At 42.8% G+C, this 129949-nt stretch overlaps 6 protein-coding genes across 7 annotated transcripts in view; 2 read left to right on the top strand and 4 right to left on the bottom strand.

Moving 5' to 3' along the window:
• Nucleotides 1-14367: 14367 nt before the first annotated feature.
• bahcc1a (BAH domain and coiled-coil containing 1a) lies at nt 14368-76804 on the bottom strand. The gene is made up of 30 exons (XM_008303065.1): nt 76582-76804; nt 73409-73728; nt 46860-47042; nt 40069-40194; nt 37504-39897; nt 36508-36622; nt 36220-36419; nt 35810-35971; nt 34257-34452; nt 34037-34115; nt 33284-33629; nt 31520-32464; nt 29929-30098; nt 29625-29761; nt 29348-29461; nt 26406-26520; nt 25858-26092; nt 25531-25725; nt 24517-24690; nt 24093-24382; nt 23436-23516; nt 22828-22957; nt 22616-22730; nt 21250-21325; nt 19286-19394; nt 19083-19199; nt 18820-18981; nt 16865-18114; nt 16443-16679; nt 14368-16318 (listed from the first exon to the last, which is right to left on the bottom strand). The coding sequence occupies exons 2-30, from the start codon at nt 73578-73580 to the stop codon at nt 16109-16111; spliced, it is 8835 nt and encodes a 2944-aa protein (XP_008301287.1). The 5' UTR covers nt 73581-73728; nt 76582-76804; the 3' UTR covers nt 14368-16108.
• A 22419-nt stretch (nt 76805-99223) lies between these two features.
• On the bottom strand, nt 99224-104950 carry LOC103373210 (protein FAM104A). Its single transcript, XM_008303056.1, has 3 exons — nt 104398-104950; nt 103731-103848; nt 99224-101518 (listed from the first exon to the last, which is right to left on the bottom strand). Exons 1-3 carry the CDS (start codon nt 104412-104414, stop codon nt 101297-101299), a joined length of 357 nt encoding a protein of 118 aa, XP_008301278.1. The 5' UTR covers nt 104415-104950; the 3' UTR covers nt 99224-101296.
• Nucleotides 104951-105817: 867 nt separating this feature from the next.
• Nucleotides 105818-115845, top strand: hid1a (HID1 domain containing a). Of its 2 annotated transcripts, XM_008303044.1 has the most exons (19): nt 105818-105892; nt 106536-106685; nt 108073-108243; nt 109187-109303; nt 109954-110060; nt 110169-110285; nt 111870-112077; nt 112168-112224; nt 112329-112469; nt 112560-112650; nt 112740-112891; nt 112990-113068; nt 113232-113396; nt 113499-113726; nt 114159-114310; nt 114395-114481; nt 114574-114665; nt 114764-114922; nt 115017-115845. In XM_008303044.1, the coding sequence occupies exons 1-19, from the start codon at nt 105827-105829 to the stop codon at nt 115078-115080; spliced, it is 2403 nt and encodes an 800-aa protein (XP_008301266.1). In that variant the 5' UTR covers nt 105818-105826; the 3' UTR covers nt 115081-115845. The 2 variants fall into 2 exon arrangements, with proteins under 2 accessions (XP_008301266.1, XP_008301260.1); XM_008303038.1 differs by having other exon boundaries at nt 114159-114481.
• A 1277-nt stretch (nt 115846-117122) lies between these two features.
• On the bottom strand, nt 117123-125886 carry LOC103373606 (uncharacterized). Its single transcript, XM_008303530.1, has 12 exons — nt 125237-125886; nt 124887-124982; nt 124523-124756; nt 123869-124253; nt 123015-123269; nt 121430-121538; nt 118879-119267; nt 118659-118795; nt 118499-118557; nt 118293-118417; nt 117384-118189; nt 117123-117294 (listed from the first exon to the last, which is right to left on the bottom strand). The coding sequence occupies exons 1-12, from the start codon at nt 125627-125629 to the stop codon at nt 117124-117126; spliced, it is 3159 nt and encodes a 1052-aa protein (XP_008301752.1). The 5' UTR covers nt 125630-125886; the 3' UTR covers nt 117123.
• Nucleotides 120279-122734, top strand: amn (amnion associated transmembrane protein). Its single transcript, XM_008303026.1, has one exon. It carries the CDS (start codon nt 120859-120861, stop codon nt 122275-122277), a length of 1419 nt encoding a protein of 472 aa, XP_008301248.1. The 5' UTR covers nt 120279-120858; the 3' UTR covers nt 122278-122734.
• Nucleotides 125887-128641: 2755 nt separating the features above from the next.
• The window catches only part of ush1ga (Usher syndrome 1Ga (autosomal recessive)), a 6041-nt gene continuing 4733 nt past the window's right edge, over nt 128642-129949 (bottom strand). Inside the window, exon 3 of the mRNA XM_008303013.1 lies at nt 128642-129442. Within this exon, the coding sequence (XP_008301235.1) occupies nt 128642-129442 (801 nt within the window). The remainder of the gene's footprint in view (nt 129443-129949) is intronic.

The following is a 129949-nucleotide window of genomic DNA, read 5'->3' as shown; positions in this document are numbered from 1 at the left end:
TGATTTTTGGTTGCCAAATGCAGTATTACCTGTTGGGACATTTACCAGCTTTCAATTTGCTTTATCGTTTGTCACAAAAAATAGTTCATTAAATAAAAAAAAAATAATAACTGTTGCTTTAATGTGCATGTATAGCTCTATTATTGGAACACATTATTGGTGTCCAGTAGATGGCAGTGTTGACTGCAGATTTTGAGTAGTTTGTTTTTTCCTCAACATTTGGATTCTTGTGTTCACTTGGTGATACTGTGAAATAGAAAGGTGTTGCTTGGCTGGTTGAACACAAAGCAAAAGCTGAATTAATTCATGGCACAGTGCTGCAAATTGATTTGACGTATGTGAGGTTACGAGCAAAGATCTTTAAGCTTTCCACACCCGTTTCCTTTTGCAAACATGAAACATTTTGTGAGGAAATTCTGTGAATGATTTCTGATGATGGCAATAATATTTAACTAATGAGAACAGTCTTTCTACTGTTCTTTAGATGCCCCCAAATCTGGGTTGTCTGGCAGTCCAGGAACCTTATAAGCAATACCTGTATGTCATTTGAAGTGTGGTGGTCCAGTGACCATGGCAAATGACAGATATAAATGGAGATTTCTCTCCCTATTTGACTTTGTATTGTTAATTGCTTGCCTTCTTTGTATGCTTTCTTGTACTATTTCTCATCCATCTCTATCTTCCTTTGTGTCATATTCCCTGGTGGAGTTTGTGTTTATAAGCTAGTGAGAAAGAACAATAAAACAAGTGAATAAAACAGAATGAATTAAATTAGTTGATTACCTGCAAACACACACAGACATGCATGTGCACACATGTACATATATCCACTCACACACAGATCAAATGGTGAGCTGAGGTCTGGCCCTAGGGCATGAACATGGATTAATGTGCCCAGGGCGATTATTTCATTTATAACTGTCCTGGACCTTTTCAGATAAGACCATTTTTCAGGTTGCCATCCATTAGCACCTTTAGACTGCATCTATTAGCCTGCCAAGCACTCAGAGCGCCATTTAAAGGGCCAGTGCCCTCCCTGTTTAGCTTGCATTGTAAAGCACTTTTAAAGAGGAGTCAAGGTTGTCTAGGGGCAAATTGAGCAGAGCTATCTCTCAGAGTGCTAAGGTGCAAATGTTTAAATTATCAGAAAAATGACACATAGGTTACCCCACCAAAAACCCATTCTGGATGTGAAGACAGTGCATCTGTTTGGAGTAAAATGTCACCAGAAAGGTGCATCAACCAATTCAAGTGGGTTCAATTCCTACTCCTACACTTTTTTTTAGAAATTATAGTATCAATATAAACCCACTGCAGTATGTCCTTAAAGTGTATAGGGGGTTTATAAAACCATCTGCATAACTTACAGCCCCAGTCCCCATGTTCTAGATACAGTATTCACATGCAAAAAATGTCCTTTCTTTTGTGCTCCCACTGGACCCTCCTGCGGTCCCCTCTAAAACCAGCAGAGGAAAACGGTCCGTGAGACATGCAGTAAAAGTAAAATATAAAATGGCTGCCTTGGCTGGGATTCTCCTTCATCAGCAGCTTGGTACTCACTGACCCCATTAATCCAGGTGTTCATTCATCTACAGCACGATCCTCCCCGGCTGTTAATGGCTCACCCTACTGAGTTTGCCCAGCTCAGCCCCGGTCTTCTCCTGCTCCTACCCAGTGTAATAGGTCCTGGTCCCATACAAATGTAATTGGGACTGCCAATAAGCTAAGCGTGGGCAGCCATATAAATGAGCCTTGGTAAATGTCAAGCCTTTTAATACTTAGTTGTAATGCCACATTTGTTTTGTAGGCTGTCATTTGGTTTTAGAGTGACCCAAACTTGTGAACCCCCCCTTCCCCCTGAGTACAGGTCAAGAGAAGGTGGTATATATACTTGAGGTTACACTGCTGTCAGTGTAATGCATGATTGGCAAAGATCCCTCATCTCTCAGGCAAAGCAGGCTAGAAATGTGTAAGCAATACAACAAGTTTCTCATTGATTAAACTGCAGGCTGGTGGACACTGTTCAGCTGTCTGCAGACTGGGCTCTTGTTTCGATGCAGACAGGCTGAGCTTTAAGGGACAGGAGCGCTCATGTTAATGTCATCTTTGCCTCACCGGCTCTGACATCAGGTCTAATATGAGGCCTCAGCTGCTGCCAATCTGACAATTCAATGTGTCTTTCATATAAAGGGAAGGTTCATGTGAATTAAAATGGCAGGCATGTGCGTCTGTCTGTGAAAATGTGCTTGTTTGTGTGTGTGTGAGCTTATGTCTAGGTGGATGTGAGCTTGCATGCGTAGCCTTATACTTGCTTTGCTTGAGTGTGTTTTGTGTTTGTGCGTGCTTGCGCATGCATACATGGTAATTTATGTACAAACATATGTGTTTCAGCGTCTGCACATGTTGGTCTGTTCACTCAAAGGTTTATGTGCAAGCTCTGCCTTGCGCAAGAGCCAGACATACATCGTACTCCTCATTTCTCCTCTCTCCCTTTTTACTGCATTCCCACATGCAGAGACTGTAAAAGAGAGTGATTTACACACAAGTGAATAAATACTTTGAGCTTGCAATACGGTCTATGTTCTATACCTCTCCTGTGCTGATTCGAAAGCTTTAGTTAGCCCCATGTCCCTTAAGAGGGTCAGAGGAGCATGTTTGTTTAGTGTCCCCGAAAATTCTGTTGTGGGATTGTTAGTGTAGCCAGAGGGTAAGAAAAGAAGTATCCAAAATGGTGCAACCTTAGGAATCATCACTGGTATGTAAACTGAAACACAGTTTTCACCTTTTAATTATCTAAGTGGCTGTGATGGCTACTTGTGACAACATGTGAGGTGAATACTGACACTGATCGCTCATGAAACTGGCTAGAAATCAGCAGCTTAGGTCAGCAGTTGGAAAAGGGGGGACAACTTGGAGGAGAGAGAGTGATAAAGAAAGGAGAGACAGCCCTTATTATGTAGTGTGAACTCAGCCAAGCTTTATATCCAACGTCTGTCTCCATAAGCCCTGAGCACTTGCTATGTGTTCATCTACACAGAGAGATGCCATTTGTCCTAGCAGACACACACACAAACACAAGCGCATACACATTCCCCTCAAACAGACTTCCGTAGCTTGTTTGACAAATTGAGCACATTTGTTCACTGGAGAAATTTTCATTGAGCAACTGGGTCTTCTCTGTGTCTCCTGTTGTTTCTCATTCAGAGGTTTCCTCCCCTCTTTCTCAGTCTGTGGGTAGATTGTTTACAGCAGGAAGTGCCTGGCATCCTCTCACTTGGCATTGGGAGACACTGACTTGGCTGGTGCTGGTAGCCCAACATCATTCACAGTCCCAGTGCCTGCTTCAATGTAATTCATGTGCTTTTGGGAGGCATCCTTACCGGAATAGAGAGCGTTTTTGTTGATTATTCCGTCTGTTTTTGATTACATCCTGGCTGGTCTCTGAGAGCTAGTGGACAATTTAGCTATCATTCCTAGATGGGTTAATGGGGCCCGGGCCGTAGGTTTATGTTGTGGTTCAAAACAGTAGGTTGGCACACATTTTTAGTTGTAACTGCAATGATTACTAGTTAGAAATGCTCGTGTGGTATTTTCTTTCACGTGTGTTCAAACTTGCATGTTTGTGCATGTATTTTTTGCTAAGCTAGCGGCATGGTTCTAGGGATGGGAATGTTGTACAGTTCACCACTTTGGCCCTGACTAGAATACTGTAACATTTAATAGATTAATTATTGTAAAATTGTGTATATATCCAAGGCTCTGGTTATATTTTCAACCTTGTTGATCTACAGACTTCAACTTGACTACTTGACGTTTTTGGATTTTAGAAAAAAGCTTGACAACTATTGAATGGACTGTCATGAATTTGGTACTTCCACATTATCCAGAGGATGAATCCTAATAGCTATGGTGATCCCTTGACTTTTCATCTAACACCACCAACAGCCTCAACTTATCCTGTGAAATACATATTCCTGATGGATTGGCACATGCATTTATGGATTCCCAACAGTGTGATCTATTGATCCCCTGACTTCCCTTGTAGAACCAACATGTGGTTGATATTTGTGGTTTTGATTGAACTGTCTCACCGGTCAGATGTATTGCCATAAACTTTGATACACACATTCATGTCTCCCTCAGGATCCTTTGTGTTTTTTCCCCTTGGCTTCAACTGTAGCACAATCATCAGAACAGCATGTCAACATGTCCATCTATTTGATTTTTTTGTTTGTTTTTTTACCAAAAAAAAAACCTGCAAAAGAACAAAATACACTAACTGGTGACAGGTCATAGAAGTTGTCTCCAAATACAGTTAATTCTGTGACTAACTTGATAACAGGCCTAAATCAAATGGTGCAGTGTGATGTTGGATATGTTTTCTCACTGTAAACCAGACTTAGTGCTTGTTAAAGATTGCTCTTGCGCAAAGAAGCTCTCCTCTGTGAAACACCAAGTGGACTGACTCATCCTTTAGTTGCAACTCCATTCATCCATCCATCTAACCATCCTTCCATCAATCCTGTTTTTCCCGCTTATCTGGTATCAAGGGATTGAGTCATGGTGGCAGCGAAGCAGGGCATTCCAGATGTACCTCTTTTTCAGCTCATTTTTCAGCTCCTCTTCGGGAATCCAATGGTGTGCTGAGGCCAGATGAGATATGTAGTAGTCCCTCAAGAGAGTTCTGGGTCTACAATAGGGTTTCCTCCCAGCTGGGCATGCCCAAAAAATCTCCAAAGTGAGGAACCCAGGAGCATCCAAATAAAATACCTTAACCACCTCAGCTGACTTCTATCAGTGTGAAGGAGCAGTAACTCTACTCCGATTCCTAACCACCCTAGTGAGAAGACCCATTTCAGCTGCTTGTATCTGTAATCTCATAGAGATGAGAGCTCATGACCATTGGTGAGGGTTGGAACATAGATCAGCTGGTAAATCCAAACCTTCGCCTTCCAGCTTACCTCCCTCTTGCCCATAGCGATCCAGTACAACACATTACTGCTTGCGCTTCTCCAATCCATCTGTATTTCTTATACTCTGTTTTGCCATCACTTGTGAACAAGATCCCGAGATACGTAAACTCCTCCACTTGGGGCAGTAACTCATTAATAACACAGAGGGATTTCTGGCAGAGAACCATAGCCTAGACCTAGAGATGCTGACTCTTTTCCTGACTGCTTTGTACTTGAAAAAACCCTCGTGCAACACAGTGATGCGTCTCCTCTGTAGCAGATCACGTCACAGCAGTCTGTTTCTTTCATATCACAATAATCTCAGCTGATCATTTCAACATTTTGAACCAGAGCCTTAAGCATCAGATCTTTTTGGATGTAGCTTGTGAAAAATATGGTGTGCCAAGTTAAACAGGTTACAAGTGATGTTTTAATGTGATAAATACATACTAAATAAACATTTAGGTAAATATAAATATTGGATTGGACTCAGTATACCCAACATTCATGGATCTAGAGTAGATCTGGCATTAAAAAAAACATGACTGGGATATCTATACTAACTCACTGGACTTAGATGATGATTGAGGTAAACGCAGTTTCTTCTTATCAGCATTAGTATTATCATCGTAATCACCTTAGCTTGCTAGATTGCTATTTATCTCAAAACAGTGCTGGGCCTAAGTTCAATCTCACAGGGTTGTAAGTCGTCAAATGTTTAATCCATCTCATGACTGTTTGTACAGGCTGGTCGCTGTTGTTTATCCAGCCATGATGTCAAACACACTGTAAAAGAGAGGATATTGGTGTCTTTGAGGTGCAAACAGAATTTGTGCCGTTTGACCCTTGAGATGGATGTTGCATGGTCTGAATAGTGCTAGCCCCTGCATAAGTACCTCAATTGCTCTCTGCAGAAGTGCTAAGCCTACTGGGGCTGTTTGTGCTGGGTAAGCTTGTATTTCCTTGAGCATGCACCACCTGTCAGCAAGCACAACTGTATGTGGATGTGTGTTTTTTGTGTGCATTTCTGTGTTCTTATATGAACACATGCAAGTGTGTTACAAGCCATGAATAGTGGCACAAGTCAAACCCATATGTTGTTTAGTCTACAGCAGCAGTAAGCTACCAGCACTAAGTGTTTGGCAGTCTCTTATTAAGGAGCTTTTAGACAGTGTAATTATATTCCAAAAGCGTTTGTGCGAGTGTATTCTTATGTTCGCACATGAATGTACATGCAACTTTCCCATGGGGGCTACCTGATCCTATTACATTATCCACCGCACATCAAAGGGTTAAGAGCTGTCTGCCTCTATAGTCATTAAGCCCTCTCTTAGCCACAGTAAATCAACGCTGTGCCGGCAACAGCTGCTCTGATCACCTATTAAAACTTCCATAATGTGCTGTGTGTACAGAGTGGGGCCTGTAAGCTGACACTGGCCAATAGACCCCAGATAAAGGCCATATTGAGCCTCAGACCTGGTTCCTATAGTCATCATAGGAAAGGAAGTGAAGCTGAGTGACTAGAGATGACAAAAAAGCCTTGTCATTAACTTCCTCAGAGCTTGTAACCATGCAGGACACAAAATGGATATGCCCCGTAGTGCAGATGTATTTATATCTCAGATCACTAGACTATGAGATGTTATCTTTAGCCAAGTTGGCTAAAGTCTTTAAACCTTGATATATTTAATGCTGGAGATTTCCCAGTTAAATGCCTGGTAGCAGCTGAGAAAATACTTTATTTCTTTTGTTTAGAGCTATAAATTATAATTCAGTCATGGGTGTATACCATTATAGGATTTCACTTAGAAAAACAAATGAAATACAAGCAACTAAATGATTCTAAACAGTGACAAGAATACACAGGTGCTTTCTGCAGTCATCCAACCAGTTCAGTTTGCAGCAGTGGACTTGACCACAGGCTAGCTTTTTCCGCTGATCTTGAAATTGTGTGGAAATCAATAGCAGGACTAGCAAGCTGAACTACTGTCAGTCTGTACAGAAGCCCACACTCAGGAGGCCTGTCTCCATGGAGACACAAACAGGGCATGAGACTACCCTCAGGTGAATTCTCTGTGTGGCTCCGCCAGCTGAATTGGTCCATTTAGGTTTCATTTTCTTTCTTGTCTACATCTTTCTTTTTCTCCTTTTCTTTCACTTTCTCTCCTACTGTTCAGCTGCAGACCCTAAGCTCGACTTTTCTATCTCTTGCTTTCATTCACTCACTTTTCTGTGTCTCTCCCACTGTCAGGTAACGTGGCTAAAATTCAAGAGAAAATATGAGGTGAAATTGGGTCTCTATACATGACAACTGTCACCGGCCATTCAGGGGTTGGATGCTGATTTGCCCCTGCAAAGGTTGCAGAGATGTTTGTCAGCTGATCTCATAGCGTGGCCCATGCATGCTGTGAGCTTCCCTCACCTCTCTCTGACAACATTTCTTTTCACCTTGTTTTTGTCCCCACCTCTCTTTTTTCATTTTTTCTTCTTTTTCTCCTCACTCGCACATGCAGATTGTTTTCCAGTATCTCACCTCTTCCTTAAACAGACCATATATGGAAGTGTCTCTGGTTCCTGCATCACAAGGTACATTTAGTGCTTTGAGTTTGTTTCGAATTTAGCACAGCAGCCCCACTGGATTTGTTTGAAGAAAATGAGAGATGTCTCCAAAATGTCTGATCAAAGCCTGGCTTAGTTGCCCAGGGGCTTCAACTCATGTTGATAAGATGTCCAAGTGCCAGTCATGGAGCTTATGACTGCCTAGTATCTAAGCAGATTGTATATTTTTAAAGTGCTAGATATAAACGAGGAGAAGAGGAGTGCACAGCCATCCAGTGAAGGACATGGATGTGTTTAAGGGCTCTGGCAACCAGCGCTGGAGGCCTGGCAGCTGGGCAGAATTCTTTTATATCCTGCTATGACAGGCATTTTCATACATTCACAGGCATGCATGAGTTCATGCTCTGTCTCTCTCTCTCTCTGTAAGTCTCTCTCTTTAATACGCTCACTCACCACTCGTGCCATTATACACACTGATATCCCTTTTTATTGTGGGTGAGGCTATTATAGAGCTAGGCTAGATAGGAGAATGAGGTTCTCAGTGTGAGTCTGCAGCCGCTTGTGTCTTCATCACCCTGAGAGGTCTGTGCTGAAAGTTGTTTTGACCACCTGCATCCCAGAACAGGGGAGAATTTCCGTCAGTTTTTTTTTTTTTTTTTTTTTTATAGTGCTGTACTAACTTCCTGGCCATTTCTTTGCACAAATATGCATGCTGGTGTCAGTTTAAACTAGTTTGTTGCGCCACATAAATACCACAAACAAAGTGGGGAAAGGACAGTTGTGGGGAGGTCGCGGTAAAGGTGATGAAGGTCGTATTCTAACAACATATTGTTCACACCATTGAATAAAAAACATACAAATCAATGCAGTTAGAGGGAGTGGGATTTATACCTCTTTGATATATATCACATGTATGTATGTATGTATGTATGTATATAATATTGACATATATACATTGATCACTATTATGTATTGCTGGTGATGTTGTCATTTGAGATTTGACAGAAGACTATGTCTGTATGCCATATAAGACAAATGTAATCATAAATGTGTGCAAACACAACAGAAGAGGCTGAGACAAATGCACGCACACGCACACGCACACGCACGCACACACGCATACACACACACACACTGATCACAGTTCACATATTAGCACTTGTATACATGTGGAGAAACATACTGTATGGACCAAGACAGGCTCATATTCCACTGGCCCCAGGCAGCAGCTATTGTATTGTGATAAATGGAGTGTCTCCCATCCCTGTAGCCACAGGGCACTGCATTGGTCCACTGGGAGCCTGTGGATGCTTGGTGGCCATTCTCCTAGGTTTCCTGTCTCCTGATTCAGCACCAGCTGTGCACACCAGCAGGAAAAAGAACATGCAAAGGGTAAAAATAATTCACTGGAGATTCATGGTATAGTATGACCCCTAAGGCAGTGGGATAGACAATAGTCTTCCTTTCACCTGACAGCAAGCCAGGCAGATATAACAGCATTATCGATGATGTCATCGGGAGCAGGAGAAGGTACCTAAAGAAAATGTGCCAAAATGATAAAAATGCAGCTTGTTTTGTAATGACTTACTATAAAAAGCCTTGTTTCATTGCGCCAGTTATTCCAGATCATCTGGATATGATTGCTGCTTATTTGAGCCACCACAGAACTGCATCCCATACGGAGACACTTAATCAAAAGCTGAACTTGGCAAATTTGTCTTGCGGTTTCAAGACAATCTCTGACAGTTGCCCTGGCTGCCTCTATGCCTAGAAGCCACTCAGGCATTGAAGGAGACTGAGCTTTATGGCAACAATGGCAGGGGTGCCAGTGGAGCCAGGCAGTCATCATGGGAGCGACTATGGTGGGCTGTCAGAGAGAGCTGTGTGGCAGCACTGTGTGGTTGAAGCGCCCTGCTCTCCCCATAATGGAACAGCTGTTTGGAGCATGGTGCGCCAGGGCGCTGGAGCACAAAGTAAATAGAGGAGAAGAGCAATGTAAACAGAGATGGGATGGTGGGAGCTGCTTCTCTGCTACCGTGAAAGGGGGTAAACACCCCAGAGAACTAGACGGAGGGGTTGTCAACACAGGAATGCACAAACACCACTACACAGAAAGGTGTGGAAAGAAAGGGGAGTGTAATCTGAAAGAACTGAACCACTCCGTTGTCAGTCCCCATACAGTGCTGGACCTGTTTATTTTTATTTTGTTGGGATGGATAATTACAAGAGTTGAGACAAACTATCTTGGAGACCATTCCCAGTGTCTCAGCTTTAAAATCTTATTTTTAACATATGCCTTAATTTGATTGGATTTTGGATGACACTAATTAAATAAGCTCACAGCAGATCTACCTCTTAAGACAGCCAAAGGTCTTTCTTTATTATTTATGAGATATAGAGTGTTTCCAGCTGCCCTGCACTTACAAATAGGCTAGTATGAGAAGGCGCCTGACCCCTTTTATGACAGGCTGTAATTTTTCCTGCAATTGTTAGGTCACCAGAGTGCTGCGGACAGCGAGAGAACTACTGCGGCTGTTGGCACAGTATCGCTTTGTAACGTGACACATGAAGACATCCATACATGCTTGATAAAACCCATATTCATGTAAGCGATTTAGGAGTGACAAGTGACAACCAGCCCCTCTGACTGTGCAGACAAACGGGCTCAGCTGAACTACCCTAATTTTTTTCTTTAGCTCTTGTGCAAAAAAAACAAAAAACAAAAAAAAACTGAGGCTTGGAAAGATTTGATCTTTTGATTTCAGAGAACCATTTCAAAACTATCCCCTGATTACACAGTATTCTGCGATTGTTACCAAGCTGGGTAAATATGCTATAAGTGAACCGTTTAAAGCAAGATACATGTCTTAGATTGTTAAGACTGTGTGGCTGATAAATTCTCCCTTTTTGCCCCTGAATGGACAAACATGCTGAATCCTTTTTCCTGGACCTATCCGCTCTTTTATTTTCCTTGCTCATTCATTTATGGACACACCACTACTGTATTACACAACAGAAGGACAGACAAAACAGGAATGATTTTGGAATAAAGGACTCAATCCAATCCACAAATAAAAACAGGGAAAGACCCTGAGAATGAGTCATACATTTGTTATTTTGTCACTGCCATGCAAACAGGTTGGCAATATTACATTAGAGTTTGTCCGCAACATATGTAGCAAGGAGCAACAGTAATCCCATGTAATACTGTGAAAAGCTCTTTTAGCATAGCTGATACAGAATCTTTACAAGCCACTAATAATGAGCAACAGAGAAATGGATTAGGGGTGGCATGGCTGGATCTTAGCCACAACAAGCAATACACAGCACGGTTAGTGAGTTGACTGTGCGTTGGCATGTGCAACATAGGAGTACAGATTAGTCCAGCGTATCCCTATGAGGAAGTGTAGGTATTTGCAAACAGCAGGTGGTTCAGCATTCAGTCCACCTCTGAAGGCTTTTCATTACTCATGCTGTTAACACACACACACTTACAGCTTTTCAGGGTCTCTTGCACCTAAAGTTGTTTAATTGCAGATTCTGGATAGAGTCTTTAAACAAAATGATAGGGGTCTTGTTTATTATCAGACCTACTAGAAGATTTTCAGACTCGCATTTAATTTGACTTAGCATTTGCAGTTTTCATATCATGTTTCTCTCACCTATAAATGTTGCTCTTCAATATTTGTGTATATTCAAATGCAGAAAACAAAGATGCTTTATGTTTCTCTCGCTTGAGCTGCAGTTTTACTTTGTGTACAGTGTCGCTGAGGGTTATTCCGCAACGGCTCCATAGCTGAAAACTCATAACTGAAAAATGAATGATCAGAGCTTTGGCGCCGTTTATAAAGAAGCAGTCAGTACCTGAGTGATCTGTTTGTCCTGCTTGCTTCTACCAGCACCTTGTCAAGACCCAAGACCTCACCTCAACCCCATGGCTACACACTCACAGACCCACACACACATACACATGAACACACACACACACACATTCACACGCACCAGGCTGTCTGTCCCCTGTTCAACCCCCTCACAGTCAGAGGCCAGACAGGGTCAAGCAGAGGGCGAGACATTTATGAGGTGTAGATATTTGTGCAGGAAAGCATTCCTCCTGTTGACACTGAGCAACACAGTCTGGATGCTGACCAAGCTGAACTAGATGGGCACTGAAACTTAAGGCAGGCAGACCGGTCTGTTGAATAAGAGATAACAGAACCCACATTAAACACTTGAAATTGTGCTCCAGATCAGCGATAGCTTTGGTGCATTGACATGTTTTGGTGACTTTATCTTCCCCACAGATTTAGCATGTTTGCTTGGTTAGTGTATAATTTGTCAAAAAGATCTTAATTACAGCCCAAAATTACATTATTAGATCCCTGATGAATCCCACGCTGACTGCATATCTCTAAGCATTGAGGTGTAATGAAGGAAAACCATCTCAAAACATGATTGCTCCCACACACACCCACTCCTAACCCTGTCCTCAGTTTGAGTGGTGTGGAGAGTCCCTCTTTCCCCCATGCTGCCGATGCAGGAAGGGCCATGGCTCGGACACGGGGCAGTGGCCTTAGTCAACACAAAAGGTTGTGGTGGTAAACAGAACTGTGTTCACTGGGCCACTGTTGGAGATGACTGATGTGCCCATTAGCCCCTGTCTGGGCATTAGGGGGAGGGGTGGCGGCGCTCCGGCTCCATGCAGGACAAAAAGACCCCTGGGCCTGCAGAGAAAGGTCACTGACCCATATTGTGTTTCCTTCAGGCCTAGCCAGTGGTTATTTCACTGATTCAGGTTACAGAAATTGGCTTTGTCAAAGCTGATGAGCATGTATGCAAATGGACAGATGCTGTAGGTTATGGGTGGTGTGGGTGGATAGAGGAATATACCTGCTGCTCCAGGCACTGCACAGAGAAGGGTACATATTGCTGCTGGCACTTTGTGCTCTACTAAAAATTCATGAAACTAGGCTTTGTTATTGAGTCAAAATTTGAGGGGGGGCTGGGGTGGAGGTGGGGGTGGGGTTACAACGTTTCAGTCTGTCAGCTTTTTTTTTTTTTTTGTATGATGTAGTGTGCTTTGTGTTCCACTAGAGAGCGCCCTTCTTTACTTCTAGCCCTCATTCAAGAGATATGAATACTGTATATATATATAAATCTCTTTATTTTGATTGGAAACAAACAATGAATTTGAATAAAATCTTACATTTTTGTTATATTTATATCATCTATAAAAATCTCAATCCTTTACCACAGGTTTATATATAAAATTGCAGCACAAATACAGAAATAACACATTTACAAATCTTAAAAACATTAACACACTGAATGCCAGCAGACTTGTTCGAGGCCTGGGGACAACATGGTAGTTTTTAGTAGCTTTTGGGCCTGTCACATGGTTTTCTACCACCCCCACAGATACACTACAAACGGACCAATTCATTTTCAAACGAAAATAGGCAAATGTACTTTATCATGAATCACAAAAATTCATATCTATCTCTAAATCAGTCAATATCATATTTACAGAGCTTGGCAGATAAACCCAGCAGGCTTTATTTGATGCTGTGACAGATCTGTCTGTATTTACTAAGGAACACAAAGCTCACATAAACTTAGTTCAGCCAGAGACACTTACATCAAAGGATTTATTGCAACAAATAAAAGAATTTGGCAGAAAAGGGGCTTTGTGCTTGATGGTGCTTTGCAAATGAATCCAAGTAGCCTCAAAATTCTAAGGGGAGCACATTAAACCTCCCGATGGGGTAAGAACAGAGCCAAGCATGGACGTATAAATGAGATATGCGATATACTTAATGCACAACAAGGCAAGAGCTGCACCACATCTAGTAATAAGAAACTAGGAAGAGGTGGAGGGTGGGGGGATGGTTAACGAAGAAATCAGTCATGTGATGTAGGTAGGGATAAACAGCATAACCAGTAGCAGTAAAGGCAACACAAAATGATCAAAAGAATGAGTTTATCATGAAGGCTCCTTACTGACTTGTTGACTTGCTGTTCTGGCGATTGTTATATTCAAGTGATGCTGATGTTTTTTTTTTTCCTTCCTTTTACAACAGCAACAAATCTCCCTTAGACATGTGGAGAAAACAGTACACCTACACTTGGAAAGCGATAGTTTGTTTTTAAAATATTGTTTCTTTGGTTTCAATTATGTGTATATTTGCCCCATTTGGAAGGTACAGCTCTGTTTATTTAGTCTTTCAAAGCCAATGTCTTCGTCACATTATGAAACCTACTCAATCAGTGTTTTTCAGAATTCACAGGGACCCTCTGAAATATCTCACTTTCTTTTTGTCACTTACAAGAAGTAGTGGCAATCTAATGTTTACTCCACCACGTATATATATATCACCCACATACAGTATGTAAACCATATACGGTCTATGAGGTGAGCACAGAAATCGGTGTGTCGCAACAGTTTTACTGCACTTTTAATGTTATTTCTGTGTTTAACGCAGAGAAAATAATTGTCTATACGTTTTATGAACAGTCTATGTTCATAAAACAGAAATGTGTTGATATGTAATGCGTATGTAGGTAATGGCAGGTGCAGTAAACTGGTAGCCACAGGAGGATGAAGGGGACACAGCTAAAATAATAGAATTCATTCACAGAGGTTTGTGGATGAGAAGAATCCAGTGTTGCTTTATTTCTTTTCACTAGATGGTCTCTACAAGACCAGTTTTATTTAAGAAATGCAAATGCGACATCACACCAAGAAAAACAATGTCACATTCTCATAAAGCGCTCTTGGCATGAACAAACAGCAACATTGACAATAAATAAAATGTTGGCAAACAAAATAAAACTTTGTGAACAAAAATAAAAATAAACAAACAAACAAACTCAGGATTGCATATCAAACAAGACAAAAAACAGAGAAAATGTACTTGGCACAAATTAAATAAACTTAAGTAATTTTCAGATTGAGTGAACCTACCCTATGTCCATTGCTTTGTGAATCTGATTGTCCTTCACAGTTGGCATTGAGTATGTGTTTATACTGTACAAAATAGATGCAGATGGCTAACAAAATTAAAATAGTCTGATTTCAACAAATAAATCAGTACTCAACATCTTACTTTGTCAGTACCTTGACCTTCATAGTCACACCCCCAGGTGGCATTTTGCTGCATATTTTTGTACTAAACAAAACTGCAGGTACATGTGCAAGAAACCATTGTCACAATGCAAAGCCAATACATATGCACATGGTGGAGGACAAATATTCTCTAAGTTACCAGTGATGTCTGATTTGAGTTCAGTACAGGTGCTTAAAAAAAATTAAATAAAAGAAAGTTAAGGTAATAAAGACACTTTGGTATTTTGTATTCCATAACATTTTTCATTAAACGACCAAGTCTTGTTCTAAATTGATTTGTGTGGACATGATTATAGTGATGCCAGGACACTCATCACACACAAATATTGTGTCATAATAGTACACTCATATCACTGATCTTAAATCATTTTTGACCCGTGATTGCAGTCCAGTGGGATCTGCTTTGCAAGGATGACCAACTGAGAGGTACATAAATAAAAAGGTGTTTTTCTTAAAAAATAGGCTAACAAAAATGTGAAGTAACAGAACACTTATACAAAAAGCCACTTGACCTATTTTTTAAACAGGGTGACCCCTCTCTCTCAGAGAGTGAGTCTTGTCCTGTTATAGACTAAATCCTTCTGTCTTTGTCTGTGCTCTGTCTGTCTCGGTCTGTCTCAGCAGGGCATATGCAGTGCAACACTAACATTTCCAATCTTGACTTCCCAAAGCAAAGGAAAAACACAACGTAACGTATTCTACACCCATATAAAAATAAATCAATTGCAAACATGGAAAGATACATCTCATATATACAATAAACTCCTATATAAAATAGCTTTTATGTACATATAGACAACAGACAACAATACAATAATCGAACTGTACAATGTACACCTGAACAGTTAAGACAGGTGAGAGGTACTGAAGTGTATGGCTTGATTGGGAAAAATTCAAAATATTTACAGACATCAACTTTAAGTCCTATACATGTTTTCAACTTCCCTGGAATGAAGAGGCCTAGGGAGAGCCCCATGCCTCTCTTTCATTTCCATTCCCTCAGGTAAGGCTACCTCTAAAGAATTGGTCCACGGTGACTATTGAGCCTCATTTATACTTTGCACAGTCTAATGCAATCTCAGCTCTCCTTTGGTGACGTATGATAGGAGCTGGAAGCATGAGTCTTAAAACCAGTTGTGAACTATTAATCACATATGATCTTTGAAAAAAGATTAGTTAGATGATTCAAACGCCACTTATTAAAATTTGGTAAAGCCCAGGAAGACCCAGACTTTTTACTATTCTTCATGAAAGAATCAACCAGTTATGGACATCCCCTTCGCTTCCACAAAGGTTAGACGCCAACAGACTCCAGTGTGTAATCTCAGACAGCCCTGCTTTGGCGCTGACATTTAGTCCATGAGTCCTTGAGGCATACCCAAGGAACATTTGTCATTCTGCAAGGCTGAGCAGTCTCGTAGTTGAAAGCATATCCGTCCTACAAAGAAGTCCGCCATAGTGTCCTCATGGAGGTTCAGCACAGGATGGAAACCCCTTCAGCAGTGACCAGCTGACCAGTGGTGGGATCATACGTCCCAGCCAGGTAGTAGAGTTCTGGGGAGTTACTGTTCGGCTTCTGATTACGAGTCAGACACTCATATTCCTCCCTGCTCACCACCCGGCACTTATGAGAGATAGTCTGGACGTCATTCTCATCTTCATGACATGACTGGTACAGGGCATGCTGGATAGGAAAATGACAGGGTTAGTTGTGTCACATTATCCATAAATCAACAAAGAAAGAATACCATCATTTGAAAAGCTCCATATGCCACAAATATTCTATGCCCTGTACCGTCACGACTTACTTTTCCATCTCGATGCCTCTTTCCTAACTTGGTCTCTTCAGGGTGGTAGAACCACTTGACTTTGACGACCATGCTGGAGGTCCAGGACTCCCAGAAGTTCTCAATTTGACCTACATAGGGGAGGTTAGGGCGTCCAGCTGAGAGGAACACAGCACAATCTCCCACTCTCACTGTGTCTCTGCCTCGCACAATGGCCTTATAGAAAAGCTTCCTGGCCTTGCCCTTTAGACCTCGCCTCTGTGGAAAACCAGACACTTTGACCAATCTTCTTTGATAATGATGGTTATTATTGACATTTCTTGACCTCTAGTGACATAGTAGTTTAAGCTATCTGAAATGATATAAAAGAAAAGAAGGTAAATCTTCATTAGCTAAACAAAGCATGTAGTAGAAAGATGAAAATATATATTTATTATTCTCACCTGTGTAGGGTTTCCTGACCATCTCCACATTTGTCGTCCTGCGAGGAATGCAGACATCTTGGGCCTTGGAATAAATGAGCTGTCATCTGGAAGCATTCTAGGTTTCTTCACAAATTCCTTAATTGATTTAGAGGTGGAGTTTGTGCATTCTTTTCTCTTCAAGGACTTGCTGTTGGAGATCTGGTCGGGTGGGCCTCCTTTGGCATTGGAAACGGCCACTGCTTTGGCCACAAAGGAGTGCTGGCGAGGCCTGGAAGAAGTAGAGGGTTCAGATGGTTGCAGTAGCCCACGGTGGGAGGATAGACAACTCTGCAGCATCAGTGTGGAACTATCCTCATCTTCTGAGCTGTAGGATGAATCGTTGTCAGAGGAACACAGGCTAGAACTGGACAGAGAGCCTGAAGAGGAGGAGCTTGAAGAACCAGAAGAGGAGGAGGATACAGAGAGACGAGAAAGGAAACGGCCAGCTGTCCTTAGACCTCCTGAGGCTGCAGCCAGTGCAGCCCTGCTCCTCTCCTCCTCTTCTTCTTCCTCTTCATCATCATCCAGATCAGAGTAGGAGCTGTGACACTCTCTGTGAGAGCTGAAGCCCAAGTTACCATAATCCCCCAGACGCAGAGATGGAGAAGGCTTTCTTGTGGGTGTGGCTCCTTTCAGGAGAAGTTCTACCCTGGAGGCACCACCCTTTTTGTTGTCTTTAACCAGCAGGACTGGGTGAGAGTATGCCTCTGTCCTAGGCATTCCACTCACATTTGAAGATCCACCTCGCAGCAGCAGAGCCTTGCTGTTTTTTGTCTTGGGGGAAGTCACTCCTTCATGATCTAACTTGACCAGGAATTCTTGTCCAGATTTCCTGGCCCTCGGCATAACCAGTTCTTCTTGCCTGCGCTTCTCACTGTACAGCCCACTTCTGGGGCCCAGAGGTAAACCTGGACTTGGTCCTGTAGACTGAGTACAGAAGGATGAGTAACCATTTGCAATGCTTCTGAAGGAGTCCACCTCAAACGAGCTGCTGCTGAAAAGGCCTTTGCTTGGGATGGAGGCCAGTACCTGGTTGTGAGGCAAGGAGAAAAGGTCATCCTCCTTCCCTCTCAAGGCCTTTCTGGGTGCCCCATTGAACTGAAATAGATTGTCAGACGTTCTCTTTCTAGTGTTAGTTAATGAAGACCAGCCCAGGAAAGGTGAAGGATTTTTATTGGCATTTTCTGCCTGCTGCTGCTTTTGTTTTTTCCCAGACCCCTTTGGTCTTCCTAGAATGAAGGAAAGACATTACATATGGTTTAGCAGTGCATCACAAATAATGAAACATGGCAGTGGCTGATTTGTAGTTACTGTATTCTGACACTTGTTTGCTGTAAGACCATACAACAAAATACCTTCACAGTATGTCCTATTGTTCTTTTCTGCTTCTAATTTTAGACTGAGACTATGCCAAGTGTCTTAATTCAACTCTGCTAATTTTGACACCCTAAGTTTATATGCATGATGTCAACACAATATTAGAAATACTGGAGTTTAGACGGAGATGGAACAAAAACCAAACATTACCAATAGTATATTTTGTAAGACGATTATGTTGGATTGCACAGCTAATTGTGTACAAACACACTGAATACTGAATTATCATCAAGAACCCTTGGATTTCAAAGACAGCTGCTGTATGTCAGGGTAAATCAAGAATGTTTTTTTTTACGTAAGAATAAATCAAAAGACACTTGGAATAGTTTGACTGCTACAATGCTGCTAAAATGACATGGCATTTTTGTCAAAATGCTTCACACAGCTAAAGCTTGAGCGAAGTATAGCTTCAATGATTTGTTAAAACAAGCACATAAATAATGCACACAATTCAGTTACTCAGGGTAATACGTTTTTTTCTTTGGTTTCCCTTTTTTTTCAATTTATGAGAAATATGAGGTGAAATTAGTGGTTTTCAAGAAAAAAAAAAATCTTACCTGGTCTTCTTTTAATGACAGTTAGACTTTGGGCGTTGGTGACAGTGTTTTTAGTGCTGAGTCTGTCAGAGGGTCTATCATTGATGGGAGCCTGCTCCAGACTGGAACCTCTCTTGGCTGTTGTCCCACTGGGTAGCAGCAGGGCAGGAGAGGACTCCCCACCTAAAGGACAAAGAGTAGAAGATTTGTCAGCATTTACAGCTAGACGATACATTGCAACATGAAAGGTCAGATTAGCAATTACGCAGAGAGGAGGCACCCACAGTAAATCTGGTATCCTGGAGGCAGGAGGCGGATGTTTGGGAGAGAAATCTTTCCTCGATCTCCGTCATCAAACTCTACCATCACTCCTCCCTGCTTCCCCTCATCAGATGAACCACCTGCAAGACACACAAATGCACTTCCTCAGATATGCTAAAAATGTGACTGTATGCTCATGCGGTTGAATATAAAGTCGATGTCTCACCTCTCCGAACGTAGCCTGGATATAAGCAGCGTGAGCGTTCACTCCAGTAAGCACACACCCTCGTTCCTTCGCTGAGCATAGTCTCTGACTCCGGACGTACATCCAGGACCTGGAAGTCGGACCAAAACATAATTCATTCAGATTCATTACGGGTTCGCACAATGCACACACAGACATGCATGCATAGACACTCTCTCACACACACACAAACAGTGTAAGAGCAATGGAGCATTGTGCATGAGCAGCCACTGTGCCACGTTTCCAAGCGGCACTTATCTCATGCCAATGTGCCAGTCAGAGCTGAAAAGAACGGAAGCCATGATGCAGTAAATCCTGACTTGCTGAGTAATACTAAAGAGGGCCTGAATAGAGGGCTTGTGATTGCAGGTTGCCAGATCCTCCCTCCAACAATGCAGGCAGCCCCAGCATCCGCCACTCACTGGGGGCTCTTTCAGGTTGCTTTCATTTACTGTTGCCATGGCGAAGGACCCTTTGACTGATGAGGTGTGGTTGCGAGTGTGTGTGCGTACGTGTGGGGAGGGGGGAGGGAGGTCGGTGAAAATCGGGGTATTGGTGTCAGAGTCAAATAAATGGCTTTTGGACTAATTTAAAGACATGAAAGTGGAAGTATGGCGTAATTAGAACCAGCTGCTATGTGATGAGTGTTTGGATAAGAGCAACGTTGCCAGAAGGGCTCGGTGTAGAGAGTTAGGACACGGCACTGTGAGAATAATTTGTGGAGAAACTGCATTGAACATATGGGCAAGCTTACATGGATAAGACGAAAATAAAAGCGGCGAGATGGAAAGCGAGCAAATGCACATGTGGGGGGACAGGATCTTCTGTAGTTTAACAACAGGAACTTGAACACAAATCTTTTGGACAGTTGAATGCTGTGATAACAATAGGGAGTTGTAAACAGTAATGATATGGGTGATTTCTTGCGTGAGTGTTTTTTGGATTTAAACAAGCAAAAGCCCATCACTAAACAAACATACTTGAAAAGTAAGTTTATTTTAAGAAGGGCAGTTGAATGTATATGAGCCTGTGAGCACTATGAGTTCACTTCCGCTGCCGTTTCCAGAGAGATGAAAAAAAACAAAGGGTTTTACACAATATTTACTCAATATTTTAGCCTGAAAACGTTAAGGCTACGGCTAGGAATTCCCCATGACTGAAAGGGAAAATACATACGCGCCTAATTTCATCGTAACCATAGGGGAATTCAGTTGTGATCCTTTCCATCCCACAATAACAGTTATCCATAACAACTTTAGGGTAAATGTGGGCACAAAACCTTTTAAGATGAGGTGCCTGCACAGGAACCATATCTTCTTGGCAGCTCCTACTTTCTAAGGCGCAATCATAGCAGTTAACCTCTGCTCTAGTCTTCTGGGCCTGGAAACTCCATTGTGTGCAAACACAACATCCTTTGCCCTGTTTGGCAATAATGAAGACTTAATTCCACAGTTAGAGAAGATGTGGGTATGAGGGCTTTGCTTTGGTGACCCAGTTGTTATTAGTGCAGAGAGACCAGCATCCTCTCACTCAACAGAAGTCTCCTGTGGCGATAAACACTGACTTTATTTAGAATGCAAAATAGGTAAAATGGCAAAAAAGGGTGGGGGTGGGGGTGGGGGGTATTGCAAGATTATCCCACCCACACACAGAGCCTTGTTTAACAGACATGCACAGATACTGATATGTATGAACCTAAAGATCCTGCCCATCTGTTCATAGTCATTTAGGAGTTTATACAGCCTCAATGACCCTGAAAGACAACAGGGGAGGTTGAAAGAAAAGCAAGCAAAAGGACTAGCCGAGCTGCAGAAAGCCTAGAAAGCAATGGAAAAATGCAACGAGGGTGCGAAGAATGTTAAGGGGAAATAGAGGTGCCGAGTGACCCAACAAGCGATGGCTTTTCTTGCAACAAAGAGCGTTTTAGTGCAGTGGGGTGAACTTACAGCTTCCTGTAGCAGTTGCTCCAATGAATAGATTCTTGGGCGGTTTCCTCTTTCACCGTCAATAACAATGCTGAAGCTAGAGAAAAAGTACAGCAGAGAGAGAGAAAAAGATGAGGCTATTTTCAGATGCTTGTATTATGCTTGCCTGGCTCCCATGTCATATGTTACTCCCACTCTGCTGTTGTTATAGCATCTCTTTGCAGCAAGAGCCAGAGGAGGAGTATTGATACTCTGAGCTTGGTATGGTATAATGTAGGGTTTGTTATGTAAGGACGAAAAGGCATGTAGAGATTTTTTTTTTAAACTACTGGTGAAAACTACGATGCAGACCTCAATAAACCGTGGTGGGTGATTGATAAGGACGTATTAGCCTCTAGGATAATCATCAATTGGATTTTCCACCACTTTTAGATATGCTTCAGCATCTGCTTAGATATGCCACTTTGCACAAGGTTCATTTAAGAACATTTGAACAATTATAAAAATAAAAATAAATGAATCATACATTGGTGTAAATATGTCACGTGATTTGAAAGGATGATCCATATTTAGGTTCTGCTTACTTAGATTTCAACCCTCTAAACCTCAAGCAGTTTGAAGCAATTTTTTGACGATCACATTTTTACTCACTACAGGCATTTTACTACAAAGTAGTCCTACACTTCTATGGACACATGAAACAAAACACGAAAGTTGAATTTCTTAAATATGTATAACATTTTTCCAACTGCCGCAAGGTGTTAACAATATTTGGGAAATGTCGGGGTCACAAGCCATAGATAGTTTACCGTTTACAGCTTGTCTACAGACCAGGCATTACTCACTCAACTCTAGAAAGATATTCCACTAATCTCAATGTATCTTCCAGCATCTTGCTCCCCTGTACCATTTATTGATCCATGCTACATTTATTTTATTGATCAAGTACATTTTATTTTGCTGTCAATGTGTCTAATTTGATTCCACAGTTGTCTTCTGTCTGCTCTGTTTAAGGACACCCCCTGCAGTTCAGCCAACTGCGCTGAGGAGTCCAAAATGTATAGTTGTATAAAGTATATTACAGAATCTATTTGTTGTTAATGTTTGCTGTGGGTCAAATTTTTAATGTCAAGATCTAGAATAAAGGGGTTTTGATTTGGTTTGTTGGAAAACTGAAACTCAAGCACATTTTATGTCTTTCGTTTTATAAATTTTTTGGCTCTGATAAATACACCATTTAGTGTATTTGTTTAGTTTTTTTTTAAACATTTTCAAACGAACAGGCAGGTTTTGGGCTTCATAAGTTTAATAAATACTATTAAGATGAAAATATTTACATTAGGAAATGAATAATTTGAAAAAAGCAACACCCTGACTGTTCACTTACATATCTGGAAGCTCCAGAGTGTGGACCCTGGCAGCATATAGAAGCTCATCCTCCTTGGAGATCAGCACCTTCAGTCCATCAGTTAAGAGTTCTTTGGTCAGGACACAGTTAGGAGCTGCATAAAACAAACAGTGAACATCTAAAATTAACATTCGGCATCACTAAAACTAACATCACTAAAACAACCTGATAATTCAATCTTTATCTTGAACCTTCAGGGCTTTTGCTGTTGTATGCATGCCTGCTGTCCTCCTCTTCCTCTGAGAAGCTGCTGCCATCCATCTGAAAGCCCTCATCAGCCGCAAAACTCTCCAGCAGACGACTCACTGCTCGTCCCTTTGGCTGCACAACGTAACAGAAGGAACGGACAGGAGAAAAAAAATGGATACAAAGATAGATTAAAAATATATATGGAGATAGAGATTTGATAGAAGACACAAGACATTGTTTAGCATGCTACTCAAACAAGGACTTAATTGCAAGGGGACTTTACAGTGCCTTTATCGTCACCTATTTCTATTTGCAGCCATTTTATTTGACTTTTTTTTCCACTCTGTCACAGCAGAGAAGTGTGAGCCACCCCCCCTTTCCCACATCTTCTCTCTCATCCTCTTCTCCCCTAAGATTACTCAGCAGGAGGTTGGGCTGTGTGCAATGTGCTAAGTACTTTTAATAGTTCTACAGTATCAGTCCTCGTGGTGAGAAATCTAGGACAGTAGACGTAATCAGAATTTTTAAGAGGTTGTATGAAGGCTCGTGTTTGGATTCAGTTTGTGGGTTCGCATGTAGCAAAAGGTGTTAAATTCGCTGCGGCTGATACCTGTTGGCCCTTGCTCCTTCGTCCTCGGCCTCCCTCCTCACACTGCAGAGATTGAGCTCCGACTGACCAGCAGCTTCTCCTCTGTTAACGTTGACATGAGAAAGGACAAGATGAGTGTGTTATATCCCCATGAGCGCTCTGGTTGTGGTGACAGCAAGTGTAGGGAAAGCAGAAATGGGTGCAAAGTTTGTGCACATAAATTATCAGAAAATGATAATTTGGGGAATGTGAATTATAAATTTGAGGGAACTTGTTCTCAGTGTTATGAGTTTACAGGCGCTAGTTAAACTGTGGGTATAAATTAAAATTTGTACGCTCTAATTTGGTAAATTTTTTCCCTGATGCCTGCCAGGTTCTATAAGAACTAAAAGACAATTTGCAGACTCCTACTATTCTGTCCATCTTCTCTATGTGCATTTCAGTAATGACACATTAATGAGTCTACTTAAAGAGCACCTAATATGTGTTGCTGCTTATATGCTTCCATCCCCAGAAGGCTTTGATGACCCCAAACCACTGAATTTTTTTTTTTTTTTTTAACATAGCACACCAAAACATCTTATTAATTTTTTCATGCTATTTGTATTGTAAGTTTGTCACCCTAGCAAATGTAAGCAGTGTTTATGAAAAATTATACAAAATGCTGGAAATACTTACTTTACTGATTGCTCCTCTCAGGATGGTGCTCTTACGGGTCGCCCTCTTCAGCCTCTCATTGGTAGTTGGAAAGGTGGCCAGCCCCATGCTCCTCCGATAGCGGTTGCCCCTGGTCCCGAGGTTGCCCCACCGAGGCTCCTTAGACCTGGGTCCACATGTTCTTCTGACACCTTCAGGTCGTTGAACTTGGTGGTCTTGGTGGTTTTTGACTGCAGCAGCCATGCCCAGCCTACAGGTAGGCTTCTTCCTCACTTTGACCTCCCCCTCTGCTCCAGACAGACTCTGGGAGCCTGTGCGGTTCAATTACAGAAACAGATTTAGACCGAGCTAACAAGGAAGAGGGAGAAACACAAAACAGATGCTTCCCGTGAAGACGTGGGGCAGCTTTGTTGACTTATAAATCATTTTCAAAGGACAGTCTTACCATAAAGCTCCTGTCTCTGTTTTTTGTTCCTGGCTTTCTGATTGGCCTCCAGTTTTACAACAGATGAGGGACTCGGACCTGCCACGGAAGAGCTAGAAGTGACGTCTCTGGGGGGTTGGACTCTGTAATCTTGACCTTCATCAGTATCATAACTGCCTTCCTCTTCTTCATCTTCTGATGGTGATAGCAAGCAACACAGCATAGATTTAGTAGGATTTTTTTGAACTCACACGGCTTATCAAATCCATCTCTTAAATCATTACCAACCAGTAAAGTTCTTTAACCTGCTCTCAATCATTTCACAGGCACTTCATTAGCATTTAAGTAAATAGTTTTAACGGTTCATAGAAATGATGTATGAAGTGCTTTGCCTCAGTGGTATTTCCTGGTGTGAACCCATATGTTATTGTGAGCTAGTGTTCTAGAGAGAGTAGGAGTAAGTTTTTGTGTTTGTCACTGCACTTTCTCAAGCAGCTCCTTGACCCAGTCTGCTAGTCTCCAGGGCTGTCAAAGCCTTTCACAGCCAAGTGTCCACAGCTGTGGCTGCACATCTAGCCCAGACCAGCCAACAAGGCCAATCACTGAGGTGTTGAATGTCCATACACACCCCAGTCTGCTACAAGACTCTCATCAACACCTTTTCACTCACCTCCGATTCGTTTTCAAGTGATTTACAAATTAACAAAAGGTACGCAGGATATGAAGGGCCGTTCTTTAAGAGGATTCAATGTGTCAGCAATCCTCTGGTCAGATATGTACTTCAGGGTTTGTGTCTTTTTTTTAAGCTTTTTTAATACACTTATTGATTTGTTTTCTGTAACAACTTAGATTTGTGTAGGTTTAAGAATCTGCTCGATAGATGGGTGTAACAATCTTAGTTGGACAATTAGATATTTCCAACATGTAGAACTGTTTAAAGTTTAAGAGTCCAGACCAGGAATAAAGCCAGTGTCTTTGGTTCTTTGGCTAATTTCATGACCCTATTGAAGTATTCAGCAGCATTCAGAGCCGTACCTTGATCAGAGGAGTCGCTCTCTGCAGGTGAGCTCTCCTCCTCCTCCACTGCTTCTTGCCTCTGCCTGCGGAGAACCTTCGCCCTCGGCTGACTCAGATGGGAAGAACCCTGCGTCAAGGCAGTTGATCCCTTTTTACGTCCACGGCGCACCAGTCCAATCCAGCTCTCTTGAGGGACACTGTCCACACTGGCTGCTAAGAAAGTTTGCAAAACCAATCCCCGTTTAAATCTAGGCTAATTGTTGATGGAACTTTCATCAGTGTGAAACTGCTCATTTAATCCAAACAGCGTGAGGCACAATTTGTACAGTGATTGCCAGGATCTACCTGTGTCGCTCTGTCCTCCAGACTCTTGCCTGGACTCGGCTTTGCTTGCGCCCTGGCTTCTGTGTCCATGCTTGGTGTTGGAGTTGCAGGGTGAAACTTCCTTGTCTCTGGAGCCTGTCCCCGAGAGATTCTTTTTAACCTGGCCCTTCTGTTTGAGCTGAGCCACATCACCAGCCAACTTGGAGCTGAGCACGCTGTGAAGACTACTCTTTCTACAGCCCTGTGCTTTTATCTGCTGCAACAGAGAGAGATGAGAGAGCCAGAGAAAGCCAGTTACACTCCCGGTTGTAGCAGCAGCAAAAAGCATCAGAATGTCAGAGCAAGAGGGCCCTCATTTGCTCACACACAGAGAAGAAAAAGGAATCGTAGAAGCCCCACTGAAAAAAGATATTAATATGGAGAGCAGAGGATTTGACTCCTGAGGGTAGCACCTAATTAGAAATAGTGTGCAACAAAGGAATATATCAAATGCAAAGAAACAAAGAGCGGCCTCTTTCATTTCTAGCTGCATAGAAGGACAAAAGGGAGCAGGACAAGGGGACCCTGACCTGTGTGCTGCTGAGTCGCTCAAAGCCTCGACTGGACAGCCTCTTCTTCCTTCTGTGACTGTCTCCGCCCCCTCCTAGGTCCTCAGGCGACAAGCCAAGCCCCGCCCCAATCGACCTGCCAGTCAAAACAAGGGAGAGGCATTCATTAGAGAAGAATGGCGGTGGTTTGAAAGCAAGAGAGGGGGTAGGACATCACAGGGGAAAAACAGAGTTGAGTCACCTCTCTGTGGGATCTAATAACTTTCCTTTCTCTGTCTGATGAACAGAATGACAAAAAAAAAAGGACAAGCAGAGCCCAGTGTCTGAGACACACACTTGAAAAACTGGAATCTAACAAGGAACCTGGGATTGTTTGAGGGCAGTGTGGTATAAGAAGCATTAACGCTTTATCTAGGGAGGGTGTTTGCGGTCTGTGAAGCACTGCACAGCTTTGAGGATGCAGTGGATGGTTGAAGGCACTGCATTTGTATGCAGCAGTATTGTTTTCAGAGAATATCATAGCTCTCCAGTTGCATTTTCATATCACTGTGGCACACTCTTTCCCCTACACTGAGTCGCATCACAGGCCAACCACTCCAAATGCCCTTGAATTTCCCTCTGGAAGCCTGCCCATAGACCACACCGACGTGAGCCAGGCCATGCTCAAACAAAAGATTAACTTCCCCTCTCCTAGTAAGCATGCAGCCTTTGAAAAGAGTCACATTTACAGAATAAGCAGTTAAAATGTGATTAATAAAGTTGTGCATGTACAAATTTCATTTTTGTTTTATATGGTTTCATACACCGTTCTGTAACCACATATTGCTGAGAATCAAATGCATTATTATGTGTAATTTATCAGCGTAGGAACTTGAGCATGTGAAATGGGAGGATGTATATCAGCCTTGATTGTATGTAAATCTCATAATTGCTTGCTCATGGGGAAACTGTTGGGCTTCTCTCTGTAATATTATAAGGTCTTTGTCATACTACTACTGAGATGAGTTATGATTTGGCACCTTATGAAAAAAAATGGAATTATTTTGAATAATCAATGTGTCAACATGCACCTGTAACACATAAAAAACTGAAGCCAATTGTCAGGCAGAGGAACCGTCTGCCCACTGACTGACTGCAGAGTGACAGAGGTGCCAGGAAGTGTGAGTTGTCCCTGTGAGGCGGATCCCGCCACGCCGAGCATTCTGCTGCTGACAAACACAATGTGACAGAGTCCCTCCCCTTTGTGGGGGGGGGGCTGGTGGGACTGAGCGTACAGTGACTAATTAAACAGAATTGATTAGTGGGGTATGCTGGCAAGCAGTACTTCTCTCTAGCTCTCCTCCAATCAAAGCGGCACCACAAAGGAGCCCAGTGCTGTACCCACAGGAATAGCAGAGGCATGCACAAAAACAAACAATGCTGGCGTAAATGCTCATAAGCACACATTTGCATCCATACCTAATTGCACAAATGTATAGACTGCACAAGCGAGGAGGCTTGAATGCATCTCTCGCTCAAATGCTGCCACACACAGTCCCAGCGGTTTAAGCAAAATAAGGTAAGAAAAAATATTCTACCAGGCCAGGCTGCTACCCACTGACCCACTGACCTCCATCAGCACAAAAGTGTCTTGCAGTGGTGTGAGTGGCAGGTGCAGTCTATGCTTTCATAGAACCCTGACATGTAAACGCAACATGGGGCTAATCAGACCCCATTCCGCTCGCCTGTCCTTCACTCAGCAGCATTACGTCATTCTCTTCTTAATTGTACATGCACATCAGATATGAAAGGGAATGCACCCTGACTCTCTGGAAGAAAAGCAAATGCACATGAACTGTGGTTCAGATGTGAACACAACAGTGAGACAGAGTGCGATTTACTGCACTGTGTCCTGTACAACACCCTGCCAACCCCCATGTTGTCCCCCACCTTCTCTCTACTGCACTTCACCGCAGGGCCCTAGCCCTGCTACCCTCATTTGGGTGTCATTGTCACCCAGCATCAGCATCCCCACTCCGATCAGTGCTGGCCTGGCGAGGGGGCAGGGGCACATGGGTGGAAGAAGAGTGGAGGTGACATCGCAGAGGGGCAGCTGGGAACACTGTGGACTGTTGCCCAGAAACCACAAAGAAAGGGAGAAGAGGAGATGGAGGGAGAGGGGGAATGCTGCGGTGTGACATTTTGTGCCCTAAGCCTATCCAAACCCTGATGACAAGGCTAATTGAAGTCTTGACAGCAAACCTTTATCCCCTCGAACCTTCTGGTTTATCACCACTGCTCTCAAACAGCAATGTTACTGCTGTTTTCACAAAAGCTGACACTTACAATTTTTAAAATGCCATCAATATATTTAAAGAAAGAAACAGGTTAATTGTTTCCTGAACAACATCCAGTTACTGGCCCCTTCTTCTCTACTAATTGTTTTTTTTTTTCTTCTTCTTTTTCCTGAAACACATACACAGACATCGCATGAAAGCTCTAAATGTCAGATTAACTTTGATTGCCTGAACTGTCTGACCCTCATGTTATCCACTGGACCCTTGGTGACCCCGTATGGCTGTAATGGCAGTGGTGTGTCACATTCCTGCTGCTGGGACAGATTACAGGAGAATTCACAGTACTCTAATTACATCCTCTGCCTGTCACCCAGCCCCCAGCCCCCTCCAAACACAGCCCAGTAAAGCTCAAAATGCACTAAAGTAATGCCACTGGGGATTTTAGCAAAGTTGCAAAGGTATGGCGTACATATACAAAGCTTAGATAAATGTTTTGTGCTGGTAAATAATTAACACCAGAGTTGATTAGATTAAAGAGGGTTCACACAGACTTCCTCGAATGGTTTGGCGGTTCTCTGATTTCCTGTTTATGCCAATGAGAGGTAGTCCCTAAGTGCCGGTGATACAGAGGGGTTTATCATGCAAGACTGGACTCCAGCCAGCAGAGATGGCCTGACTGATACTCACTTGACTTTTCTCTGGCCCTCAGTTGAGGACACTGGGCCTGTGGTGAGGGTGGGTTTCCGCTTCCTCGGCCGCCCCGGCCCTCGCCGTGCTGGGCTGCGAGGTGTTTCCTCCTTCCTGCTTGCACACGCAGATGTAAACACACAAGCAGACAGAAGCACTGCGTGACACTAAATGTAAAAGGTTGCTGCAGTAAAAATAGGTTTACATTTTTTTATTACTTTGGAGATTTTTGATGGCAAATTCGGAAAAGAAAAAAAGAGGATAAGGTCATACTCACTGATGGTCATGCTTCCTCTGGAGTTTGGCCAGCTCCTTCTGCTTCTCTTTGTAACGACGCTGTATGTCAGCCAGCTTCACACGCATTGCAAGCTCAGGACCATCCATTGTTTCCATGCTAACTTTAGCTGGGCACACCTGAAGCACACAAAACTAGTGGTTATTTTTAAGATTAAGAGCATACATTTCAAGCAAAATTTGTCGTCGCAAGGTAATCGGTTTATTTATTTGAATAAAAAGTCAACATAACCCTAAAGGCTCTTTATGTTTTGAAGCATCAAGACGGATACAAGTTGTCGTCTTACTGGTTCATTTCGAGGTGTCCAGCTGCATTTCCTCCGTAAATTGAGGATCCTGCGGGCTGGGAAGTGTCGCCCTGAGCCCATACTGGTGCCTTCCTGGGAGCCCAACTCCAGTGCACGGGCTGTGGCCAAGGTAGCAAGACTTTGGAGGTCAAACATGAGCAACTCCTCATCTGTGAAGGGGAACAAAAGAAAGACAAAAAAGTGCTGATTTGGTTCACTTTGTGTCCATATATTCTTGATTTAGAGACACTAGAAGAGGAAAATGTGGGGGGTTGGTGCATAATGAGCACTATGTGTCAGCATTCAGCCTCAAAACCTGCACATGTGGCTTCATCATTTCAGCAGTAATCTTATCATATAGTGAATAAATGGCACTGAAGAAAGAAATTGGGGGGGGAATTGGACACATTAAGCCGGTATGAGGTGGCAGTAGCAAATCTTTTCAGAGGTCATAGCAATATGGAGTCAACAGGTGCTGAGATGTCAGTGGCCATCTGGGCCAAGCTCCTCTCGTGTGCAGCCTTCCTGCCTTTATTGGACCGAGCTACCGGCTGAACAGCAGCGATAACAGCGTAGTCCCAAAGAGAAAAGTGGCATTTTGTTTACAAAGTAACAGTGTCTTACATGTTAATATGAAAAAATAATAAATACTGATACTCCTCCTTGTTTTAGTACTTGTTTTGGTAAAGCCTATTGTTGTGACTCGAAACCGACATGTGCCACTTCCCCGAGCTGTCAACAGTATCGCATCACGAAGACAACATCAGTGACTCTGGAATCAGATGATACCCTTTTTATAGAACCCTCTTGTGGGAGCAGTTAAATGCATTAGGATGCTGTGGTAAACACAAAACATCCTTTTGCATGAATAAAAAAAAAAAACAAAAAAAACACATGGTGCTTTGAAAAACAAGGAAGCTTTTAAAGGCACTTTAAAACAATGGGGTCTAATTAGCCAGGCAATGCTCCAGGGTGCTGAAAACATCGACTGCTTTTGTGATTACACACTAACTTTCAGTAACGTGTTGTGTTTGGGGGAGACGGAAACCAATTGGTGTGTCTCCTTTTTGTTTAAGTGTGTGTATTTGTGTTTGGGTGTGTGCACATTTGTGCACATGTGAGGATCAAACAGCTGCAGAATGGAAAGACAGAGAGACGGTTCCCTAAGGAAAGCTGGACGAGAGAGAGGGAGTGAGAAAGGAAGGTTTACACCCTTCACTAGCAGTTCAGCCCTGTCCTCCTGCTTCTCCTCCATCTCCTGAGGTCTCTGCATCGTTAAAACAGCCTTTTAGGAAATAAAAGTGCCTTTAACATGCTGAAGAAGAGCAACAGCAAGCAGGCATGCAGACAGCCTCTCTGGGGACGTGTTAGAATCCACCAGAGGCTCTTGAGACCAGCAGGAAGAGACGAGTATCTGGGAAGAAACACAGAGCGACGGAGGCTAGGCCTGAGGGGGGAGTGGGAGTTTGTCTCAGTGGACACAGAGGAAAAGGAGGGTAAACTATGAGAGAGAAGTGCATTCGGCTGATATGAGTGTGTTGCTGTGTGTATGTCAATTTGTGTGACTCATGAAAGAGGCACCGTCCCTCACCCTGGCTTTTCCCACAGGTGCGCTTCTGCTGTTGTAGCTCCAGGTCAGCCAGCTCACTCAGAAGCTCCATGCCCTGGTGGGGGCTATACTGCGATGGGGCAACTGATGGGGCATTAAAAGGGAACAAGGGAAATGGCGGTACGTCTGTGCAGAAAGCAGCTGCAATCAGCAGCTCCAGACTCCAGTAGCAGGGCACAAGAGGTTTGTGGGGCGCAGCAACAGTTGGTTGACTTGGGCTTGGGGCAGAAGCTGAAGCAGGGGAAAGACACACAAAATCCACTGAGATGTCATCAGGAGCCATCTTGTTCTCATGCTGCAGCTCGCTGTCCTTTGCCTTCTCGGGGGACAGGGACTTCAACTCGGGGGCTACAGGGGAAGCAGGGTCAAGCTCGATGATGGCAGGCAGCTCTGGCTCCTGCTCTCCGTGCAAGCTGACCTTTTGAGAATTCTCCACCTGACTCTCCTCGCCCATTACCTCCTCCTCCTCTTCCTCCTCCAAGGTAATGACAGCTTCTGGCCTGTCAGGCTCCTCTGTTGAAAGGGGGACTGGACAGGAAGCAGCCTCGCAAACTGGGCTCTCAGCAGGGGGGCAAACCAGCACCTCTTCCTCAGCAGGCCCCTGCTCCTCTGCCTCCTCCTCTCCAGGCACATAGTTGGCTGCTGTCACTGCCACTACCTCCGCCTCCTCCCTCTGTTCTAGAACTCTCTCAACCACGCTCTTCTCTTCTTCTTGCTCCTTGAGTGGGAGTGGCTCTGAGAGGGGCCTGACCACCACTTGGCAGTCTAGCTCCTCCCCTAGGCTGGCGAGGGGCTGGGGAGCATGCTCAGCAGGCTCCACTTGGATCGCTTCCAGGTCGGCCGGCTCTGCCAGTCGAACATCCTGAGGGGAGGGTCCACTCCTGTAGCCCATGGCAATAGCAGGGTAGGTGTATCCAGGAGGCAAGTCTATAGATGGAAAGAAAAATAGTTATCGATATTGGCCCACAAAAATATTGCGTAATAATTTTTTTGGCTGAAATACAACCTTAAGCAGCATTTTGTTGATGAGACTCGTACATTTAAAGGTGTTATGCAAGCTTAAAATCCTTACACATCATGCTCGCACTAAACTTAACTCCCCTGTTGCAGAGGTCGCAAAGGGGTAAAAACAAGGAAAGGAAATTAAGTAGCACGCTGCTGCGATCTCCTAGCAGACAGCAGGGTAGAACACCACAAGTAACCGTGTGCGTATTATTTAAAGTGGGCTAGACCTTTGGTATATCAGGAAGCCTGACACAATTCCTCTGGCGTGCGAGAGCCGTTAGCCAGACATTAATAATGATGAAGCGAGCGTGAGGCCTTTGGAGGTGGAGGAGAGGTGAGGGCCGCTACTGAGGTGTTTTTCAATCATTACCAAGGTAACAGTATTGGAAAGCCCCAGCACAGCCGGCAGCCATTTTCTTGAGCTTTGAGCTGTTTAGTAAATCAGGGGCTTGCCAAAAGAGCCACCCACACATATTACCACAACACCAGCAGAAAAAAGGGACCATACAGAGTGGCAGTTTCAATTAGCAATCAGTATAATGTACAGGGTGCTGCTTTATTCAAGCGATCTTATTCTGTTACGATGTCAGATTTGTTTTAGTTAAAATCTGTAACAAGCCATTCACCATCAGAATCAGCGTTCATCTGATGTTATCAATGTTGCATATACTATCAGCTGAAAAACTTTGAGGCATATTTCTATATTTGTGCTTGCAGGTAGACACTTTTGTTCATGCTTACCAGGCTCCAGAGACTCTGGGTAATCCTGTGGGGGCTGCCCTTCTCCTCTCTTGTCCTGGGATTCAGCCCTCTTGAGCATTTGAGGTGGGGCAGGGCTGATGGCAGGTGAGTGAGGGGCTGCTGCAACGGGGCTTGGAGCAGGGCAAGGTGTTGACGGAGTGCTTTTGGCATGTTGTCGCAGTGAGGGGGACTGGCAGCAAGGGGACAAGTGAGAAACACAAGCACCCGGGGGTGATGTGCTCCTCTGTGGTGGGTTGTAAGAGTAAGCCTTGGCAGGTTTAGATGTTCGGGGTTCTGAAATGAGTTCTTCTAGTTCCACCGAGGGCTCATCTGATCTCTTTTGCATCTGTAGAATTCAAATGAAAACTATTATCATATCTACATTGAGTGAACTAATCTTGAAGACAAAAAGCAAGTAAGTTTCTATAGAAGTTAAACGATAATCCATTTCTTTCAATCTAGTTATTGACATCAAAAGCTCTGTAGCCTACATTCAGCAAATCACTTCATCCCTGCAGGAAAATCAGCATATCCCAGAATAATATTAGGTGACTTTAAAATAGACTAAAAAGGCATGCGAGATTCTAAGCTTTTTAAGCTGACTCATACCTACGCTACTCTTCTTAAATCCTGTTCTATTTGTGTGTGTGTGTGTGTGTGTGTGTGTGTGTGTGTGTGTGTGTGTGTGTGTAGCCAGAGTGATGGATGATCTGAAATCTTAATGTTCCTTGCACATTTTGACTACATAATCACCTGTGTGTTGTGAGCTCCTTGGTGTTGCATGTTCATGCTATGTGCAGCTCGGTGCTGCTGCTGTTGCTGTTGCTGTTGCTGTTGCTGTTGCTGCTGCTGTTGCTGTTGCTGTTGCTGCTGCTGCTGGTGCTGCTGCTGCTGCTGCTGCTGCTGTTGTTGTTGTTGTTGTTGTTGTTGTTGTTGTTGTTGTTGCTGCTGCTGCTGTTGCTGCTGCTGCTGAGGTTGAGACTGCAGTTGTGGCTGCTGCGACTGGTGACTCTGGTGCTGATGTTGAAGCTGTTGATGCTGCTGGAGAGCGTACAGCTCCTGTTGCCGTAGAAACTGAGATCTGGAGTACACAGCAGGATGTTGCATGTGGGAGGGTGGGCCCCGGGCACCGTACACAGGGGGCCACAGTCCTGGCTGCTCCATCACATCTAATGAGAAAAAGGAGGAGGAACGTGATGGAGGGGGGTACCTTAACAATAACACATGATCCGCATACACACATTCAGCATCACTTGTCTTTGGATTCATACACAACAACACCATGTGCAACACACTGGAATACATTAGTGAACCTCGAACCATTGTGTTCTCCTATCAATCGTTATGTACCTCCCACACAACTATTTCAAAACAGTGAAACCATTATGGATCATTTAAAAATCATTGTGTTCACATTTTATAGCAACTGCATCTATCCCCTCAAAAAAAAAAAAAACGATTTCTGACTTCACAGAACAACATCTCCCCAGGCAGCAGCAATCCCACACTCTCCCCCGCTCGGAACTGAAAGCTGTCTCTTAAGAACTGCTTTGAGAATTTTGGAATGCTGGAAAAAAGTTATGACAGTGATGAAATGTGAACAGATGATAATGGCTGTAGGTTGATTAGAGGTCAAAATACTGGGCTGAAAATACATGTTTTTCTCATTGGAGCATTTGCTGTGGCCTTTTTGCTAAAAAAGTCCCACCTGCCCAGCCAAACCACAACAGGGGGTCTGCAACGGGGCCCAGCAGCAAGCCTGACTCCCATGTCTGTGGGTATATCATTATGTGGCTTTAAGGACAAGCAATTCTTGATGTGGGTGATGGACTATGACAGAGTTTCCACTTGGAAAATATATACAATATCTATATCTCAACAATTTCATCCACATTACTCGATCTTTAACCCCTTTTTTTTGCAAGACACACCAAGAATTTAGGCACATAAAGTTGGATATGCAAATGTTTCCTCTGGGAAAGTTTGTATGGATGCACTTCCCTTTCCCAGCCGAGACTCCTGCAGAGCCCAGAAGGAAATGTACCGTCAAAGATTGTTAGCTAATTAAATTCCACAGCCTGTTCGCTGAGGATGTGTCTACAATGACTTTTGAGAAGTGATCTTTCCCTCACTATAACGCTTCCTCTTCCTCTGCCGTGGCAGTCTAGGGTGGTGCATGTCTAGCTTGTATGTGCATTCTGACCCACTGGGAGCACTGTGGCTGCTGAGCCGAGCAGTTGGTGTGCAGGAAAACTGTGAACAAACCCATGAAAGGGAAGTTTGTCAGCAGTCTTCGTTGAATCAATGTGATTAGCAGCAGTTTTTTTTTAATGTTAGTCCAATGTTTTGTGAACACTGACATGACAATAATATTCTAGCGTACCTCGGCTATGTTTAGTGAATTTCCAGTTCATGTGGATTTGGACGTCTGAGGCTAATGTTTGTATGCGCTTGACAGACTCATTTGTTTAATGTGTTTAAAAGTACACTTCGCTTTGTAGAGGAGACAGCAAGGTTATGGCGTACCCAGGTGATGGGTTGCAGGATGAGTGGGAGGCTCGGAGGGCAGGACCACTAGCTGAGCAGAGGGGTCCTGAGGCAGAGGGAGGACTGGCTGCAGAGGGCCTGGCATGGCAGCAGAGAAACCCGGGGGCAGATTCTGGTGTAGGGTTGTATGACCTATACCTGCTTTATAAAAAAGTATTATTACAAACCCATCTTATTGTATGCTAAGAAAAATAACAAATATAGCACAACAACTAATCAAATCAACTGTTACCCTGACTGATGAATCGATGCTAAATTTAAAATGCTGATGAGATTAAACATTGAAAAGCATCCATGTCCAGACGATGCACATAAAAATACTGAAAAATGAAGTTATACCACATAAAAAGACAATTTTAGCATCCTAATGTACGGCATACATCCCTTACCATAAGAATGCCCTGTCATCCAGAGGGATGGGCTTCCAGTTCTTGGCATCCAGTGATGATGAGCAGAATGTGCAGCAGGATCTCCTAGCTGGCCAGACTGGAGGGAAGTCCCACCTGGCACCATGAGATGAGAGGTGAGGTCTCCGTGACAGCTGTTAGAGGGGTGAATCCTTGCAAACTCCACCCTCTCCTTGTTATCCCTGGAATCAAGACGAGACAACGATAATGAAGGTTTCTGACAATACAGATTTGAACTGGATATTGAGTAATAACTGCAGATTTGCGTACCTGATATATGCATCTCTGTCTCTGTCCAAGCAAGTGAGACCTATCTGTTCCTCACTCATCCTCTTTCTCTCCTCCTCAGTGGTGGGATCTGAGGGGTACATGGAGCGAGGTGGCCCTGTGAGACAGACAAAAGCTTCATTATTAGTTTTCAATGGTGTCTCCTGTAGTGACGACATACTCTTAAGTCTCTCAATGTTTGCTTTTTTTAAACACAAAAATGAATACAAGTATTATTTGTTTTTGTTTTTTTGAACAAGCACAAATTACCTCCTAAACTAGATGTTGACGTGATTTTGCTTAGATATTACAATGAAACCATCAAATATTCAGCAAACAATATTAAAAAAAATAATGCAGATCAATATGCGAAAAGGTTTTAAATATGTTGGGCATGAGTGTTTTTCATCACTACTATCCACTGTTCAAAACAACCCTATGGACAGGCAGTGAATACAGATCTAGACATGACAGCTATGTGTTTGGGATTGTGTGCTGTTGGTCTATTTAAAGTAATGGTGCTACAGTTTATTTTATTTTTTTTTATGGGGCTGGTAAGTTTAGGAAAAAGCAAGACTGTTGTGTTTTATCAAAATTGAGAGAAGCTTAAAAAATCTGATAGTTTAAGTTGCAATGCATATTTGCTACACCAATCACTGATATAGGAATTCAACTGTTAACATATGTCGGATTTTTGATAAAGGATACCAAGAAAGCTAAATAATACAGAACTACATTAAGATTAGTACGTTTTTTTGTAGAGCCAATCATACTGGAGTGAGAGTTATATATCATACCAGATTCTGCATTCACCAAAAATAAAGTTTTGTCTCGTCACTACAAAAGGTATTTACAGTAATATTCTAGGCTTCCTCAGCTTTAGACTTGGTTTTTTCCAGTTTCTTTTTCGTTCATTTTGTCTTCACAGCGAGGTCAAGGATAAGAAAAAAAATGTCCTTGCTCTTTGCATCTCAGGAGGCAGTGACCTAGACTGCTTACCTTTCACAGAGGGATGTACTCGACCCTGCCGGCTGTTAGGATGACTGTCTGCTGAACGACAAGGTGGCTCCCTTTGTCTGGCCACTGCCACTGCAATTCCCACTGGCGGCTGCCGCACCTCAATTTCCCCATGACCTGTGTCCCCCATGTCCCGGCTCCGCCCACTGTAATCAGGGCGCTCACCATCGTTGGCTGGGCCCTTTCTGGATGGTAGACTTTGTTTGTTGCCCTGCAGGGCACAACTCCCCCCAGGCGGACCTGATTTGAGACTTCCCAGCCCTCCAAAGGGGCTCTTCTGGGAGAGAAGCAGTGGCTGTTGCTGGTTGCTGTACTTTAGTAAGCTTTTCATGGCACTGCTCTCACCCTGTGTTTGACCCTGGGGATCAGGTTGCTGCTGTGGCTGCTGCTGACCAAGTGGAGGTGCAGTGGGGGGCTGTGGAGGAGGCAAGCTCATTCCTTGCTGCTGCTGCTGCTGCTGTTGTTGCTGCGGCTGCTGTTGCTGCTGCTGCTGCTGCTGCTGCTGCTGCTGCTGCTGTGGTGGCTGCTGCGAATGTTGCCCACCAGTGCTTCCTAACTCCATGTAGGACTTCCTCTGCTCTTCCTCAGGTTGTGACATGTGATGGGGAGGCCTCATAGCCCATGGTGGCACTGTGGGCTGCTGGTGGTGGTGCTGCCCACTGCTGTTGCTGTAACCGTACGGAGACATGTCCATCTTTCTTTTAAGCTCTTGACTATTCCCCTGGTTCAGCTCAGCTGGAGAGGGAGCATCTGGACCAGGTCGGCCGTGCTGCTGGTGGCGAATCCTGGCTACCTTTTGGCCATCTCTCTGTAAGGAGCAGCTGCCTCCAGGACCGTGGGCTGCTCCAGTCCCACTGTGTTGGCCCAAGTTTTTATTTCCAAGTGGGGAGGAGTTAGGTGGAGGTCCTGGATGAGAACAGTCTCTGTAAGGTGAAGTGTTTACAGAATGAGGGACAGAGTGCCCCGCTTTGGGTCCCTGGGGCAGCGAGGGTCTAAACACATCCATGTCAACACCACTGTTGATGCACTCAGCACTCCGTGATCGCACAACCTGGTGCTGCTGTTGAGAATGTGGAGGCTGCTGTTGTTGGGGAGGTGGAGGAAGTTGTGATGGTTGAAGGTGTTGGTGGTGTGACTGCATCCAGTCTGGAGCCTTCTCTGTTTTTCTGTATGGGTGCTGCTGTTGCTGTTGTTGTTGTTGCTGTTGCTGCTGCTGCTGTTGTTGTTGCTGTGGCTGTTTTCTATGCCAACTACTATGGTGCCCACCACCACTGTTCTTTTCTATTGTCTTGTCCTTGGCATTGCCTCCTCCTCCTCCACTACCCACACCCTGGCAGTCAGGGTTACCAAGCTGGAATGGCCCACCAGACTTGTCCCCTAAGTCGGCCACAGATGGCACAAATGTCGGCCCCGTGACTTTAGGTTCTCGTCCCACATTGACTGGACCTCTCTCATGTGAGGCAGGGTTGGCTAGGGGAGCAGGTGGCGGTGGGCAGAAAAAGTCCGGATGGTGGTGTGTATGGTGGGAATGATGTGGGTGGTGTGGGTGGCTGGGGTGGAGCTGAAGGCAGTGGAAGCCCCCTGGATGAGGATGTGTGTGGGGGTGAGCATGTGGATGTGGATGGGGATGTGTCCCTCCAGCAGCAGAACCCATGTGTAAGGGTGGGGGTACAGAGTAGGGCAGAGAGTGGTGAAGTGGCGCCTGACCCCTTTCCAGACAGTCTGAAGGTTGCTCACTGATCCTCATTTCCCCACTTACCCCCTCTTTGGTGCAGCGACTACTGCCACTAGACCCCATATGTCGGCCCTGGCTGCTCCCCCCACCCCCCATAGCCCGAAGAGTTGTGCCCTCCCCACCACAGCTGGACATGGAGACCTTAGCCCCTGCTCCATTCCCCGTGTCTCCATTTTGCATCTTGCCATTGTGCAAGCAGGCACTAAGGGGCTTGCCCATACTCTGAGGGTGTTCCTTGCTATACTCCATTGTGAGTGATGCCTTGTGCCTCTCCAGGGCCCGACTGTTAACCTCCTCCAGGGGCAGGGGGTGCTGTGGATAGTGTGGGTGATGCTGATGGGTGTGGGAGTGGTGGTGATGAGTGGGCTGGGGTGGCTGGTGGCTGTGGTGCTGCTGCTGTTGGTGTCTCTCCTTAGCCTCCTGTTTGCTACTGGACCTCTCCTTGTCCTTGACAAGTACCACTCCTCTCTCCACAGACCCCTCTTTAAGACCCTTATGTATGCCTGCCCCAATCCCTGGATCTCTGTCTCTGCTGCAGGACCCCTGAGAGTGTCCTGAACCTGCTCTGGACATTGGTGGCAGACTGTGATTGGCTGAGATGAGAGGTGGCTGGGATGGGAGACCCCGAAGGTAGAAGTTCTCTACAAGAAGAAGGAAGGCAGGTTAGGGAAGAGAAATACATTACTCCGGAAATTAGAAGGCAATGACATAATTATTGTCTTAATATTGTGACTTCCTTGTTAAAGTACACCATACAATATTGATTCAATTGGATTTGAATGCCTTGTTTCTATCTGATTCAATTATCTCACCTTTCTGCGTGTCATAGAAACGGTGCTGCCCATAGAGAACTCCACTGTTGGCATGGTGATCCAAGTGGCTCATTGGAAGGAAAGTGTGGGCCAGACTCCCTGAGAATCGAGGATACCCTGGACCTGCTGAGATGGAGAGCAGAGAGAGGAAAGAACAGATTTGATAAGACAGGACAACAGCCACCAAGACGCAGTTATCCAGCGTAATCCTTTAGGTCCAATGCAGCTGGTGGTGTTCATACGCAAATAAGTACTGACTCTGCCTCCCATGTTTGCCTTTCCTGCCTGAGTTAAGAATGCAAACAAAAAAAGACAAGCTTGGGGATTGCTATAATATATGAAATTTGTCTCTGAAACATATGGTTCTTTCTTTTTCTCACTCTCAGAACTGGCAGTGGTACCACTATCCATCTGAATGGAGTGATAAGGATGGATTTGAGGCTTGTGTTTACAATGAACAGAGAGCCGGGCGGCTAACCTTTACTGACCTACATCAGAGGTAAAAGGTCATCGGGATGTTGGGCCTGTAAGCCAGTACACCTGGGCTGATTACATCAAGCCCATCTGGAGGAAATTTACACCACAACCAAACAAAAAAACTCATTTTGCGATGGGACATTGAAAAACACAAAAGGACTTTGAGGGTGGAGGAGAGAGAAAAGATGGATTGAGATGAAAGCCCATCGCAATATTAGGACAAAGAAAAAGCATCGCTATGACAACCCACTTCTACTGCAGTTGGGAAAGTATAGCATCTGAACACATCAATGTGAATTAAATTAGCCTCTCTCTACTACTGTATAATAAATTATTTCACCCATTTGCAGGAAAGAGATTCAATAATAAAAATCAAAGAACTGTAAAATACAAAAATAGAGCGTGATGAAATCCCTTACTGACAACAGTGCTGTATAGTGAATGGTCTCGAATACGCATATTATGTAATGTGATACGAAAAAAACCATGATTAAAACCTGTGCCATCATGTTATACGCAGGCTACAGAAATAAAGAAAACAAAGCTGTACCCACTATCACCGTGAGTGAGCCAGTTTCAGGTACAGAAGGAAAGAAAGGTAGGAAAAGAAAAACATTGTTTCTTTTCTAATCCACCTAACGGTGAGACATACAGGCAGGTCACCTACTGCTCAGTAACCCCACATCTAGCCATCTAGGTGACCTCAGAGTCACCTAGTGAAGTCCAGGGGGTTTGCATCTCCTTTCCCCTGCCTTTGCACCTGTCTCGCCCTCCAGCCTCACTTTAGAACACAGACGGAGTGAAGGAAGAAGGAGGGGAGAAAAGAGAGGAAAACATGGCTCTATACAAGCTAAATGAAAGACAGACGTATTTGTGTTGGCAAGCATGTGACCTGATCCCGGAAAGCACAGATGCGGTTCATTTGGCCTTGTGTGTGTGTGTGTGTGTGTGTGTGTGTGCGCAGCGCAGTGGTTTTTACAGCAGCTCAGAGTGTTGAATGTCTCACTTTCTGCTGGTGGAACAATGGGGCCGGTGCTGTAAGCCAGCTCTGGGGAGGGAGGAGTGTTGTGGTGGGCTTAATGACCTCGTCTTAGTGCGGCCTCCGCATCCTCCCATCTTAATTAATGAAATGCACAGAGAGTGCAAACAGCCCAGCAATAACACAGGAGGTGCTGCTTTCTGAGGAGGGCAATGGGGTGATAATTACATACTCTCACTTGTTCTCTCTTTTCCCTTCTTTCACCTATTTTTCTACCTCTCGTACTCTTTTCCCTCCCTCCCCCCTTTTTTGTCTTTGTCTCTTTCTTTGCTGTCATGATTAATAAGCACACACATTTATGCCAATTCATCTACAGAGGGAGGAGGAGGGGGGATCCTTTGTTTAAGCAAGACGTTTTTCTCTGATTTTGGGAGGGAGAAAAGCAGAGAGCTGTTTGCCAGTCTTTATCCAAGCTGGGAGAGGGCCTTTTTTTTTCTGTGGCAGCATGTTGTTTGTGAGCGTGACGATTGACGGCGTAATCCCTTTTCACAGTGTGGTCTGGCTGTGCCCGATAATGCCAGCCCGCTCAGTTTCAGCATGCTCTCCATTGGGGCGGCAAGAGGGGGACTGCTGGGCACGGCAGAGCCCATTCAGCCATTAATCTGGCCAGGACAAGGGAAGCTGCTGCTTCTGCTGCTGCTGCTGCAGGCGACGTGAGCAGGGTCTGAGTGCAGTCTGCTGACTGCACAGCAGCCTCGCTTCTCTTTCGCTCCCTACGCACACTCGCACACATAAACAAGTCAGCATCAGCAACTGAATGACAGAGGGGGAGTTCACAGCGCATGCCCTCCTTTCCACGGGTGGAGTAGGGGCGCGAGGCAGAACAAACAGCGCTGCATCCCAGAGAGGGATTTCCAGAAGTTCTGAAGGTATTTCTCACAGCACGGTGGACTGAGAGAAGCAGGCCAGCAGGGAGGACAAAGAAGGGGGCTCGATATAGAACGGCACCGAGAGGCAGAGGAGAATTAAGCCTGCTGCATTAGAGGCAGACGACAGTGTTTCATTTCTCACGAGCACAAAACCACTCTCCTCCTTCCATTCCTATCCCCTCATCACACACCTGCTCTGAAGACACCAAGACATTCGATTTCTGATGAGGGCTTCTTACTTTTTCCTAAAGACAAAATAACACAAGCGAGAATCCGATATTTTCTCCAGGGAAATGGCTGTAGCGTTTCAGAGATAGAGCAATGGAAGGACGGAGTGAGAGAGAGTGAGCGTGGCATAGGAAGACCAAGAGGAGAGGAGGAGCTGCCTGAGCTGCCTGTCAGGTCCGCTAATTGAGAAAAAGTGACAGAACCATCAAGACACAGAAAGGGAGGAGAAGAGGAGAGGAGACGAGAGATGTTTGGCGGAGGAGGGGCAGTGCTGTGGTGGATCTCTTCAGGTTTGACTAATTGAAAGGAAGGGATGCAGGCTGGCACAAGAGAGAGAGAATGAAAGAGGCAGGAGTATGGAAGACGAGAGGTGGGGGGTGCAGCTTAAATCCTACAAAAGGAAAAGCTAGCAACTGCTCACAGAAGGAAAGATGGACAACTGAAGATAGGCTTGGAAAGGCGTATCAAACAGAAGTGGATTAGACAGGTGTGTGCTGGCAATTGTGCGTGTGCATGCATGTGTGTCTATATGTGTGGACAGAGATATGAGACTGTGATTGTTTTTGGCATAACGTAAGAAGTCATTTGGACTGCAGCCAGCTGGCCTCAGGCCAGCGAGGAGCCTGCAGGTTTTCTTTTCTTTTCTTTTTTTTTTTTTGGTCTATTTTTCTTTTTTAAATTTTCCATTCAGATAATTCAGTGGGATTTATTCAAACAGTTCCAAACATGACAATAAATCTCTCAAAAGCTAGGTGGGCCTAATCCATTTTACCAGGTGTTATGAAAAACATTTTACATTTATTAAAAACAGCCACTACACTGCATCTGTACTTGTTTGGTTGTTTCCCTCCTGTCTTCTTGCACCCACAATCACATACTGATACCCCTCTGTGATAGTGAGCCCGCATCTCAGCTCAGCAAAGGAGCAACAGACGATTCCATGTGATTCATACAATGACTGTTACTGTACTCTGACATCATGAAAACCACTAATGGTTTAGTTTTTGGCTGCTGTGACCTTTTTACAAATATCTCCGCATTTGTAAGACAATGAACTGTATATGTTTCTTTTCCCAAAATAATAAATCTTTAAGTTTGAGTCAACACAAGACTTTTCAGTAAAACTTCCTTTGCCAAAGTTATCTTGATTCGTGCTGCCAAGGTTATGTGATGATGTTATTTATAGGTTTGCTTAAAGTCATAAATTTGGTCTACATTCATGACTGAGCTGCTCCTCTCTAAACACATTCAGATCATGTTCACACTAATATCTGTGCCAATGCGTATGAAGTAGGAAACACACATTTCTTTCCCTTCAGTTTAGCCAACCCCAGAAACTGAAGTTCATTCCTAATTGGACAGTTTCATAGTCGTTTGGACTCAAAAAAATAAAAAAAAAAGATGTATGTTTGTCAGATTGTTTTTCACAGATTTGCGCAAGATGCTTAAGCTTAGCCAGGGAGGATTTACATATTTTGTATTTCAGTTGCCAATCAGACTGTACAGGTGATGCCACACGTTTTGTTGTTGCTGTTGTTGTTTATAGTTTCTGCTTAAAAACAATTGTACAACACAAAATAGGATGTTGATCTAAGATCGTTGTGCAGCAGAAGTTTTAGGGGTGGTCATTATGAATGCCAATCAACGTCATCAGTCACAAATTTATGATGAAGCAGTTCAACATCACAAACAAAACAAACCAACTGCTATTATTTCCATCAAGTAGGTTATATTTTCAGATTGTTAGTTGTTTTTTGTTTCTGTTTCTATAATTTAGTGGGATGTCAGGCCAAGGATCTTGTGATTAAATTTTGGTTCAAATCCTATTTCATATCCGGGAAAAACATGGCTTTAAAAAAAAAAAGTGCTATTTTCTCATGCATTTCTGCACTTACTGGAATTAAATACAATAACTGCCATGTGCATCTTTTGATTACTATGTGCTTTGCAGGAATGAAGATTAAACATTTCTAAAAATTGTCTGTTATTAAAATAAAAACATTCAGAGATTGTTGCGCTGACTTGGCATAGACACACACATCCTAAAGTGCTTCATGATTATTAGATTTTATTTGGCTTTGCTTTATCCCCAACATAATCTCATTTAAAATTCCTGTAATAATTAATGTATAGAAAAGATGTTCTTACCCAATAAAGGTCAATTTTATAGCTCATATGTGCGTATGATTTTACCCTACTCCATCTTCCCACATTCCTCTGAGTGTTCATACCAAGTAAGTGACGCGTTAGCAAGTGACTAATTAGATAATCGTTATCTCTTGTTCGATACATGATAAATTTTAGATCTTTAATCTGCGCAAAATGTGTCAGAGGAATAGCAGACACAAAGACGCTCTGCACAATAACAGGTATATGTCAGAAACATGAGAATCATTAAATAAAATCTGAATACAAATTTGATCTGCTATGCTTGGATTTGCATGTAAGCAGCCACTTTAAAAACACTCAGAAAAAAAAAAATCCAGAGCATATCTTTGAGGTTACAAGTGACACACTAATGCACCGACACACGCGCAAGTCAATGCCTGCTCTGCTGCTGGTGGGGTTCTGCTGACACCCGGAGAGAGGAGGCGAGAGTCTGGGTAATTGTGCCGCTCATTTTGATGACTTGCTTTTTATGCAAAACAGGAAAAAGACAATATGCAATTATCTTGAGGAGGGAACAGCTGAATGTGGTTGATGAACAGTCTGGATTCAATCATGCTCTTAGTGCGTTATATGCAATTAAACTGCAATAGAGATAATGGCCTCCATTGCCAACTGAGTAATAATCCCAGTCATAATCACCTCCATTACTTTTATTAGGCTTGGCATTATCATCATCACTCTTAATATTATTTTACTTTTCCACAAGAAGAAAGTGTTTGACAATGAAACCTTGAAAGTACGAGGTAAAAGAAACACTGGTACTTGGAAAATGAGTGCAGAGGGGAAATGTTTCTGACAGTTGATGCTGGAGCTGATATCTCATTCAGATCTATTCTTCCTTGTGTTTATGTGCAGAGTGATAGAGTTTCACCTATCCTCACCACCGTAGCAGCTGTCCACTGACTCAGCCGCTGGTGGCCAGGACATGAGCGTGAGGTGGGGCGGAGGAACGGAGGAAAGCTGCTGGGAGGCATCCAGTGGCTCAACACACTCGACAAACAGACAGCATCTCAGCTGCAATGCACCTAATCAGCCCTGGCCACATATCACGCAACTGGGGTGATCAGTGACCACAAATAACAAACACTCCCTACTGGCATCCCCCCAGCGGACTAACAGCTGTTCTATTCTTAGAAAATAAATAGATAAATACAAGAGGGCTGAAACAACAATAGTCTCTCAGCTTCAAAGACTGCGGTTCACTGGATGACACTGGGTGGCCATCACCCCATGTAATTAGCGAAAGATTATGAACATGTAAATCTAAAAGTGACAGAAGTGAAGTCACAGGAAAGCAGACCTTGCATTAATAAATCAGTGGGTGGATAGGTCTTACATTTATCTGTCATCCTGGGCTTGTGAATTCCCAAAATACCCAACCAGATTAATCTCTCTACTTTATCCTTGTGTGACTTCCTGGCTGTATCTAAGCAGTAATGTGAAGTGTTGAACTTGGTGTGTGTGTGTTTATTTTCCTGACAGTGCACGTGTGTGTGTGTGTGTGTGTATGTGTGTGTGTGTGTGTGTAGTTGGATTTTTGTAATGCTGAGCGTTGGGTGGGAACCACCCTATTAAGCTGTGATGGAGACACCAGCTGAAAGCTCTGCAATCACTGCAACTTTTTACTGGCACATTCACATGTGCTGCTTCAGAGAGCCCTGAGTGACATTCCTGCTGACGTTTATTGAATACCACAAGATTCCTTGGCTGAACTTTCGACCCTGTGTCTGCATCCAGAAGCCGTGGCACAGTCCTCCATCCTAAACATGCTGGGGTTGGGCCTATTTTAGTGCACAAATAAAAGGGTGGGAGAGCGCAGCTCATGCTAGACGATTACAAGCTGTGCTCTGGATGGAAACCTAACACGACCCAAAAATATACAGTATCAGAGCAACAATATACCATGCAAGGCTCTGTCCCCAATACTGCAGACAAGGATATCATCTCATCCAGACAGCAGTCAGATGAGGGGGGCTGCGGGTGTGTGTTTGTGTTGTGATTTGAGGTACCTTCATGTGAATGGGGAAACCAGATTTGTGAGGCGCTGGAGTGGGGTCCGCCTCGGAAGGAGGGTGAAGAGGGCGAGGAGGGCGGCCGGGAGGGGTGAGACGGGTGGGAAGGGGGGGAACCCAGACTACTGGCCAGAAAGGTCCCCATGAAGGAGGTGGAAGAATTGCCCATCAATCCACTGCCTGCATTCCCACAGGGACAAAAGGTAAGGAGAGAAAACATGGTTAGAATTAGGAGTGCATGAACACTGTGAACATGAGTGTGACCAAAAATTAAAATAAAAATTTTAAAAAATGCGTAATGTCTTAGTATAGATACAAGAGTGAGAAGCCCACTGGCTCTTTAGGTGGAATCATTAAGCAAGGCAGATTTGATCACAGCCCCGGGGAGAGGGTGAATGAGTGAGAGCATATATGTGTATGTGAGAGGAAGAGTGTGAGACTCTCCTCCCCCTCACTGTCAGCAAAGTCCTCTCCCCTTGTCTTCTCTCTCCTCACACCGCCTCTCCCCATGGGCAGACAGAGGTCTCATCTCACAGCTGAGTACACACTTTCTCAGGCTCTCTCCCTCTCGCTCTCACACACTTTTGCTCCTGCTCCCCAGTGTCCCTTTCTCAATTTCTCTCCCTCCCTCCATTATCTTGTGCTCTCCATCTCTCACTTTCATGCCCTCAATCTCTTTTATTGCTTTGCTCCATTTCACCTCCTCTCTGTCTCTTTTTCTTGCTTTTTCTTTGTACGACTGTACTATTCTTTTGCTTCCATTTGGTGTTTTACTCCTTCTCCTTCGTCCCCCCGCTTTGTTCGAATCGCCGTTTCCTCTCTTCCCTTTCCCTCCTCTGTCCCATTTTGATGAGCAGAAATAAACCATGTGCAGGCCTCTTCTAAATCCTCATTGTCTCTTCTTTCCCTCACACTGTTCATGTTTCCTTCTGACACATAGCATTGCTTTGCTTTGTTCTTTACCATAATGATGGCAGCAGCAGAGCAATCTGTCCCTGGCTGGCTGAACTGTGTGTTTAACAAGACTATGATGAGTAATTGACCATTTGTAGCAACGCCCGTGTGACTGGGGGCTGATTGTCTATTATGCATTGCTGGGCAAGCTGGAGAAAACACACTGATTAACCACTGCTTAAATTGCATTCCCATTACGCGCCCGCCAGTGCACTTGAGTGAGGGGCCCGGGTGCCCAGCTCTTTGCACATTCATTTCCCCCAAGTCACACCACCGTGAAGTTTCATGCATATGTATGAAGTTGCCTGGATGAGAGCACACACACGCACACACTTGCGCAGACACATGCACACACACACACAAACATTAGTGTGTCATATAGCGTGCACACCGAGCTAGCTGTGAAAACATAGGAGAGAGCGACACGGTAAAAATTCATTATCAGCTTCTCATGACGAGCAGATTTAACAAGAAATGCCGTGCGATTTGATTTTCTTTAAACGTGAATCAGTCCAAACATGAATTGATCCTTTTCTGGGAGTGTGAGAACAATTGGGTAGAAGTCTTAATCAGCCAGGCAGTGAGTGAGCATATCCTCTGGGCCGCCAGCAGGGATAAACCCATCAGTCTGCCTCTCACTCCCGCACCGAATAGCCTGTGGCTCATAGGCCGGAGCACAGGAGCATGCAGAGGCACACGTAGAATCACGTAGAAATAGGCATGGACACACGTTTTCACACACACACACACACACAGAGAAACGCCTCTGTCACAGTTTGTGCCATAGCCCCAGACAGGTGGAAGTCCCCCATGATCCCCAGCCTTACTGAGCTCTACCTCGAAAAACTACCTAAAAATTCTGTGTGTGTGTGTGTGCTAGGTTTCTAGTTTCCACTGCTGTTCGTCATTTGTGTTAATATTGTTTTATGGATTATCTGGTTATCTGTCGGGGTTGTGAGTTCTTTTTTTTCCCCACATGCAGCTCTCAGGACAAAATATAAGGAGGAATACAAACGTTTGCAGAAAAAAGCATGTAGAAATGATAAGGAAGAATTAATAGTCAGGCTGCTATAGCAACGTTTTGCTCGTCAATGAGAGACCTTGTGAAGTAGGTTGGTGGGATACTACAGTCTCTTTCCTCCCTGTTCCTCTTTTCAGCCCCCATTCCACCCTTCCCTCAATACTGCCACCTACTATCACCTTTTTCCCTGTGGAGCACTCCTGGCACAGCTCTGTGGAGTGCGGGGTGGGGGTCGGGGGCAGTTGGAGGAGTGGATTATGGCCAGCATGCTCAGCAGGCACACATCCAACCACCATCATCCAGACACCTAGGGCTCCTGTATGCAACCGCCCTCCACACTGCACACTCACCACCTCCCCCCCCTCTTTCTGCCTGTCGCCCCTAGGAACCCCAGCTTTCCTCAGTGCCTCTGGCTCACATAAATCAGCTAATCCTCCTGCATTATTAACAGCCTTGCCTAAGAGAGAGAGAAAGGGTGAGAGAGACGTAGAGAGTGACAGAGAGGCCGCGAAGCCCCTCTTAACACACCAAAAGAGGAGAGAGCCTCTGCCAGAAAGACAAGGGAAGGAGAAGGACAATACATAAAAAGGGGGTGTCTCGATGTCAGGCAAGGAGATCTTTGAAGTTGAAGCTGGTGTTAAGGGAGAAGGAGATAGAGTGAAAACCTTAGAATGATCTTGGATCAAATCATACATGAAGTACTTCCCACAATGCAACCAGATTAGATCTCTCTGACCAAAACATCTGTAGTGGGAGAGGGGCTGACCACTGGCCCGACCTAAACGGCAGTAGGTGCAGTGGCCTTCACTTCTGTCTCATTGGCAGTTTGCTGACTCCACAGCCTGCCAGTCACAGTCAATGACCCCTCCTTCAATGTTATTTCTCCTGTTTGCCTCCTGCAGAAAAATATGCTGCACATGATGCTGTGTAAATCTCTGTCTTTCTCATGCACTTTTCTCAAGCATTCTAATGAGCTACACTCACACTTTGTTAACATGATGCCCTCCCTGAACCCATTTAAATCCCAATGAATCAGAGGTGTTGGTGAGAAAGCACACAGGTTATAAAAGTGGGCTGGTCTGCCTTGGTGTAAGGGCAGTTTCATTTTGAGTGCCAACCAAAGCAGTGCAGAACAAGTAGAGCGAAGGTCCGAGGCATGACAGCACCAATGCTGGACTCACTATAACTGTTTATGTAGCAGCTTATTAAATGGTGACATGGATCCAGGGAGCCTGCCACCGCTACGCCAGCTCCTTGTAAAAGTTATGTTTTCTCTGCCCGTGTGTTTTTTAAAAAACATGTTTATTTATTTCTCCAGTTCTTAAGTGGTGCCAGCAGTGCACTTGTATGGGCTCTTAAGAAAATCGGGTCATGTGCATCCTAATCGGCGCCGATCCCTGACAGCGATGGAGATTAATCCTATTAGGGAATTAAAGGAGAGGGGAACACAGGGATGGGGGAACCCCACCTCACTCTCTGACATCTAAACATCCCACCCTGACACCCTCACTCGCACGGTTCTGTTCAAATAGGTTTAAATGTGCAAGCACAGAAACAAACACAAATATCGCAGCACCTCTGGAGGTGGAGGTGTTAACTAGTGCTACTGTTTCGCTCCAGCGTGGGTGTGTAGGGTGAAGGAGACCAGTTTGTGCACGACAACAAAAACACACATGCATGCACACACAGCAATGTGGGCCCAGGCAGAGGCCCCTGAGGACAGCACGGAGTGAGCAGCAGGCAGGGAGGCGGAGCAGGGAGAATGAAGGCCCAGTTGTCATGGGAACGAAAGAGAAACAGCGCTCGAGGCAAGGAGGCTGAATACTAGCCATTACAACAGCAGTGGGCAGATGCAGTTGGTCAGCGTGCTGCTCAGCAACAACAACAGCCCGCTTCAACTACCTTGAAACCCCACCTAAGCCAAGTTTGCAATAACACACACACACACAAACACACTTTTTTTTTACAGAATTGAATCTGGTTTCTCTTGTTCGGCTGCCAGGAGGGAGATGTCATCATCTTTGTCCTGTTGGGTCACTAATCTGCTCTGTTAGAACCCCCTGCCCAATAATATAACTCAAGGCTGAGTGGTTGTTTGGTGTCTTAACAAGGAATAATACAATAATAGGATGTAAAGGGATTCGTCTAAATGTGGGCCAAGCCGTGATGGGGGGGTGGGGGGGAGCTGAGAAGACAACAAGCACCCACCCACAACATGTTGTTCTTTTGAATGCTGGGAATCAGATCAAAATTTCCTCCTGAAGAATCACACACCCATTCGTGAGGATGTGAGTGGTGTACGCGCTCACACACACACACACACACACACTCACATATTTACAGCTACACCTTTAAGAGAAAGAACAATTATTTCACCATGCATCATATTTCCCTGTCTGTTCTTGAAAAATGAGCCAAGGTAGTCCTCAGCTCTCCGTCTTACTCGCAGACGGCAGCCTGAAGGGACGGAAGGACGTGTCGTCTAGACAAGGACACCAGACAGACAATGAGAGGTGAGAGTGATGGTGACAAGAGGAGAGGAGAGACAGAAAGAAAATTGCAGGTGTGACTGCATCAACCTGCTCTCCACAGCTCAGTGATTAGCAAGCGCCAGAGAGAGAGAAGAGGCCAGACGAGGAAGAAATGCCAGGGAACAGAAACATTACAACTAGATTATAAGACCTCCTATCGCATAGAGCGTCAGTGAGCACACGGCAGTTGAAGTTGCACAGTGAGCGATCGGTGCCATGTGGCAGGCAGCCTCTTCAACACACCCTGAATAATTATAGCACACATAGTCTCCTTCTGTCATGTCCTGTGACAAAACACACTCTCCTTTCCCTGTCTTAAATTAATAAAATCAATATTGGGTAGGTGATCAAAGAGGAAGTTTATTCTTATTCCAAGAGCTGCTTCAGCTCTCACAGTTAGATGCAGTACCTGTTGCTAGCACTGCTTTGACACAGTAAAGCGAGACACCAGAACATGTGTTGCTAAGTTGGTAACTCCAGACAGGATCTTTTTATTCAACTCACTACAATTTTTTTTTGTGTTTAGCTGTGAATTTAAATGGTTTGGCTCCTCAACACTTTACTAATAAAAAGGAAGGCTAAAAGCAGTGGATAGAAACTGAAGACAAGAAACGATGAAGAAAGAGACATTCGAATATTGACTTACCAAGTAAAAACATATTGAGCAGGGTGTCTGTTGGCAGGAGGGTTTCACTCCCACTTCAGTGTCTTTCTCATCAGACTTTCCTACCGATGGAGTTCCATGTTGTGCCCAGGAATTCAGACGCCCAAGGAGAAGCCGGCCAGACTTTCCACACACATATTCACCCATAAACACACAACTAAGCTTTTGACCCTCCAATAACACAGAGAAACCGGACTGGGTTTGGGCAACTGTACACACCAGCAGCCCTAGACAGACTGCACACACTACCCTGGAGGGCCGCTGACTAACCCAGCGCCTACTTCCTCACAATAAAACACAAAAGGAATTTGAAATGGCTACTAAAGTGGGGGGATTTCCTTCAAACAGTCAAAGGCATCTTGAAAACATTAGCGCAACTGGTAGCCAAATTCCTCCTCACTTCGGAAACAACTGTAGCAAGTTTTTTTTTTTTTTTAACTTGCCCACTGCTTCACAAACTCCCTCCCAGACTTTCTCTTCTCTGGGTTGGAGGGCGGCTGGATGGTGGGACTGAGAGGGAGTGGGCAACTACAGTAGGAGGCTGGTCTGATCAGAAGTTTGCTGAAGTGGAAGAGGGAGCGAGAGAGAGAGAGAGAGAGAGAGAGACAGAACGCAAGCAGGCGGTCCAGTCCTGGAGCCGGGCCCAGTGCAGGGGTGGGGGAAAGTGCCAGCAGCGCACGCCTCCGACACTCTCCACACTGCGTGCCTGTGGAGTGAGTTTAGTGGATGTGGTCAGTGCGGGGGTGGGAGAAGTGGAAAGGGAGCAGGAGACGCAGTCGGATAAATGGATGGCGGAAGAGAGTGAGAAAGGCTCTCTTAATACAGGACAACATCCAGAGGAGGGGTAAGGGGGTGAGAGCTTGGAGTGGAAGTGTAGATAAGAGTGAGAGGAACTGTGAGAAACTTCCAAAGTGAAAGAGCAGTGCAGAGCAGTGTGGGAGTGTGTGCGCTGCCAAGCATATGTGAGCCTCTGGGTGTGTGTGTGTGATTGTGTGTCCGTATGGTGGTCGTCTCGCTGAAGTTGACAGCCTGTGTTTGCAGAGTGGCTTCGTGGTCAGCCACTTGCTCACTACTGAAGCGATGACAGGATAAAAGGGATTCGACTTTCTTTTTCTTTTTTCTTTTTTTAACGGAAGTAATATGCAAATAAAATTGGCTTGGGGAGGTCAGTTGAAACACCACAGCCACTTCACCCAGCTGTTTATACAATATACAAGTTGACATGATAGGGATAAGAGATTCTAATCCTAAACAAATTAGCCCAACTGGCTCGTTTTAGTTTGGCAGGGAGCCTGAAAACAACAATGGATCCAAACAGGCCGCGACGCTACAGAGAAACACAGGAGAAAATGTCCTGGAGGGATATTTTGTGCTAGTTCGGGATGAGCGATGTCAAAGAATATACACAAATCCTTTCGTCCTCTATCACTGTTTGTACAGGAGTCGGCGAAAACATGAGCTTTCCTGACATGACAAAGCAGTTATCACATGTGTGCAGATACCTGGCCAGCTTGTTGCTTCTCATTTTTTTTTACTACAATTAATCATTCATAAATAGAAGCTTCACCTCCAGTCTCACCACTCCTGTGCCAGTGGTGGTGTGGAGGGGGGACAGGGGGGTGGCCGACAGGAAGAGATAGCAACGTCTGGAAGAGTTCCTGCTGAAGAGGCGCTTTATGGGCACAGTAAATAAAGAGGACATACAGCATTTTGCAGCTATTTGCAGGGGAACAGGCCAGGAAGTGTGTCATTAAAGAGACAATTTAAGAGACCTCTGACTACCAAAAGAAGAACTAACTAAGGGGTTTGGGTGAGAGCTACGGAGGAGGGAAAAGCTTGGGGTAAGGGCAAAGAGAGGCAAAGGGTAAAGTGCAAGGTGTAATTCTGCCAATAGCTTTGAAAAAGAGGAGCCGGAGCTGCATTAATGATTGGACAATGGGCTAGTCATGTGTTTACGTGTTCTTGCTGTGATACAAGTGTTCGCTGAGTCACCGGCTTCTTCTGTGGACAACGGACATTCCAGACTGGGACACAGAAGGTGGGAGGACAGATTCAAAACAGCAGCAGCACCAGGCCAGAACAAATGAGCTCAAGGCCCATTACCTTACGTTTATACACACACACACACACTCTCTCTTTTCCTATTCCCATAACATAGATTTAACAGTTCACAAGAAAAGCAATGTCACAACACCAAATCACTACGCTCTGCTTTCATTCTGTCCTTTCTCTGTGAAAACTTCAATGTTCATGATGTAACAGGAAGAGCATATTACGCCAGTCTAGCGCAGTTTTCCTTGGACGGGACTCTTCTTATGAAGTGTTTTCTCTCCAAGCACCACATTGTCATTTCCATCAGCATTCTACTGTATTCAGTTTCCCTCCACAACTAAACCTAGTGCTTTTTCATCTCATGGTTACATGTATAAATTTCAAGTGTTTCTCATAGAATTTGCGGAAAAAAAGGATGGCAGTTTGCTGAGTCGCGTTTACCACACACTCCTCAAGCAAGTCCATTTGTTATGTGTCTGAACTTTGGCAGGTGTGCTTGTTAATTTACCTATTGTTACATTAAAGCATTTCAGGGGCGTTTGTTGCGTCCCGTCTCTATATTCTTGAGGCATGAAATTGTGATTACCATAGTGAGGCTCATCCATCTCATTCTCTCATTCACACATCCATGCTAACATTTTGCTATCTCTCATTCTCTTCCCTTCTCTCGTTGTTTCTATCTTCCTCCTTCCAACACACACACACACACACACACACACACAGCAGCGCAACAAAACACAAAAAAGAGCCGCCCACAGCTGCGTCAGGCCATCTCTCTAACAATCCAATCTGTTTTCTTTCCCATGATGTTTCCCATTGGCACAGGGAGGAGAAAATCAGATTTACTCCCCCACAGGGCCCATGCAGTTGCACTGATATGGAAAATGATTTCAGTGCTGCTTGAGCCCATAAACATTATTTTGGTCTCCCCTGTTAATGACACATTTCTTCCCAGCATTGTGGATCTCACAGAGGAAGAGATGAGTGTAAGGGAGGAGGAGGAGGAGGAGGAGGAGGAAGAGAGGAAGGGGGGAGGAATCCTCCAGGGCTCCACATACAACAGGGGAGTCCTTCAACCCTCAAACTGCATCCGGACATCCAAGACTTCTCTCGACCCCTTCCTCATTTACACACACGCTGAACAAGGGAACGTAAATTGTAACAGCCTTCACATAAAGCTAAGAAATAGATAAATAAATAAATATTAGAAAGAAGAAAAAAAAATCAGAGCACAAAGATATCCCGGTTGGAAAACGAGTAGAGTCAAAGAGGGATTTCTCACCTCTCTCTCTCTCTCTCTATCTAGCTGTCAGCCTGATTCCAAACACACTGCATTTGGCTCCGGGGCTCAGAGCAGCCCCACAACAATTGTGTCATACAGCCCACATATCTTTTATTGATAGTAGCAGCCAATACAGCAGCCCCTCTTCTCCTCTTTAACACACGGATAAAATTTATACTTTTAGTGGTAAGTTACAAACACTTTCTGCCCAAGGCATATCAACGAGAGGAACACGCTGTAGCCTCCAGTCCTAAACACAAGTCATTTAATATGATGGCGTTAAAAAGAGACTCCAAGAGGCCAATGGCGAAGCACTAAACCTCCCATTTGGCATCCATTAAAACACATCTGCAGGACCAAATATGAGGGGGTGAAACAGGAAATAGCCATGTTAGATATGACTAAATACTGTCCTCCATTTTTGAATATTCTCTCACAAGTCTCGAAAACTCCAGATCCAAAAATGGGATTTTCATGGTCCTCCTGTTTCACTGGAAACATCAGAATGGAATGCTCTGGATCTGGTTTGTTTTACAGCTGATGACTGATCTGTCTAAATCCATTGGTTTTATGTTCTGGCCATAGGGATGGACGGGTGACTAACGGCAGCTTGTGTGCCATGTTTTAGCCGACACAGCCAAAGCTCAGTCAGTCAGGTCACTGACACAGACATGCCTGGTAGTGGAAAAAAAAAAGGCAGATTAAAACAAGTACTCAGCACTATTCTCTCTAATTAGTCCCCTGTTAACTTTTGAACTTAATTGGTTAATTGAGATGTGGTTAGACTGGGCAGGTTTCCCCTCCCTCAGGGTGACCATACGGCTCCAGTATTTCAGCCTGGCACTGCTTGGCACAGGAGGTGGCTGCCTCTCTCTCTCTCTCTCACTCTCTCTCTCTCTCTGTCTTTTCTCTTTTTGAGAATCCCACCGCTCCAGTGACGAGGAGTAATGATGCCGCACAGGAGGCAGTAAAACTGTGTTTTGCGAGTGTGTTTTAGCAGAGATTGTACCCATGCACTGCACATATGCTTGTGCCACATCAAAGCTGCGTTTTGACTACCCAGTCCTGGGTGGTCTAAACCTCTCTTCTCTTAACCAGTGGTGCTAGGTAGATAGGCTTCGGAAAAAGTGGAGTGTGGCTGTGGGTGGATGTTACCTCACCACAGGCGAGTGTGTTCTGTCAAACTCAGAAGTTAGTTTGCTTTGGAGGAGACATGAGCAGCATGAGGAGGGAGAATAAAAGAGCGCCGCAATGCATATACAGATAAACACACGCAACCCCATAGGCGTCACATTGCTTGAGTCTCCCCATCTCCTTTGGTTGATGTATAATGATACCCACAACACCACATAAATCTGCAAGCAGCTCCATTCATTGGGGCAGATTTTGCCTGCTGTCTTCCCTTTTTCACTTTCATCCCCTCTTCTCCCTTTGCTCCTTTGAGCCCCATCACTCATTCCCCTTCTCAGTTTTCCCTTTCCGTCCTCACACCCTCTCCATCATCCCTCCATCACTCTCCCTCCTTCCCACTGCTGCTCCGCTCCATATTTCTGTCCTCCCTCATCACCTCGCTCTCTTCCCTCAGCTGGCGTCATCTGCATGCTTCAAAATGGAAACACTTTCTCTTCATTTTTTGGGTTTTTAAAAAACGCTTTCTCTCCCACTCCCTTGCCTCATTTGCGCACCGTTTCTCTGCTCTTGTTCGTCCATTAGTTTTCCTGATGCCAGGGAGCGTAATGAACGTCGCGTTTTATGAGGAGTCACAGGTTCACCCCTCCCTTCATCAGAACCACCCATAAATCAACATCCCAACATACAACTGGCAACCAGGACTTGTCGGTATGTCCTGTTCTCCCTTGTCCACCCATCCTCCCTCCCTCCCTCAACTATCTGTGGCCCGGCGCCTCCTTTAGGTCATGCAGAGCAGTGCTGGACATAAGGGGCCTGGTTGAAAACACTACGTTGCTACTGTCCTCTGAAATCTCTCGGGTTGGCCAGTAATATGATAAAGTCCTGGAGTGATGTGTGAGAGAGAAACAGAAGGCAGCACCCTGCTCTGGCTTCTTTCTGTCTGATGTAGCCTGTCAGAGGCGCAGAGACAGAACAGTGCAGATAACAGAGCCGGGAGTCGCCGCACCAGCCAGCCAGCCCAAGGTCTTTCTGCAGTCCTGAATGTAATTTGCCATTAGTTCACAAGGGGAACAAAGGAGGAATGTTTAATTCTTGTAGCACTGGCCAAGACAAATGCAAGCATTTTTTTGTTCTGATAACGTAAAGACAAGGTTAGGCAAGGCACCTGGGTAGCCAAGGCCAAACATTGTACAGTATTACCTTGTAAAGAACACACCATATAATCACATGTGGATTTCCTTGAGTTTTATTGTGGCAAAGCCTCTTTGCCATAATGATAATGCTCCACCCCATATAGATAGCCACGTTCTTTCCTACTGTAGCAGCCTGCGCTTCCAAATGCATACCAGTTCAGCTAAATTGTGCTGTAAATTCATTTCTGAATGCATCTGACAAACTAGGCTTTAAAGTTGAGTTATGTCTCCCGACCGCTGACACTGGTCATCCGTGGAATGCTGCTGCCGGGGCCTGCTCAACATCTGCAGCAACACACTCAAGCAGAGATGAGTAAAATTAGGAGCATTTCCTGCAGTCTGTACAGAGGAGAGGTCATCTTCACCCAAACATGAGCAGATGAAGTGTAGCACAGAGCAGGACAGCAATAAAAAAAAGCCTCTCCTCTCCTCTAAGCTGGTTATCTTGATGGGCCTTAACAGCTAGGAGTAGAAAAGGCAAAATTCAAGGTCAAACAATGGAGAAGGAGGGGGGGGGGTATCATCTTGATCAACTGCTCATTGCCGACTGTCTGGTTGGTTGGCTGCACGGCTACCATTGCCGTCTTCTATCACCTTTGCAGTGATTCCATTTTGTCCGCTGGACAGGTGGGCGGGGTGGATGGTCACGTGTTACCCTCCCCTCACTCTGTATTTGTCTGCAGGTCGCATACATAAATGGCAGCGGGGAGGAGGAGAAGGGAGACCTTGTGGGGTTACGAGAGGCTTGCAGCATCTGATCGAAGTTAACAGATGTGTTGCAGCTGCTCGTCTGGTTTGCCTTAGCACATCCTCAAATCACACACACTGAAAAGCCACACAAAAATACCACTTTGATAGAAGGATGAAAATTAAAATAATATATTTTCCAACTGGCCCTATTCAGTAGCACTACTGGCAGTGATTTTTGGTCTCAAATAAAAGCTCCACATCCCAGAGTAACTATTAAACTGACCCAGAACAGTATACATATTCTTATTTTTCTTTAATATATGCTTAACTCTGCTGGCCATAAAACATATCAGCACCTATGCATTGGGCCAGAAAACCTCAAGTTATATGACGGTCTGACCAGTGAAATGATTTGGTGAATCTTGTGGAAGGAAGGCAGCAAATCATAGTTGAGGAGGTAAATGGAGGGAACACAAGGGAGAGGTAGCGCGGAGAAAACTGAGCTGGGAGTCTGCATATCCACAGGATAGCAACAGCTTTCAGCAGGTTATCGCAACGCCAGTGTGAGCCAAGCTCAGTCTAGATCTGGCTGAGGCCATAATGGAGAGAAAGGGGAGGGCGGGGGAGGGAGTCAGAGGAAGAGTTATTAGGCTGATGTGAGGCAATGAGGGGAAGAAGGTCTACTGAAATGTTTTGACACAGAAAAATAGCAAATGTGACACAGGTACTTAAACAAAGGTTTGAAAAGCAAACTGCTGACATCATTCTTTCTGTGTCCTGTCTCCCCTGTTCGCTTTTCTTTCTGCTTATTTTAAACACACACAAAACACTGCTCATTCACTTCGCCCTGATGGCAACAATTGTCTTATGACCGACTGGTCTTCACTCGTTGCCTAGTTGAGAGGAGTCCAGGTCCTTCACCCAGATTACTGAGATCCGAAACGCCCCTTTATTTTTATGAGTTAACATGAAGCAGTTGAGTGGATAGCATGAACATCCTTCTCTTGAATCATGCCTGCACTGTCATTTATGCATTGTTTTGTTTTGTACTATATTGCATCAGCGGCAGCAGCTTGTAGTGCCATGCAATACATTCCCTTGCAGCCAATGTGTGTGTGGGTATGGATCTGTGTGTTGGTTTCTATCTCTTACTGTATTTGTTCTGGCACAGTGTTCCATTGTGGGGCTGGGCTTTGCACTCCTCAGATAAGAGAGCAGTTATGTCAACACTGGGTGCTGTGAAGGAGCCGCTTGGTCGTGTTGACATTCTACAACACTGCTTATTTACTCTGACCACAGAGTTCAGCCATCATCTATCCTCTAATGCACTAATGACCAGAGGCCTCCTGGGGTGGAGCCCTCTCCTGGCACTGCCCGGTACTGGCGGCTCTCTACTTGTCAGGTGAGAAGAAAGATGAGTCGAGTGGGGATAACTAATGGCTTCGAAAAACCCCTGAGTTTAAAGCAGACTTCCAACGGATTCTGGCAGGAAAAAAAGCTTGAAAAATGCTTCTTGCAACACACATCACCCCTTATAGACTCAGGCAGCATGAGTCTGCATATTGAGCTGTGCTGAGCAGTACTATCAGTAAAGAACCAGTGGAGCAATCTATGCATAATTAGGGTAGGGGGGGGGAGGGGGTTAATTGACTTCTTTGAGAAAGATCCTGATTTCTATCAGCTAGTCCCATAATCATGTGAGCCAGGGCTCTCATTAAGCCCCCTCCCTCATTTATCTCTCTTCCATTCTTCTCTTTCCCTCTAACCCTTTACCCTCTCCCTCCGTCTTCCCTCTCCTCCCCTGCTTTGAGAAAGGGTGAAACCCCAACTGCTCCTGCTGTGTCCTCAGCAGGCCAGCAAAAGGTGAGGCAGATTTATAGTTTGCACCTGAATGAGTAAGGTGCACAGTGGCACACACACACACACACACACACACACACACACACTAAAGCTCCAGACTGCAGTTGACCTGACTGTGACCTCTATGCAGTAATATACTCGCTAGCAGGTTTTAGCAGAAAACCTGGTTACATCCCTGTGGCTGGAAATGTTCTCCACCCAATGTTTTACAGAAGATTCAAGTCAGATTTTCATGCCTCTACTCCATCTGCGGCTGGCGGATTATATTTTTGGTTTGTTCATCCGTCCATCCCATTGTCGTGACAGCAATATTTCTTAAACACCTGGGGGGGATTTCTCAAGTTCTGCAAAACATGTACTTGGACTTCAGCATAACCTGAATAGATTTTGATGGTCAAAGGTCTAACGTCAATGTCACTGTGACCTCACAATGCTAAATATGACACAATGTCACACAAATGTCTGACCGGATAAAGCAATTAGTTGGTTGATTGATTGATTTTATATTCAAAAAGTCAATGGTCAAGTCTGAATGGATGTAAACTGCAGCATGACTGGTCAGTGGAGGCATACAACTGCAAGGTGGCGATTCCAATTCTTTTGTTGTTTCCAGCAATAATGCTCAAACCACAGTGCAGCAGGAGCAGCACCGTAACAAGTGCTTTGAATTATTTACGAGCACAAAGTATACACTGCTTAAGGACACGCATCCTTACCACAAACAAAATACATTACGCTGGCATGTCAGCACCTATGAATATTTACAAAAACATATCCACTAAGACAAGGCTTTTGTTCAACCTGGTTTGAACTGCTTGTGAAAAGAAACCAGCTCCCTCCTGGCTGCTGTCCTTTTCCCTTCCCTTTCTCCCCTTTTTCTCTCTTCCTCACTATTCTTTGGAAGCAGTGGAGGACTTGGAGGGAAACTGAATTCCATTGAGAGAGAGTGAGAGAGAAAAAAAAAAGGATGAGGTGGAGAAAAGAGATGAAAAGTGACAAATGAGAGATTTCCTTCACAAGCCCATAAATCAGGAGATGCGGGCAGGGGCAGTATGAGGCCTCCTTGAAGAAGCTAAACTTTTTTTCCTTTCACAGCCAGTACTAACCACCCTTCTCACTTTATATGCACACATACACACCTACACAAACATATGTGCATATACACAAGAACGCACACTTTTCCCCCCCTTCCATCTCCCAGATGGTGTGTGCTGGAATGGCATCTCCGCTGCTTTCCACTAGTCTGGTTGTGGCACAGCGGCCGGGCCTGCTGGCACAGAAGCGTGTCTCATAAAATCACTTACAGTTAGAAGCGGTGCAAGCTTCAGAGCTAAAGGGCCCAAGCAAGCATGCTGAAATAAATCCTGCTCATTCTGTCACATAAAAACACACAGTGGAGGAGGGCGGGGTGGTGCAGCTGTTACTACAGGTGAGCGGGATGGACAGCCAAGGGAAATGTGCTCTTCAAAGAATTTGCTATATGCACACAGTGGGTTGCCACACACCGGTCGAGGATGTACAAGAGCAGAGTGTAGGGGCACCCTGCTGTGTTTGGAGGTATCTGCTGAGTTGGTTGGGAGACAACAGAGTGAGAAATGGGAACAACTGTCAGCAGCCCTTTTTAGCTTCAAAGTTTGTGTGAGTTAATGTGGACCATTGTTGAATGCGAGACTGAAAACCACTGCTGTTACACGGCCGGGTTGGAGAGCTAGGAAGGCTCAGTCAGTGCTTGAGAAACTTGAGCCCTGCGCAGGACGGTCTCAGAGACTGGCGGACTGATGGAAATCCAAAAGGACTTAGGATCTGCTTTCATTCTGAATGTTGGCCATCTGCTTAGCTGGAAAGAGAACCCATGGAGCTGGAGAAAACTCTGTCAACTGACAGATGAGACAGTGAGCGTAAAAGTGTGTGTGTGTGTGTGTGTGTGTGTGTGTGTACTAGTGCAGACAGTGTGTCAGTATTGATCCTCAAAGCAGCTCCACTTTCTGAAAGAAGATCTGTCAAATGGGGATACACACATTTACTCACACACACAAAAAAAGAGTTAATACTTTGTGGATCTCGTTCCGTAAATACAATTCTTTCTCTAAAGTAACAGACATCTGCAGCACATCACACGTTCCAGTCCAACTAACCATCCCGTCCTTCCCACACATTTGTCATTGTGTACCATTGTGCACTTGGTTGATTGATCCATCCAGTTTCCACGTGTATGGATGATTCCGGCCAGGAGATACCTTGCTATCATGGATGGCCTCCTTTCTCCTCATCCCTTTGTCTTGAATTAGCCAGCCTTCTACATTACCAGAATCACCAGAACAAGCTTCCCATTGTGTCGTACAACAGCCAAAGAAATCAGCATGTACACATTCAGGATGGCTTTATGATCTGATTGCAGCTATGGTTCACTGTTGATGTCCAAAAACCTTAACTCGTAAACACTCCAGTCTATGAGCCGTGACTAACTCAGCAGTAGATGCGCACAACAAAACTCCTGTGACTGCGTGTGAATGTTCTCTCTAAACTCCTGACCCTGTGGAGAAACCACAATGATGTCTGTATTCCTTCTCTCTAGTTAAAAGGGAGATAACACAGGCCTACGGGTCCGATGAAGAAACAGCAGATACACTCCCACAACTGTCATCCCATATGCTGGGAAAGTGGCGTGATTTACGGCACTTTCCAGGTTAAACGCCACAGCTTCTTGCGAAAGGTTGTTTCTGCACACCTGAGTACAAGCTGTGACACAAACAACCAAACGAAAAAGTAATTAAAACTACGAGGTGAAAAATGTGAAAAACACAGCTTCTTAAAATCTGTACCTGATCATTTTTTTTTTGCAGCAGACTGACAATATAATGCTGTGTAAATCCATCTGTGGGCTATTATTCTGATTACTGTCACAGACCTACCAGCTAATCAACATTGTAATTGAAGCAGGTGGATTTACAGCATCCCCAACAGCCCCATGCAGAAGTGCAGGAGAGAGAAAGATGGATGGAATATCAAATGCCCAGGGATGAGGTAGAATTAGGCACCTGCATCAGCCCCCCGTCCACCCCCACATGCTGCCCTCTCAGCTGCCTGCCACTCTGTTTCCTCTCTCGCTCCTTTTATACAGTCGCTCCACCACACAGCTCCTTTGATTGCTGTTTCCCGTGGGCATACACACACACACATACACACACACACACACAAATACAACACATGCGTTCACAAAAAAAAAGAAAAAACTCAAAACACACTCCTTCTGTACTGTTCAGAGACAGTTGCACCAGCTGAGTTTTGATTTGGAAAGAAAAGTTGCCTCTACTACAAATAATGACAGGCACTCAAGAAAAAAAAAAGCAGAGCGCAGTTATCACACAGAAAACACACACGCGCGCACACACATGCACGCAAAATGCAGAATTCACAAAAACATGCAAAAAGCACAGACAACCGCTCTTAAAAGCAAGTTTAATCACATATACACACAGGCAGCCACCCACACACAGCAAACACACACAAGTGCGCTCACACACACCCTCCCATTATGCTGTATAACCAAAAGGCATTCAGCCATTTCAGCAGCGTTCTGAGAGCCAGCCAAGTAAGAGGTCTGTCAGTGCATTAGCCAGCATGTAATCATAGCCCAACCTCACTGCAATTAGAACTGGTTCTAATTCTTCACTGGAGACACTGCCTTCTCCCACTGCTAATAGTTTACTTTTCTCCAACAGCTGACAGACCCGGCCCTGCCTCCCGCCACAGCTTCCTAAACATACACACACACAGGAACACATCCACAGCTGTAGCTCATCTGTCAGTGTGGGAGATCAAAATGGATCCTGGGAATAGTCCCTAGTCATGTCCCACTTGTGCCACATCGGTCCCATGAGTCTTTATGCTGTGCCACAGTTCACCTGTGCGGTGGAGCTTTTGGAGGAAAGGCCTCCTCTCTGCCTTCCCTCAATGCCTTCAAGTTAAAAAAAAAACTCCCATTTCACCAAACGTGACAGAGAGAAATGACAGTGAAATCATGAAACAATTGCAAAAATAAAAAAACCCGAGAGCTCCTAAAGGCTCTCTGTAGAAAAGGCAGGCGTGCAAGGGGCGGGTGGCAAGATAGTGCTGAGGAAATGTTAGCTAATGAAGACTGAGGAAGAGGGAGCGCTCCCCATACTGATGGTATTGCTATTAGCCTGTGAGCGGGTGCACTTGGGTGTCACTTCAAAGCATTCCCCACTATTAATCAGAGGCTATCCAGCCCTCCAGCAAAGGCCCCGCTGGCTGTGCCGCTAACTACCCCCCTCAACATCAGCACAATGGAGCTATCATTACGGCCGTTACGCTACGCCTCGGCCAGACAGCGCACCTTTATCTCGGCATATATGTTACATACTCACAGCCAATTAATTTACCTGCCATGTCTCACAATAAAGGGGGTGGAGCGGCTGATGGCAGCGGGGTGTACGCAAGCACACATTTCCATTATGTGGTGGGTTATGTATTAGGGTGGGGGATGGGGAGCACCTGGCTCAGGTTGCATCCAGCAGGCTGTGCATTTGGCCTTGGGGGCTCTTTATGAAAGCACCTGCAAGAGGCTGCAACCTGTCTGGCCCAAGCCCACAGGCCCTGATCTAGCTCTCACCTGGCATCCCCCCCCAGCGGGCAGCCTAGCGTCTCCCTGACAGCTCCCGCCCCCCCCTTCCAGGCCCCCCCTGGCAAACAACAGCCACTCAGCTGGATATCAGCCACCAAGCTGGAGGATTAACTACCGCACTGCCCTGTCTCTTCAGTGCTAGATACATTTTATACAATGCTAATCCCCAACATCAGCTCTTTCTTCCTTTTGTTTTGACTATCGTGATGGACAGCACTTTCTACTGGGTCGAAGCCAAAGCCCAAAGGGCGGGGGTGAAGAATTTATTCTCTTTTAATTGGGGGTGATCGTCAAGACGAATGGAGGGAGTACATGCCGCTGTTTTGCTGCTGCTCTCGTCTTGCAAATTTGCACATTCATGTTATATGAGGATGAGAGGGCTTACAATACAAGACACGCTCCCCTCCCTCTCTGTGCCCTGCTGTACTGTACTGAGAGACTGCAGACTGTAGCAGCACTGAGGGGATGAGATAACTGTTCACCATTGTGAGAAAAGGCTGTCAAAGCTTTGTTTTTTTTCTCTCTCTCCCCCCACCCTCTCTCTCTCTCTCTCTCTCTGTGTGTGTGTGTGTGTGTGTGTGAGTCTTTCTCTCCTTCTCCTTTTTGCTCCCGCAAGAATATAAAAAAGCTGGAGCAGTGGTTGCAGAAATAGTCCTGTTTCTATAATTAGATGTAAACAGATGAACCAGTCTCTCAAGCTTGCTCTGTCCCACTGGCCCCGTGGCCTCCTGGGAAGCAAGATGTGTGAGTCTGTGTGACGTGTGCTTGTGCCGTGTGTGTGTGTGCGTGCACGTGAGCCTGTGTGTGTGTGTGTGTGTGCCTTTTCATGCGTTTGTTTGCAATGCACCAGTAAGTGTATGACAGCATGTGACAGTGTGCATCTAGTCTTGCTGTCGCTTTCCTCTCTCTCACTTTCTGTTTTTTCTGTCTTTCTTGGACAAACTAACTCAGTCCCCTCCACCCCTCCCCCTACACACACACACATTCACCAGAGGGTAGGTCAGTGGCCATGCATGGCAAGCAGAGGAAGCTAATGCATGCAGCAACAGCAGACAAACACACATCTGTTGCTGCAGAGCCAGTCATTTGCCCCAGATCCTTGGGATGCATACTGTATCAGAGAGAGGAGGCAGTGTAGCCTAGTGGTCACACCAGGCAGAGGGGACAAAAAAAAAAGAAGAAAAAATGCAGAACAAAGTGGACAGCAGAGGGATCTACAATGTAAAACACAGGAACAATGCATGTAAAAGAGAAGGGGATGTACAGGGAGGACCAGAGTTGCAGGTACATGGATTATCAAAGTGTGAACATGTAGAGATGAATACGATTATGAAGCAAAAAACTGGATGAAACAAAAGGAAAAAAATGGAGGGGGGGGATTTCTAATCAATGTCTGAAAGAGCTCCGGAAATCGATGCACAAGAGAAAGAGAGAGAGCAAGACAGAGGGAAAGACGGAGAAAGCGAGAGAGCAACAAGTCCCCTTTGGATTGAGTACTAGGCATCTGGTTGGATGGTCCCAAGAGACTTATTAAAATGGAATTCCTGATGCTAATCTTTGTTTTCTCGCAAAAGGGCTGACACATCCTTGAGAGACATATCGCATGTATATTTAATGGAAAATCTTTGCATATATTTAGCAGTCACCTGCCCCTCCACCACATACTATCATTTATGGATCACAGTCATTTGAAAAGGGAAGCTGAGAATACAGAAAGTGTACAGTAGAACATAAACAATGAGGAACAGAGAGGAAGCAATGTACAGGAACAGCTGCTGCATTGTATAATTAGTTCCCTTTTCAAATAATCCTATACATTAACAACATGTTGGTGCTACAGCAGAAACTTAAGCCTGCACAGGACCCCGTACGCTAAACTGTTGTCTGACAGATGAGAAATTGTGATTTTCAAAACTCTCATGTCCAGAGAGAAAACACACTATGAAGCTGGTTCTTCAGATGTATGCAGCATAAACTGGGACCACTACACAATCCTGCCAGGAGCACTAACTGACTCAGACGTTAGAGGGTTAACAATGCACCTGTCTAGGCCTCACAGCCAACCACAGGGTGCCTCAGCTCTAGTGGGAGGGGGTCGTCTGGAGAACGTAGCCCAAGACGCATGCAAACCCACCCACCAACCCAAACATAACCTCACACACATACATACACACTCATGTGCATATTGTCACTGACCACAAATCCAGTAACAACAATAGGGCAACGGCCCTTTTTTTGTTCTTTTCACTGAGCGATTACAACAATAAAATTGAAATTAAAAAACAAGTAATCTGGATTTTCTGCTTGAGCCGTTAATAATGTCTAACAGCTGTCACATGCAATACGGCCATGCGCTGAGGTGGGCCTGGGGCTGCCTGATGAGAAGCAGCCTGATACTGGGAGAGGGGGGAGAATGAGGGGAAAAGAGAGACAGAAAGAGCAACCCGGAGAGAGGTCCAAATTACAAATAAAACAGCAGTGGTTCACTTTGGGCAAATGCATCAGTTTACTGAATCTTGCAACAATTTCAATTTTTTTGGTGTGTGTTTGACATGGGAAGTAAAGAAAAACCTCATTGCATTCTTAATTCAACTTCTGACTTCCTCGTGTTGAGCGTAAAAATAGATGAGAGGTTTTTGAAATCCAATGCCCTGAAATCCAATACAGGAAGGTATTACCCTGCCCGTCACTCTCACCCGTGGGTCTCCTTTGTGTTTGTCCTGTGTACACACCCCATGCTCGAGGCAAGGGCTCTGTGGCACCACGCCACACGGTGTAGTGTGGGTGGCGGTCTGTTTGAAGAGCTTGTATCTGAGGCAACATGGCCACTAGCTCGCCAAAATCCTCTTGCAAAGCCAGATCCCTGTTTTTTTTTTTTTTTTTTTGGGGCAGCATAAGCCTTGCCTTTCTGTGGACAGTTTCGCTGGTGAGCAAAGAAAGTCACAGAACGGGAACTGATTAAATCATCTATCTGACTTCAAATCTGCCGTTTAACTTGTCTGAGTGTAATGAATTCCAGATGCTGTTACTTCTTTTTTTTTTGAAGACTGGTTATTGGACACCTGGTATGATAATTCAATAGTGACAAAAGAAAAAACAACAAAAAAAACCCTCCCAAAAAACAGGAAAAGTCTTGCCTGAGTTTTAATTATACGAATGCTTAAATATACTCAAAACATACTAAGTGCATGTTACTCTTGGAAGCAACAATATGTAAGGGTCTTACCGTCTCAAAGACAGTCGACTGCCCTTGCCAGGCGTTTGGGTTTCAGGGGGCGTGTCAGGGAAAGGTGACAGATGGCAGCAGCACTGGGCAAGGTGCTGTTTCAGCCAGGTGTAGGATGCCAAGCAACACCTCCACTATTCGGGGTGACTCCAGTGACAAGCCATTCGAACGGTGTCATCTCACAACAATCCACAAACGAGCGCGACAACAGGCCACAGTTCTCACTCTGGAGTGGGAACCAAAGCAACAAAAAGGAGGGAGCGCACAAATCCGGAGCCAATTGGAACTTGGCCTAAGACCCATGTTCTGTCACCGTACTTTCACCACAGCAGCTTCTGTATACAAGTAGCCCTTTAATATAACATTCAAATAGTCGTGATTTAGTTTTTTTTTTTCTCAGGTAAAGCTCACACTTGAATTCTTCTCGCAACAGAAAAATGACAGGGAAAGGCTTCGGTGGTGCTGTGCTGCTAAATAATTACGCCGAGCATGCACCACACTCCAGCCACTGCTCTTGTCTGGAGTCAGCAAGGATTAGGAGGTGCGTAAAGGCAACCAGGAGCAGGGTACGAACTCTGAGTGCTCACAACACAACAGCTACAAGGCCAAGAAGAAGAAGAAACCTCCCTACCCTCAAACAACCCTCTCCCACTCATTGAGGTTTATTCTTTTAAAGACCCTGGTTGTAACCGGCCCTTTGCTAACTCCACCAAACACCTGTGTTTGCCTTTGAAGCGTCTTCTCGGCAACCACAGACCCATGGGATATTCAAGCAATGAGACGTTCAATAAAAGTCTCAGTAAAGTTATTTATTCTCCTTTGGAGCAAAAAAAAATAGGAGAAGGCAGACAACACGGCTAACCTTTGAAGGGGGGAGCTACTCAGATATCCAGCAAGGACATAAAAACCAAGGGAATGACAGGGACATCCTACCAGAAAACAATAAAGGGGGTGGAAGGGACTGTTTTTTATCTTTAACAGCAGCTGTAAAACACACACAAAGCTGGGGTCTGCAACAATGGCCCAGGGGCAGGGGAGGGTGGCTAAAACAGAAGTGGCAGGAAGACCACCGCTTCCCAGACACAAGTGTCTTCCTGCTGGAAAGAAAGGAGACTGAAAAATGGAAGGGGAGAGAGAGAGAGAGAGAGAGAGAGAGAGGACAGCTTATGGAAAGGGAGACAGAGCAGATGTAAAGGAAGGGGAGGCTCAGCCAGCGAGATGACACAAACGTGACCTTTGATTACATGGGGTGTTTAGAGCAGTGCTCAGCCATGGACAGCCTCTGAACCCCCTGCTGCTTTCACACAGCCACACCTCAGCCAGAGCACACTGATCAGAACAATATGGCTGAAAGATGAACCCCCAGCCATAAATGCCAGCAGTAAAGACAGCTCCACTGTGTCTCCTGCTCTGACACTGTCCAACATCTGAATCCCGGCCTCACAGCCAAGTGAAGACCGTCTCCAAGTCTGCGCCGGAGCCAGCAGAAGATAAAATTACTATTTCAAAGTCCTTGTAAATGAACTGGTTGAATTAAACCACATTAGAAGCATTTACAGGTCTGTGTCTCACCGTATCAGCCAGCACAGAGACGGAGAAGTTGCTCCAATGTCACATTCCCAGAACACAGTGCAAGTGTAAACTATAAATCGACCACCTGACATGCATTACAAATGACGGGCTTGTAGTAGGTGAAGATGGACAGAGGCAAATGCAAACTGACAGAATCGCAACCGGCTCTAAGTAACATGGTTCAGTGAAGAAAGACGGTAGGAGTGTGTGTTCGCATCTGTTGTCGTCTGATTGCAACCAAACTCACAAGTCGGCGCGAACGAAAGAAAGGAAAATTTCTCCTAAAATATGTTGAAATTCTGTAACCCTGCAAGCAACGATGCCAAGGGAGAGTGTTGCAACTGCCATCACTCTTTTCAGCAGCGAGGGCGAAGGTAGCGTTCACAATAAATACCTCTGCAAAGTCAGAGGAGCCCTTTCAAGGAGCCACATCAGAAACCTGCCTCTGAATGCATTTTTACATCAACTCTGAAATATTCATGTTCTTTGTAAAGTATTCATGTGAACCAGTGTGCAAGTTAGTCCCCGGGGGGAAAGTGCAGAGAAACCGAACACACTCAGCAAACAACATGCTCAGTTGTGCTAATGTCGCTAGCACACAGGACACTTGAAGGAGCGCTAATGACCTGCCCTGTCAAGATGAACAGTCTGGGACCAGTTTGGTCAGACACCCTACAAGCAGTTGATGGTTCTTACATCCAATGACTTGCTTTATTCATTTGAGGAAACAATGAGTGGGGGAAGGGGAGGGAAGAAGAACCACCGAGGAAAAGTTTAACTTAATAGCAGAATCAAAATCTTTAAAATATAAAAGTAAAAAATACATGGCAAAATAATTCAGTTTTTTCCCTTTTAATTAAATTTGATCAGAATAAATGAAGAGTTCATTTGCAAAAACAGATAACTCCATTTTTGTAGATTTTCAGAAAACGTTTTTTTTTTTTTTGTTTGCTTGAGATAATATCTCTCAAACTGAAGTGGATCTGACTCAGTAGAAATGACAAAAATAAAGAGAACTTAAGTTTGATTGATATTGTCTCAGGTAGACGATGGAAAAGTGGGTTTTCTGAAGGTTTGTGAAGATGGAGCTATCTGTTTTTGCAAATGAACTCTTCAAATTAAATTAAAATTTGAAAATGTACATTGTGTTATTTTTTCCATTGTGTCACATGGATTTTAAAGCTACAGTGTGTGCTGTATTAATAAATTATCAATCTTTTTTTTAGCTAAGTGTCGTTTAAAAAATAAAAAGCTTTGCCTAAAAAGATCCCATTTTGCCTTGAAACAATGTGCTAAATGCCCTAATAATAAGAATTAGGATTTATTAACGTCCACAGTGTTTTAATTTTAACAGAAAGCGTCGACTGTTTTCACAAAATTACCATCGTAAAAAAATATACGCCATGAAAAATTCAGAATTACGCTTCATGTGTCATCCACTTATTTTCATTATGACATGCTTGACATTTTCAAATATTATTAAAATAATAAATCAAGGATTGCACATCGACAGGGCGCAATAACACAACAATTCTAATGGGGCCAAGGGACGATTTTGGAATTACGTGAACTTGTGTCGAATTATTCTTTATGTTGATTCAATCAAATGCCTGAAATGTAAAGAATTAATCATTTTCCAGATCTTGAGGGTATTAGACTGCTCAGCAGTCACACCCATGCATCACTGATGAGACTGAGGAGAACAATAAACCACCTGTGCTGCTCATTGAACAGTGATGACATTTGGAGGGTAGGTCTTCATGTTGGTGTAGCACAGTGCAACAAAAGAAACACCGAATCTGTTGCATGAAGGAACACTTTTTACCCTGTGGCCAGCATTAGCCTTCATGCTCTCAAGAAAACTTGTGGAAAAAAACAAAAATGTATTTAAAAAAAAACATATGGATGCAGGCACTGTATGTGTGTGTATGTGTGTTTGTGTATATGTGTATGTGTGTGTGTGTGTGTGTGTGTGTGTGTACATACGTTTGTGTGTGTGTGTGTGTGTGTGTGTGCTGCCAAACGCAAACATGAATGGTAAGAGATGAATGGCGAACAATACTCATGAATTCTCCTGAATGACTAATTATGCCTCATGTTTAGCACGATTTTGCAAATGAATTCAGAATCTTTACAAATACTACGAATCTAAAAAAAAAATATCCTGGTTAGCCTACTTCAATGCTGCCTACAGCTGAGCAGGTTAATGAGATATTAATCGTATAAATAAACAAACAAGTAAAATGTAAAGCAATGCAGGACAAATTGTCAGCGGTGACTCTGATGCTGTCTTTAACCGCCTACAGTGAGCCCACCTGATTCTGGTATAATTTTAGCAGGTATATAAAATAACTTAAAAGGCCTAACTATTTCCTTTGCTTTCCAGCAACCCAAGACTCCTCAGCTGCATCACAAAACCTGCGTTTTCAGAGGCCACATTAACATATTTTCAAAAGAAACTGTATCTGAAGTGAAACTGTTTGATGCAATCAATACGCCACTGTTTTGACTCATCTTATTTAAATGTCTTTTGTCTTACATGGCAGGACAAAATAAAAACAATAACATGGATTTTGTGATCCACTTCATTAAAACATGTGTGGATTAAGTACATTTTCTTTAATGGTGTTTTTTTTCCCTCCCCTCTGAACACAAAATGAAATGTGTATTTAAATTCAACATAACATCTGCACAAAATGCCACATATGAGCACTTAAATGATCATAAAAAATCAAGTAAGACTGTAAATATAAGCACTAGCCAAGGTTTTTGTGATTTTAGAGGACTCTGCTGGAGCTGAGTTTGTTGTGTTTTCAAAAAATCTTTCAGCTGCTGCTCAGTTCCAGAAATGTCCAAATTGTCTATGTGGACACAAAACGTGTGTACTCATGTTTGTAAACGTGCACATTCGGGTACACATGATACCCAAAGTCACTTGTTAAACCTGATGCATGCACTGTGAACACATTTGCACCCCAACACTTCAAAGCCTAATATAGAAGGAGGATTTTCTTGCATTGCTTTTCCCCCTCCTGTAACATCCACACGCTGGGAGCCACGCAGACCTGCTCATCCCGCTTCTTCCTCGCACCGCTCGTGGCTCTGAGCGTGGCGCAACGGTTCTTAGTTAAGTGATGGCATCGGTTTGACACTTATCAATTTAACGTGAAGTGACAAAATCTCATTTCAAATTCTGCCCACCAGAGCCAATGGGGAAGCAGTGTTCCAGCATCCCCAACTTCCTAAACTAAAACAGATCGTAAATGGCATTTTTTTTATTTTTAAAAACAAAACATAAATACCATGGCATTTACCTATCAAATGACTGTTCAACAAAGATGTCTCCGGTGCCTTTGAGATAGTTAAGCTACAAATGTTGATTCAGCTTTAATGAGAATTCCTGATCGCAGCGCCAGAATAAATGGAATTTTCACCTGATTTATTAGCTGATATTTGAAGAGTGAATTCTGTCAACGAGCCACACATGAGCAGCCCTTTTATTTCCAACGTAGCGCCCTCGTCTATTACTCTCTTTTTGTGCAGAAATAATCAGCTTTTGTGCGACACTACGCATGCAGGCCATCGTCTATTATTCACGCTGATAAATGCACACAGGATTTACAGCAGCAGCAGCATCTGAAACAACAGCGATGCCGCGATGGCAAGACACAAACATTTCACCTGCAGTATTTCTGTGTGGACAAAATCAAAAATGTTTGACTAACCTGAGTGGGGAGCCATCGGTATGTGTGAGGGGTAGTATTTCCCCGGCGGGAAGTGACCGGCGTGCTGCACAGAGCTGTGGCCCGAGGGAGCGATCCGAGAGGCGGCTCGGTGCACCAGGGCGCCCCGCTCTGAAAGGAGGTGCGCCGGAGCAGCGAAATCCCGTCCTTCCATTCCGAAGAATGTTTAGTAATCCGAAATCCGGATAGGGCAGGTCAGAAAAATCAAACCCATATAATAATCCTTCCCTTTCGTATTTATGTGTTGCATTCAGTCGATCGCAGGCTTCTCCAGCCAAAAACGTAGCCCCCGATCATCTTTTCTGTCAGACGAGAAATCAAAAACATAATCAGGAAAAAAAAAAAAAACTGGAAAAGCCCAGATAAGAACAACATGATGCAAACATACTGACATTGCAGCCTTGCTATTTAAAAAAAAAAAAGAAAGCAAATCATTAGTGCCGCTTCATTGCATTTTGCTGTAATACCTTCCTGTCATATTAAGGTTGATGCTGCATGGAGATGAAAGCACCGTTTTCGACCTAAAACTGATTGCACAGAATATGCCATCGCAGATACAAGCGGCCAGCGAGGCGTCCAGAAGCCCAGTGAGCTCCAGCCTCAGCTCTATTGATCAAGCCTGGGATGCAGGCCTAATCATATGGACAAGAGCACTTCATATTCCACAGGCACAACGAGCACACTGACACATTTCAGCTTTCTATAGATCCTGTTTCATTTAATACTGCTCACATTAGATTTATTCCAAAAAAAAAAACAACACTCCAGATCCATCCACCACCACGACAGCAGTTACCAGCTGTCACTCACTTCCAAACGCTTATTAATATGCAGCCTCCGATATATATATTTTTTATGCATCGCGATTCCTGCGATAATCTCAGGAAAAAAAAAAAAAGACGCAGTAGTTCTGTCAGAGGAGGAAGGGTGTTGTCCTGTTTGGGTGGGTTTAAAAAATGATGGAAGCCTACTCAGCCTACATCTCAAGGTGAACAACGCTGCCTGCCTTCTCCTGCTCGTCCTATTGTCTCGGATTGATGCAGGCGTTTTTCTGCCACTCTAATCTCCATCCAGCTCTAAACTACAGCTCCTACATTTTTTGCACAAAGTGGCATAAATAGCGAATATATTTTTGCACCATCTGCAAGCTAGAAAATAATCCAGTTTGTGCTAAAACTGGCAAGTGAAATAATATTATTTTTTTAAAATAACCAACAACAATAAAATGCATCACATTCATCGAGCAGATTTACAAAGAAGTCCTAAAAGTCTGGAGACATAAAGATATTTTAAATAACAATGTAATTAAACTAACACAGATGCATCAGCTCCTCACACTCCCTCTCTCGCCTTTCCTCAGCGTGGTGTGTGTGTATGTGTGTGTGTGTGTGTGTGTGTGAGCGTGCACGTGTGCGCGCACCCGTGTGTGAGTATGTGTGTGCATGTGAATAACTGCACTCTCACTGTCTTCATCTGCCTTGACCTATTTCAGGTCAGGTAATCAAATGGAGTAGTAAATACATTATAGGCTACATCCTCTGCCACGCCACAAAAATAGCATTATTTAGTCGAGATGTGGAAAATAAACTGGATTTCATTGTAAAATATATATATATATATATACACACACATATGGTTTGGGCTTCACCTAAACGTCATGTTTAATTTTGGGGACTCAGTGATGCATGTCTTAAAAATAAAGGAGGTGGCTTGATTTTATATTTCCAAATTTTAAAATATATCAATAAATGATTGGTTTTAAATAGTAGACTCTCACTCTGGGGCCCTGCTGGGTTTTCTTTTTTCGAAATGATTGCAAGGGGGGGTCCCCAGTGCAAAATTATAATTTTAGCATAAATTAAATAACTAAATATCCACATACATGAAGCTCCTATAAGAATGAGACGCTATGATCTCCCCACGTAGCCTACAGCCTTCAGTGCTACATCAACAACAATAAAAATCGCTCCATACGCAGGTTCCAGGGACAAATCCGTGCTCAGGGAGGCTTTCCTTGGGTAAGATCGGAGCATGCATGTGGGTTCTTAACGAGAAACCGTCAAAGAAGCCTCTTCTGCAGCCCCATTATCGCTGAGCCTCCAGTGTGAGGACTGTAGAGGATCCTGGGTGAATGGCCGCCCGTCAGGAGGACTGCCTTTGTCTCCACACTGAGAAAGTGCTTTGCAGTCGGCCATTACCTTCCCCTTCGCCATGCTGTTACCGTCAAGCCTTCCCTGTGTGCACCACTGACAATCTAAGAATAAAATTATTAGGCATTTACGACATCGGTAAGCTTCTGCAGGTGTGTACATCTTCGAAATATACTTTCACGGACATTTAACTGCTGCAGCGTAAATGTCCACGTTCGCTTCCTTTCACAAAAAAAAAAAAAAAAATTGGCCGAAATGAGCGAATTCGTCCATCAAAAAATCATAATAATTAAAAAAAATGATCTACGCCCCAAATGCTATTCATTAAGCAGCTGTCAATTTCATTTGCAGAATCAAATCGACAGCAGAAAAGCGGATAATAAATCAAATTACGCTCAAAGTGTTGGGATCGTGCAGCGAAAGACGAGGCGGCCCTCCGTGACTGAGCTGGCCGGCAGGGAGTGCACCTCGGCCGGGGCGTGTAAAGACACGTCTCCCGCTCTCTGGCTATGCAAATACTCCGCTAGAAATTGGTAACAGAAAAAAGGAACCGAGGTCGATCAATTTATTATTTTTTTTAGATGAGCAATTTATCAAAAGGATCTGAAATGTTACCGCGCAGGAAAAATAATAATAAAAAAAGGATACTAGCTTGTCACCTTTATAAAAATGTAGGATAATTCAAACAAAACATCAGCAAGGTTGCCAACACGGACATCAATAATAATAATAATAATAATAATAATAATAATAATAATAATAATAATAATAATAATAATAATAATAAATTAAATTGTCGGTTTATTCCACATAGGATACATCTCATCCTCATATTATTTTGGAAATTAATAGCAATGAACTGTATATAATGCACAGCATGTCACAAATAGCATTTTGGACTGAATACAGCCACTGCCATTTCACAACGAGGAAACAGGCCCTAGAATGTTTGGTTAAATTAAAAAAAAAAAAAATGTATATCAAGTACATAAAATTACTACTTACTGGTATGTTAAATCCTTGCATAACAATAAATTATAAAATCACAAAACTCGGGGAGGGAAGGTGCAAGGCCAAGTGCGACGCCCATTTAAAATCAAAATCTGAGATAAACCATGTGGCTAGAGTGAAATCCTACAGTATTTCCATCTGAGGCTGTGCAGAAGCCTGCTGGTTCAGTCTATGGAAGCAGTGGGACTGGGGCTGCCGGCCTGGCTGGATTGCGGCTCGGATCTCCGAGCAGCGGTTTCTCTCCCGGTGCAACTGCGTACCTCGAGTCTCGGGGCAGGGTAAACACGCCCTCCCATTGGTCGGATACCTGCATGTCAATGAGCTCCTGCCGCCCGCCCGCACAGACGGACGCCTCCGATTGGTCGACGGCGCAGGCCAATGGTGTGGTGACTGGCGATGCTAAACAGAGCGAAGAGCGCCAGATTTAAAGCTCGGGATGGCCAAATCACTTACAATAGAGCTCAGTGCACCGTGAGCTCAGCTTAAAACTCACAGCAGATGAAACGGGTCCGGAGAACGTGAATCAAGTTAGAACCAAAAAAGTGAAATTGGCAGAATTGCACTTTAGTTTATGCACGACTTTAGGGAAACTCAGTGATCTCATATTGCTTTACTATAATAAACATAGATTTGTATGCAACATCTAGGCTGTGGACAGCTCACTCAAAAAGAGGGCAAGTGGTGCTTACATCCCTGCCTGTGTGACATTTAGCAGGCAGGAGCCTGAGCAGTAGATAACATAAAGAAACCAAAATTAATACATTTTTTAGAGATGCAATTCAGTTCATGCTTTTCCAAATGTCACCATAGTCTGTCATTTAAACAAAAAAAAAGTGTTAATATCACCAGAATAGCAAGTTTTAAATGTGTTTATATGGTATATGTGCATTTTTATGGAAATGTAAAGAGTCATACAAAGCACTTAAATGTGACCGGTGCAAAAATATCATGACACAAGACAAAACAGGAAATTAAAACATCAATAAATGCATTTTTTGAGGTGATAATTTAAATTTTTTTGTCTAAATGCATCAATATCACCACATAATAAAATGGCGCAAAAATAAGAGTGTAAAAAAAAAAAGTGCTAAAGAATAATGACACAAGACAGACTATGTAAAAAAAAAAATAATGTCAATGCCAACAAAAGTGCAGATATTTTTAGAAGTGCATCTCAATGCATGCTTTCAAGATAACACAAATCTAAGTTTGTCACTGGAATCAAAAAGAGCATTAATTAATTAATATCAGATATAGTGGCACATATAATTATTATTATTTAAATAGACAGATTAATATGCGTTTTTCATCTGTCACTGCAATCTCCAGTCTAATTTGAAAACAAGTCAGGATCATGGTGTCTATATTTTTTAAGTCTTAAGAGGCATTTAAGGCTTATTTGACAAATTGTTTCTAAAGTAATTCATCTGAAGTCTATCCTGAGCAATGCAGAAAGACAGTAAATTCCAAAAATCTTCCAACATGTTATTCTATGGACGCAGGTTATTACAATATTCTAAATGTTTACAAATGAAGCCTCCTTGTATGCACGCTTCTGATTGGCTGGCACCGTGCCAGAGCATTGTCAGTCACAGAATGTAAACAAGACTCTGATTGGCTGTTGTCCAGTCCGCATTGGGCTGTCCGGAAAAAAAAAAAAGGCAATAACTGGCCCTGCGGTTTCAAGGCGTCCCGGGTTAGATGATGAAAGGGGATAAGAAGAAGCGGTTTCCAGGCGCCCCAAAGGCGGACCCCTATTGGCCCTGAAGCCATATGAGTCAAGCGTGAATCAAAGGGAATACTGCAGAGAGGGGGAAATTATAGTTGGATATTTAAAATAATCGAGGTTAGTTTTCGTCTAAATGCGGACCAGCAATGACTTTTTTTTTATTTTTATGAAAAGCCGTGAAAACAAGTGAAACGAGGTAGAAAAAAAAAAAAAAGCTCCGGTTGTGGATCAACCCTGCCGAGGTCCGCTTTAATGGAGAAAATCTGCATGGAGTCTTTCACCATTTTAAAGCGCGGCTGGATGAGGTTTGTCGTAGTAAGGTCGTTGTGGTGAAAGTAGAAACCAGTGCAATTTGTTTCAAGTAATTTTTTTGACTTGGGAGTTAATCGGATGATAGCGTTGGCATGCTGTTTTTTAATGGATGTGGTCTGGCTGTAGTCGCTAAACTCAGATTAGGGTGTAAAATGCTTTTTGCTCGGAGCCAGGCGGAGATAGCGGATTGATATATGTGAAGACAATGTAGAGACGATCGTACATGCGGGGTGCAGAAATAACGTTTGTCTTCTTTCTATTTAACGACTGTTCTGCTTGACTGAAAATACTTTTTTTTTTTTTTTTTTGGAGCCCCCGATTGCAATCTAATCTGATACAGCCTATTAAATATAGTTTTTTTTTTCTTGTCTTGATTGTAAGAATAATAAAGACGTCATCATTTCCTTTCATTTGATAATTGTTCTACACAATGCTGCATTAGGAGTAAAAGGGGGAGAAAAAAAAGGTTATTTAACCACTAGATCACAGGGAAATGAAACACACACGTGGGCCAATAATATTTGTGACACACACAAAAAAATCTAATTCAATTATTTCCACCGTTTTTTGTGTGTTAGTATCCCTTGATTCACTGAGGAATATTTTACTATTAATCTGACAAAAGAAGAAAAAAAATAACTATATTTGGGGGCAGATTAAATCTCAGATGGTTTGGTGTTAGTCAGAATACAAGGAGCCTGTTCCCATTGCTTAGCCCTCTATTAATAAAAAGAAATACTAAATATTTCTGATGTTAAGCCGGACTTAGCTAATGGATTTTTTTTTTGGTGTGTGGGTCCACTCAGTGTGTGCATAATGTGCACTGCCCCTGTGTGAGATTTTACAAATGGCCGGCTGCATTGCTTGAATACTAACTTGTATTTTAGCAGAAGGTGCTGGAATTTCATCTCATCATGAGCTCTTCTCAAGTGAGTGCATGCAATGTGAAATAGTCAAAGGGGTGGTGAGTTGTGCACAGGAACACACACACACCCGCACACACACTAGTAAGTGCGTGTGCACGCACGCCCACACACAAGAGGCAGAATGATAATTAATGCGGAGTGAGTGATTTCTTAAGAAAAAAAGACCAGTTTTACGAGGAGGATTGTCCTTGATCAATGAAGCGTTGATGATTGACAGCCTGCGCCTCCCACCCACATCTACAGACGGATAAAGGGCCCCTGGATATTGGATAGACAAATTCATTGTCTATATGCTTTTATTTCCACACATAAAATACTGAGGAGCACTGTGAGCAGCTGATCATCTGGAACTTTTGACCGTGATGTATACGCTTCATGTGCTGAAAATATTAGCGAATGGCAAATTTGATAGAAAACTCTTTAGGTAACTCAGAGAAGTTGTATGGATAGATTTTCCTCAAAATGTATCAGATATAAAATATAAGCAAAAAATATTTTTAAATAGAGTCACACAAGTTTAACATTCCAAAACTAAAATTGACTGGCTGGTGTGATGTGTTGAGTTTTGTCAAGTCAAATCCTGAAACCACACGAAGACCTAGAGATGGTTGGTGACCGATGACCTGTGACCTGCATGTTTGTGTGTGTGTGTGACCAGTCTTGTTTGTATAATAGTCCATATTGAGCCAATTAATTAATCTGCCACATCTGACTCACACACAAACAGATATATCTTAATGTATTAATTACATACAGACAAAGTAGAAACACATTTATCAGCTTCCTGTGTTGAAAATACAAATAACCCCATGTTTTTTTTTTTTGGTTTTGTTTATCATGGAAGGATTGACATAATAAAAATGTGGGAGATGGGAGGAGGTAAGTGTGTGTGTGTGTGTGTGTGTGTGTGTGTGTGTGGGGCTGCTACGTAAGAATTGTAGGGGCATATGGCTGAACCAGAAGCCTATTGCAGAGTGGCACTGTATTTTAGACGGCACCCAACGTGGATCTGTCTTCACTTCAAGGAAAGAATTGTTGTTTTAACACACTAATAAAAAATATTTTACATTTTATTTTGAGATAATTCCAGATGTAAATCTCACTGAAGAGCAGCTGAAACACATATCAGTTATAGGCAGTCTGTGATAACCAGGTGCCCTAAACTCACATCACACTTTCTGTGACTAAAAAACAAAATATGATTGAAGGCATAACTGTCCAAAAGCACCAGCAATACATACAATTGTGAGATGGGTCAGAGCTTATAGTATGGAGCACAGACACACACACACACACACACACACTTATCCACTATAGATCAAATGCTGATGTACAAGTGTATACTGACGTCTTTAAAATTAAGATGACTTAACTTAAAATGAGCCTGATGGTGCTGAAGCGTGCAGGACACTTGTTTAGATAAATGGAAAAGCTGATTTTTTTTTTGCACTACAAACCTACAGTCCAGCGACGTCCTATGGTGTATATGTCCTTCTTTACCTTCGGTTCACATAACCTGATGTCACATTTTACCCCACTTATTACCTCAGTATGGATTACGACCCCTAAAGGCCCACAGTAAAAATAGTAACATGTGAGAAGTTCATCACCAGTCACTGTTACAACTCCACGCTATTAACATTACATGAAACATTTTTTTAAAGCGAGCTGTTGTGTTTTTAATGCTCAGATATGTGGTATAAAATCTAATTATTACACGTAATGAATTCTAGCCATTCACCACAGATCCGACTGATAAACTGCTTTAATGTCTTAACGTGATGCTCCCCCGGTCATGTGAGCAAGATGGCCGTTGTTACCAAAACGCTCTTGTTTGAGAGAAAAAAGGGGGGTTTGTGCATGGTGTGATTGATTTCTACGCCAGCTGCAGGTTGAAGAAGCATTGCATAAGCATCACATGGCTGAACTGGGCAGCGATCATGTAGATCAGTTTATGGTCCCAGACACAAGCCTGGTATCTCCCAGATCCAGGTCCGGCCATGGCAAGTCAGCTCAGCTCTTTGGGCTTCCTCTTTTCATTCACAAAGCTTCTGCATTCATTTCACACAACTCGCCCTTTATTCTCTTCCCCTCGCGACACCCTGAATGCTTGTTGGGACTGATTTATTAGGATATTCTGATTTCTATTGCCAGTTTGACAGAGAAATAATACCACAGGATTTTTCTTGGCAGCGAAATGGTGAAAATGAAGTCTATGTATTTGTCCTGCTTACATTGTAACATAAGAGAGATTGTGTTATGCGGCAGAGCCTTCTTCACGTTGAGTGCTACCAGACTGCTAAAATCCTCTGCATGCAGATGAGTTTAGAATCAAAAGAGACCAGATTATCAGGAAATTTTACAATGAAGAGAAAGTGAAACATGCATGAGCCGGAGTTTAGATCCTGCTTCTTCTAACTGTGATTTAGACTGTTATCCACATATCCTTTCTGTGACAAATTATTTGATATGAGGAGGAAGACACTAGATAAATATTACTTTAAATTTCCTTAACAGCCATTGCGGTGACAGATATAAAGCTAAGACGAGCCATAAGCCAGTCAATCAATATACAAACATATTAGGGGAAAAAATGCAAAAAACTTCAGCTTTGCCGCTAAAATTTTGCATTTTGACAGCACTCCAAGAAATCCAACTGTCACTAATACGGATTTCAGAGCGGAGCATAACAGCTGCAGCACCCTCCACTCGTCCACCTCTCTGTAAACTGCTTTTTGAATCAAGAAGGTGTTGAGACTGAGCCACCGGTTACTGACGAGTGATCAATAGGGATTCAGTGATTCAGGCCTTGCAGCACAGCAGGCTGTAGCCCAAACTAATAATGTGAGACTAAGTTAAAAGGTAGTCACATACCTTTGCATGGCACTGAAGCCAGAACATGTTTAAAAAATAAAAAAAAAATCCCATGGCTTCTAATCACCGGAGTAGAAGTCCGCTCACAGCTATCTGATGTGGTGCATTGATTTTAAAGTAATAACAAGAACATAATAACAGTGTCCAGGTGTCGACACGTTTCTTTTTACTTTTTAATTTAATTTTTCTTCCAAGCGTCTCTCTCTCTCTCTCTCTCTCTCTCTCTCTCTCTCTTTGCAGACTGCTGTAAATCCAGCTCAGCCATCCTTCCAACAAATCAGTTTATATGACATGTATATGTTTTTTGCATGAAGTATCCAATTAAAAATGTCCTCTGCAAGGCCTAGGCCAGTTTTTTTTTCCTGGTTGCCATTGTACTCTCCTATTGCAGATGGCCCTTCTGTCATATTAATTTCACATCCCAATGGCCAATTGTGGTTCCAACATAAAAGTGATGAGCCGTATTTCAGGGTCCCGGCTGATACAACTCCCAAAGATATGGGGGCATTTTTATGGATCTTCAAATACGCAGTTATCATTCCCATTGCCCACCTGACAAGCCTGCAATGTCTGCCAAAGATAAAAGTTTAACAATGCCAGATCATCGCTGCAGTGCTGAAGTGGAGGAAAGGAGAAGCAGCAGAAGACACTGTCAGTTCAATGAGCAACATGTGCTCTGAAATCCTCAGCAGCCATACAGGTGCAAATAATGGTGTTATGCACAACTGATTTTGCCACCAAAGTTTTTTTTGAACCATTTATTTATTTAGCTATGTAGAGTTTGAATATTTGGTTTCTGTTCTGTCAAACCAGCCAGACCCCACACAAACAAGACACAAAGACAGAAATCTTGCTTTTTGTACACAAAGTCATTTAGGCTCCATAAAAACTCTTTCAGCAGGTTAATGTTTTTGCTGAACTGACTGATACTTGCTGAAAATTAAAGTATTATTGGAAATTTCTCGCCCCCCAAACATTGGTCTCACACTAAATACTGATTACGTAAAGTATGATCATTAATTTGTGCCACAATTACAAATATGTGCATGCAAATGTGTTTTCATTGTCCTTTTTTTAAAAAAAAAATCATTTTTTCCCTCAGAAATGTCATATCTCTGCAATTGTTAAACTGAAACTACACCATTTCATGTTTCTACATGCGTGCATGTGCATCAAATCAATTCCCTCCTTTGACACAGATATTGCAAAAGATAAGTTAATATTGTTGTTTGCTTGAAAATGACTATGGTGCCGTGTTCTCCATCCTTTGGAGGACATGACACATGGCCTAGGCCAGAGGATAGAATAATGTGTGGCAGAGTGAATGGCTGCACATGCTCATTAGTATCATTAATCACAAGGGACAGAGATGCCTAATGATAGAGGGAGGAGGGACTCCACAGAGGGAGGAGAGAAAAGGATGTGACAGAGATGAAGGATTCCTCAAGAATATTAACATTTAGAAAATATAAGTAGCTTTCACATTCATTTAAATTTATCTATTTTGAGCACTCCTGGGTCTGGCAACATCGCAGGGATTGCTTGAAACAAAAGGAACAGTGTAATTAATACCAGGCTTAATTGTCACCTAAATTGTCATATAATTCTAATTCAATGTGACGCTCTCACTCATAGTGTGAGAGAAAATTGGGCTGAGCCAGTTCCCTTGTGGGTGGGGGGGAGAAAAAAAAAGATCTCTGTGGGGATCAAATGGGTGTGTGACATTTTCGCACAAACGTTTGATTGTGAAGTGAAGGATTTCTCTTTTGGGGCTTCTGCTCTCTGCTTGGCCCCGCGTTACCCGCCGTCATACGCAGCTGATGGGAATAACTGAGCCTTGAACCAGATCTCGGCGTTAGAGAGTGTCGGGTGGAGCTGAGCCGGCTCCTCTGCAGCCTGTTCAGTGAGAGCAAGAGGCCCTGAGCTTGGCCGTCCCTCTGCAGCAGCAGAAGCTCCGGAGATAGTTGTGCATGGCGAGTGCAGGCTGTTTGATCAGCACATATTTTTAATTGGCTCCAGGCACCCTGGAGTGTCAGCATTGCCATGGAGTAGACTCCTACTGCACCTTTCCTAATTAAAATCATTACAAATTCCAGGCGCATCATAAAGGATTAAATGAGACTTGTGTGTGTGTGTGCCTATGTGAGTGTGTGTGTGTGTGTGTTTTATCTATTGGTGTGCCTGTGCATAAGTGCGTTGTCTCCTTGATAGCTAACATGTATAGCTTAATTGTTTTTCTTCTCAGTAATAGTAAATGAGGGAGTGCTGGCTGTAATCCTGGTCCACTAATCAAATTACAAGAAAGAGAATCTCTCAGTGTATTCACTTTGAAACACAGTGATGGAATACCCTTCTACATGTCTCTTCAAGATATTAAATATGAGCACCAAAAACTTTTTTTAGAGAATTTAACTGCAGTTTTGTGCCTTTTACTTAATATTCACATATGTCCTGCTGTGCGTAGCGGGTTTAACAAGAGCAGTTTGTCTTGTTCGAAATAATTGATGTCAGACAAACTGTGCAACTCCATGGAGAATAATTCTGAACGGCTTGGAAAACAAATGATAGCAAGAAAACTTATTGAACATTTTATTCACCACTCTTTTTTGATGGAAACAACATTCTTTCCCCCGTCTTAATGTATAGATGATGAAGATATTGTATTAAATCCCAGCTGCCATACTGCGCTTTAGGGGGATATGGAAGGAGTGGCTTCAGTCCCTTTAGACAAAGGAGGCTTAAATCTCTTAAATATCTACCAGTGCCATTTTGCCCTGAGGGAGCAGAGAAACAAGGGAGTGTTTCTTTGGTCTGATATTGGAAGCTAGAGTTCATGAGAGTGAAATGCAAGCAATGGCTATAGACGCATTTTAAGAGGTGCCTCTGTTCGAAAACATGCGCCTAAAGCCTTAACACACACCCTGAGACAAGCATTAAAATCATATGACAGAGAAAATTACTACAATTTATAAAGGTAATAACCACGTCTGACCAAAGTTTAAAACGAATATCTCAGTCATGCACCATTATGAGAACCTCTATAACATCCAGGGACAGTACATACGTGTTGGGCAGAAGCCTCAGAGCCACTAGTTCTGAACATTATCAAGAAATTGATAATGTCTCTTGTAGAACACAATAGGACTTCTATTCGCATCAACAACCAATAAAACTACAGCAACTCATATAATAGTTAATGGACAGTATTGTTCAGCAGTAAATGAACATGCTATGGGTATGCAGACACAACAATAGACGGCATACAGACGTTCAAGGTTCACTGTGACGCTTCTGTTTGGCTGTGCGGACCAAACTAGTCGCAGATTGAAATGTGCAAACACAAAGAGAACTGCAATGTGTTTTTAATTGTTGGTACTGAAAACAGTGGGTCACAGATGGACGAAATACAAAAATGACCATGTGAGTGGATAGTATTTACTGGCTTTTTATCTAGCCAAAAGGAAAATAAATAAATAAATTTGGGAGTTTTTTTTTCAGGTCCTCAGTGTTGCGAACAACCTACGTAGCAAGACTGAGTATAAACAGGGGTTAGACGTGTAAAGCCGCTGTGAGGAATCAACTTTCTCGAGAGGAAAAATATGCAAACAATATTTTGGAGGCTTGTTTTTCTGCAAATGCACGGTTCCTTTCGACGTAAGGAGGACAGACAACGGCGAGACATGGCAGAGGCAAGAAAGTGAAAAATGGATGGGAAAGATGAGTGAGGGTGGGGTGTCTCTTCAACCATTGCTGCTTCCTGTCCGGAAAAGTCCATTCATCATTTTCACGTCTTTGTGTCATGGCTTACTTTGGCAATAGCTAGAAGTGTGGCAATGATGACACGGAGGATTGATGAGGTGCAGGTGGGGGTGGCTAGCAGGGGTTTGGGGTGGAGATGGTCAAACCAGATGTGGCATGAGGTGGGGCTAGGATGGACTGAGGGGAACCTGATGAAGGTCATGATATTACTCACTACCCCCATCAACCATATCCATTTGCAGACATACATGAATGTGGGCCACGCACGGCGCTCAGAATGTGTATTCTGGTGTTCAAGCAGGACCATGCTTTCCTCATACTGGTAATGTCAGCATACAGCCAAAAAAATCATGAAGCTTGAAGGGTATTACAAAACAGCACATTGTATTAAAATGTTGTAAAAGAATAAAATAGAATGGATAGTGCTGGAAAACTCCTGCTAGAAATGAGATTGAATTGAATAGGTAGAACTACTTCACTATATTGTACATAATTGCTGCAAACAGCTGGTTATGGTTTGCAAAGTTAGAAATAGCTAGCCTGAAAAAATACACATACTAGCACTTCTAAAACTGTTGAATTACCATCCAATAATACATAAATTAAATTGGCAAAATGACAGACTGGTTTTATGGTTTTCTTTCTACTAGTTTCATATTAACTGCCCTAAAAAAAATAGAGTTGTATCAAGCTCCTCACTGAACATCAAATGACAAAAAGCAAATATTTTACAGAATTTTAACTGTTGCTTTAATACTTTTTTTTCTTTTCTTTTTAACTTTTGAATAACTAAATAAATTTGATACACAGGACTGGTTGCAGGCAGTGTTGTGCTATGATTGCAACGCATGGTGATCCTGCAGATTTAAATTTTTTTTTTTTTAAATCCATATTTGTAGTTTTATACCCACCTGCAGTTTGGGTTAAGGTGAATTAGCCGCTCTGATTTCTGTCAGTTGCTTTGTGTTGCTTTAAATAAATTCAAATTGTTGATTGTCAAGTCATATTGGCGAACAAATATTTCGGATTTTGCTCCAAACTCATCTTTGTAGAGGCATCTGAAGCATTAATGAGGAATTAAGTGACTTAATTATTCTATTATGTTCGAGTATTTTTCATTTTTCTGTGTGAGAAACATGTAGGAGCAAGAATGTTCTAGTAAACATAAAATCAGAAAACAACTGGCTGGACTTTAAAGAGGAATTCTCTTGTCTGCAGCAGCAGTCACAGTGATACATTAGTGGGTATTGCCAGACTCCCCCTTGTGGTAAATTAGTACAATGGTAAAGGACCACAGTCTGCCAGACAGATAGGAACACACAAAAATGTAAAGAGGTAACTGGACTCGATGAATTTAATTAGAGCTGAGAGTAATATCAGAAGGTGTCCTCTCCTCCGTCTCTCTCCCCATCTTTTCGCTTCGCTGTGTAGCGAATCCCCTGCTGGCACTAGGCGTACTCCAAAGAGTGCGGTTCTCCCAACTCAGTAGCTGATCAGAACCAGGTGGGTAGGCCTCCATGTGCTTTCCATTTGTGCAGGATGTAAATGGATTCAATTAGATCCAAATGCACAACCTGTCAGCCAGGGGGAAGTGGCAGACTTTCAAAGGCCATTAGATTATGGACAGGATTTGGAATAAAAACTTCACTGGCCGGGATTGTGCCATTAAATTGGTTGATGTGAAACTATTGAAGTGATTTGAGCTCGCATGCTGACTGTATGCTATTCATGTGGGTGCAAATTCTGTCACACAAACACCCTCCCAAATTATCATTAGCAACCCCCCTCCCTGCTTTCTTTTTCCATCTCTGCCTCTCTCTCTCTCTCTCTGCTTGCCTCGCGCACACACTCTCACACATACAAATGCAAACACACCGACGGTATACATAAAGCTGCAGCGTATCCTCAGACATATTGCCAGTGGCCTCACAAACTTGCCTGCATTACAAACAGGAGCTCCTACAGCTTTAAAGTCAAATGGCTCCATCAGTCATGGCTGTTAAGAAGCCCAGCCATAAAAATTAAAGACTTCCAGCAAACTGACCAACTGTAACACGTTTCCTTTGTTTTGATTGGCTCCAATAATATGATGTCTACTGTTAACATTCAGTTTCACTCACTTGTCTCTGTAAACGTGTAAAATATGGCGCATTTAAGCCGGCTGAAGGAAAATGCTGCAAAGCAGTAATTAAACGGCAAAGCATTTTGTTAAGGAGACTTTACAGAAATGTATTTTATAAAGCTAAGCAGATGCGTTAACTACAAACTGTGGTGAACTGGGGTGGGGGGAGGGGCAGTTGAAAACAAAGGACTTGCCAACCAGATACAGGCTATACATAGGAGAGAGGGTTCAGTTGACCTCCTATGATTTTAATGTAGAGAGCCTTTACTTTACAAGCCTGATATAGAAGTGAATCAATGGGACATTTCTAAGCCATTATTATCAATCACCATTGCTTAAGACATCCTAATGAGCTCATTAGATAAAATGAACACCAGATTGATTGCAAAATGGGGCAAGTAAAAAGTAAGATGTAGAGAAGTAGAAGGTGATGGAGGAGAAAGGAAATAGGTCTCATGGATCTCTCCAGAAAGAAGAACTAGTGAGTGAAATTAAATGAGTAAGAGATAGGTCATGTGTCTTGAGCTGTAGTTCAAATCATCCCCCCAACTCTTTTTTTTTTTTCAGATTTAATCATTTGCATCTTCTAAATCTATCATAGCAACTACACGCTAACAGAGAAACATCTGTTCTACTGACATGCAGAGGTGGCTTCTGAAGGTCAGATGTCATCAAAGTGCCACAAAAACCTGCCAAACTCTCGCCACTATAGAAACTATTGCTTTGTGTGTGGGCACTGTGAAACTAAATATTGATGATAATAATAACAAAAAGACAAATCTGTTCAACTTTAAAGAATTTGTAACTTGGTTGAATTCAACTCTTGAGTTAGGCAGGAATGGAAATTTCAGTTGTTTGCACATATATGTGTTCACGCTGCTCACACTTAGAATAAATAGCTGGACTAACTAAGGTAAAGCTGACAAATTCACTTTTTATTTCAAAGTTTAACCAGCAACTTTTTTCAGCTATAACAGCAAGATGTTTCAAGTTGTACAAACCAAAATCCTCACAGAGACCATAAAATGACTAATAAAACCAACAAACCTCTGTTGATAACTTGAGTTGTAAAAACGTTATTGGACTAAAGCATCTCGTTGAATTTATTTGTAATATTTAATTGTTAAAAACACAACAATGAAAAGTGACTCAGTTAATTGCATTAAAGTACCTCTTTTTCTGGCAGCCATGTTCCTTTTTCAGGATTACTTAATATTTACTTGACATGTTAAGTTCTTGTAAAATATTTGAATTGTGTAAATTACTCACACAACTAATGTTTTCTATTTTTTAACAGCGCGGCATAGAAGTGATTCATCTACATCAAGACACATTGCTTTTTTAATCTAATTTCAGGTTGTGTTCGGCACACGTTCTGTATCTAAGTGCTGATCAGAAGCCACTTAACTGCAGAAGTCTCTGTCATGGTGGCCTTTTGCTTGCTAAATCTCCACAATGCCCTTTGTGGCACAATCACTGAAAACCACCTCAACAATAATGATCAAAATTTCATAGACAACACGACTGAAATGAGAACCACAACCTTACTCATCTGACAATTAGAACAAGCGATCGTCTACTTGGGTCACTGCAGACTTAAATACAGCCAACGAGCTGCAGTCTAATATTTCATTAAGCAGGAAGAGGCTTCATTTTGAGGAGCGAATAGGTGCTACAGTTCACATACAACACAGTCGTGACTCGACAATCTGACCCGTAACAATCCGGAAACCTTGCTAGGTTTTTAGGAAAAACGAACGGAACACATGAAAAATAGCCTTAACCCTTAACATACCGACAGCCTTGGATTTCCACTCCAACATGACATTTTTTGTCACAAATCAGAATAACGGTGTATTATCTGAATTAATAATCCAACAGATTGGCTCCATTCAGACTCCAGGACTTAATGCTCAATTTGAATTTTTTGTGAAATCCGATTTTTTGCGAGTTCGTTCGCATTTCCAATTAAATACGACATGTATGTGATCTCCTGTGTGAATGTTCACCCAACATTTCAGTTAAATTGACTTAGAAAAATGATCACCAGTGCAAATCCTTTTATTTTTATTTTTTTTTACAGCATGTCCTCCCCACACAAACAACTGATCTTAGATGTCCATTGTGCGAGCAGTTCAAGGCAATTCACCAGCCAGAGCGATAATACATGGACACAGACAGAAGGAAAAGGAAACAGAAAAAGAGAGAGAGAGAGAAAATAAAGCAGAAGTAAAAGAAAAATAGAAGAAAATTGATGAAGTCGCCGAAGCAAGAACACAAGGAGAGATGGGAAACAATGTGTATGGGAGTGTAAAGTACGTGATTTGGGCAAACATTTGTTCCCCTCAGGCGAGCGTGATAGAATGTTCTGAATCAAGGGGAATGTAAGAGAACCCCACTTGTGCTGGATTTTGGCTGCTGTGGTGCTGCCATGGACTGAAAAGTGAAAATATGTAAGAGAGGGTCAGCATTAAAGCAGCAGCAACCCACTCTTTTTCCACCTAGGATGGAACAGATGTGCTCACGACTCCAGCTGTTGCCAGATGTGGATATAGAACCATCTGCATGAGCTGTTACTGTGTGTGTGTGTGTGTGTTTTAAAACGGCAGTCACAGAAAACCGCAGCTTACGTGAGTCAAATTGACTAATGTCACTATTTTTGATGATTTGATCCTGACACTTTTCTCTCCAATTATTCCCCATCAGGATTATGAGAGATCCCGATAGCCTCAAGGTGCACGTTGGCAGTTTTATAAGAGGAAAAACAGCTAAATGCTTAATTACTGGAACATAGTTGGAAGTGTGTACATAGACTTTCAGGACCCTGTCACATTTTATCCATTAAAAAGCAGATCATAAACTGAGCAGCACAAATCATCACTAGAGCTGACACACATACAGCATTCATATAAGGTGAGTTTAGAATGGTTACAGCTGTATTTCAATGCGTTTTTAACGTTTTTTTCCCCCCCTCCTCTCATGATGAGGCTCATACATTGATGGCTCATACATTCATGAAAATATCTCATAACTAAAAAAACTGATGTGTGTGAAAAGCCAAAAAGGAGATCAAAGACATAAAAAAGAGAAAGTCATGTTTTGTATGATCCTAGAATATAAAACCTGATGAGACATATAAAGCCATAAAGTGTTATGAGACCCCGGGAGATGGCAGATTAAAATGTGCAAGGGCGATTTCCACCAATAAAGGTGGAGACAGTGGCTGCTCCACCGCTGTGCTTTGCTCCACCAGGCAAAGAGAATGGTCTGAATAGATTTCAGCAACCTTCATAAAGCCAGGACTAAATCCACCTCACAAAGGGGGACAGAAACCAAGCCAATCAATTAATGCCCCCCAACAATAACGAGCATAGACAGGGAGAAATGCTTTCAGACCTGGTGTATGTCTGAAACTTGCTGGGTTCCAACATCCTGTGGCATTGAGCAGGAGAGTCTACTCTCTGCATGTTCACGGCAGCTCTCTTTGTGTGTGTACATGCGTCTGTGCTCTAATGTATCTGTGTGTGTACGCCTGTGTTGAAAAGCTCACTATTGAATGAATACATTCAACAGAGCACTGTGCTCTTTAAATGCCAATGAAAATAAAGAAAGGGAAATTGTAGGCACTCCGAAGCAACAGGGAAAAAACCAACAGAGCGAGACAGAGAAAGCAAAACCTTCCAGCGCCAAGAGAGACTTCATAAGGTTTAGCAGCCCTCCACTCAAATATATAGAGGCCATAAATCCTCCACTTAATGTCCTTTGGGCTCCACTTTTTATGGGCAGTGACAATGACAGTGAGTGACTTCTTTTAAAAAAAAAAAAAATGTTAATCAACACAGCAAATTTCAACGAGGCTGTCTGGACAAACTCCAGGTTTTTACTCCCACAAAAACTCCCATTCCAATAATGAAAGTCAACATTAACTCTGTTACACTACACAAGATATTCAAAGGGATGTAAAATATTATGTTTCCACTGCAGCTTGGAAGAAGTAAATCATTAAATACCAAGCAGGCAGCCCAGTACATGATACTGCATCGTTGAGAAGGCAACACTTGATGAAATAAATTTGTGTTGGGTTTTCTTTTTGGAGTTCTTTCTAGGTTTCAGTTTGGTCCTAAAAAAAATTAATTTACAGTGACAGTGCATGTACAGCCTTAAAAAAAGAAGTTGCACTTAAGTATCAGCAGTAAAATTTACAACTGAGGGATCAAAAGTAACAATTGTCTTTGAGAAGAATGGAGTGGTAAATTATTAATGCACAAAGCTGTAGGGAGTATTTTAATGTAGTTGAGCAAATTACTTCATACACTCTTGGACAGTCTCAACTCTTATTATCATTTCAAGCAAAGTTATTGTTATTGGGGGGGAAAAAAGTACTGCAGTTCACACACAAAGTTTCTGAGAAGAGTGGTTTTGTGTTGGATGAGAAAATCAATGCTACTGTCATGCCTGTTAAATATGAAGCTGCAGCCGGCAGCTTAGCTTAACGTAAAGACTGGAAACAGCTAACCGGGCTTTGTCCAGCTCTAACACAATCCACCTCTGAAGCTCACTAAATTTTGATGATTTCTTTAATCTGTGTGAAAGTGAAAATGTCAATTTGATGATTTAGCCCCTGCTGTTTTATAAATTGTCAATTGGCTCACCTGGCTCTGAGCAGTTGCCAGGCAGCCGGTGGAGATTCCAGGAAGTTACTGGAGATACATGTCAGAACATATAGATTGAGCATAGTCTGGCTAAAGCATTCCCTGAAAGGCTGACTTACTGTTTTTCCATTTTTAGGCTTTTGGGTTTCCTTGATTTAACAAAAATGTATAGATCTTGTTAGTTTTAAGGGTCTGGTTGGCAGATGTTGTTGGGCAGAGCCTGTTTTTCATTTTGTGTCCAGTCTTCATGCTAGATTACATGACTAGCTGCCTACTGCAATCTTAAATTTAATGGAAAGATGTCATTATATTGATATTCTTATTTAGTTCCCCACTAGAAAATGAAAGCAAATATTTTGCAAAATTAAAATAAATAAATAAATAAATAAAAATCCAAACAAAACATTGAAATTCGGTCAGATCCAAGGTTTCGATCCTGGCCTGGACCTGGGGTCTTTCTGTGAGGAGTTTGCATGTTCTCCCCATGCAGTGTGGGTTCTCTTCAGGTTCTCACTTCCTCCCACAGTCCAAAAGCATATTGAGGTAATTGGTGATTCCAGATTGGCCATAGGTGTGAATGTAAGTGTGCTTGCTTGTCTGTCTCTGCGATAGACTGGCGACCTGTCCAGGGTGACACCCTAAGTCAGCTGGGATAGGCTCCAGCCCCCCATGACCCCAGTGAGGATTAAGTGGTGTATAGATAATGAATGGATGGATGGATTTCCTTAAAGTTAGTGGATTGAAAGAATGGTCCTGACATTGAATCCATAGTAGCATGTAACTCAAGCTTAAAATTACATTTCCCATGGAACTCTCGATTTTTTTTCCCATTATTTGATGTCTGAAATCCTTGACTCTTTGAAACTCCTTCCCTCCCATTTGTAAGTCAGGTTTACTGTTGCAAATTTTAAGTCACAAGCACAAAACGCTTAGTGACAATGTCAGGGTTATTTTATTTTTTAAAAACTTTGTAAAGCTTTGTCCAGATCCACATTAGATGGTTTAGTATTCTGTCTGTGGTACTTGTGACGACTAAACCGTAATTCATGTGTAAAACTGTTATATTTCATATGTCATATTTTCTGCTCAAGTCTATTGGAATAAAGTCAGATATAGTAGAAATAGTCAGGAGCAGCGCCAGTGAAATCAAACTCAAGCACAGTGCTCAAAGTAAAATGCACTCATGTTAAATCCCCACATAGCACTTACAAATGCAACATTCTATCAGTCTTTTTCGTGTTACTGTTACAATTGTTGCAAGGATATAAGAATCCCTCTTTTTCGTGTTATTAAAGCACAACCGTCAAGCTTTTGCAGATCTTTGTGTGTGCTCTTCATGGGAACTCACTCTTCTGGTTTGATGATTACTCTTGTTTTTACACCCCCCCACTTCATAACTTATCCAGCGTAGACGAGTGGTGCGCCATCACTCACTGTGGCATCGATGTGTTTCGACAATCATGTGCATGCCCAAACAATACTCTGTCCAAGGATTACTCACTGTTTTCTTTGGGAGAGTCGGTTTGTTTTTCTGTTTTGTCCATATATCCATGACTCCATATACCCGAGCTCTGTGACGTCAGCGTTTTCTCTCCGTGTTTGTGGTTGTTCACAGTCAGGTCTTGATGGCTCATCAAGTTGTCATGGCCTTCCAGCTTTTACAGCATTCCTTTCTTTATGTCCGAAAGGTGTTTTTTTTTTTTTTTTTTCATCAGTGCACTCTGACTGTGCTGTAAAATAATCCCATGAATAGACCAAAAAGCTTTGACGTGTACTCAAGGCCAGGTACGTTGTGTTGATATTGGAGGAGCTCTGTTTTCCTTCAGAGAATGATGCCACTTTGGACTTGGCCTTCCTTTTGGGGGGGGCAACAGTAGGAGGTCACAGTCTTTGAAAGGCTGCTTTGGGTTTTGTATGTGTGAAAACAAAGGAACTTGCGTTACATGAAAGAAAGCTGCGTGGGAGGGAAAAAAGACAAGGAGCAAGGAGAAGAAAGTTTGGTCACTGTGGCCTCGGTTTCACGGTCAGCAGAGGAGTAATCATCAATGGTGAGAGGAGGAAGGGAGGGATGGTGACTGAGTGACTACTAGTCCAACAGATGTGATAGATGTCTTTAATAACCTCTGGCTGCTTTTTTAGTGTCCTCCAGGATTTGTTGTTATTAAGAAGTAGGTCTTATTCTGATGACTACCTCTTTCGTTGACTCCCACATCACGCTGGGCGTCGGTCCAGACAGTCAAAATAAACACAAAGTCAAAAGCCCCCCTGTACTTGTGCTGATGTGGCACTTGTTGACGGTGCCAGCATGTCTCAGTCCTGACCGAGGCGCATGTGTCCTCGCAATAGTCAGCAGTGGCGAGACAACACAACAGCTTTCTTGCTGATCACCTGTTGAATCAGTTGGAACCCCAAAGCCTTGCAGCCAGTAGATCCAGCATCCCCACATTACAGGGTAAATTGCAAAAGCATGTTTAGGTAAATCGTGTATGATGGTTTTAATAAGCATTTCCATTACGACGAGGAAGGAAGAGCGAGAAAGAGAGGAGCTCGTTGGGAATACACGTAGGACCGTGGGAGCCATAAGAACTCATTCTCATCACTGCTGAAAAACAAAATGAGAGCATTTTATTGTGCTTCCATTTCTACTGCAAATAACAATCACAAACACTCTCTCCTTTAGTGTGTCTAAGTAGCTTGAAGCTCTATCACAGACATAGAATTGGTGAAGGCCCATGTTTTATTAATTTGCAGATGAGCTCAGCTATTGATGGCGTTGGCCGCCCATGGGTTCAATTAGGATAATACAGGGAGAGGGGCAGATTATGGGCGGCTATTTAAGTGAGGGTATATCTCTTCCTGACAGTTATAGTCCAAATGCAACAAATTGCACCTTGGTGGCTGTGAGCGGCGCCATATCGAGTCCTCTGGTGATGAAACATGCCAGTGTGGCAGGTCAGCCGTGTGGAGACGACACCGGGCTGTGTGAGCCATGTAGCCTGTCCTCTCTGAGCTAACAACACAGGTCTGAGTGCAGCCTATTCCCATTCAGTTAATAGGGGCCATTTAGAAAACAGCAGTCTATATGGTGGTGCGCTGAGTGCATGCTCTACCCAGCCAACCCTAAACAGTGCCACTTAGCACGACTCTCTCTAAACTATTGCACTTCTTCTCCGCACTGCTCTCTGGGTTGAAAGCCTGTTGACGGCTCAACAGAGCAAAACTGAACCACGTAAACTTTTTACAAATGCAAGACAGCGTGGGTGGATATCGTCACATGTGCCCATAAAAGGAGGAATGGTCGTAGCCTGCATGTGACACACAAAACTGCTCACATTGAACATTTATTATGACCGATTGGGGCCTTGACTGTAACTTCACTGTGCAATGAAAACAGTTGACTGTACATTGTCCCTGGAATGCATTGTGTGAAATTGAATAGGGAGGCCATAAAGTGGAACCGGAGACACTGACCCAAGCATGCAGAGCCCGTCGGTTATCTTACATGTCTGTTCAGTCCATCCCAAGCATTAAAACTGCAGACAGCTCTATAGAGAGCGGCCGGACTGTTTGCTTTCTTTTGCTTAGGGAAATGACGACTTGTTTCTCAGCTGCATCGGAGCAGCATGTTTAGGCTACGGACGCTGAGATAACCCAGTCCTCCTCTCCACACATTGACAAGGAGCAGTTGGGGAAAGAGTGAGCTCTCACAGGAGTAGTACACACTGACTCATAGAGGATAAGGAAGAGGATCCTCCTCAGTTTTTGTTTTTACTCAAGAGCAGGTCGTTTCAGTCTGAGTGCTGCGCTTTAACAGTCATACATTTTCTCTTTTAACAACCTCTGTCCTCAACTTGAGTCAGACCATTATATTAGGTAATACTGTACTGTTTTTTTTCCAGGTACATTGCACAAAAAGTCAACAATAATTCAGCATGAGATCCAGTAGCTGTTTAACATGTCAACAAGGCTGCAAAATTGATGATAAAGGCCAACTGTGAAGAAAAAAAGAAAAAACAAGACTAAACATGTAGTATCACCTGAATATCTATCCATCTTAATTCCTGACCTGTGAAGTACTTTATCATCCCGACCCACTAACCCTTCCCTCTCCTTGTTTGCCTGTCATGGCTTTCCTTGTTCCCTGCTCCAGCCAAGCTGGGGCAATAGGGCACTGCTAATGTGCTTGGTGGGTCATTAATTCTTAGGATGGCCATGGAGGCAGCAGAGCAGGCAAGCTCTGCTGTTTGATATTGGGGCGAAATGGTGGTGGGGAAGCAAAGCAGATGTTTGTGTTGGATGGCGAGAGAAAACAGCGTACTTGATGCCAACCCAATCACCATCTCATGCCAGGCAACAGCTGCCCAAATACATTTCAGCCAAAGTCTGGCAAAGAGAGGCAGGGGTGACCAGATCAGCTTTAACTCACTTTTGCTTTCTTTTCTCATGTTCTTCAAGCCTTCATATAATTAGTTTTTTGTATATACCAAAGTCGGGACTCTCCTGTGAACGGTTTGTTTTTGTTTTAGTAAATAATCTAAAAAAAAAAAAAAAAAGTTATTCAAGGATGTTTCATATTTGAAAGTTTTGAAGCTGAAGGTGAACTGGACACTGATAAATGTAAAACACACTGGAGTTTGTCTTCTTGTCTGTATTGTTGTGTGTAGCTGGTGTTCACTGTGCTTTCACCTTTGAAGAGAGATGGGAATCAGCGGAGAGGACACAAAGAAAAGGAGCCGTAGACTAACCCAGATTTTTCGCTGGCCATGGTAAAAATATAACAATGTATGCGCATACATAGACCCAAGAACAAGGACAGTTCATTTAACTCTCTCCTGCCTCTCCACCCAACTGATATGAGCCATTCATCATCGCCCACCTTCATATCTTGCGTGCCGCATGGAAAGGACAGCGTGTGTGTCTGTGTGTGTGTGTCTGTGTGCATGTTTGCGTGTTTGTGCAAACAGATTAAAGATAAATATCTTCTACGTAGCCCACACGTCTTGATCCCGTCACAGAATTCCCAAGCATTTATGAGTTTCAGACCGTGAGGAATACGGTTTGGGTCCGGCTAACGCTCAGAGTGTGCTGCCCTCTACTGCTCTTTTGGTGAACATCTGTGCTCAGAACATCTGCTGGTGGTGCCAATACACACCGAGTAGGACTGGGTGCTTAACAATGCTGCAGATGTACTCATATCAGACACATGCAGAAGAGCTCATATGGTTTGATGCCCTGTGTTAACATTTAGTTTAAATGTCAAATATAATTACTTGACTATGTTTTATCCCATATAATCCTTGTTGAAAAAAACCTGCTGTAAAAGATGATCTCTAAAACAGTCTTGTTTTCAGAGCGTTATTACATAACAGTTAAGAGATGGGGAACTATAGACGCTTTACTGAATTAGCATTTTGGGATAAAATTACTTCTTTAATATACATGTTTGTTTTTTTCCTGCAGATTTAGATTATCACTTGCAGAAAATATTTTTCCAAGCTGCCGGTAATTGCATCCTCACAACCTTCATTGCACAGCACGTGCATTGCTCTAATGCGATTTCTGCGCTGAGATACAAGCTCATATTCAAAACAGATATACCTGAGATAATGCTTGGATGAAAGGGTCACACACAGCTCGCTAATTGTGACTCTCCGTATGTTGTGTACGTAATGAGAAAGCCTGAGAAAAGAGCTTTGTTGTCAGGATGCAGGAAGATTTCTAATCCTGAATTATCATTGGCTCATTTGTCATCTCTAATTTCGAGAGCTGGAGTTGGGGAATCAAAGGAGGCAGGTAATGAGGACCCACAGTAGCCAGCAAGGTAACCGTGGTTACACTTGGTGCATTAATGTATGTAATCTGTTACTGTGTCTGTGACAAGGACATGTAGTGTGCTAATTAAAGAAACCTTCCTCTGCTCCTCCCTTAGACACAGGTCATGTCTCATTAAAGATGGTCTCAATGCATGGGGAGTCATTCATTACTGGCTATTTGGAGGAAAAGGAGGGCGGAGGGGATTCCTGTATGCACACACATTACACAGCATGCACACATGCAGAACAGTGCGGCGGGATTATAGACAACCAAACTTGCAAGCACCATGACAAGCTGTTTACTGTGGAGAATTTAGGAAGGTAACTAGTAAATAAAGCAAATATGGTATAATTTTTGAAGGCATCCTCACTTAAGCTTTGCCCGATATTGTACATTACAAAGGCAAAATAAAAACAATACTTATGAGAAATAACGAGTAAAACCGCAGTTGTTCAAAAAACAATAAATTTTATTTCTGAAATGCGGGGATATTCACAAGGAAAAAAACAATGCCAGGTTAATATCATTTACTTTACTAAATACAAAAAATATATAGAATTGGAAAAAAAAATAAACCACATCTTCAAAATGTTTTTATTTCTGATACACCAGTTAAAAAAATAAAAATAAACTGCTGAGCTTACGCCTGGGGCAATGGTCCGTCAAAGACACCAATCCTGCTTTTAGAAAAGGCGATGCATCGCCTTACATCTGGTTGTCAGGACACCTACGTGGATGTTTAGTGCACAGGAATTCTCATACAGCAACCTTCAAAGAGATAGCGCTCTGGCAGAAAGGCTTGTCCGCAGTTCAAAAATCGCATTTTAGTGGCTCCAGTAACATTGCAATCCAAACCTGGGGAATGTTTTTCTGTTCCTAAAGGCTGTACTACAACCCTCTGTGGACAGAATAAACGACAAGTCCCAACGCTCTTGAATGCCACATCTAACAGCTCGTTATACATATTGAAAGAAAAAAGAAAGACTGACAAAGTAAAAGAAAATATGGAAGGTTGTAGCGTTCACAGGTGTTACTATTGTTGTTTTCTCCTTGTGATCAAAACAAAACAGGTGATAAACGCACAAAAAAACAAAAATGATGTTTTCCCTTGCCTGACCTTATCTCATGACAAAAGTACTCTCATGATTTCAACATAGTAAACTTTGTCCTCTTGTGATAAATTCTGACATTAACCAAACTATATTTCTCATTACTATTAGAAAAGAGTAGTCATCTATAATCCACACAAATAAGGCAATCTCCCCCTAATATTCCTTCATGTTCAAGAGCATTTTCTAACTGATAACTGTCACTAGTGAACCATCACTCTTTGTAGATAATACAGTGACATTGGATGAGCTCTTTTGGTTGTAGTTGCATCGTTTTAAAATAATGTATTTAAATTCCTATATGAACTCTAACCTGTCACATTGCTGCTTATTATAGATGACTTGAGATGTTACCTAACAATCATGAGAAAACCACTGGGTTATGTCAGATCACCAAATCTAGTGACCACATAGAAACGAGAGATTATTTCTCATGAAATAGTCGAATTTGTGATCAGGAGGGGGGGGAAAAAAGGGGAAAAAATGAACTCCAGAAAGTAACAAGACTCAACAAAGATTGTAATAATCAAGTGTGTTTATAAAATTTTAATCTGCACCTGGAACTGGATGTGCACCTCGATGCACTTACTGCACTAAGAGTTGATTTTTCACCCAAGGAAAGTGCAGTTGTTGATGAAAAATTAGCAAATATGTTCCAAAATTCCCTGTCTTGGAGTGTTATGAAATCCTGTTATGAAAGTGTATGACCCACTCGAAAACATAATCACTTGTTCTGTGGCCTGACTCCACTACATTTAACTGAAATCTATTGAAAGCATTTTTAAATAACCTAGTATCTACATAAGGGTGGAAAACAGCCGAATAAGCCAAGTTCACACCCGTGGGTTCTACAGTACAGTCCCCTGTAAAGGAGTCCCTGTCTGAATATGAAAGCAGATGAGCAGTCCGAGACAAGTGCAAATCCTCCCTGAGACTGGTCCATGTACTTACACAGACATCTGATTCAGCATTATACAACCCAAGTACCCTACGAGAACACTAAACAAGTCACACTGACCGGCCTAAAATTGTGTTTTGGTGCCACTTCTGCAGCTCCACTGTTTCCATACAACATTTAAGACAAAATACATTATCAATCAGTCACGATAAGACTCTCAGAGCAGCACGTAAACCACACTGGTCAGAAACTAAGTGGATCAAAACAAAATGTATTAAGTTGATCACACAGTTATTATTGCTAAAATGATTATCACTTTGATTTATTTGAATGATGAATCGCCCCCAGATACCTGACCAGGTGCTGGTCTCCATCCACAGATCTGTTGAGCTGTGAGGTACCACATTAACTGCAGATGGGTGGGGAAGCGCTGAGTGAAGTGATTCAGCACGTGATGCTCTGACATGCTTCAGGGCATCCGTCCTCAGGTGGCTGACAGACGGACACTATGCCATCATGTGTCTCTGAGCTGACCTCGGCTCTGCAGGCTCTGGAAGTGGGCCTCCTTCAGGATGCGGTTGATCTGCAGGTAGGACACCGGGTTCGTAGGGCCGGCCAGCTCTGAAGACTTGGCAGTGCTGAGGGGACTGCAGGGGCCAACAGCACACTGACTGCTACAGCTCCCTGCTGCATGTTCAGGACTGCTGATGCTGCTGCTGCTCTCACTGTTGGATGACTGAAATGCAGACATTAACATCAGGCGTGTCTTAGCGAGATATCAGTTTCAAAATTCAAGTGTTCCACAATAACAGTAGCACCAATAAATAAATGTCAATTTAAAGGTTGCACTCTTTCTAGCAAATAAATTAAAGTCTGTCATGGTCTCAAAATGTGCATTTCCATTCTTTTTAGCCTAAAAAACTGCAAAGACAGTTAATTTTACCATGACTGTATAACCTCTGTTTCTTTGTCTTTCAGTGTTTGCAGCTTTAAATGCAGCTGAGCTGCTTCTGTCCACAGACCCTTCAGGATAAAGACCCTCTGCATCTGTGACTGACAGCGTGGTGCTAAACAATTGACTGGCACACACATGCTTGTGTGTTTGAAACCAGAACTTTCTATCCATTCTAACTTTCCCTCTGACTGATCACCGTACACACTGAATTTGCTATTGTTCCCAGCTGCTGTTTTTAACCAATTTTATGGTGAGTTTGTCTGACACATAATTAAAGCCTAGTAGTTTAGTATGGATTAAAAAAAAAAAAAAATCTGTGGCTGAGCTAAGAATGCAGGAGTAAGTCAACCCTGGGTTTGTGAATCTATCTCTGAGGACGCTTACATGAAAGAAGTGGGGTGGTGACAGGTGACCAATCACAAACATGGATGGATCTACTGGCATCAGAATGGAATGTTTTACAAACTTAGAGCCAACTATAATATTAGAGAGATGTAAAGATTGTAAACTAACAATACAGACTGAAAGCACCACAGTTACAGTAACTAAGGAAGATCAGAGGGCTGCACCAAATGAACATGTTGCTAAAATATGTGTGTAAGCTGCTTCATCTGCAACCCTGCAGTGATGAACGGTCTAAGAACAAGTAAAAAAAAAAAAAAGTACAAATTCTATACATACAATACATCTACATATCTACTCTAACATTGTACAGAAGGCCTCATGTAAGTGTGTAGAAACTTAGATATCGCTCACAAATACAGCAAACTAAAATCCTAAAACCGTATGAGAAGTTTAAAATGTAATACAGGCTAAAAACAACACAACTGCTGCAGCCAAACTCACAAAAGAATGCTGCAAAAAAGCAGACTGGGTGAAAGCGGATTTAATATACTTATCAATATCACTGTCCCTCTATGTATAAGTTGCTTAGATGTAGGTTTCTTATTCCTGATCCAAGACTCAGTTTAAATATTACTATCCATCACAAGATTGTACAGCAAAATTACAGATGTGTCTGTACTGTTATGCTCTCACAAAAACACAAATTATTTATAGAAAAATAATCCAGTCATAAAAACCAAACATAGTGATGGGGACGATGAATTCTGTAATCTCACATTAAGTCTCATTTGTTTGGCTTAAATACCCTTTCATTCTTATTCTTTCAGCTGCTTAAACTGCTTTAGGAGTAGGAAAAGAACAAATGTAAAATTGTAATTCAAATTGATAAATAGGCTTATTGGCAATCGTATACGCTCAACAATCAGACTATAAGTCTTTAGCAGTTTCTGTCATAGGACTATATCTCTCTACAAAGACAAATGGAACAATAAAAAGGCTTTGAAACTCATATTTTCCCCTCTCACTATCTTGAGTATTGAGCTCTGCTGGGTCTTCTAAGAATGCTGATGACATTTTCCAAGAGAACAGATTGGTCAGAAGGAGGCGCTTTTATAAGCGCTGATCTCTTATTTGGAACATAACCGGCTCTGTAGTAGGTTAGACATTCAGCATAAATTACCATGGAGATGTACCCTGGTTAGAACTGAACCAGCGCCTGGAGTTCAACCAGAAGTCACCTCGATAACCTCAGATGCTGCCCTGTAGAACAGGCCTCTGGTGAGTTTGGCCATCTTGTTCAGTTCACTACATTAGTGAGAAACCTGTTTAATTGCAGTGCAACAGAGTGGACAAAAACAGCCTCAGTCTGCTTAGAATCAAACTTATGTGTAATTTGTTTGTGGTGTGACCATGCAGATAGTAATTTTAGTATGAATTCAAAACTACTATTCAGTTCATCTGTTCCTATAAAACCTTGCCTCACGATCTTGTAGGCACACTGTCCTTTGCTTAGTTTTATCAAATATAATTTTGACGTAATTGAAGAAATACAACAAGCCATATTATTTTTCCCCCATAGGAGAATAGCAACAAGTTGCAGCCAGAGGCTGGCTATTTAAGACCACCCTTCCCTTGATACTTGCCGTACCTCCGAGTCCCAGGCATCCCGGCCTGGCTCAGGAGAGAGAGGGTGACCTCTGCTCTGCCGTTTGGCTTGGGGCACCAGGTGGCCACTCTCCTCATCACCACCACTGCGCTGCCGTTTCCTGTTTGGGTCAAAGCAAAGAAAATTAAAAAATACATGAGCTATTTAAAGGCAAAGGAGGTACAGGCCACACGATGGTTTCAATAATCTGTTCAAAAAGTGGAAGCAACATCTGAAATCAGAGTACAGAAAATTCTGGTAAGGAAATAGATCAGTAAAGCAAACACAGGCATTACTCATTCTTGTGTACATGTGCCACAATATATAAGTAATGTTATTCTGGCTTGATATGAACAGTCATTACATAATGCTGAACACTGACTACAATGCTAACTGCCACTCTTTTATCCAAAGCAAGACAGCTAGCTGTATTGCAAACATTTACACAAAAAGAACAAGATAAGCCAATTACACAACTGTCAAATTCGTACAGTTACACCGTTGGTGTGACCAGAGCACAACCAACCTTTGCTGGTGAGCGTGAATCCTGAAATGAAAGGTTAGCATGATTAACTCCTTTTAAATATCGAATGCAAGCTGTTTAAATCGGTCACTGAACAAGCACCATTTGCTCACACAGTGTTAAATGCAGTGCCGTTGGCTCGCTCACCTGTTTTCAGTCAACATATGATGACACTTAATCAGTCTAGATGAGCTTTCTTTGTGTTTTGCTCAGACCAGTCAAGAGGACCCGGCTGGTTGACGTTATCGACTTGTAGGTTGTTTCCTGTCAGCCGATGGCCTATTATCTCAGTTAAGCTAACCTTGGCTGGCTAGCTAATTACGCTAAATAGCGGTATGATATTATTATCCATTTTGGCAACTCCAACAATATAAGTAGCTAAAACAATAAACAGCACAGACACGTCTAGGTGCCGTTATTTGTCTATAAAACTACAGAAAGATCGGGCGTTGACGAACTAGCTAGTTATCAAGCCAGTCCCAAGCGCCTTATCATTGGTACAAGCTAACGCTAACGTCACGATGAGCTAATGCTAACCCTCTTATCTAATGTTCTTCATTAGCTGACCACGGCACATAATTCAAAACAGAGTAATTTCCTGTTTACAAGACTAACAATCTTTATAACGCAGCCCAAATAAATTAACTTGGGCTTTAACTCTATCTAGCTAGCGATACTAGCTCCAGATACAACCACAACCAACCGCGACAGTTGTGTTTACATGACACTGCGGCTGCGCAGATACCAGTAATGGTGCTTTTTGGCCTGCCGGGAAAATATTTTACTCTGCTCTTATGTTGGGGATTCAAAGTCAAATTTTCTGCAGGGAGTAGGCATATAAAGAGTAAAAAGTGCGATAATTATGATGGCAAATAATGGTAACATAACTGGTGTACTCTTACTTGCTTGTAAGCGTATGGTGTACAAGTGAACTGGAAATAATATTGGGACTTCCGAGTAGCACTTGAAGTGAACACAAAATAACAAAATAACACTGGCGCAAACTGTGCAGTACAGTGAAAGACGTTTTTGACGAATTGAAGTTACATCACACAAATATTATTTTTTTTAGTCATTAAAACAGAATTAGTCTTCACCTGACAGTCCACATATAACACTCTATTTCATGACACATTTTTTAATTTCCCCAAAGGATGTCGCTGTTTACAACAGAACTGCTTTATTATACAGATAGCCTAATCCCATGTTATTGGTGAAGGGACTTTAAATATCAAACAACAAAAATAGATCCACAATAAAGGACAGTGGACTGCAGCCATTATCTCATTAAACCACTACGAGTATTAATTATGCCAGTTAAAAAGGGGGATTTAGAAGTAGTATTCCTTAGTGTATATAGTCTTGCAGTTTAAATACGGAAAACAAACAAACAAAAATCAATCTGAGTAAAAGGGTCGACGTCTTCACAACCCGGAAGCTGCAGCCTGCTTGTCCAGCCAATAGTGTAAAAAAAAAAAAAAACGCCTCCGCCAATGACTCAAGCGCAGGACGGAGGTGAGATTATCGGGGATTCTCAGCAGCAGCGGTCCTATATGTATAAAGGGAAATAATCGCAATGGGCAGCACCGACTCAAAACTGAATTTCAGGAAGGCAGTGATCCAGCTGACGACCAAAACACAGGTATATGCGCTTCCATGACGCAGAGAAAAGCGTTTCATAGGCAGAAAGAGCCGGTGAGCGCACCGACCAGCATCACCGAGGACATGAGATAAAACCAAGAATTAACTGGCTCGTGTTGCACGTAGCCTCTTTTTTTGTTGTTTTTTTTAGTTAATATTCGTTTATTTTGAAGAATGTCAGTGTTTATTATGTCGATGCAGTTTGATTGCACGCACGATGCCAAATGCTGTCTTAAAGTGGATTAAATGACGGTCGATTGTGCGAATTGCTGTAAACCTTTATTCAAGCTGTTCAGTTTTGACGATAATATAAATGATGGCGTAGAGCAAAATCAAAGCTGATGACGCAGGTTTCTGGAAAATGACCACGTTTGCAGATGCGGCAGGTGGACTGTGCTGAAGTGACTGTGCCAGATAATGCTTCCACTGTTGCTGGAACAAGCAGTTGTGTTTACATTGCCATTACGCAGGCCTTTGGTGATGCATGTAATGTAAGACTCTACAGCCATGTGTGTATTAAGATCAAAAATGGCAACGTTATATTAATGCAAGATCAGTCAGGCCTTTGTATTGGACAAGTGACATGGATAAAAATGCTCAATTTGGCTCTTAAGGGAACTGAAATATAATCATGTTTTCCACAGCCAGTGGAGGCCACAGACGATGCTTTCTGGGATCAGTTCTGGGCAGACACCACCACCACGGTCCAGGATGTTTTTGCACTGGTGCCAGCTGCAGAGATAAGAGCTGTTCGAGAGGAGTCCCCTTCTAATTTAGCAACTCTGTGTTATAAGGTACACACTGAATGAACAGTCAATGCATCTGTGTAATGCAAATGTGTCTATGAGATGTGATTACTCGTGCTTCTATTGTGGAATAATCTTTTAAAACACTGCAGGAGTTGGTTTGTTAGGACCTTGCACAGGCACTCAGATGTGGGAATAAATGAGCCAACTCCCCTTCCTTTCCCTTTGCTTCCCGTCTCTTGCACCAAGCTTCCGTTTGAAGCTGCCTATCAGAAAGAAAACAGACTGACTGGGGCTTTGCAGGATAATTAAATAAAGAGGAGGAGATGAGAGCTGCGAGAAGCTGAGCTGATTCAAAGAGTTTGTTACCTATTTTAGACATTGGCTGCAGCAGGCTGTTGATGAAATGCAGATAATGAATCATCAATTAAATCTTTGTTAAAGGTCCAAAACAAAAATCACATCCCAGCTGACAAAGTATTTCTATTATTAAATGGAACAAACAGTAGCTCTACTGTAGAGTGTACTTTCCTGTGTAAAAAAAACACCGATTTGTAAGTGCTGCAGTTGATGAGTAAGACTGTACCGCTCGTGGTTTCATGGTGTTCGACCCACACAAAATGAGCAGTTCTCTTGATGGCTGATTTTGTTGATGTGTTTTATTTTTTCATCTCCAAAACCAAAATAATTAATTGATGGAATATTTTAAACAAAAAAAAAAGGTGCTATGATACAACAGACAGACGACAGTAAAGCAAACAACCCTTGCTCCCTACAGTTTGCTGCCATTTTTAGATCCACTTGTCACTGCAGATCAATGCAACGTTATTCTGAGTGATCGCCCTCATCCTCTAATGAAACACTTCTGTCCTGATGGAAATGGTTGCTTCCAGGATGTCTCCATCCATAGGGCACGAGCGCTCGCCGAATGCTTTGATGAGTACGACAGTTAGATGAATCATATTCTGTCGCCTTCATATTCACCAAATGTCAACCCAATACACCAAATCAAGAAATGATATTTAGAAGAATGGTGTTGCATCCCTTCAGTAGAGTTCCACAGGCTTGGAGAATCAAGCTGTTTTGGCTGCACATGGTGGCTCATTGCCTTAGTAAGAAAATGTTTGTTTCTTTTAAATTGTCACCGGTTGATATGCTGATATTCATTGTTCTCATCTACAAAGAATTCAGTGATTAAAAATGGTGTTACTGTAATTTGTAATAGAAAAATATATCAGAAACTTTTGCTCAGGCGTTCATTGAGAAATGCCTTAGTGATCAAAAAAGAGCAGCAATGTTACTGAATAGTGAGTTTTGTCAGTTAAATTATAGACACTATCTTAAACTTTGTGTGTCTGAGGTAAAACCATAAAGCAGTGTGCCTAGTTTAGTAGATTTCCATACCCAACATACTTCATGTTTCCTGATCCTTCAGGCTGTGGAAAAGCTGGTGCAGGGGGCAGAGTCTGGCTGTCCCTCTGAGAGAGAGAAACAGGTCATCCTGAACTGCACTCGCATCCTCACCCGCATCCTTCCCTATATCTTCGAGGACCAGGACTGGAGAGGATTCTTCTGGTCTACGGTGCCTGGTGCTGGCCGTGCTGGGGTAAGTGGACACAAGAAAGGGGAGCCTATTATGTCACACAGTTTAAAATATGTATACACATAATCATCAAGACAGGTTCTTTAGTCTCTTAATGCTGATTATTGCTGTTGATTGCGGCGAACAAATATATTAGATCAGCTACATAAACACAATTTCTCATGAGGCTTTTTAGATTATTACCCACTCCGGTTAGGCAAAAAAATGTTTAAATACCCTCTCTGATGAAAACTAAGTTCAGATTTGTTTTATATATATGAGCAAAAAAGCAGTCAACACTGTGACTGAGCATTTTCACCTTGAAACTGCAGTGTGCTGCAAAACATGGATTCAGACAGCTGGGGCTTCATGCACAACTAGCTTTAAAAGCCAATCCCATATGTGTATGACTGAAAGAATCCAATATTACAACTTGCCATGTGTAGTGGAGAGTAGTTTTACAGTGTTTGACTGTGTGGTGGGTGAGAAGGTGGGCTGAGATAGAGATGGGAACTTCATAGATTCACACATTGCAAAGAAGGTGACAATGTAGAGTCACATCTAAGCCATTTTAAGGCTGGAAGGGATCATTTTAATAATAAAAAAACATTTAAATATGTAATTTTGATACACAGAAATGAATATATAGGAGTTTGATCCCCTTCCTTTCCCTTTGTTTCCCATCTCTCTATTCACAGTAGAGAATATGTAATCAGTTACCAGAGAGGAACTGTAATCACAGCATTGAGGCAGTGTGTTCCTGATCATCCAAATTTCCTTGTTCCAGCTCAAAGGCGGTGTATTTTCCCCGTTCCCTTTAGAGCAGGAAGTATTATACAGGAAGGTCATTTTAGTCATTGCTAAGTTATAACTTATGTGCACTCTTCTACATATTGCACAGTTACTTTTAATGGACAGTAGAGAATATGTAATGCCTTGATCTAACCTTGCATGTGTCCATCTTCAGACAGATGAGCTGGATGATGATGATGGAGCTCGACCACTGGCCGAGTCACTGCTCCTGGCCATTGCCGACCTCCTCTTCTGCCCTGACTTCACCGTGCATAGTCATAGGAGAGGCCCTGTGAGTATTTGTCCTGACACTGTGCAGTCCAGTGCCATTAATTTGTCATCTCACCACCATCAGCAAAAGTAATTATTGCTTTGCACGTTGTCAAAATAGTGGAACGCAAACACGTCACCATTTCTTGACCTCACTCTAATTTGTTGCTAGTCATGTTTTTGCCGTCACTGCTTCCTTCTTTCTGATCTGACGTTGCTCAACCAACTTGCCACTCGGGTTTCTCTGAAGAGAAGGAAACAAAGAAAGAGATTATGGCGAATGATATGCTGTCAGTCACAGAAGGACGACGTCCTCATACCTCATGAGTGAGAAAGGAGGAGTGTTGCACGCCAGACTGAAAGTTTGAGCTCACAATGAGTTCTCTGTATTATTTCCTTGTCATTCTAATATTTTCCTAGTAAACATCTTCATAAAAAATGACAGCATGAGGTGCAAGTTACTTAGAACACACTATTTAAACTGATGTGCCGACATTTCTTACCGAGAGCCAGCATTGTTTCTCATGACAGTAATCTTTCCATGATGTACACTTGATTTTTTTAGTTGCATAACAACATATTTAGACAAAGACCCACTTGTGTAGTTTAACTGATCAACTAATCAGGCAAATTTAAACTATTTGATTTGTTTTTTTTTGTCACTGTATCCAGGACTCCATAGAAAACATGCAGTCTATAGACAGCTGTGAATACATCTGGGAGTCAGGGGTGGGTTTCGCACAATCCCCCCCTCTGAACTACATCCATGATCTGAATAGGTGAGTCACACAGTTTCATGCACCTGTGCCTGGCAACATCTGATACCACAAAATGTCTCTTACTTTTTCTTTTTGTCTGTCTGTCTCAATGCTTTTTCTGATCTTCAGGACAGAGCTGCTGAGATTATTACTAACCTGCTTCTCTGAGGCCATGTACCTGCCTCCTTCATCAGACAACACTGTCCTCAACCCATGGGTGACGTTCTTCTGCTCCACAGAAAACAGGTAATGTTCTGATGTAGGGCAGTCCCCACATGTATGGACAAACATACACATGCATGTGTGATATTTGAGACTTTTTAGATAACACAAGAAGTAAAACAAAAAATATGTGACCTTATATTAACCCTCCAAACCCCAGTCCTCACCAGTGGGTTTTAAATGTAAATTATGTAAGGGATAATGCCCGACGAGGTGTCCATTATCAGAAATTAATGGACTTCGCGGAAGCAACCGTCCGACGCGAAGCGGAGGACGGTTCACGCCTCCGCGTCCTTCCACCTCGAAGGGCATTATCCCGCTTATACCATGGTCACTTACGAAAGATATTACTAAATAAATATTAAATCAATTATTAATACGTTAATGTTGTTTTTTACCGTTAGAATCGTAAGTTTTCCACAACAAGCGGCTGAGCGGACTATTTCATGTCTCTCGTTGTGACGCGTTGCCAAGGTAACCGGTCGGCCGCAGCTGTTACCGTTTGAGTCAGCGCATTAATTTAGAACAATCAGGTTATTTGACCGGAACTTCTTTATAGGTGTCCTATATCACTTTTTAATGGACACCCTGCAGCCAATCAGAATCGAGTATTCACCCAGACCATGGTATAAAATTTAATAATTGCCAAGATTACACCATTTATCAGATCCAGAGACTGTTGTACCTTTAGAAAACAAAACCAAATTTAAGCTTAAAATCTTGATGTTTCATCCAAATTACTTTCTACTTCTACATGTCTTATTTAGAGAATGTGTCTAAAATGAAGTGTTGACTCTTACTAGATTCTGTTAAAAACAAAAAATTCTGCGCTCCTCGTCACATCTACAAAGCCATTAGTGACTCAGCTGCAACAAAAGTTTCTTGGCGACAATATTGGGAGTTTTTGGCTGAACTTGGCTGAACAGCAGGCTGAAATTCAACTTTAGTTTTTTCTTTTTTTATGTATCATTTATGACATCATAACTGTGCAAAATGCACAAAAAAATATTTTTTAATTCTCTACTTCTAGTCATGGTTATGCTGTGTCCATAGAGGTGCAGGACTTTATATTGTAGAGAAAAAGGAGCTATCAGTGACTACAATTGTGACATAAGCAAAAACCCTGAAACTGCTTAGAGCTTCCCATGGGTACAAACAGAACACCTGTTGATAGAGTTCAGCCGTGTCAGAGAATGCAAATCATTGCTTTAAAAAAAAAAGAAAAAGAATAACATGGACTTTTAGCTGCATCTAATGGTCTTCATCAGAAGTAGAGTTATTGTGGAAATGGCTCATTTGTCACAGAGACTTGGATAACATTTCCAAAATAACAGTTTGGAGGTCGATCTTCGGCTACTGTTCACAAAGTCAGTATTTTTGGCACTCAGGAATCTTTCTGCTTCCACATTGTTTTATTTTCAGGTAGGCAACATGTACAAATGCATCTTTTTTGTCTCATGGACTTGACAACACAATGTCTGTCTGGACTAAAACTGGACTTCTCATTACAAACTATAGTGTACAGTAATTCCTAACAGAAGCCTCTTCTGCAAGACTCTTTGGGTAACACATGATTCATCAATACGGTCTTTGTGTATTTGTTCCTAGACATGCTCTGCCTCTGTTCACGTCCCTGCTGAATGTGGTATGCGCCTATGATCCAGTGGGATACGGTATCCCGTACAACCACCTGCTCTTTGCTGACTACCGGGAGCAGCTGGTGGAGCAGGCTGTGCAGATCCTCATTGTGGCGCTGGAGCACGATGGAGGGGTTCCCCATCGTCCTGCCTCTCCATCCAGCATGGAGGAACAAGAGGTACGTCAAGGCCACGACGAAGAAATCAATTCTATGATAATATGTCATGTTTTTACTATCATTTAAATAAATCGTGTTATCTTTGTGCAGTCTGCAGGCCCTGAAAACCTGTTTGTGAATTATTTGTCAAGGATTCACAGGGAGGAGGTATGATTACCATTGTTTCTTTTTGAACAAAACAAGAAACACATGAAGATATTTCCTGTTGAGATCACTTTTCCAAAGCTGCCTTTGTGTTCTCCCGTTGGCAGGATTTTGACTTTGTACTGAAGGGCCTGGCTCGTCTGCTGACCAACCCTTTGACTCAGACATACCTGCCAAACTCCACCAAGAAGATCCAGTTCCACCAGGAGCTGCTGGTGCTTTTCTGGAAACTCTGCGACTTTAACAAGGTTGGAACGACACAAAATGAAGCATTTCTTTGCTCACACGATTCATTAAACAAATCTGTTCTCACGATCCACTTTGTGTTCCCATTACAGAAGTTCCTGTTTTTTGTCCTGAAGAGCAGTGACGTTCTGGATATTCTGGTTCCGATACTTTACTACCTAAATGATGCGAGGGCTGACCAGTGTGAGCCTCCTCAGATGCTTCATTACACAACAAGTCTCAACTAGACAAGTACATTGAATAACTCCTGGTTTGTTGTGTCCTTGCTACAGCACGTGTTGGACTCATGCACATTGGTGTGTTCATTCTACTGCTGCTGAGCGGAGAGAGGAACTTTGGCGTGCGCTTGAACAAGCCCTATTCCGTCCATGTGCCCATGGACATCCCGGTGTTCACAGGGACTCATGCTGACCTGCTTATAGTGGTGAGATGGACACATCTGCTACACTGCTAAGATTGCAATATTCTTGATTGCTGCCTTATGAAAGAAGTCTCACAGCGGTCACTCTGTTTGTTTTCTAGGTGTTCCACAAGATAATCACTACAGGCCACCAGCGTCTCCAGCCTCTCTTTGACTGCCTCCTCACCATTGTTGTAAATGGTAAATAGCTGTGGTGCCATCTGTTGGGCAATAAGGATATTTTATTTGCAACATTTAAATGTTTTTACATGTCATTAGAAATAGTTGTCACATTTTATGTTGTAGTGAAAATTCAAATGACTTTCAATGTTTGTTTTGTGCATTTCTTCTGCTGGTTCTTCAGTTTCCCCATATTTAAAGAGCCTGTCCATGGTAGCAGCTAATAAACTGCTCCACCTGCTGGAAGCCTTCTCCACCTGCTGGTTTCTCTTCTCTTCAGCCCAGAACCATCACCTTGTTTTTTTCCTTCTCGAGGCTTTCAACAATATTATCCAGTACCAGTTTGACGGTAAGAAAACAGCTGGAAAATTCTGTGCTTGTATGGAATCGAATGGATTCATTTTTGACATATTGGTTCTCACAAGCCTGTCCTTCTTTCTTTCACTGAAAGGAAACTGCAACTTGGTGTACGCCATCATCCGCAAACGTAATGTGTTCCACCAGCTGGCCAACCTGCCCTCTGACCCCGCTTCCATCCAGAAGGCTTTGCAGAGGAAGAAAAAGTCACCAGATGTGATTTCCCGCACAAGCTCCCAAGAGACTGTGTCCATGGAGGGCTCACACCCTGCAGTGCCAGCGGAGCCTGGTACACTAAAGGCCAGTCTGGTCGCTATGCCAGGTACAGCTATTTGGATGTAACTGTTCACGTTTTGTAGTAAGAGTTCTGTAATCACTGTGTAGTAGGTGTGCCACACATAACACATACTGTATGTATCACATATACATATCGTGCATTGATGCACCTAGAGAATACTATGAATGAAAGATGATGATTCAGAATGGCCGTACTGTATTTGTTTTATTCATCATTTTTGGGATAGGCTCAAAAAAGTGACCTAATGATGAGTCTTTTAAAAAAACTGCCTGGTAGTATTCAGTACATTTGTTGCAGCAGAGAATCTCAAAGAATTTTGGGGCTAAAGGTATGTGTTTGGACAGTTTTCAGCAGCAGATTTGTTGTTTTTGGATTTAAGAAATATATAAAGTACCCCCCAGGCTCATGCACAACGTCATTTTTAAATGATGTCCTAAGATTTATTGTTTCCTGCAGGCATTGATAAACTGACGGAGAAGTCCCAGGTATCAGAGGATGGCACCATGGTGTCAGTCCCAAAGACAGACTCCCCACACACAGTCCACTCAGACCAAAGTGCAGTCGCTGGGACTAGCGACACTGAGTCAAACTCAGGCAGAGACAATGAAGTAAGTGTGCTCTTACTGTGTAAACATGTTTGTTTAAATGTGCTGTATATGCATATTTGTACGTTTGTTTCTTCACAATATCAGGATGTTTTCTACACCGAAGCTGAAATGGAGAGAAGACGTTTGTCAAGTGCGTCTTCAACGTCCTTTTGGGCTCCAACACCAGAATGGGTCAGTAAACTCTTTCACCCTCAGCCTGTCCTTCAGTTTTTAAACAGTTAACAGAATGAGCATTTCTTACAGATTCACTCCTATTTTCCTAGGTCCTCTCTTGGAAGTGTAAGCTCCCCCTGCAGACTATCATGCGTCTCCTACAAGTGCTAGTTCCCCAGGTGGAGAAGATCTGCATTGACAAGTATGCAAACACTTCTTTTTTAGACAGCGTGCAATGTACTAGCTCTTATGTAATACTATGAAAAACGGTGCTGGAATGTGCTCTCTGCTTCACTACAGGGGTCTGACAGATGAATCAGAGATCCTGAAGTTTCTCCAGCATGGCACATTAGTGGGCCTGCTGCCAGTTCCTCACCCCATCCTCATCAGAAAGTATCAGGCCAACGCAGGCACTGCCATGTGGTTTCGCACCTACATGTGGGGTGTCGTTTATTTGCGGTGAGTCAAGTATAATACGCCAAGCATTCTGGAGTCTGACATCTCTACACACTGACTGAAACTCGTGTTTTTTTTTGTGTGTTTGTTTTTATAGCAATGTGGACCCTCCTATCTGGTATGACACTGATGTCCGCCTTTTTGAGATCCAGAGGATGTAAACAGAAGATTTTTTGACTGAAAATGAGATTGCTCCTAATCTAGGGTTACTCCTCCCTTCAGTATCTGCTGGTTTCCTGGTAAACCTCACTGTGTTTAACTTTTCTTGTGATCATAAACCTTGCCTCTCACTCCACCCACTTTGGTTGAAGAGTCATTCAGACGAGTGAGGGAGAGATTCCTCTCTGATGAAGGAATTGTCAATATTGTCTGTAAATGACTGTGTTTGTACATTTCTTCAGACCTCAAGACCACAGAATGTCTGTCAAAGCACTGAGACTACCAGAGCGTTCACTGGAGGCCGAGGCTCTTTTCTTGACAGCATAGACATGAAAGAGGAAATACTGTTTAACTTTTTCGTCAGATTTGTCATAGAAGATATGGTGCTTTCCAGCAAAAGGCTTGTAACATATCTTGGTTGGCCCAATATTAGTGTTTTACGCTATTTGTTGTACTTGCCATGCTTTAAAGTGAACTTGCACCTTTTCGAATTGTCTACTATGGTTATAGTTTACGTGATGATGTTTGGAGATAATAATACAGACTGTATGTTTTTATGTATATGACCAGGTTTCATTTTTGATCTGGCCAGCTCTGCCTAAAATACCTAATGCTGAAAATTGTATTTTCCTTAAAATTGTCCTAGAAATATATATTGATATGCATCTGTGAATTCTATGTTGGTCACATTACTGTACAATGTGCTTTATATATATATATTCAACATATGTAAATAGTTCATAAAGACTGACAGTGGTTCTCACAAACACAAAGTCATGGTTATACTTCCTTGGTTAATGTGGACCATCAGATTTAGTTTAACCCTGTTCCCTCTACTGTATAGAGGGTGACCTCAGCATGCCTTCTGTAAAGGTGGCATTTTTACATTTCCACCACTAGATGGCACTGTGCTCCTTTTTACACTTGATCTGGTGAAGGTTTGACATTTGGACAAATTTACTTTGCCACAATCAAAAACCAGCGCACTTTTAGTTTCCCTACGGTAACCAATAGGCCTCATTTGGAGTGGCAGACAAGTGAGAATTAAGATTTAAAAAAACAACAAAAAGCAGAAAAAAAACAACATCTAATTTGTATAAGTCTATGTTTTTGTTTTTGTTAGTTTTCTAACCCACTGCTTCCCAACCTTATGGTCAGGACCGTCCTATAGGGGTTGTAAGATTAACTCTCAAGGGTGGTGAGATGGTTAGCAGCAAAGGATACAGTCAGTATGTTCTGAGAGAGAAATACTGGAAGTATTATCCACCCAGGTTTAGACACATTTATTGTCCTATGCGCAGCATAAAAAACAGCAATTTAACACTGTGCAATGAATTTGTCGCGTTTGCACACTCCCATATACATAATAAAGAATATATATAAAGAACTAAATAATATACATGATAAAAAATAAAAGAGACGGACACTAAGGTGCATATTGTCTATTTACATGTAGCAGCATCAGTGAGATGATGTAGCAGCAGATATACATACATTTAAAGTGCACAGTGCCTGGTGACATGTTAACTGGTGTCATGTTGTGTACGCTAAACAACAGTCATCAGTCATTGTTTGGGGTTATTCACGAGTCTGATGGCCTGAGGAAAAAAAACTGTTTGACAGTCTTGTGGTCCTTGATTTCACACTCCTGTACCGCCTCCCTGAGGGCAGTGGTGAGCGCAGGTTTCTAAGAACTATTAAAATCAACTACTCTTGGTTAAGGTCACAATAACCACTATTTATCATAGTCGATACTAGAATAACAAGAATGCTACGACCTTTATGACATGCTCAAGTGACCGAGTATTCTGATAACAAATGAGGTCTCATAATCATCAATAAATATACGTTACACCCACGGCCCTCTAATGTACATAATAAATCTGTATATGGGAATTTAAGATGTTTAGTAAATCAATAAATCATAAAAATGCACAGTGAAATGTTTTCTTTAAAGATGATATTTATTAATGTAACAAGTGAAATTAGAATATTTAATACATAAAATAGTCCATCATAAAATTACCTTCCCAAAAGTAGTACAGCTAAGTGGTCAAGTGCACCTCAAAGAGACTGGCGACGGAGTGCATCCGATAGAAGATTCCAAAAGGAAGTCCTATATTCACAATAGCGGTCCACATTGTGTATTGGTAGAAGTATATCTCTATGGAATGGTCAAACTGCGGCCGAGCTCCAAATGCAGGCATGATCCACAGCTGTCAAGACAAAACAGATTTTCGCTGGAAACATGTCTGTCTCTTACAGTTGTAGGTAATGTAAGAAAATATGTATAAATACAACTTACTATTACGTTAGCAAACAGTAAAAAGACACAGACTTCTTTCAGAACTCTTCTCTTCCAGCTGAGTTTATCAGGACATGATGCCAGGAAGTAGACAGACCTACGGCTGTCCACTACAGCGCTCAGCTCTGTGTTTTCTTGCAGGGCGTGGGCATTCGTGTGCAGAGCTGCTTCCTGAATCACATGAAAGGGCTCCCGATGGAGGCCTTCGATGATGAAATAATTCTGCAGGCCCAGCTGGAGCACCACCAACACAGCCCAGGTTAGGTTGAGTGCATTCAGGTAGCCTCTGGCTCCTGTCGCCACCACAGCCACAATAGTGAAATAGCTGATCAGGAACTGCCCCATTGAAGCACCCACCAGCAGCCCCACATCCAGGCTGCGTGTGGGGTTCTTCTCCGACACATGCTCCCTGTGGTCCAGCCTGTAAACAATGCAGCCGATCACAGTGGAGAGAGACATCAGGCTCACTATCACTATATTCACAGAAAAGTGAATCAGAAGGGCCGCATTTGTCTTCTCTCTGTCTTCTTTTAGTATTTGGACTTCATACAGTATAAATGTTGCGAGTCCTGCCATCACCAGGAGGATTCCCGTCACAGGTCCCAAACACACCTCCCTCGGACGGAACTTAACTTTGTGGTGGCTGTGATCCTCCACAATTCGACCCACATTTTTCCACATGACGTAGGCCATAGCAGAAGCAAAGAGGCTGTATTCTATGTTGAAGGGGTACAGGTAGTAAAAGGCCTCTTCAAACGTGTCACATGCCGAGTGACTGCATTTGCATTTCTTGTCACCATAGCTGGCTGAAATGAAAAGAACAACCTTAATGTTATTTGTGACCTCAAATTAACCTGATTTTAAAAAAAAAGGGAGAGAAGGAAAAAAACAACAACTGTACCCTGATACCTCTGTAAAACTTCTGTGACATGTTGATGTTCAGATTATAAATCTCAGTTTGGTGAACTGATTCTTCGGTCACGGCTGCCATCCAGACCACCAGGTTAGTGGAAAGTGTAAGAGTAAGCCCACACCTGCAGGAGTCAAGATGTGTATGATTAAAGAGTCTGAAGTGAGTGAAGAACTGACCGTGGCGAGTAGAGAAAATAAGTTACCGTGTAAAATTTGTGTGCAGCTGCACACAGTCTTTTGCATGAGTCCATAAGAAGTAGGTCTACAAACAGACAACTTTAGTTTAGTTTTGCCAACGCAGCCCAAGTGCAAGTAAGACTATAGTTGCAATGCATAAGCAGAATTTTCTTCAAATTCTACAACCTGGACAAACAGAAATACAGCCTGCACAACGGGGAAGGCTACTTTAACCGCAGAATCACAGTGAAGATAGCCCACGTAATTGGCAATCTTGAAGATGTCCATGAGGAAACTAAGCAGGCCAAACAGCACAAGTCCAGCTGCAATGTAAACAATGGAGTGATTAAGCCTTGAAGTGACTCGTCTAAAAACAGACCCAGACAGAATTGTCAAGAGTTCTCACCTTGGAGCCACACAGGCCCGGCGTGGCTGTCTTTGAACAACACTGCTTGATCCTTTCGGGAGGTGATGACGGTGTAAAATAGCATCCACAGCATGGTGAGGAGGAGGAGGATGATGAGGAAAATTTGTCGATGCACAGCAGTAATGGCCACGCTGTTGAAGGCGCTGCCGCTGACTAGAGCACAGCCAAGGATCAGGATGTTGATGCAGATTATGCCAGACAGGAGCCATCCACCGCCGTGGTGGGCCCTCTCCATCACTGCCTCCACGTGGTGGACACGCTCCACGCTGGGAGGATTGGAAGGACTGGGCAAATGCTGGATGTTTTCCATCTGTGCTGCTGTTTCAATGTTGGATGGATGGGCTTCAACAACATCGTTTGGTTTTTTTCTACAGGAGACACCAGTCAGTCAGGAGAATGAGACATACAAGATCTTTTATGAGCCCACTCAGGAATATTATGGGCCAAACACCATAAAAGTCATTGCCAAGGAAACACCATCTTTAAGTTTACAATATAATCTTCCCTTTTACAGGGTTAATGTTTAAAATTCACCCTTTTCCCTTTAAATATGTGGCATGTGGTTAAGCAGAGTTCATAGTAACAGACAGCACTGCAAAAAACAGAAGCTTCAAAATCATGGAAATTTACCTCGAGAAAAGTTTGTTGCAGGTCCGCAACATCTGCTGAGCTACAGTTTTCATTTTGTACTTTCAGGCACGTCTTAGCAGTGTCTATATTGTGTTCAAGTTCATCCACCAAGATTACATCAAGCATTGGAAAACAGGAAATAACTGGGTCAGCATTCTTCTCCGTGCAGGTCAGATTGTGCAAAAAGCTGAAAAACTGCAGGAGGTGTAGTAAATGAAGAAACACAGGTGCAATTAGTTTCAGCTGATTAGTTTCTTGCCACACACCATCAGTGGATTTCCATCACAAGTTCTATTGGTAGTCGTCACTTGCACGTCAATTCCTGTTCGACTGTGTATTTTGCAGATATTCCATACGTTAATCTATACTGGTACTAAACCGTGACGTAGGGGAGCCACTGCCTGAGGAAAAATCCAGGCTCAGTAAGTGTTTATGTTTTTGCTTCTTGGCACCTGTTCCAAGAAATTATTTGGGTCTTGCAGAAAGAAGCTTTGGTCTTGGTGAAAATCACAAGATATTGTTGATGAATCAATTATTCATTAGTTGCTTTTAGGTGTTTTATGCTGTTATGTGATATCACAAGATGTAGTAGTCAAATTAATTAAATAGTTAGAATCTGAGAGCTACTTTAAATCTACTGCTGACTGAAGTGACACTATGTGTGTGAATAAGTGGATCACCTTCAATTTTAATAAGAAACCATGAGGTAAAATATTACCAGGGAGTCCTTGAAAGGACATCAATTGCACGGATTGCACAAAAGGCTTTATTATAGTTCAGAGTGAAAACCTCAACAAATAGGGGCTGTAACATGAAGCAAAGGCTGACTTGGAGGACTGGCAGAAGTTGTAATTTTGCATAGTTTTACATTTGCATACTTTAAAAGCCATTAATTATATAAATAGTTGAAATATCCCACAGTTATTGTTTTAGGTTAGTTATTTTTGTTAAGCTGGAAAAAGAAGGGGGAATAAGAGAATCTACACATTTGGATAGTGACTGAACTCCAGAAAATTGCTAGATATTTATTCAAAGGATATTGTGAAGCAGAAAAGCTAAAACAAACAAACAAATGTAAGAAACATAAAAGGATAAACATACATTTTATTATACCAAAAGAAATTTCAAGTTAAAAAACAAACAGAAAAACGGTCCGTCTTCATGCAGGTCTGCTGTTGGAGAAAATGTAAATCTTTTACAGGTCACCTGCTCGAGCTGGCAGATGTCACGTAGAGCTCATGAACCTGAGCTGTGTGCATTCATGGGTCAGTCACAAGGTTGGAAACAAAGGTCACAAACTGTTCACTCTGCCTGTCACAAATATTCAAGATGCTGAAAACACCAGACGTCCTTCTGCTCTTCTGTCTTGTTGGGGCAGCTGAGGCCCTGTACAAACAGTGGGTTCCTGATACCAACTATGAGAATAAAACCAACTGGGACAAAGGAGCTGTTCCGTGCGGCAGTGACAGAGTTCAGTTTCCAGCTCAAAGAAAAGTGTCTGTGTTTGTGGAGACCACACATGGTGTGCGGGAGATGAGGCTGCCAGTTGACGGAGAGTTCATCCTCAATTCAAGAGCTGGATTTTATGTTGTCAGCGGACAAGATCCAAGCTGTGGAACAGGAGTCACGGCTCAGTTCAAAGATCCAACATCTCTTCAGTGGTTTGATCCAGCCCTGTGGCAGGCAGCGGCAACTCTGAATGACCTGCAGAATGGAAACTTCCTATTCTCGGTCCATGAGGAGAGTGTCCCTTGCCAATATGACGATGTTGTTTTTAAAGCCCTCTCATCCTTCAGCGTGGACACCAGCTCCAGTCAGTCGAGCATCCCTGTCAAATCTGTGTCTGTGCTGGGGAAGATGTTTGACAGCAAATCTGAGTTCTCCCAGTATCTCAGCTCACGCTCGGGCCAGCTGCAGTTCCACGGATCGTCTGCTGTCACTGTCGAAAATCAAGGCTGTGGGGATCCTTCTGGCTGTGAGTGTGGGAACTCTGAGAACAATCAGCGGATCTGTAGCACAGTAACATGTGAATCCGTGAGCTGCAAGAAGCCTCTCCTCCCTGCAGGACATTGCTGTAAGGTGTGTGGTGCCATCATGACCATCAAATATGCCACAGGTTTCAACCTGCAGACTTACAGAGAACGAATCCGTCACCTCTTTCTTACCCTGCCACAATACAAATCCATCCAGCTGGGCATGTCTAAAGTGTTAAAGTCACAATGGTTGATGGAGATCATCCCTTTTGGTACAACATCTGAAATCCAGGTAGTTATTCTGGATCAAGAGAAGGGAACTCAGGCAGAGGCTCTGGCCTCGGACATATTAAAAGATGTTCGTTCTCATGGCACTACCATTGGAATTGTGGAGGCTGAATTTCAAGCCTCCTCTGGGAGCAGCAGCAATCAGTCTGGGATCAATGTAGGGACAGTGGTTGGAGCTCTGTTTGGAGTTTTAATTATTATTACAGTCATTGTTGTCATGGTTGTCCTTATTCGCAAGGGGATTGTACAAATGCCAAAGCTACATTTAATGCCATCAATGAGCACCACAAAGAAAAACAATGATTTTGACCTTGGTGGGCCTCTTGACCATGGTTTTGATAATCCCATTTTTGACAAGCCCCATATGCTGCCTGATATTCCTGGTCTACATGAGAATGGAACTGATAATTCAGTCTACATCACTAAGACAGGTGTGCACTTTGTAAATCCAGTTTATGATGACAAAGAAACTGATTTTAATGCCTGAAGTATTTTTGCATTAACATGATGATCTTTCAGCACATGTATCATATATATAATAGAACTTTACAACAAGCAAACAATGCAAAAAGCTTATGAATTGCTGACAGACACCAAAGCTTTTGATGACCAAATAAACGTGTAAGACAAATAAAAGAATTATTGGCACTCAACTGTGTACTTTTGCCCTCATTTTTATCACATTAAAGTAGTAAAGCTGCAACACAGCTGCAGTAAATTTCTAACACGCCTTCTGCTGCACAGGTTTCCTACTTTCATGCTGCACAGTTACCACTAGATGGTAGTAAATTTAACCTTCTGTGACATGCATGGGAACAGTTCTCCTCATGTACAATATCTTTATGTACCTTGTCAGGCAACATCAATAAACATTTAAAATGTACTTTTTTTTTTCTTTAACAGGCTGGAATTAAAGGCTGCTGGTAATTTGTTAGCAAAGCCATCATTTTGCATCAACCAGAGAAACGACATTGTCTTTCTTTGACAGCCAAACTGTAATATATAAGGGCTCTATGAAATCAGCCGTGTACGTGTGGAGCAGCTTCACAGGACCGGTAACATTATAGAAAGACACAGAACCTCGATTAAAGTCAAGATATAAACCAATCCGGGTGATGTCAGCGACTTCCAAGACGGTCTCCACACTGGCATGCCAGGCAGAGAAACCCCGGCTGTTCCTTCCCATGCACCACGAAAAATCATTCCCAGTGATGCAGCTCGTACTTTCCTCTCCCTTACGATCAATACTCTTGTAGGTGACGCCAACATGTGCGCCTTCCCCACTCAGCTCTGCTTCAATGTAGTGTCTCCCTAAGTACAGGCTCTCTAAAGAAATGGCCTGACGCCAATATTCAAAGCGACTGGGGTGGTCTGGGTAGCTGTGCTGCCAGGGGCTGGTATTGGTCAACTTTCTGTTGCCCTCCATTAAACGCAGAAAATTATGGGTGGTGTCCGGGTCAAATGTCAAACTCCTAGTATCTAGAACAGGGGAAATACAATCAGTGTATGATTTAGAAGCTATGATTTGACAGACAGGAAACATAGAACACAATGTACTGGAAACTGTATTTACATTTCAAGAAGTCCTCTCGGGTCTCAGGGTCAGGCAGGGGGGAAAGCGAAGACTCTGGTATCGAGGATTTATTGCCTAATCAATCATTTGCAGAAAGATTATTAATAAATTGCAACTAAAAATGAGTTTTAAAAATGGGGCAGTATTTGGGGACAGCAGTGCTTCAATTACCATTTTCTAATTAGTTCAAAACACAAAGTATAGCTGAGGCTAATGGGGGTGCCACTATTTTTGCAGATATAGATTATAAAGCAAATACCTGCAAAATAACAATATGATACCACTAAATGAAATAGATTGGGGTCACCAAAGTTATTCCAGTTCATCCTCAGGGAAACATGAATGCATTTACAAAATGTCACGTCAATCCATCCATTTGTTGTTGAAACATTTCAGTCAAAGGCAGAAATGTGAACCTCATGGTGACACTATAGGCCAATTAAGGGGCTCACCAAAGTCATGAGCGTGAATCCTCTGGGAATTCAGAATGTCTATACAAAATTTCAGTTTGGATCAAAGCAGTGGACGTCAACAATTTCCCCAAGGTACCCAACCAAAGGGATCAATCTATCTAATAAAGTTTTATCTACATACAGGCCAGTTGCAATCCCTAGAAGCACACTGCTAGCGTGGCTAAAAAGAACACATGGCCTGATCCACTGAAGTTGAAGAGCCAGAGAAGATATGAGGTAAAATATACAATGTGAAATACACTCACCACTGCTGCAAATAGTTTTCAGTTTTTCCTTATATGTGGATAAAATCAGCTCACACAGCTCCTGTGTTGCATCGGTCACTACCTGAACATAAGAGGTAAGATGGTCCATACGGTTGATGTGCACACTGGGCACACATGCATCCAGCTCTCTTTTCGTCCACTCTGAGTACTCCTGGAACAAGCAAGAACAGACAAAAGTAACATGTATCAGATAGCATAATGTGAAATGATGCTGTTAAAAAAAGCCTGATTTTTTTCTTTTTTCTCGTGAAATAACTAAATAGTCGTGTGGCTTCCTTGATCTGTGTACACCGTCAACACACTGACATTGGAGAACATCCGGTGCTAATCCCATATAATGTTAGACTTTTGACCAGAATGTGTTCACAACCACTGGCCCATATAATCTCTGTACATTGTTGTTTTGAGAGTTTCACATACCTGCAGAAAGTCAACATCACACTTGTTTTTGGACAGTTTGTTCATTTGAGCCAGTGTTTTCATCAGCTCGGCCCTTCTCTGCTCCAGATGTGCTTGGATACCTTCTGCCTGTTTGAGTGCTCGTTTCTGTTCTCCTTCCAGCCCCTCCATCACTCCTTGTCTGGCCTCCTCCACAGTTGTGTGTAGCCTGGTGAACTGCTGTTCAGCAATAACACAAACCTCCTGCACTGAGGACTGGAGGAAAGAGAAAAAAAACATGAATACGATAATACAATTAGAATAGCATATTCAAACCAGACAATTGTGCATTCAATTAATCCAGACAAAAGGGAGTGTGATGTAACATTTGCCTTTGGAGGATTACCTTAATTAAGTCATTATTGTCTTGCAGTTTTCCAATTGCTTTCTCAGCTGCTGAGGCACTCTGACTGATCTCTTTGTGTTTCTTCTGCAGCTCAGTCTACAAATAATCATCACAAACGAGAGCACAGCAGATGCTGCGTTAGGTTCTTCAAATAAGATCACATGTTGAAAACCAATGTAAGAGCAAAACTGTTCAAAATGACTCATCACTTTTTCCAGATGATGTAAAAAAAAGAATCAAGTATAATTTTTGTATTTCTTCCTAGGGATTAAACCAAATTCAAAATAGATCTCACAATATGTCAAGTTCCATAATGAATAAACTGTAGCGTGTGCTGTATGTTTTTAGACCTCAATCTGTGTGCGTGCCTCCTCCAAAGATGCCGTTGCGTGTCCTTCATGCTCCTGACTCTCGCAGTCCAAACAAACACAGCGGCCGTCCATCAGGCAGAAGCGTTTGAGAGGGAGCTGATGAACTTCACAAGCCTGGCAGTCGAAGTCATGGAGGGGATCCACCAAACGATGGTTTTGAAATTTGGCGTTCTCCAAATGTGGTCTGAGATGGGCCTCGCAGTAGGAAACCATACAGGTCAGGCAGGATTTGAGCGCCGTGCTGGGGCTGTCCATGCAGGAGTCGCATAACACATCTTGTTGCAGCAGCGTGTCCTCCAGTTCCTCCTTTATGTCGGCAGTGTGTTGATTCTCCTTTGAATTCTCCTCATTGTTGCTGCTGAGAGTCGCCATGTTTCAGTGTTTCTCTAAACCTGAACCTGCCTTAACGCTGTTTCAGACTTTTACAAGCCCCAGTCTGTAGCCTTTCCTTTTTCAAAGATCTGAAGACCCTCAGAGTGCATGGAAAGAATTGAGAACCACGCCTAAGGTATTTTGTACTAAGCCAGCTGAAGTGTTCTCATTTTTCACCCCTCCCTTGCTCTACTCCTCTCTTTTCCGAGTATCCAGTCTCACTGAGCGAAGGACACAGCAGACTACAGAGATAAATGAAGGAAATGAGTGTATTATGAGCCTGCCAGGGAGGGGAATAAACGTCCTCCCTAATGTTCAATTACTGATTATTCATCTGACAGTTTATCTTTAAAAATGACAAAAAACCCCAGCTGCATCAGATTTCTGTTTCCAAAAACGCTAATGTTTATGCTTCATAGTTGAGCTGATATTGTTAGAAAGTCGTTTATTTTACTGGAATTCTTAACGCTGAGAGAGTTTCCTTTTCCTGCAGATAAGTGTTATGTCAGAGGCACGGAACTTCCAAACAATTCCAGTTATCTCCTGCACAACTTCCTTATTTCATGTCATGCAGTACAGAGGTTAACAGTGACGCTGGTCTTACGTGTGTGAGCAGTTTCTGAGGATTAACACTTTGGCTGAAGATGTCAAAACAAGCATTTTCCACTCCCTGTTATGTGTCTGTCTCGCTCGCTCATAGATACGTAAACACCAATGTCTTGGCAGAAGCATAAAATCCCGTCATTGTAAACAGGTCATGACTCAGACAGGAAACTCACTGACCTGTGAAAACTCTGAAAACACGAATACATACCAACAGTGCTCAAATTCAATACATGTATATGTTTGCCTCACCTCATGACTTGCGTTTAAGAAAGTGTTTCAAAACTGTTTCAGTTATATTTAGTATTTTTGTAACATGTTTTTTTTTTTCTCCACTATTTCATGGCTGAAATATTTTACAAAGCCATCTGGACTTTCTTCACTGTTGTTAAATGTGTGTAATTCTGGTGGGTATTACTAAATCATCAATTTTTTTAAGTTAGGTTTGTGCCTAGAAATGTTTTTATACTGTAACCAGTCATATTAAATACAGTATTTAATATGAGTGTGATTATAGTATCTAAACTTATCCTTATGCTATTAACCCCTCAAATTCCCAGAAATATGACTATATGCTAACAGGACCTTAGCCCTCCTACTAGTAGCTGTGACCAAGCCACATCTTACAGTATGCCCTGTTACTCTTCAGTCTGAGCTGGAGATGAATTGAAACATGGATACATTACTGAAACAATTAACAGCATTGAAAACATTAGTACTTTTATTTACAGTAAAATCGCCCTAAGGTATTACAAATGCTGAGCTAGTAAGTGTTAACATATGTTTAACATTGTGCAGACATACATTTTTTTTAAAACTTACTGTTCGATCTATTGGAAAACTGTCATATTGTCAAGAATGACAAGTGGTTTACAAAAGTTAGTACATCTCCTAGTGTAATCTTTTTGTGATATAACATGTTGTACTGTGTACTACAAAATTATTTTAAAATACTGTGTTTCACATAGTTTAGAACAAAAATAGTACAGTCATCTCAACAAACAATTGGCTTTCTATACCAGTGAGCTGCATTTGGCTCACTGTGTGTAAACATATACAGGAAGGAAATAGAACTCCAGGTTAAAATGCTGCTGTTGTAACAGTTGGTAATAAAATTATAGTCAAGTTAATGACAAGGTATTTATGACAAACAACACTTATAAGCAAATGCACAGGCACAAGCAATGCAGGCACATGGGATGGTAAGCTTTTCCCCACAGGGGAAAACAGTTTTCAGGGGACAGAAACCCCCACAATCAACTCTCTGTTGATAATCATGCCACATAGCATACAATGACACTGCACGGCGCTGTACTCCGATAATTGTCTTTCAGTTTGTGAAACCATGCAGTGCAGGGAACTCCGAACAACCGACACAGTGATCTTCCTGAGCAAACAAACAATGTAAAACAATCTTGTGAAGGTAACCCCCACTTTTCTCTTGTTCCCGGGTGTATTTGTCGTGATAGCATCCCTTCTCCTTTGAGTTTACCAGGAGATGTAAATCAGGTAGTCCTCCCTGTATGTGGCATTCACTCCACAGACCTTTACGGCTGGATGAGCACACAGCAGGACGACCATTGACAACTGTTATCTGCAGAAAAAAATAAAGACAATCAAAAAAATCCATGTTTGTGAATGAAGAACTTTTTTTTTTAAATGAGGGTTTTCTCAGTGGCTAGACCTCAACAACAAGAAACAAAATGTGTAGAAATATGTGGGCAGTTACACATCTTGCGATTTGGTCAGAATATGAATTTAAACAACAACTATGAAGTTAAAGCGTTGGCAATTTAGCTTAAATCATTTTTCAGTATGGTCACAACTATACGGAGCACTTTTTAGTTCTCCAGTTTTAGTTGAACTCAGCAGTAACAGTAAATATGCTGAGCAAGCAGCTCTTTGGGATGGAATGTTTTTGACTGGCAAAGTCAGACATCTGACCTCAGGCCAAACTGTGCATGTGTTTCACCACTGATAAAGGCCACACTGAAGGCAAAACAAACAAACAAAAAAAAGTTAAGACAGCCTTACTACAGGCCTGACATAAGTTTTCTGACGTCTGCGGGTCATAGACTTCCATCAGTGGGTTTGAATTCAAATATTAAAACTAGCCTTTTTAAGTTTTTTTTACCACAAGTGGCCCATTTCTTTGCTGTTGTGCACAAGCATATGAGTGCAATACAAATTCTTTAAATTCAGACTATTTTACTGACCAATAGATGATGATATTATCATCTCCACAAAGCACCTCTAAACATTATGCATTGTTATTATACATGATGTTTGGAGAATTTTGGTTTGTAGGCCTCTGTACTTCAATGTGCTGGAGTACTGAGACAACATATCACATAATATGTAACTGCTCAAATACTTGAACTTAGAGTGCGTAACTGAAATTCGAAACACTCACAATTCTGTGTCCTCGATACAGTCAGGGTCCTCTATGGTCTCTAGCCGTCTCTTACAGGCATCTAAGATCTTTTTCCGTGGTCCTAAGGGGATGTGGATACTCTTAAGGTCATGATCAGAGCAAAGCAGCAGTGCTGAAAGGTCGATCTTCTCCCTTTTGAAGATGGAGAAAAATTCGCTCATGGACTGTGTGGCGAGGAAGACCTCCAGAGGACTCGTGTCAGGCTCATCATCATCGTCCAGCCCTAATTCAACTTCTTCCCAAGGTAGCTCCTCCACATTCCTCTCCTGCAGGCTGCGTGCACTGCCAATGCTGTCTCCATCCATACTAGGGTACTGCTGCAGTCGACTGCGTAAACGCACATTGTTGCTCGATCTGTCCACGTTGGCTGCATCTCGACTACCGAGGTCAAACATTCCCCCACTTACGTAATTCCTCCTGAAGACCATGGTGCCGAGACCAGGTCGGTTGAACAGGGAATCATGTCCAGAGTCTGTGCTGATCTCAGAATAGTCCACATCTGGCCCGTGGAGGTCCGGCTCACTCATGGCACGTGAAATGGCATCGTCATTGTCTCTAGTGAACATGTCACGAACATTGCGCCGGCCACGGTCCTTTGGGTTGATATAAGTCCCTTGTTTGACAAACATAACATCATTACCCAGCTGAAGGCCAGAGAGGGAGCGCACACTCTTCCTTCCATCTTCATAGATTTTAAAGGTGCCATCTCCTTGTTTCCTCTTCTCCAGCTTTCTCTGGATCTTTGTCTTCCCTCGGTTTGTGGCATGGAGGGTCGCCTAACAGGACAAGCAATGAGGCACATTTGAAAGGTTTGAGCCAAATATTCTTGAAGCTAGTGTATTCCTCACATTCATACTGACAAAGTTTAGTCGATTTATATGGGTTTTTTTTTTTTTTTAATATACTTTTAACATAACTGCTGGTCTCAATTAAAGTATGTGCTGTGAAACTCTAAAGCATAGCAAAGGTATGGTCATGTTAAAAGTAGACCACTTCAGTCCAAACTGAAATATCTCAACAACTACTGGATAATCCTAAGAACTTCAGCAGAAGGCAACTGGACTTGTCTTTTTGGTTCTCAAAGAAATCTTATTCAAGAGACTTTTATATAGAGTAAACTGAACAACCACTCCACATTATATGGCACAACACAGAAGAACCGGCTCCTTGGGACACTCCACCCATATCTAAAATCTAAGAGTCACTCATATGAGGACAACAATGTTCACATTGTGGACAGAGTTGAAAGATGGTTTGAAAGGGGGTGTGAAACAACCCGTCTG

Source organism: Stegastes partitus, unplaced genomic scaffold (assembly GCF_000690725.1).
Source record: "Stegastes partitus isolate 25-593 unplaced genomic scaffold, Stegastes_partitus-1.0.2 Scaffold38, whole genome shotgun sequence".
Classification (NCBI taxonomy): domain Eukaryota; kingdom Metazoa; phylum Chordata; class Actinopteri; family Pomacentridae; genus Stegastes; species Stegastes partitus.
The sequence above is the reverse complement of the archived record's forward strand: the minus strand, read 5'-3'. Positions and strand labels throughout refer to the sequence as shown.

Coding starts and splice junctions, on each gene's coding strand:
- hid1a (XM_008303038.1), top strand. CDS start 105,827: ATGGGCAGCACCGACTCAAAACTGAATTTCAGGAAGGCAGTGATCCAG. Junction 112,078..112,167: donor CCAGCATGGAGGAACAAGAG/GTACGTCAAGGC, acceptor ATCTTTGTGCAG/TCTGCAGGCCCTGAAAACCT. Junction 114,923..115,016: donor TGGGGTGTCGTTTATTTGCG/GTGAGTCAAGTA, acceptor TTGTTTTTATAG/CAATGTGGACCCTCCTATCT.
- LOC103373606 (XM_008303530.1), bottom strand. CDS start 125,629: ATGGCGACTCTCAGCAGCAACAATGAGGAGAATTCAAAGGAGAATCAA. Junction 123,270..123,868: donor CCACTGCTTTGATCCAAACT/GAAATTTTGTAT, acceptor CCCCTGTTCTAG/ATACTAGGAGTTTGACATTT. Junction 119,268..121,429: donor GAACTGCAGCTGGCCCGAGC/GTGAGCTGAGAT, acceptor TGTCTCCTGTAG/AAAAAAACCAAACGATGTTG.
- LOC103373210 (XM_008303056.1), bottom strand. Junction 101,519..103,730: donor GGGATGCCTGGGACTCGGAG/GTACGGCAAGTA, acceptor TCTGCATTTCAG/TCATCCAACAGTGAGAGCAG.
- bahcc1a (XM_008303065.1), bottom strand. CDS start 73,580: ATGGAAGGACGGGATTTCGCTGCTCCGGCGCACCTCCTTTCAGAGCGG. Junction 47,043..73,408: donor ACCGATGGCTCCCCACTCAG/GTTAGTCAAACA, acceptor GTGGGAATGCAG/GCAGTGGATTGATGGGCAAT. Junction 25,726..25,857: donor TGGAGGACAGAGCGACACAG/GTAGATCCTGGC, acceptor AAACTTTCTTAG/CAGCCAGTGTGGACAGTGTC.
- amn (XM_008303026.1), top strand. CDS start 120,859: ATGCTGAAAACACCAGACGTCCTTCTGCTCTTCTGTCTTGTTGGGGCA.